At 46.4% G+C, this 144179-nt stretch overlaps 5 protein-coding genes and 1 pseudogene across 25 annotated transcripts in view; 3 read left to right on the top strand and 3 right to left on the bottom strand.

Moving 5' to 3' along the window:
- IQSEC2 (IQ motif and Sec7 domain ArfGEF 2) overlaps positions 1-27377 on the bottom strand; it is a 201730-nt gene extending 174353 nt beyond the window's left edge. For 2 of the 11 annotated variants that reach the window (XM_073590944.1, XM_073590945.1), the window contains exons 1-2: positions 26084-26734; positions 1099-1164 (exon numbers count right to left, since the gene is read on the bottom strand). In XM_073590944.1, coding sequence (XP_073447045.1) covers positions 1099-1164; positions 26084-26562 — 545 coding nt within the window. In that variant the 5' untranslated portion in view covers positions 26563-26734. Of the gene's footprint in view, positions 1-1098; positions 1165-26083; positions 26739-27359 lie in introns of those variants that run through there. The other 9 variants (XM_073590943.1, XM_073590948.1, XM_073590947.1 and 6 more) reach the window with 7 other exon arrangements.
- Positions 27378-66960: 39583 nt separating this feature from the next.
- On the top strand, positions 66961-83558 carry UBL4A (ubiquitin like 4A). The gene is made up of 4 exons (XM_073590940.1): positions 66961-67139; positions 80342-80447; positions 82028-82203; positions 83336-83558. The coding sequence occupies exons 1-4, from the start codon at positions 67092-67094 to the stop codon at positions 83444-83446; spliced, it is 441 nt and encodes a 146-aa protein (XP_073447041.1). The 5' UTR covers positions 66961-67091; the 3' UTR covers positions 83447-83558.
- Positions 83559-86364: 2806 nt separating this feature from the next.
- Positions 86365-90540, bottom strand: INVS (inversin). The gene has a single exon (XM_073590926.1). It carries the CDS (start codon positions 90526-90528, stop codon positions 87577-87579), a length of 2952 nt encoding a protein of 983 aa, XP_073447027.1. The 5' UTR covers positions 90529-90540; the 3' UTR covers positions 86365-87576.
- A 74-nt stretch (positions 90541-90614) lies between these two features.
- On the top strand, positions 90615-101991 carry LOC141101681 (selenide, water dikinase 1-like; annotated as a pseudogene).
- Positions 101992-101995: 4 nt separating this feature from the next.
- On the bottom strand, positions 101996-123235 carry IKBKG (inhibitor of nuclear factor kappa B kinase regulatory subunit gamma). Of its 7 annotated transcripts, none has more exons than XM_073590927.1 (15): positions 123122-123235; positions 119097-119306; positions 116864-117105; positions 116001-116111; positions 115545-115637; positions 115410-115471; positions 115272-115325; positions 114883-114985; positions 114366-114484; positions 113840-113980; positions 110000-110096; positions 109770-109919; positions 109550-109683; positions 109420-109475; positions 101996-103284 (listed from the first exon to the last, which is right to left on the bottom strand). In XM_073590927.1, the coding sequence occupies exons 2-15, from the start codon at positions 119278-119280 to the stop codon at positions 103160-103162; spliced, it is 1671 nt and encodes a 556-aa protein (XP_073447028.1). In that variant the 5' UTR covers positions 119281-119306; positions 123122-123235; the 3' UTR covers positions 101996-103159. The 7 variants fall into 7 exon arrangements, with proteins under 7 accessions (XP_073447028.1, XP_073447031.1, XP_073447030.1 ...); XM_073590930.1 differs by having other exon boundaries at positions 109577-109683; XM_073590929.1 differs by having other exon boundaries at positions 115557-115637.
- On the top strand, positions 119354-143965 carry G6PD (glucose-6-phosphate dehydrogenase). Of its 5 annotated transcripts, none has more exons than XM_073590938.1 (13): positions 119354-119504; positions 125744-125880; positions 133076-133113; positions 133249-133357; positions 133834-134051; positions 136999-137157; positions 137240-137365; positions 137443-137536; positions 137708-137894; positions 138084-138319; positions 140214-140290; positions 140369-140461; positions 143196-143965. In XM_073590938.1, the coding sequence occupies exons 2-13, from the start codon at positions 125752-125754 to the stop codon at positions 143284-143286; spliced, it is 1557 nt and encodes a 518-aa protein (XP_073447039.1). In that variant the 5' UTR covers positions 119354-119504; positions 125744-125751; the 3' UTR covers positions 143287-143965. The 5 variants fall into 5 exon arrangements, with proteins under 5 accessions (XP_073447039.1, XP_073447035.1, XP_073447040.1 ...); XM_073590934.1 differs by lacking the exon at positions 119354-119504 and adding an exon at positions 123435-123504; XM_073590939.1 differs by lacking the exon at positions 119354-119504 and adding an exon at positions 124174-124271.
- The last annotated feature ends 214 nt before the right edge of the window (positions 143966-144179 follow it).

Raw genomic sequence — 144179 nt, 5'->3', positions numbered from 1 at the left:
TGTAAAAAGTTACAGTTTAAGTCCAGGAAGATTTTCAAGGCAAAAGTCTTGAGGCAGCAGCTTCTGGGCAGTGTGCTTCTACAGTCGCTGAGTCAGCGTTTAAAGAAACCAAATCAGAAAATATTTTGCTGGTGTTGTATTAATTTATTTTTGCGTGGAGAAGAGTGATAAAACTGCAGGAGGGCAGGGCAACGCTTGCAGCGAAGACTTCACAGGCCCCGAACCTGCTGTATGGTAGAGATATGGATCCGCTCACATCAAGTTAAGGGGATCTGAAAGCTGGTAGAGCCCAGGAGTGCCCGTGTGGGCCACTATGTGCCCATGTGGGCCTCTATGTGCCCTTGTACTATGCACGCACGAAGCGGGTATAACAGGATGATCTACTGGACTGCAAAGGCCTATATACTGTGCCTTCTTCTGTCTGGTGCTATTTTACAAACCCCAGTGTGACTGATTGGCAGCAGCGCCCAACAAAAAAAATTACTATGACATCACTGCTAAAGGATTGGCAGGGACCCCTAGAGCAGTCAGGGATTGACCATGACCATATGGGACAGAATCAGGCACACAATGACCTGGTAGCTCTCTTATATGCTACTGGTTGTAAATCTGATAGGGATGGGTTCTACATTTCTCCTCCATGACAAAACAGACTATGGAGGTCAAGGCTCAAGAATTATCAGTAAACCCTATAAACCCCATTTTACTAATGATTTTTTTCACACTAAATACATGGATAAGGCAATTAATGCTTGATGGTTGGGGTGGTGGTCTGAACAATGGAACCCGATTGACTCAGAGAGCAGGCATGGCCCAAAGTCCCGTGTGTGACTGGCCAGTACGGAGCACCAATGGTCCAATCATCTATAGGATTGGTGGTTTCTCCATTGGACTTCGCCACCCTCAGAATCGGTCAGAGACCCGGCAGTCGAACCCCCATCGATCATACATTTATCCTACATCCTTTATAAACCATCAGTTGGATAATGTCCCTCAAGTCCTGGAATCGCCGCTTTACCTGCAGCAACTAGATCACCCCTCCCCTTTAAATTTACCTTGTTTTATATCTTTTCGTCTTCCCACAATCCCAGCACTTACCTATCCAGAAGGGACATAGAAAACTGTTCATCCGGGGTCTCCTGGTACACGGACATAACACCACAACTAAAACAAAAGACAGAAATACAATGACACAGCAGTAAGGGGTGGGCATGTAACAATGCAGATATACATGTCATCCGGGGTCCAGGACTAACCCCTAGGGCCAACGTCATAGGGTAGTAGGGGGTGGGCATGTAACAATGCAGATATATAGTACTTGTCATCCAGGGTCCGAGACTAACCCCTAGGGCCAACGTCATAGGACAGTAGGGGGTGGGCATGTAACAATGCAGATACACATGTCATCCAGGGTCCAGAACTAACCCCTAGGGCCAACGTCATAGGGCAGTAGGGGGTGGGCATGTAACAATGCAGATATACATGTCATCCAGGGTCCAGAACTAACCCCTAGGGCCAACGTCATAGGGTAGTAGTGGGTGGGCATGTAACAATGCAGATACACATGTCATCCAGGGTCCAGAACTAACCCCTAGGGCCAACGTCATAGGGTAGTAGTGGGTGGGCATGTAACAATGCAGATATACATGTCATCCAGGGTCCAGAACTAACCCCTAGGGCCAACGTCATAGGGTAGTAGTGGGTGGGCATGTAACAATACAGATATACATGTCATCCAGGGTCCAGAACTAACCCCTAGGGCCAACGTCATAGGGTAGTAATGGGTGGGCATGTAACAATGCAGATATACGTCATCCAGGGTCCAGGACTAACCCCTAGGGCCAACGTCATACAGTAGTAGGGGGTGGGCATGTAACAATGCAGATATACATGTCTTCTGAGGTCCAGGACTAACCCCTAGGGCCAACGTCATAGGGTAGTAGGGGGTGGGCATGTAACAATGCAGATACACATGTCATCCAGGGTCCAGAACTAACCCCTAGGGCCAACGTCATAGGGTAGTAGTGGGTGGGCATGTAACAATGCAGATATACATGTCATCCAGGGTCCAGAACTAACCCCTAGGGCCAACGTCATAGGGTAGTAGTGGGTGGGCATGTAACAATACAGATATACATGTCATCCAGGGTCCAGAACTAACCCCTAGGGCCAACGTCATAGGGTAGTAATGGGTGGGCATGTAACAATGCAGATATACGTCATCCAGGGTCCAGGACTAACCCCTAGGGCCAACGTCATACAGTAGTAGGGGGTGGGCATGTAACAATGCAGATATACATGTCTTCTGAGGTCCAGGACTAACCCCTAGGGCCAACGTCATAGGGTAGTAGTGGGTGGGCATGTAACAATGCAGATACACATGTCATCCAGGGTCCAGAACTAACCCCTAGGGCCAACGTCATAGGGTAGTAGTGGGTGGGCATGTAACAATGCAGATATACATGTCATCCAGGGTCCAGAACTAACCCCTAGGGCCAACGTCATAGGGTAGTAGTGGGTGGGCATGTAACAATACAGATATACATGTCATCCAGGGTCCAGAACTAACCCCTAGGGCCAACGTCATAGGGTAGTAGTGGGTGGGCATGTAACAATGCAGATATACGTCATCCAGGGTCCAGGACTAACCCCTAGGGCCAACGTCATACAGTAGTAGGGGGTGGGCATGTAACGATGCAGATATACATGTCTTCTGAGGTCCAGGACTAACCCCTAGGGCCAACGTCATAGGGTAGTAGTGGGTGAGCATGTAACAATGCAGATATACGTCATCCAGGGTCCAGGACTAACCCCTAGGGTCAAAGCCATAGGGTAGTAAGGGGTGGGCATGTAACAATGCAGATACATGCCTTCTGGGGTCCAGGACTAACCCTTAGGGCCAACGTCATAGGGTAACGATTCACGTAAAAATAGACTATTTTAATATTAAACAACTTGGGGGGGGGGGTTACATTTTCAGCATATTTTAGTCCGGTCATGAAATACATATCCCGAGATGAGGCCGAAATGTACACCATACCAGTGCCAGCTGACGACTATAAAAAGCCATGAAGAAAGGGGGGAAAAAAAAGACAAAAAAAAACCCCAAAATGTCCATATATATCTGAGCAAATAGAAAAAGTACCAAAATGCACTGTGCCCGCTGCTCGGCATGCAAAGTCCAGACCCGCAGAGTTTCTGACGAGTGGGCGACGTACCCTGTAACACTCAGACTCCTGCGCATGGCACGACGCCCCATATACGCCAGTTTGGCACAACGTAAGACCAACATTTCCAGCAGATCCCGCGATGCCAACACAGACGCAGAACAGAAAACTAAAATCAGCTTGCTCTCAATAATTTAACCTCTTGCAGGCGGGAGGTTTCGGCTTCTGTATTTTACCGTTTCTCAGTATCTAACTGGTTGCTAATTACATCCCCGCAGCGCTAGTTGCCATGACAGTCAAATGCGGCACCTGGATAGCTTTTCCGCGGCTGGCTCTGTCAGCTCCGATTGTGAATGTCTCACCAGCAAAGTGCTTCTTTGGGAGAGAAGGAAAAGTCTGCGTGGGATGGCGGGTGAATTTAGTGATAGGTTACGGCTGACAGGACATCAAGTAAGAGGAAGTGTGTGGGGGCGCAGAGGAACGGAGGGGACAGAGACTGAAGGGGTCCGAGGGTACAATGGCTGGGGAGGGACGCCGCGTTTTATTCATTTGCTGTAAACACGCACAGATGGGTCATTCTTCTGACTGTACGAGAAAAGCAAAAGGCCGTCATTAAAGTGGATGTGTCACCTACACACGATAACGTCAGCCATTAATCAGCAGCAATTTTTATTTTTTTTGTGGACGATTTACTAAATCTCGTCCCCCACACTGAGGGCAGAAATCTGCATCGGAAATGGACATTCAGTGTGGATATTTAACATCACAGAATGTCAATATATGCTGCAGACATTCATCTCATAACGTGCTGCAGACTCTGCAGTAAAATCTGCGTTGGAAAATTTGTACGTGTGAATGAGCTCATACGTCGCCAATTACTGGAGTGGGAAAAGGCTCAGGTATCGCTCTACATACGGCCCCATTCACAAGTCCGCTTTCTTTACTCGTACAACACATAGTCTGTGGGCATGGTCTTCCGTCTACTTTTTTTTTTTTTTTTTTAGGGGGGATGGGGGTTGGAGGGGGAACCCAGTCAGTCCTGATAATGTCCGTATCTCCCAGGATATTACCATATAAACAAGAACAAAAAAAATCAGTGACAGCAAGCACTGATCTTAAAAAAAATGGTAATGAATAGACCTATAGAGTCAAAGTTACACAACTTTTGATAATACAAGGTAAAAGCCTTTGGGCATCAAACATGATTTCTACACGATAGCAATTACCGTACCCATGCTTCAGGCTATAGTCTCCATTAATCTTTACACCTCTTAATAAACAGATATTGATTTTTCTCTGGTAGGAGTGTCTCTGTTAGTAATATAGGCTGGATGTGAGGTCTGTATCTCTCCAAGTAATAAAGGCTGGATGCGGGGTCTGTGTGTATCCACTACCGAGTCTTCACTACTTATATCAGCAGAGCTATTATGCAGCACTTTTTCCTTTTTCATATGCTTTCTTCCTTTTCAATACACCCCATTTCCTCTTCCCACCCTAAGGTTGTACATACTATCTCCCCTCTCCACAATGTGGAGATCTGTGTATAGGACCCCTCCCACCTCCCATTTGCAATACTAAGGGTCCCGTTACACTAAGCGGCGCACCAGCGATCCCGATAACGATACGACCTGGTAAGGATCGCTGGTGCGTCGCTAAATGGTCACTAGTAAGCTGTCAAACAGGCAGATCTCTTAAACGACGCAACGATCCAGCGATCCGTATAACGACCTCGGCGGTCGTTGGGACCTTGTCACCAGGGCTGTGGAGTCGGTAAGCCAAACCTGCGACTCCGACTCCTCAAATACTCAGACTCAGACTCAGACTCAGACTCAGACTCAGACTCAGACTCAGACTCAGACTCAGACTCAGACTCAGACTCAGACTCAGACTCAGACTCAGACTCAGACTCAGACTCAGACTGCTTATATTTAAGTGAAAAATTTATTGTAGTACAATGTGAATCTCAGACATTTAATCATTTTTATGATCCCATAATCAAGATATTTAGATAGAACAGAATATATATTGGTGTACTACCCGGTTTTCATTCTTTTTGGTACAGATACGATATGGATAGACAGATATGGATAAATGGATAGATAGAGCAGATTTCTAATCTGCTTTTGCTATTGAAAACATTATCTATGAGCTCAAAAACCTTTCAGGTGATGCAGTTTTTTTAAAAAGATGATCAGCTTTTGCAGCTGAAAAACGTATCCTCAAAAAACACAGGAAAAACGCTGTGTGTGAATGTAGCCTTAGATCAGGAATAGAACAGCCATTTATAGGACATTTCATAACTTTCCCAAACTCCTTTGAAAAAATATTCAGCACATCCTGCATTGAATTACTGTACCCAATTTATTATATATATTTTAGGAGTCGGACCATTTTATACCGACTCCAACTCCACCAAAATGAGCACCGACTCTGACTCCGACTCCACAGCCCTGCTTGTCACAGCAGCTTTTCAGACGATTCCAGCCTGCGTCCCTGAGTTCTGAGTCGCCAACGAGGTCGCTCGTTGGCATCAAACACAGCGATGCATGCTGGCCAGCGGGACACCAGCGATCAAAAAAATGACCCAGAACATTCGAGCCCGATCTGTGATATCCAGTGGGGGGGGGCGGTCGCCGCTTTGTGTCACACGTAGCGAGATCGCTGGCGCATCACAAAAATCGGTGACGCAACAGCGATCTCGCTAACGATCTCAATATGCGAGAAGGGGCCTTTAGAGAAGAAAGGGGTAGAGCAGAAATCCATCAGAACCAGGATCAGCAGTTCGGACGGATTTGTAACATTTTTGCAGATCATTACGCTTTATAATGGACACACTGCAGCAGCAAAATAATTGAAAATGTTTAAATGAAGAATATTGAGAAAATTTGTTAACTTCGCATGTAAAAAGCAAATTAGCAATTCAAAACAAAATCAAAATATGTACATAGCCATTAAAGGGTTTTTTAGGGTTTTCAAAACAGCAGTCATCCAGCTGCAATTTGTTCAAAAAAAAAAAAAAAAAAAATCAAACAAAAAAAACCAAAGCTTTACTCACTCTCTCTGGGTCCAGCGCTGAGTCACAGTGTTCTCAGTGGTTCTGAGCAGCTTGTGCCATGAACTCTGGCAGAACCGCTCAACGGTGGCAGCGCTATCAACGTTATATTGGTGCTGCAGACAAAAACAGACACTGGAAGCAGCAGCGGAGACTCAGTGCTGGACCAAGAGAGGGTGAATAAAGCACAGTTTGTTTCTTTTTTATAAATAACTGCAGGCAGGGGAGAGGAGTTTTTCTGAAACAAAAAAGAATCCTTTAAAGGGTTTAAAACATGATCTCCTCTCCTAACACAAAGGAAAAAAATTAGTTAATGGGTCAGCACACTGATGATGTAGAATCTTGATGCTGCGCCCCCTCGAATATTAGACTCCTCACAGGAACATAGTATTACACGGTGACTACTGAACTCCATGAGCGACTGTCACCCGCACTCCTCTTCTCGCCCTTGTATGACTGCCCCTTTAGGATTCATTTATGAAAAAGCTTCCGGCACATTCCCGCTGGTTCTTCGCAGCGCTATGGGGGCAGCAGTAATCCAAGGCTGTGCGGATGCCGGTAACTAGATGTGAATGCAGTGGGCGGGCACAGCTGGTGACGTCATTCGCCAGTGTCTGCCCGCCCACGCCATTCTGAAGCGGCGGCAGGGCCGAAATTGCTGCGCATTTCCATTTACAGGTTTTCCGATCCATTTATTGTCAGCTCCCCTGGGCATAAAGCGTCAACTTAAAGTTGCTGTACTGAATATACAGAAAAAAAGTTTGAGTAAACTCCGTCCAACGATTCATTGCCGGGTGGCAGCAATTTGCCTCGCCGTGTCGTAACGTGATAAAGCTTCAATTGGATCCTTGTAGGAGACGAAATACAGTCAAGGGCACCCTGTAATACGTCTGTACTTCACACGGCAGCAGACGTCAGGAAAATCAAAGAAAAGCCAATTAAAGCCGCGCATTATAATTTCACAGCACGTGAAATAGGCAGCGAGTGATTGTAGTCTAAACTCTGCCGATTGTATGTCTATACCCCAGTGTTATAGCTGCGTCACAAGAGCCGATCACCTGAGCCCAAACACAGGGTAGCCGACCTGATCTTGGCCTAAGAGAAGGTAAGACTAAGCACAACTCTGCTTTGGTGCCATTGTTAGGCTCAATTCACACCTGTGTTACCTCCATCACCACTTCATATGTAATCTGACGGCAGCATGATGTAGAGGCTGAGACCCCAATTCCAGCGAGGTATCACTTGCTGGGCTGCTGGGTGTCATTTTGAAACCATCAGTTTTCTCTGCTGCAGAACTAGCAGAGCTCGGAATGCTGAGCCCTGTATAACCCCGCCCACACCACTGATTGGCAGATTTATGTGTACACTGCGTATTGAAAGAAAGCTGCCAATCAGTAGTGGGGATGGGGTTTGGACTAGGAAGCAAGAGACACCTAGTCCTGTAGTGATAATATCCTGCTGATAAAAAGCTGATTTTAATGAAGCAGCAACATGCACACAAGTGACAAATAAAATCAGGATCTCTGCCTCTACATCATGCTGCTGCTCTCAATACATAGCAAACACCTGCTGACAGATTCCCTTTTTATTGACAATATTTCAACTGAACTTCTAAAATGCTGCCTTTAAAGAAGTTCTATCACTTGTCATAAATATGTAATATTATTGCTGGTGGAAAAGCCGCTGTTCTCCCGAATCTGGCGTTGTATTTCATATGTTCCTGCGGCTCTCCGCTCTGGAAATATGGCCCTCTCTTTGCTGTATATACATCTACCCTTTATTATCCAAGTGGGCGTTGCCTTGTGGGCCACACCAAGTTGGTTAAAAAAAAAAGTTAGATTTATATACTGGAAACAGGGGGTTACATCTCATTCGACGGATTCAGGAGAAACAGCGGCATTTACACCAAATAAAAAAATTATTTATGGCGAGTGACGGGTCTTCTTTATAGGGGTTACCCAACAAAAATGTTTATCCCTATGCACAGGATTGGTGATAAATGTATGAACGGAGGGCGATCAGCCCCTTCTACACATGAAAATCCATAGCCTACCACAACTCTTACAGGGGACACCAATGTGAATGGTGAATTGGGTCCCTATGAGAACGCAGTCCAGGACAAGGGGGTGTATTTATGGGGACATCAGGGCAGAGGAGAAGTCTAACAAACAGGTGACCCCTCCATGTATTTTGGCTGTCGAACAGCAGCGAGACATGCAGCCGCGGGGAATTGAACATAGTATTCGAGCACATCGAAGACACTCGGTTAGGACATGAGCATGCTCAGATAACACCTTATCCAAGCATGCTGGCTCATCACTAATCTGTACTCATCTCTCAGGCGCAATGATAAAAACCTAGTCAAGTATATTAAGAAATTGCATAAATATTAGACCATCCATATAGATTTTATTTTTATTTCTTCAGAAGTGCCCTTGATAAAAAAAAAAAAAAAAAAAAAAAAAAAAAAAATGTATATAATCAATCCCGTGACTGCCGTATGATTCTTACCGCACTCCATAGGCTAAGGTCAGTATATCACACACCCTATAATGTGCCGACAAACCCCAAAAGGTGATGCATCGGCGTACAACTTGTAAAATGAGCTTTTCCATTACATCCGATTAGATAGGTCGTCAATGTCTGCGATAAAGGCTCCCAGCCGACAGTCTAATATGTATGGGGGGGGCTCCTACTGATCCCTGATAGAGGATATCGGGGAGAGATGAGGATCCGGCTCATCAGATATTGGACTGCAAATCCTTTTATCCTGTGTGACATAAGCTGCCGCCAATGGTCTATTGGAATCTATGGAGCGATTGCTCCAGTCTATGGAAGAGCCCGCCATTATTCGGTAGGCAGTATGTATGGGACACCTTAGGATTCAACAGCAGGACCCCCATGGTGTGTAAGTTGGCATGGTACTGTGTCTGAATAAAGCTGAAGAGGTTTTTGAGACTTTTTCTATTCACCATGGATGTCCCGGCGGATTTAGCGCCTATCTAGTCTACGGTACAGTCTTATTTCTTGCTTTCTACAGAAGTCCTGATACCTGGAGCATTCATCCAAAGTACTGGGGAAGCCGACAACCGCATGTATCACAAGATGCTGGGACACCGCTAGGTATCGATGTACACTGGAGCGGAGCCATCATAAAGGATTAGCCCTGTCTGAGCCACTAGGAGGCAGGATCTGTGGGGGGGGGGGGGGGATGATGATAAAAGTGACTGACAGGCAGCTGTCAAGCGCGGCTGTGAAGAGATGCGGCACAAGCGTTATGTAACAACCTGGGAAGGAAATTCTGCGAAAAGACATTGCACATTCTACTGAAGCCTGGCACATCGGGTACAGTCACGCTACAGCAGAGAGCTCGACTGATCCGCGGCTTCTCTTTTTATGAAACAAGCCTATTTAAAGGCTATGAACACCAAAATTTATATTTATTGTCCATTTTCAAAATAAAGGTATGGATGGTCTAATAGTAAGAAACCGAGGCATACTCGCCTATCAACAAACCCCCAGATGTAGCATTGGCCGCACCAGCTCTGGAAACCATGCCTGAACCGCAGAACCTTGTGACTAGAAGAGCAAGGCTTCTGATGTTTCTGTAATAAAGTGCTCTTCTATACACCTGACCGCTGCAACAGTCCCGAGACTCCTGAGTGGAGCAGGCATCACTTCGGAAACCAGCGCAGGCCTCCAAAGTCGCAGTCTGTGCCGGATCCATGTAATTATGCCTTTTTTTGGCATGCATTTAAAATAATAAAACATTTTTTGTATCAGACAATCTCTTTAAGCAACATTCCAAATGGTCTTCATGTAAAATGTTACATTGTTTCATCCGCAGAGTCTGTAAGGCCTTTATGTAGGCGAGTGCTCTCCACCAATATTACAAATCTGTCAGAGTGCCTGATTCTCATGGCTTTCTCGCCCTTCTTTTCAGTGTTAGGGATAGCAGCAGGGAAGGAGAGAGGTTGTACACAGATTTACAGTGTAACATGCGAGAAAGTGGAAGCGGGGGAGATTCTCATAACGAACAATTAAGTACAGGTGTGCTGATATACGAGCGTTCAGAAAAGCAGCACATTGGATATAGACAGATATGAAATCCAGCCTACATTCCTGGGAGGGACGCTCCAAAAAGACAAAAATCTGAAACTTGGATCAGGCTGCATATTTCATAGCAGATAGAGGTCTGAAAATGAAGATTGCAGACTTAAAAATTAAATAAAAATAAAACCTTATACTAACCTCAGGCACCAGCAATGTATCAGCGATGTCAGAATTGGGGTCTGGCAGCACTCGCATGATATTGCTATGAAAATGAGCACTGTAACCTATCCAGGTAGTGCTCAACCCCTTTAAATTTAGTGCAATTTTATTAACTACAGATAACCATTCACATGTGTAAAAAGCATTATTTATATAAGAGGTGTCCATAGCAACTGGTCCACTATAACAACTCCTCACTTAATGATAGCTGATACAGCCGCTCCATCCATTCTCTAAAGGACTGACGGAGGTAATTGTGTACCGTACACTGTGTCTACATACGTACCATCATAAATGAAGCAGTGGTACATCAGTGACCAACGCTCCACTGAGATGGGGGACTCCAAAGCCCTCTACTCGCTGGATCAGCACCCTACTAGCTACTCTGTGGACAGATGAAACGTTTTATGTTCCGTCAACCTCTTTAACCATTGTTTCTTCATGTCACTGCACTAACTGAAAATCACCTGGTTCTATGGAGACGGTAAAACCATATGTCAGTGTGTCAACATCTCCCCACCTCACAGTTCACAATCCATGTGCTTTATTAGGGCATGCAGAAGTCCTAGACTGTAATCCTATGTCATTGAAAGAAATGGGTATCAAACAATCAGTAGGTTGATCCCTATTTGTTTTGTCCTTTTTCTGTATTTTAATTTTACAGAGCAATTTAAAAGGGTTATTCTCCAAATCACAACAGATAGCGGATAACTTACTTATCGTAGGGGACCCGAACACTTGGCCCTCTGCAGCCCCATCATGAATGAAGCCGAGGACCCGAACACTCGGCCCTCTGCAGCCCCATCACGAATGGAGCCGGGGACCCGAACACTCGGCCCTCTGCAGCCCCATCACGAATGGAGCTGGTGACCCGAACACTCGGCCCTCTGCAGCCCCATCACGAATGGAGCCGGGGACCCGAACACTCGGCCCTCTGCAGCCCCATCACGAATGGAGCTGGTGACCCGAACACTCGGCCCTCTGCAGCCCCATCATGAATGGAGCTGGTGACCCGAACACTCGGCCCTCTGCAGCCCCATCATGAATGGAGCTGGGGACCAGAACACTCGGCCCTCTGCAGCCCCATCATGAATGGAGCTGGGGACCCAAACACTCGGCCCTATGCAGCCCCATCATGAATGGAGCTGGGGACCCAAACACTCGGCCCTCTGCAGCCCCATCATGAATGGAGCTGGGGACCTAAACACTCGGCCCTCTGCAGCCCCATCATGAATGGAGCTGGGGACCCAAACACTCGGCGCTCTGCAGCCCCATCATGAATGGAGCTGGGGACCCGAACACTCAGCTCTCTGCAGCCCCATTCATTGTCAATTGGACTGCCAGTATAGTTTTGGTTTTCCTCAGTAGTCCCATAGACAACAAATGGAGCAAACCACTAACACTCAGGACGAGGCTCCAAGGGCAAATCCCCCAGTAATCCAAAAGTTAGCGTCTTTGGGGAAAACTTATGATTTTGGGAATAACCCTTTAACCAAGCCGTGAGGTAATTGCTTGCTCTGGATACCAGGACAGTGATTTTCTACACTCAATTATGTGCGTTCTTTGCAAGTAGCTTCCTGGCGCTAATTGCTAAAGGTAGTTTTGTCATTTCCACCTCTGCCGTGACTATAAACATCATATCAGAAGGAAAAAAAATACAGCAAATAAGTAACTAGTGTACGGCGAGCAAACACTGCGACATCACTACGGCGCTGAGAATCAATCAACCTGTCAGTCCGGCATCATTACTTAATAGCGGGGGGGTTTTTTTTTACCCCATATAGTAAAGAAAGCATTTGACAGATGCTCCACAGAGTATCCAGGCCACGGGGCAGAAAATATAGTCACTGAAGTCAGAGAGCTACACGTACAGAAGCGGGAGGTGAGAAGCAATTACTCATCCTACGGGGCATGCACTTCATGGCCATCAGCTGCAAAGATATTATGTGACAGCGCTGGCGCGTCGTCACATTCTGCTGTGTGCAACAGTGAGTGATACGTTCCTGAGCGCCCGCAACCCTCGCCTCCTGTCCACGGCCGGGAACTCGTCACCACGCTACTTGGAGGATGGAAACAAAAAATATAACTCTACCCAAAACGTGTTTACATTCTAAAATCTGCTCCATTGGGTAAATGTAAATTTAACCTCGGCAAGACCAAGCAAATTTTTTTTATTAATATTTTTGCATTTGCTCTCTCCCCTCTGTGGCAAATTTACTATGATATAGAGTTCAAAGAAAGTGATATCTCCATTCAGCCGCTTTTTTTTCATATACATGAACATGTAGTTCCTGTGTTTGGAGCAGGCTTAGGTGTTGACACAGAGGATATTGGCTGTCTTACACAGCCAGCATCCGCCTCTTAACAGCAGCAACCTTAGCTAGCTCCCATTGCTGCTGTTTAATCCCTTAAATGCCTCTGTCAGTAGCTGTCAGTAGCAGTTAAGGTGGTCGATCCACCTGGAATGTGATGGCAGGATGCTGATGGTCGGCCATGGCTGCCTTCTTAGTACTCCGATGAAGTCCAGCCACAGGCGCAAAGCTACATAGGAAACCATCATTTATTCGGTCGTCCATGACAGCACCACCTGAGAGAGGGGATCCGCCCTTCTTAGGAACAGGAAAACCTACAGATACAAAAAGGGCGGCACCTCTCCCACGCATCAGTTGGATTACAGAGTATAAAAAGAGGACCTCCAAGGTTAATGCATGATTATATGTACAACAATATTAATACTTAAATCTTTATCACCCGTGTATATGTACAAAGGGAAGACGTGCACACCCAAATTAACTAAGGGAAGGGAATCTATGGGTGCTGTCATGGACTCCGAAAAATACCGTTAACCGGTGAGTAACTAAGACTTTATTCGGTCGTCCATGACAGCACCACCTGAGAGAATTACAGAGAGTAATCACTACTTTAGGGGGGGACTACAGCCTGCAGAACCCTGATACCGAAGGAGAGGTCTGCAGAGGCACCCAAGTCTAGTCTATAATGACTATAAAAAGTGCTCGGAGAGGACCAAGTGGCCTCCTTACAAATCTGGTCGATGGAGACTTCCGATCTCTCGGCCCACGAGGTCGCCACGGCTCTGGTGGAATGCGCCTTCAATTTCTCCGGAGCTACTCTACCTTTTGAGGTATAAGCTAACGAGATTGCTTCTCTAATCCACCTGGCTAGTGTAGTTTTGGACACTCTAAGACCTTTCCTAGGGCCTTGGTAGGAGACAAAGAGGGCATTGTCTTTCTTCCAGGGATCAGTAGCCGCTAGATATTCCAAGAGGCATCTCCTAACATCTAAAGTGTGTAGCTTCTCCTCTTTCTCATTAGTTGGATTAGGGAGGAAAGATGGAAGGACTATTTCCTGCGACCTATGAAAGCTGGAGGCTACTTTTGGTAAATACGCTGGGTCGGGTCTAAGTACTACCCTATCCTCTTTTACCTGAAGAAAAGGTGGGCGCCTAGACAATGCCTGAATGTCGCTTACCCTACGGGCTGACGTTATGGCTATTAGGAAAGCTATTTTGAGGGACAGGCTCCTAATAGAGGCTGACGAGATGGGTTCAAATGGCGCTTCTGTCATAGCTGTGAGGACTAGGTTCAAATCCCATGGCGTGAGTCTATTTTTTACTATTGGTCTGGATCTACTCGCTGCTTTGATAAATCTATTGACCCAATAATTAGCCGCGATATTGCAGCTAAAGAGGGCCCCTAAGGCCGGTTTCACACTAGCGCTTTTTCAGCGCGCGCACGGCCGGGGGTAGCTCCGCCCCCGAGCCGGCTCTCTGCCCGGCGTGCCCGCCCCTTCCTTGTAGCGCCGCCTCCTAGCGGACAGCGGCGCCTGCGATCGGCGCACCCTATCTTTAGCATAGGGTGCGCCGATCGTGCGCAGGCCGTGCGCTAGTTGCGCTTTGACCTGCGCTGCGCACTTTTGACGGTGCGCCGTGCGCGCCAAAATCCGAAAAATTTGATTTTGGCGCGCACGGCGCACCGTCAAAAGTGCGCAGCGCAGGTCAAAGCGCAACTAGCGCACGGCCTGCGCACGATCTGCGCACCCTATGCTAAAGATAGGGTGCGCCGATCGCAGGCGCCGCTGTCCGCTAGGAGGCGGCGCTACAAGGAAGGGGCGGGCACGCCGGGCAGAGAGCCGGATCGGGGGCGGAGCTACCCCCGGCCGTGCGCGCGCTGAAAATGCGCTAATGTGAAACCAGCCTAAGGCGGATACCTGTACTTTAAGGGTACTGGTGGAGAGACCCAAGTCCAGTCCTTTTTGTAAAAATTCCAAGATCTGGCCTATGGGGACGGAATCATCAGTATTTATATTTGAGCTTTCGAGGAACCTCTTCCAAATTCTGACGTAAATCTTAGTTGTCACCACTTTCCTACTTTTTAGTAGAGTGTCAATTAGGTCTGGGGAGAAGCCTTTACTTTCTAGCAGTGACCGCTCAAATTACGCCGTGAGATGTAGGCCAGCCACCTGAGGGTGGAAGACCGGGCCCTGGGACAGAAGGTCCGGGATGTCCGGGAGAACCCAAGGATCGTCTACCGACATGATCCTGAGGTTCGAGAACCATGCTCTTCTGGGCCAGAACGGGGCGATGACTATGACCCTTGCCCTGTCTTTCCTGATCTTCCTCAACACCAGAGGAAGTAGAGATAGGGGAGGAAAGGCGTAGGCTAGCCTGAAGTCCCATTTTATCAGTAGCGCATCTACTGCCAGAGGAGTCTCCCTGGGATTTAGGGAACAAAACTGTGTCGTTTTCGAGTTCTCCTTGGTGGCGAATAGATCCACCTCTGGCTGACCCCATCTCTGCACAATCTGAACGAAAATGGAGGTGTTCAAGGCCCACTCTCCTTGTTTTAACAGATTGCGGCTTAGGAAATCTGCCGCGACGTTCTCTTTCCCTCTTATGTGAAGAGCCGTGAGAGATAAAAAATGACGTTCTGCTAGCTGGAACAACTGTCCTGCCACATTCATCAGAGTTCTGGATCGAGTTCCGCCTTGGTGGTTGATATAGGCCACGGCTACTCGATTGTCCGAGAGAACCCGTACGTGATGGCCCTGTAGATACATAAGGAGCTCTTTAGCTGCGAGTACTACCGCTGTTAATTCTTTCAAATTAGAAGACATTTGTAACTGATCTCGTTCCCATAGGCCCTGGACCAGAATTTCCTCCATATGCGCCCCCCAACCGGAAGGACTTGCGTCCGTGGTGACCACGCGGGTAATGTTATACTCCCAAGGGACCCCTCTAGACAAGTTACTTCTTTCTAGCCACCACTCCAGGGACTCTATTGTGTTTCTGGATAAGGTCAGTCGACCTTCTAAATTACCCCCCAGGATTCTCTGATACCATAAAACTTCGCCCTGTAGAGTTCTCGTATGAACTTGGGCCCACTGGACTGCGGGAATGCAGGATGAGAGGGAACCCAATAGGGACATGGCTTTCCTGAGGGACATGGAGGGGTTGTTGGAAGCGTTCAGGACCCGGCCATGCAGGTGCAGCAGCTTCTCTGGGGGAAGACGGCATTCCTGCTTTTTTGAATCTAGGGTTAGGCCTAGAAATTGTTGAATTTTTAATGGCTGCAAACGGGATTTTTTGATATTAAGTATCCATCCCAACCGCTCTAGAGCCGCCGTTGTTTTCTGTAATTGTTCTAAACACTGCTCGGCTGAACTGCCTATTATAAGGAGGTCTTCTAAATAGGGGACGACTAGAATGTTTAGCTCGCGCAGATGGGCCATCACCTCTGCCATCACTTTGGTGAATACTCGGGGCGCAACCGCCACCCCGAAGGGTAGGGCCGCGTACTGGAAGTGCTGGATTGACCCATCCAACTGAACCGCCAGTCTAAGGAAAGATTGGTGTGCTAGACAAATCGGTATATGGTAGTAAGCGTCTTTCAGATCTAGAACCACCATGAAGCAGTTTTGAAACAGCATTTTTATTGCGGTGTTAATTGTTTCCATTTTAAATGGACGTACAACCAGGAATTTATTGAGGGCTTTGAGGTTAAATATAGCCCTAAATGAGTCGTCCGGTTTACGGACCAAGAACAGGGGGGAATAGAAACCTTTCCCCCTCTCTTCCTCTGGAACTCTCGTCAGGACTTTTTTGTCCAGTAGCTCGAGGACCTCGGTCTCCAGGGCAGCTTGTTCTAGCGGGGAAGATTTGAGTGGAGTTACCTTGAACCGATCTTGGGGAACGCAGGAGAACTCTAGGTGCAGTCCTGAAGCTATCACCCCCAGTATCCAGCTGCTATTCGAGATTCTGGCCCAGGCCGGGTAGAAGGCAGATAATCTTCCTCCTACCGGAGCCACTAGTCATTGGGGTGGCTTCTTCTTATCCCGTGATGGACCTTCTTGGCGCCCCCCTCCTCCATATATGAAGCCCGTACCTCTGGTTTTTTTGTTGTCCCATCTGTTCTGATCTCTGGCCTGTCTCCTGCGGGAATACCCTTTCCTAGAAAAGGGACGTCTCCAGGATGTATTCGGAAGACTCGGAAATTTCTTTTTCTCATCCCCGGCTTTCTCTAATAGTTCGTCTAGAACGGAGCCGAACAAGTATTCACCCTCACAGGGGATAGAACAGAGACGGGACCTGGCTTGGATATCTCCCGGCCAGCATTTTAACCAGAGGGCTCTCCGGGCCGAATTAGACAAACTTGCAGACCTGGCCGCCATTCTTACTGAGTCCGCCGAGGCATCTGCCAGAAAGGCCGCAGCATTCTGGATAATTGGAAGAGACTTACGGATGGAGGCTCGCGAGGTTCCATCCTTTAGCTGAGAGTCCAATTGATCCAGCCAGACCATCATGGATCTGGCTGCGCACGTGGCTGCTATTGCTGGCCTTAGGGCGCCTGCTGACATCTCCCATGTGCCCTTTAAAAAGGAATCTGCCTTTTTATCTAGGGGGTCTTTAAGGGAGGCCATATCGTCGAAGGGTATAGATGACTTTTTTGAGGCCTTAGCTACCGCTGCATCCAGCTTGGGGGCCTTATCCCATCGACTTACTATTGGGTCCTCAAAGGGGTATCTACGCTTGAAAGCAGGCGGCATCGAACCCCTTTTTTCCGTTTTTTTTCCACTCCCTGTCTATCAGGCTCTGAACTCTTTCGTTTAGTGGAAAAGTCCTTTGTTTTCTGGGGTCTAGACCCCCGAACATAATGTCCTGAGCAGACAGTTCTGTCTTTTTTTCTTCTACCCCCATGGTTGACCTTATGGTTTTAATTAATTTATCCATTTGGTCCAAGGGGAAACAGAACCGGCTGGAATCCTCTTCGGAAGAAGAAGAGGAGGCCGAGGACTCTGAGGAGATATCTTCCTTCCTAGGGCCGACTGAAGACTCTGAGCCTGAAACACTAGCTCGTCTTCTTTTACAAGAATCTTCTTTTGATAGGGCTTTTATTTCAGTCCTGATTAATTGCCTCAGGTCTGTAGCGAAGCTTGGAGCTTCTTCCGCTACCTGCATAAATAGGGAAGAGTGTAAGAGTCTGATACTCCACTCACGTTCTACCCCCTCATCTCCGTCCCTACCGTCTGTCTCACGCAAGACTGACACAATCTCTTGGGGTGGCCATCTGGTAAGGGGCAACTACAGAGGGCACATTCCTTGTGCTTCTGCTTCCCTGTGGCCTTCTTCCCCTGAGAATCAAACACATAAGGGACACTGCATCAGGGTACATTCTCGTAGATCTCTTACCCTTGCAGATGAGGACAGGTACCGGATCATGGGGGGCTGCAGGAGGATCCTTTGACCTAGAGGAACTGCTGTGACTCTGTCCACTCGAACGTCCCTCCTTCCGCCTCTTAGGTTGGTCACTGGGGCGCTTTGCCACGGGCTGCACTTCTTGTGGGTCCATGGGGGCTTCTGTTGTGTCCATCGCTGGGCCTCCAGAAGCACCTCAGCAGCAATGCCTTCTGTCTTAAGAAGGCTCCCCCTCCGGATTAGCAGGAACTCTGTCCGGTGTTCGGGCCCCCCATTGGACCGCTCCTCGCGATCCTCCCCCTCCCCTTCAGGTGCTCGGCCCCCTCAGGCAGCGGGCGCGCATCGGCGCGCGTCCACCACAACCGGAAGCCGGCCGGCATCCGACTTCCGGTTTCGGCGCTAGGCCCCGCCCCCTTCGCCGCGTCACTTCTACCGCGCGATAGAGGCCACGGGGACGCGCGGCAAGGGGCTAGCACTGCGCCGCCGGCTCGGAACCGCCGCTCCCTTTGTGGGACACCGCCGGCGGCGCCCGCCCGAACGGACCGCACCCCCGGGGGAAGGAGACACAGGGGGGCACCGCTTACCTCACCGGCCCCGTGGAGAAGGCGACCGCCGGACCCTGTCTCCGCCTGCTCTTACCACTGCTGTGGAAATCCTACCCGGACCCACCGTGGCGCATCCAGGGCCCCCAGCGAGACCGAGGTAGGAGAACCCCCCGCTACCTGAGTCGGTCCGCTGGCCTGGGATTCGGTTATCCATGACGGACGATCTGTAGGGAGTTCTGTCCTTGTTAGGAACAGGAAAACAACTGATGCGTGGGAGAGGTGCCGCCCTTTTTGTATCTGTAGGTTTTCCTGTTCCTAAGAAGGGCGGATCCCCTCTCTCAGGTGGTGCTGTCATGGACGACCGAATAAATGATGGTTTCCTATGTAGCTTTGCGCCTGTGGCTGGACTTCATCGGAGTACTAAGAAGGCAGCCATGGCCGACCATCAGCATCCTGCCATCACATTCCAGGTGGATCGACCACCTTAACTGCTACTGACAGCTACTGACAGAGGCATTTAAGGGATTAAACAGCAGCAATGGGAGCTAGCTAAGGTTGCTGCTGTTAAGAGGCGGATGCTGGCTGTGTAAGACAGCCAATATCCTCTGTGTCAACACCTAAGCCTGCTCCAAACACAGGAACTACATGTTCATGTATATGAAAAAAAGCAGCTGAATGGAGATATCACTTTCTTTGAACTCTATATCATAGTAAATTTACCACAGATTTTTAGTTCTGACATTAGGTAGTGGCCTTTGACTGGGTTTGCACAAGTTTTGGAAGAGTATTTTATTGCAAATCAGCCTCAAAAATTCTCCAAGATCCTATCCTAATATGTAGTAGGTATAATAATATTAGCAAATACCTCCAATTAGAAATGTAGCATGGATCTTCTGATAAGCTATGTCACTTACCCCATGTGCAGGACATTGCCGTAGCCTAGGTATCCACGGTTACCACCACTTATATAGTCACAGTTAGCTGTTAGTGGTCGTAACCATGGAAACCAAAGCTAATGCAATGCCTTGCACATGGGGTAAGTAACATAGCCAAACAGAAGAACTACAGCATACTATTTCTAAAAGGAAGTCAAAAGGCTGCAAAACACCACGTGGAAAGAGGAAAAAAGCTTGAAAAAAAAATCCATTCAAAACATGCCTCCAAAAACTAACCAAAAAAGGAACATTTCCTGAAGTATATTCCACTTGAAAAATATTAGGATTTTTCAGCCTTCAAAAAAAAATATAAAAATAAAAAAACCTCTTGGAGTCTTGTTATAGAAATAATTTTTAGGCCGCCATTAAAAACCATACATCCTGTTCTGGACATGCAGATGTGCGACCGCTGCAGCCAATGCTTAGACATAGTGTTGATGAGGTAGTCAACACTGAGGGCAGCGATTGGCTGCAGAGGTCACACGTTTGGCCGGAAGAGGGAATAAGAAACCCAGCAGCACCATAAAACGATTGTCTGTCGTAGCCAAGAAAAATTGTGGTTTCCGCGCCCACCTCAAAGGGTGAATGAAAGCAACCACCTGATTAGTTGCTATAGCCAACAAAACGTCTCCTTTGCGCCAATTTTAGTAATTCACGCAAAAGTTATTTTTCTTTGTGATTAGCACAGATCTCCGAGGCACCATTACTACCAAACGTGAAAATGGCCTTAGGGTTGCTTCTATAGTGCCGCCATATTTACCTGTAGACTCTAGGTAGATTGTGTACCAGTCTGTCCTGTATAGCGCGCTCTCTGGTGCATAGGCCGAGCGATACACAATAGGCCTCATTTATCACGACCGTCTACAGGAAAACCTGGTGCCCGTAGGACCAGAGTTGAGCTCTCATTTTTTACGCAGCTCTTTCAAGTTGAAAGCCGAGTTGTTATTGGTTGCAATGGGCAGCAAAGACTGTTTTGACACATTCGTCCCAATGGGCGCCGAGCCTGGAATAAGCATTTACAGCTGTGAAAAAAGTCCAATTCCCTGACATTGCCCTGCGAAACAGAAGCCCCCTTAGTCACATCCACCGACGAGCAGGAGGCCTCTCAGTTTCTGACTAAAAAGGAAATTCCTTGAAGTAATCTAAGCGAGTTATCGCATCTCCCTGTCAGCTAATGAGAAGGGAATCGATTATATTTAAGCAATTGCTAAAAAATTTGAGGTAAATTTGTCAAAGTCCCATAAAACTATCTTCACGCGTGATAATTATACCGGGCCTCCATCGCCAGATGCTGAGTATTACAAAGCTGGCTCATATAGACATGAACTGGGTCACTCGTGAGCCTCGGATACCATACAGCACACTAGTAATACACCGAGATGAAACATCAAAGCACCATTACAAGACACAATCCTCGTCCCTAGAGCCCAAGTACAAATGTACGGCCGCAGAGGAACGCCGCACGGTGCCTGTATTATAGACACGAGGACTAAACCTGAGTTCTAGAAAAGAAAAATAGGAAAAAAAAAAAAAAACACATTATATATACATATACAACCACAGTGCGGAAAATAAGTATTTGATACACTGCAGATTTTGCAAGTTTTCCCACCTACAAAGAATGGAGAGGTCTGTTATTATCGTAGGTACACCACCTGTGAGAGAGAATCTTGAAATGCTTACGGAGCCACTTCTTAGTTGCCCTGGCTGGGTGTTTTGGGTCATTGTCATGCTGGAAGACCCATCCACAACCCATCATCAATGCTCTTACTGAGGGAAGGGGGTTGTTGGCCAAAATCACGCGATACATGACCCCATCCATCCTCCCTTCAATACAGTGCAGTTGTCCTGTCCCCTTTGCAGAAAACACCCAAAAGGTATGATATTTCCCCACCATGCTTCACGGTTGGGATGGTGTTTTGAAGTTTCACTCATCCTTCTTCCTCCAAACACGGCGAGTGGATTTGATACTAAAAAGGTCTATTTAAGCCTCATCTGACCTTCTCCCATGCCTCCTTTGGATCATCCAGATCTTCAAACGGGCCTGGACATGTGCTGACATGAACAGGGGGACCTTGCGTGCGTGGCAGGATTTTAATCCATGAATGCGTAATTCGTTACTTACGGCAATGTTTGAGACTGTGGTCCCAGCTCTCTTCAGATAATTGAGCAGGTCCTCCCATGTATTTCTGGGCTGATTCCTAACATATCTCAGAATCATCTCAATTCTTTGTAGGTAGGAAAACTTGCAAAATCGTGTGTGTGGCAATTTTTGGTAATATGTTTAAAAAAAAATTATGAACAACAATATCTTAAAGAATACTAAAACTATTAATACTAGTATATTTAAAAAAAATAATACTACTGACATTAAAAATACTAGTACTACTACTAACATTTTAAGAAAATGTTACTAATATATCAAAAATGATTATAAAAACTAATATTGAATAAAAAAATACTAGTAATAAAAAATGAAAGGTACCAATCTATTGAAAAAAATATATATATAATAATCTCCATTTTATGATCTGCACATGTAGCCCCATTCCACACAGCGGCAAATATTCAAAACCCAGCCTAAGGCCACATGCACACATCCAGTATTTGGTGAGTTTTTTACCCCAGTATTCATAAGCCAAAACCAGGAGTGGGTGATAAATGCAGAAGGGGTGCAAATGTTTCTATTATGCTTTTCCTCTGACCGTTCCCCTCCTGGTTTTGGCTTACAAATACTGGAGTAAAAAACTCACCAAATACTGGATGTGTGCACGTGGCCCAAGACAAAACTACGCACCTGGATAACACCCCCCACCTCCACTCCTACTTCCAGTTGTACAGTGCTGAGCCACGCACAACTATTTCAGATTTCCCAGGTTGTAAACAGCTGAAAAGTCAAAAAGCAAAACCCCTTCATCAGTACATTACCATAAATGCAGTAACAGACTAAGCATGCACAAGAAGCCCCCATAGACTGAAAACGAGTGAAATAGCACTAGGGGGAGCAGATACCCGTAGATCAATCAAAATCGATAAGTGGCCATCCTGAGCTAGCTGGTTCCTGCACAACATACCAAACGTACCTCGATTTCCACACCACTCACAACGGACGAAAAAGACTAAGTTCTCGCAAAGTTTTTTGTTTTTCTTCTTCAGGAAATTTCTTTTTCTGGAAGGTTTTGAGTTTTTATTTTCCTGAAGCTTTTTAGTTTTTTTAAAGACTTTTTAAAGTAATATAAGGCTACATTCCCACTATGCGTTCTTGGTAAGTTTTTTCTGTTTCATATTTTTGAAATAAATGCAAGTAACTCATTTTACTTAATAGGTGCAGAAAATCTGCAACACCAAAAACTCACCATAATCTCATCAAGGGAACGTGGCCTGAAAATGTGGCAAAATGAACGCTTTTCTTAGCAAAAAAAAAAAATAAAAATGTATTTATTTATTTTGGAGCATGTTCAAATGGAATTTTTTTAAGCAGTTTTCAGGCTGAAAACTCTGAATATAGGGCGTCTTTTCTACTTCAATTCATTCAGTTGTAAAATTTGGATAACTCGGTGACTACCTTCACGGCCATCGTAGTCTGTGTGACCAAGACCAGGGCAATTCAAGGACTGATATCTCCAGGCAGATGGAGTTTTCACAGTCTTTTTGCTCAGCTTTCAGAGCAGAAACGCCAAGTTCTTTTCGGAGGATTTGGAGCTTCCACTCGGGTTCTGCTCCAAAAAGTCAGCACAGAGACTCAGTCTGCACACACCCTTAAGTTGGGTGCACAAATGGTGACATTTACACCAACATCTGCACACAGGACACGCAAGGTACATCTGGAATATTGGCCAAATCTATTGCGTAAAATTACTCAAGAGGTGAACTGAACCCATAGGGGGGGACATATTCTATAATCTGAGGCATGACTTGAAGCTCTCCGACCCTAATGCGCCATCATTCCACTCATGTCTAGACTTGTATATCTATATGCATAAAAATGACAAGTATTGCTCTTCTGCCAATATGGGGGCCTCATTTCGCTCAAGCTCCCTACCAATCGTGTGGCTCACACCCCCATCCGAACAGCTGTACAGCGCCCCCACCTGACTGAGTCAGAGTAAGATCTGTTTCACGTGTCAGTACACAACACTCATACGATGCCTCAGCTTGGCAACAATGCCAATACCTGAAATAGTACCATCCATCTCCATGCTACAGTCACCGTATCAAGCAAAAACCCCCCGCCTGCCCATCTATCCACAGAGCCCCCCTCACCTGCCCATCTGTCCGCAGTGCCTCCCCATGCATGCCCACCTGTCCCCCCATGCCCATCTGTCCGCAGTGCCCCCCCCTCCCGCATGCCCATCTGTCCGCAGTGCCCCCCCCTCCCGCATGCCCATCTGTCCGCAGTGCCCCCCCCTCCCGCATGCCCATCTGTCCGCAGTGCCCCCCCCTCCCGCATGCCCATCTGTCCGCAGTGCCCCCCCTCCCGCATGCCCATCTGTCCGCAGTGCTCCCACCTCCCGCATGCCCATCTGTCCGCAGTGCTCCCCCCTCCCGCATGCCCATCTGTCCGCAGTGCCCCCCCCTCCCGCATGCCCATCTGTCCGCAGTGCTCCCCCCTCCCGCATGCCCATCTGTCCGCAGTGCTCCCCCCTCCCGCATGCCCATCTGTCCGCAGTGCTCCCCCCTCCCGCATGCCCATCTGTCCGCAGTGCTCCCCCCTCCCGCATGCCCATCTGTCCGCAGTGCCCCCCCCTCCCGCATGCCCATCTGTCCGCAGTGCCCCCCCCTCCCGCATGCCCATCTGTCCGCAGTGCCCCCCCCTCCCGCATGCCCATCTGTCCGCAGTGCCCCCCCCTCCCGCATGCCCATCTGTCCGCAGTGCCCCCCCCTCCCGCATGCCCATCTGTCCGCAGTGCCCCCCCCTCCCGCATGCCCATCTGTCCGCAGTGCCCCCCCCTCCCGCATGCCCATCTGTCCGCAGTGCCCCCCCCTCCCGCATGCCCATCTGTCCGCAGTGCCCCCCCCTCCCGCATGCCCATCTGTCCGCAGTGCCCCCCCCTCCCGCATGCCCATCTGTCCGCAGTGCCCCCCCCTCCCGCATGCCCATCTGTCCGCAGTGCCCCCCCCTCCCGCATGCCCATCTGTCCGCAGTGCCCCCCCTCCCGCATGCCCATCTGTCCGCAGTGCCCCCCCCTCCCGCATGCCCATCTGTCCGCAGTGCCCCCCCCTCCCGCATGCCCATCTGTCCGCAGTGCCCCCCCCTCCCGCATGCCCCCCCTCCCGCATGCCCATCTGTCCGCAGTGCCCCCCCCTCCCGCATGCCCATCTGTCCACAGAGACCCCCTGGCACCTCCACCAGAACCACCCTTATTCTATATACAATATCAGACGACCCAGATCACTGACCGACGTGGTAATGGACGGACTTTACCAGAGTCCATAAGAAATTATGGAGTCATCCCAGACAACGGTGCTCCATCACCTAAAAGTTGGTTGACAATAGTCCAACTTCTTACTATTTTAGGGTCCCAGAACCTCTCTGAAACTAGAGACCCTCAAGATTCACACAATCAATTGGGTCGAGGCTCCAGCCATCACAGTCCCACTATGCTCGGCCATTAATGCCCTGCTGCATTGGTGTAACTGGGAGCTTACTGGCTCCAACGCAAAATACGCCAGAGGTATTGGTCTACTCATATGGGCCCATTCGAGCCCCCCTCAGCCTGCAGCTCTTGCATCCACCACAGTAACACCCCATAGTGAATCGTGTTGGGCAACTTTTCTCTTTGCTCATCAACGGTAACGTAGACGCTGTCACCATTGACTTCTATGGGCTCACAAAAGAATCGATGGCAACATTCAGGGCACAGTTCTAGATGGATCAAACCAGAGGCGAAAGTTATCAGACTCGAGGCTACGTCTCAGACATACTACATGGTACGTGCGGTTCACTGACAACCGAACTGTCCGCGTTAGGAAAGGACGGAAAGGGGGGCACATAGGTGGGAAATGATTCAGACAAACCCAGCAGTGCAATACATGCCAATGGCCGAACCTCGTCCCCCTCCATCGCCCCAATTTACCAATGCCGGGGTGGCTAAGGCACGCTATAGTCCCGTGACCCATTTAATGCCCATGTAGCTGCACAGTGTAGAGGAACATCTGTATGGGGGGCTTTATTACAGAGCCTGTGAAAGCGGAGCAGCCCTGCAGTGCAGCACAGGCCCACAGCATGCCCTTTCCATACAGGGGGCATGGAGAGAGAGGCTGCCCCTCTGGGTGGCATCACCCTGGCACTTGCTGGTATCAGCCAACTCCTACCATGGTCTGAGAGCCCCTACCTGTCAGGGCATGTACCGGACTGATCTGCAGCCATTCATTCATGGAGATGCCTGGCACATACTCACTTTCTCTGCAGGGTGGTGGCCGGGCTGTTGGTGGTGCTGTGGCCGGCTCCGGGGCTGGAGCTGCGGGAGGTGGCCCGGTTGGATCGCGGGGTGTCCCGGGCTCGGTGGTGGTGCGGCGGGGTGGAGTAGGCTGCCTGGTACCCGGGCTGGCTCTCCCCGCGGTGATGGTGCTGCTGCTGCGGATGGTGATGGTGGTGCTGCGGCGGGTGATGGTGATGCCCGTAGCCCCCGCACCCTCCTCCTCCGACCGCTTCTCTGTAGTCTGAGCGGTGCTGCTCCGCCCGGTTCTCCCTCAGCTCCCGGTTCTCCTGGCTGACCCGATCCAGCTGCACTTCCAGCTCCTCGATGCGGCGCCGCTGGGTCTCCAGTAGTTTCTGCTGGCTCTCGATGATGTTATTGAGCTCCAGCAGATACTCAACGGCCCGGTTCGGGGACTCCTGCCCCCCGGGATTAGGGCCCGAGCCGGCTCCCCCTTCCATAGCAGCCCGGTGGAATGTCGGAGCTCGGGGCTGCGGCGCTTGCTCAGGTTCGGCGGCCGGGCATGGTGCCGGGGGCGGAGCGCACGATGCTACCGCGGCGACTGCTGCAGAGTCACTGCGCACTGACAGTCGGGAGGAGCCGGGGGCGAGAGGCGAAGCGCGTCACTCTCCGCCGGCAACCAATCACAAACTGGAGGCGGAACCCAGACTACCAATCAGGCAAAGTGTAGGCGAAACAAGCGAGTTCCGCCCACCTCCGACCTGTCAGAAGTGACACCTGTAGGGGCTGCAGGAGGGACGAGAACTACATTTCCCGTGATGCCTCAGTAAGGAGGGCCCAAAAATGAAAATAAATAGCAGGGCAGGGGCGACCTGTTTGGAGACACGTGGCTACTGCAGTTACTGTGTGCACTGCCACTGGCAAAGAATTAGTGGCCCTCTTAAAGGGCGAGTCTATCCACACTTCAGCGCTGCAGTTATGATACAATGCACCTCCCTCGGTCACCACTGCTAAACTTTTTTGACATGGTTGACTCTTTCTCTTCTGCTCCTTGCGCCTCTGGAGAGTGATGATATGAACTGGGGAGAGGCGCTGAGGCAGGCGGTGACATATGGTCCATTCCATAAATAGGGTGACTATTATTTTTAGGGGGCTCCTATTTAATGCACATCATGGATCAACTTTTGGGTAAGGCAGTAGCGTCCAAAAATTATTTACACGGCAGATGCCACATTGCAAAAAGATTAAAGGGGGTGTCCACGACTGTTAAAGAGTTACTTATTGGGTCCATACTCACTGGCGCTAACGTTGTCCTCCAATAATTGAGCTTTCCCTTCCAGGGGGGTGGGGCTGTAAAGAGACCGCTGCAGCCAATCAACAGCTACTGATCAGCTGCAGCCTTGAAGCTCCATCCAAGCCGGAAGCAGCAGCATCGGATCTGTTGTACAAAGAATAACAACGGTGCCCTAAGGAGCATACTGACTCACAACAGGGACTGTCGAGGTTCTGTCCTGTCGACAACAAAAAGTAGCGCTGCATTTATCCAATTTATCCGAAGTTCGGATTAGAATCTGAAACGTAAATGTGAAAAGATCCTTGAAGGGGTGGTCTCATCTCAGGAACGATTGGTCCTCAGGTGCAGTTTGGTATATAAAAAAACAAACCCTGATATATTCACCCTCCCCGGGTCCAAAGTTGATTCTCGGCCTGTTGCTCCCAGTGTCTGGCATTGGCAAATCAGTGAGCTTCATCTATACAAGCAGAGCTAGGGAGCTCACTGATTGGCTGTCAACATGACATCAGTGCAGCAGCCAATGCCAGACACTGGGAGCAGAGCAGGTGGCTCAGGGCCGGACCAGGGGAGGGTGAGTATACGAGGTTTTTTCAATACCAAACAGTGCCTGAGGACAAATACTTCCTGTAAGGCAGCCACCCCTTTAACAAGCAGTTTCCTGAAATATAGATACCATAGACTTAAGATGGACAGCGATATATATATACAGTTATGATCAAAAGTGTTGACACCCTGAAAATTGAAATATGTCTCCCAGGAAATTATTGCAATTACCCACGTTTTGTTATACATGTTTATTTCGTTTCTATGTATTGGAACAACATAAAAACAGAGAAAAAAGGGAAAATTAGACATAATTTCACACAAAACCCCAAAAATGGGCCGGATCAAACTGTTGTCACCTTTCCAAAATTGTGGGTAAACAACTTTGTTTCAAACACGTGATGCTTATTGAAACTCACCTGAGGCAAGTAACAGGTGTGGGCAATAGGAAAATCACACCTTAAACCAGATAAAAAGGGGGAAGTTGGCTCAGTCTTTGCCTGTTAGGCGTCAGATTCCTGCAGCTGCACAGCAGGAATCCAGAGCCATACATCCAGCAGTCTCCCATTCCTTTCCAACCACTTAGGGACCTGCACAGCAGTCTCAGCGATCCAGGCGCCCTGCTCAGACCAGCTCTCTGGGTCTGGATGTTGCTGCCACCTCTGGACCAGCAATGGTAGCGCAACCTGCTTTGCAGGAAACCACTCCAGAGGCTAAGTTCTCTCGCCGCGCTACTGGGCATGCCCACGAGACGATCTCCCAGTGGAGATCGGGGGTCACGTGCTCAGGTCCTTGTCCTGATCTGATTGGCCCATCTCAGAGGTCTGGAAGGTCCCGGAAGCGCATGGCTATAAAAGGCCCGCATGTCCGAGCGGCCAGGCGCTAGTATAGACAATACGTGCTATGTGTGAATGGTGACGGATGTAGGATTCTGGTGACTGACTCATTTGAAACCCCTTCCCTCTGATATTACGCATGTGGTTAGGGAATTAGTTTAGTAGTCAGCGCCAGTCAGTGGCAAGCCATACGCCACGGTGTATACCGCACCGCTACACTAGCGTCCAATAGTGTTATGCCTCACGGCACTGTCGTACAGCGGCAGTAGATACCGCCGCGCTGCAGTTAGCAGCACTTACAAGGCGTCCGCGGTAGCGACGCCGCACGCACGGTAGGTCAAGACGGGCACCGACCTCTGCCTTGGGCCCTGTCCTGTGACCGTATACCGTGTGTGCAAGCCATCTGAGACCTGTGAAGCTAACGGGCTCGGCATTTATGCTTTACATATACTAAAGCGTCTCTGTGAGTTTAACAGAGTCCGCTCTGCGCACCCCGGGTGACATTTAACCCGAGAGCAGTATACCGCCATATAGCGAGTCTGCCATTACTCAGCAGCGGTTGTTACACCTACTGCACGGTGGACCCCGGGCGGCGAACACACTTCCTATTATTTTATTTGATGCGTTCCACCGTCCCTAACAGTGCCACACTAAGGGCTCATACTCTCTTGCGAGAGACTGGCACGATTCTCGCACAAGAAAACCTGGCACTGCCGCCTGCACTTGGACCTGAGCGTGCGGCTGCATAGAAATACATGTAGCTGCACGCTCCGGTCCGAGTGCCGGCGGCAGTGCCAGGTTTTCATGCGATAAACTCGCAAGTGAGTATGAGCCCTAAGGATGGAGAACAGAAAGAGAACAGTTTGAGGACTTGGGAACCAAAATTGTTGAACAATATCAGCAATCTCAAGGTTACAAGTCCATCTCCAGAGATCCTGAAGTTCCTTTGTCCATGATGTGCAACATAATCAAGAAGTTTCCACTCCTTGCCACTGTAGCTAATCTCCATGGACGGCAGAGAAAAACTGACGAAAGGTTGCAACGGAGGATAGTGCGGATGATGGATAAGCAGCCCCAATCAAGGTCCAAATAAGTTCAAAGGCTCAATGTAGAGAGCCGAACCATCAAATCTATGGGCAAAATTACCATCCACACTGGAGTGCTGCCTTTTTCTGGGACCAGATAGATTTGAGATAGAAGACAGAGTTGATGACCAGTGATGGTGTGACAAGTTCAGCCATCGGCTATTTCTCCCGATCCCCCTTGTACACATGAGCAGGCATATGTTTCCAATGAGGACAGCGGAAAAAGACAGAGCCCCTTGTCTCCTGGAGAAAAAAAGGATCAGCTGACTTTAAGGCTGTGTGCCCACGATGCGATTTTTAAGCGTTTTTGCCGCGATTTTCGGCGCGAAAACGCTGCAAAAACGTTTAAAAATCGTGTACAGAACGCCCCCCATGCATTCCTATGGCATTCCGCACATGCTGTGCTAATGCTGCACTTTTTCCCGTGGCGGAAACGCATCGCGGAAAAAATCGCAGCATGCTCATTCTTTTGTGCGGAATCGCAAAGAATTGCCGCGATTCCGCACCCATAGGAATGCATGAGAATCGCTTACTTCCCGCATGTGGCTATGCCCACCATGCGGGAAGTTAAGGGTCTCATGTGCGGTTGGTACCCACGGTGTGGAGGAGAGGAGACTGTCCTCCGCCCTGGGCACCATACCCCTGTAAAAAAAAGAATAAAAAATCGGGGTATATTTACCTTCCGACGTCCCGCGCTGCATTCCCGGCCTCAGCGTTCCCAGTAATGCCTTGCGGCAAGGTCCTGTGATGACATAGTCTCGCGTGACTCTAGTGGTCTAGCGAGATCGCTATAGTAACGCGAGACTACGTCATCACAGGTCTCGCAAGGCATTACTGGGAACGCTGTGGCCCGGGATGGCAGCGCGGGACGTCGGAAGGTAAATATACCCCGATTTTTTATTTTTTTATCATTTTTCACATTCTATCTTTTACTATTGAGGCCGCATAGGCAGCGTCAATAGTAAAAAGCTGCTCACACTTGTCAAACACAATGTGACGAGTGTGACCAACCTGTCAATCACTTTCCAAGCGATGCTTCAAATCGCTTGGAAAGTGCTTGAGAAAATCGCGGCAAAATCGCAAACAGAATCGCGGTGAAATCGCGCGATTTCTGGGAAGGAGTCCGGTTTTCAGTGTGCGTTTTAAAACGCAACGTGGGCACATAGCCTAAAGGGGTTTTAAGTTTTCAGAAAGCCCCTGTCCACAGGCCTGCTTTTCTGACCCTCCCCTGGTCCTGATGACTGCTAGTATCTGTAGCGCTGAAGTCATGTCAACAGCACTGCAGCCAGTGAGCTTAGTAATTGCCTGCAGCGCTGTCAACGTGACATAAACACGGCTGACAATAATGGACACCTGGAGCAGCAGCACAGACTCGGGTCCAGACCAGGGAAGGGTGAGTATAAGGCCAGGATTGCACATGCGAGAAACTCGAATGAACCCGGCACTCGGGAGCGGAGCGTGCGGCTGCCTGTATTTCTATGCAGGTGAACACTCCACTCCCGAGTGCCGGCGGCAGTGCCAGGTATTAAGATGCGAGACTTGTCCGAGTTTCTCGCATGTGTGATCCCGGCCTAACACAGCTTCTTTGTTTGTTTGTTTTTTTAAAACAAACTGCATTTGGGGAAACGGAGTTTTTCCTAAACCAGAAAACCGCTTTAATTGCCGACTGTGTTGAGGAACCTCCATCACAGATTATTTAATATTTCATAAGAAAAATTCCACTGCAGGCACTGCACCTATAAATATCTCAACAATTATAATGTACGTGACGTCCTGTGTCCCGTCTCCTATGTAATGTCATTAGGCTAGAAAATCCCTGCTTTCTGCAAGTGAAGTGACATCACCTTTGGGGTAATACCATGGGAATGACTTGTCACAGAGCTCCAGCCCAGAAACTACGTGGAAGACTGTGCTCATTCTCAGCACAGAGGTGACACTGCTCTGTGATGACTGTATCCTGATGGATATCATCCATGTAACACTGCCCTAGGACAGTGACACACTGGGTTATGCCACAGTTATGGGATCCAAGAGCCACTCCTTGCATGTCTGGATAGAAATCCATAGAGGTGTTGTAATTACCCAATAACTGCAGACCAGTGATATAGAAATATGCTTTGCATGTGAAAATATTGGCCAATGTATATGAGCCCAACTAGCTGGTTCCTTCTTGCCCCATATATTGTAGGCTTTTTAGTCCAGGAGAGGTATCTTATCAGACAGGGCCCCAACTATAAGGGACACATTGACGCTGCAGTTGGGCTCATATACATTGGCCAATCTATGTGCTAAGTACCTTCTTTTTTCTGTAAATTTTCCTATAGCAAATTTTGCATTTCCAATTTTTCAAAGTTTCACATGTACATAATATAGCACTTAACCAACGTTCTATGGCAGTAATGCAGTTCCAATTTTCTAGATGTACTATTCTAAATAATTCAAAGTACAGCTTTAGATTTTTTTAGAATAAACACATCAATGTCACAGTACATGGATAATAAACAGTGATGTCACAGTACAGGGATAGTAGACATAGTGATATCACATTACAGAGATAATAAACACATTAATGTCACAGTACAGGGATAGTAAACAGCGATATCACAGTACAGGATGTAGTGCAGCGGTAGCACACTTATGCAGTGAGGAGGCAGTGAGCCAGCAAAGTTCAAAGCAAAAGTCTATTTAATGTGTTTACTTCACACAATATTAATGTCCAACTCATATAAATGCATAGCATTAATGTCCAGTTCACATAAAAACAGCACACAATATCCTCAGAATCACAGCTGGGCACATATCCTCTTGATTACAGACACTAAACACGCTAGTCCTTCTCTCAACAGTTGCCGTGGGCGACAGCACCGCTGTGTTAATGTCTCTTTACTCACAGCATTTCACTGCTTCACCATTGCAATCACAGCTACACCTGCGACTGCAATGCCCCCTCATGACCTCAATATGCCTCTGTGCGCATCCTGAGGAGCCCAAACAGCGACCCCCCTACCTGTGACACCGGTCACTGCCACACAAGGGATAGTAAATATAGTGATGTCACACTACAGAGATAATAAACACATCAATGTCACAGTACAGGGATAGTAAACATAGTGATGTCATAGTACAGAGATAATAAACACAGTGATACCACAGTACAGAGATAATAAACACTGTCACAGTACAGGGATCGTAAACAGCGATATCACAGTACAGGGATAGTAAATATAGTGATGTCACAGTACAGAGATAATAAACACAGCAATGCCACAGTATAGAGATAATAAACAGCAATGTCACAGTACAAGTATAGTAAAAACGGCGATGTCACAGAACAGAGATAATAAACACAGTGATGTCACAATAGAGGGATAGTAAATATAGTGGTGTCACAGTAAAGGACTAACAAGCACAGTGATGCCACAGTACAGCAATAATAAACAGTGATGTCATAGTACATGAATAATAAACACAGTAATGTCACAATACAGAGATAATAAACAAAGTGATGTCACAGTGCAGAGATAGTAAACACAGTGATGTTACAGTAAAAGGATAGTAAACATAGTGATGTCACAATACAGTGATAATAAAAACAATGATGTCACAGTAGAGGAATAGTAATTATAGTGATGTCACAGTACAAAAATAATAAACACAGTGCTGTCACAGTACAGGAATAATAAACACACTGATGTCATAGTGCAGATAAAATAAACAGCTATGTCACAGTACAGGGATAATAAACACACTGATGTCATAGTGCAGGGATAATAACCACAGTGATGTCACAGAACAGGGATGTGATGTCACAGTACAGGACAAGCACAGTCATGTCACAGTACAGGAATAATAACCACAGTGATGTCACAGAACAGGGATAATAAGCACAGTGATGTCACATTACAGAGATAATAAACACAGCTATGTCACAGTACAGGAATAGTAAACATAGTGATGTCACCTTACAGGACTAACAAGCACAGTAATGTCACAGTACAGGGATAATAAACAGTGATGACACAGAACAGGGATAATAAACATTGATGTCACAGCACAGGAACAGGACTACAAGCATAGTTTTGTCATAGTTCAGGGATCGTAAACATAGTGATGTCACAGTAGAGGGATAATAAACAGTGATGTCACAGTTTGGGGATAATAAACATAGTGATGTCACAGTACAGAGATAATAAACATAGTGATGTCACAGTACAGGGATAATAGACACAGTGATGGCACAGTACAGGTGTTAGGAACGGCGGAATGCACTAAATAAAAATAAATAATAAAGTGTGTTCGCCGCTCGGGGTCCACCGTGCAGTAGATGTAAACACTGATGCTAAGTAGTGACAGACGAGAAATATGGCGGAAATGCGCACGCGGGTTGAACGTCACCCAAGTGCGCTAAGCAATCTCTGCTCACAGAGATGTCAGCAGAGGTAAACACAAAAGGCTGAGCCTGTTAGTGTCACAGGTCTCAGGAAACTGCACACACGGTATCTGGTCACAGGAGCAGGACCCAAGGCAGAGGAGCTGCGTCCATCTAGACCTACAGTGCATGCGGCGTCGCTACTGCGGACACCAAAGAGGGCTGCAACTGCAGCGCGGCGTAGGACACTGCCGCTAGTCGAAAAAGCAAGGAGGAAGGCGCAATGTCGGACGCTAGCACTGTGGATGATGTAGTAGTGGCTTGAGGCTTGCCACGGGCTGGCGCTGACTCTAAGTCCCTGTACACATTTGTAATATCAGAGGGAGGGGATCTTAGGTTCATACATCCATCATCATTCACACAGTAGCAACTAGAGACTATACTAGCGCATGGCCGAACGGTCATGCGCGCTTTTTATAGCTGGGCCCTTCCGGAAGCTTCCAGATCTCCGAGATGGGCCAATGAAATCTGGAGCAGGACCTGGGCACATGACTCCCGATCTCCAATGGGAGATCGTCTCGTGAACATGCCCAGTAGGAGAACAGAGGGACTTAGGCTGAGTTCACACGTGGCGTCTTTTTTTCGCGTTTACGCGGCGGTTTTAACCGCGCGATTTTGCCGCAAAAAATAAGCATCCCATGCATTCCTATGGGATTCCGCAATGCTGTGCTAATGCTGCGGTTTTTACTGCGGCGGAATCGCTTCGCGGTAAAAAACGCAGCATGCTCATTAATTTGCGGAATCGCAGCGATCCCGCACCCATAGGAATGCATTGTTCCGCTTACTTCCCGCATGTGGCTGTGCACACCATGCGGAAAGTAAGCAGAACAATTGCGGATGGTACCCACGGTCCAGAGGAGAGGAGACTGTCCTCCGGGCTTTGGGTACCATACCCCTGTAAAAAATAGAATTTAAAATAAAAAATATTGTTATTCTCACCTTCCGGCGTCCCGCGCAGCCTTCCCGCCTCTCTCCACGCTCCCTGTCCCAGTAAGCCTTTAGGCATAGGCATAGGCGGCCTCATTAGTAAAAAGTTGGTCACACTCGTCAAACACTATGTTTGACGAGTGTGACCAACCTGTCAATCAGTTCTCCAAGCGATGCTACAGATCGCTTGGAAAACGCTAGCAATTCTGCAAGCTAAATACGCTTGCAAAATGCTAGTTTTTCCGCAGGAAAATCGCAGGAATTTAAAATGCGATTTTCCCGCGGAATGGAATTCCGGAATTCTCGCGGTAATTTCCGCGAGAGTTCCGGTTCGTGTGCACTTAGCCTTAGTCTCTGGAGCGGTCTGCTGCAAAGTAATTTCCTCTGCGGTAGATAGACAGCAGGAGACCGCAGAATGTGAGGCTCTGGATTCCTGAAGAGCAGATGCAGAAACCTGACGCCTAACAACAGGGATAATAAACAGTGATGTCACAGTACAGGGATAATAAAGTGATGTCATAGTGCAGGGATAGTAAATACAGTAATGCCACAGGACAGTAATAGTAAACACAGTGATGTAACAGAAGAGAGATAGTAAACATAGCAATGTCACAGTACAGGGATAATAAACACAGTAATGTCACAGTACGGTGATAATATACACAGTAATGTCACACTACAGGAATAATAAACATAGTGATGTCACAGAACGGATAATATACACAGTGGTTTCACAGTACAGGGATAAGAAACACAGTGATGTCACAGTACAGAGATAATAAACAGTGATGTCACAGTACAGGGATATTGAACATAGTAATGTCACAGTACAGGGATAATAAACATAGTGATGTCACAGTACAGGGATAATAAACATAGTGATGTCACAGTACAGAGTTAATAAATACAGTGATGTCACAGTACAGGGATAAATAAACAGTGATGTTACAGTATAGGGATAATAAACATAGTGATGTCACAGTACAGGGTTAATAAACACAGTGATGTCACAGTACAGGGATAATAAACACAGTGATGTCACAGTACAGGACTAACAAGCTCAATGATGTCACAGTACAGGGATAATAAACAGTGATGTCACTGTACAGGGATAATAAGCATGGTGATGTCACAGTACAAGGACAATAAACAGTGATTTCACAGGACAGGGATAATAGACACAGTGATGTCACAGTGCAGGTATAATAGACACAGTGATGGCACAGTACAGGGATAATAAACACAGTGATGGCACAGAACAGGGATAATAATCGCAATGATGTCATAGTGCAGGGATAGTAAACAGTGATGCCACAATACAGGTGGCATCACTGGGTGGATCAGGGAAATACTGTAGATATAGTATATCTTGACTTCAGCAAAGCATTTGACAAAGTATCTCACACAATCCTTATTGAAAAAATGACTAAGTATGGAATGGACAAGGCAACTGTTAGGTGGATTCATAACTGGCTTAGTGATCGGACCCAAAGAGTGGTCGTAAATGGCTGCACATCCAGTTGGAAGAATGTCTCAAGTGGGGTACCACGGGGTTCTGTCCTGGGCCCTGTATTGTTCAACATCTTTATCAACGATTTAGATGAAGGAATTCAGGGTAAACTGATTAAATTTGCTGATGACGCAAAGCTAGGAGGGATAGCTAATGCTAGAGAAGAGAGAGGATTCAAAAAGATATAAATAAACTGGAGCAGTGGGCAGCAACTAACAGAATGGTTTTTAACAGGGAGAAATGCAAAGTACTACATCTGGGCAATAAAAATGAAAAAGGCATATACAGAATGGGAGGAATAGGGCTAAGCAACAGCACATGTGAAAAAGACTTGGGTATACTAATAGATCACAGACTGAATATGAGTCAACAGTGTGATGCAGCAGCAAAAAAGGCAAATGTAATTCTAGGATGTATTAACAGAAGCATACAGTCTGTCACGATCACGTGTGTCTGGACGCAGCGAGTACCGCAAGGCGAACCCATGACACGCGTGACCCTGGATACACCGCCTCCAGTTGGGTGAATTTAAATAATAAGACGTGCAGCTGGATACACTGCCTCCAACTGGCGAATTTAGGTACTACACGTATATATAAAGTAGTCTGGAAACCCCGCCTCCAGTAAGGCGAATTTAAATAATAAAGGGGAACCTGGGTAACATTAACAATGGTGGGCCCTTCAATAGGGAAGTGGAGACCTCCTGTACTCCCCTGAGCCAGTGTCCCTGCACTCCTAACATTCCCTATGCCAGTTCCGCACCGGGCGACACACAGGAACCTAAAAACCCTAGCTCGCCCTGAACCTAAACTTTTGTGAGCTCATTTTCGGGTTTGCCTCTGGCTTCTGGTGAGGGTTATGGAGCTGGTTGTGCTGACAGAGGAGTAGTGAGTTCTCTATCTGGACTCCCTCTGTTGGTGAAGTGAGGTAATGAAGCTGATCTAAATGGCAGAGACCAGCCACCTGAAGAAGAGGACTGTGATTGGACATCAGGAGTTTCTGATTGGATTTAAGGCAGCCGACTCCCTAGTTTCTTGCTGGTGATTTTTCCTGACTGTGGCTCCTGATTTCCAGTTTGGTTCCTGCCTTCCTAAAGCTAAGTTTTCTCTGCTATTGTTCATATGAGTTTTTGTCTGGTTTACTTAGCTTTTGTGTTCAGCCAGCCCTGGCTGGGACTGGGCTGAATCCCCATTTTGTCTCTGATCAGTTGAGCTCTTTTGCTCTGTCTTCAGAATATACCTGAGTGCTGATATAGTGATTTGAAGTCTAGCGACTTCAGGGCCTTTTTCTGTTATGAATGAGTCACCGGAGGAGGAAAAAACAAAAATGCAAGCTAAGTCCAGAAAACCGGAGAGGTTGGTAGCTAGCGGATTACAGACCCCTGATCCTATTCACAACAACTAACAGTAGCTGTGGAGCGTTCCTACGGTAGTCCTAGGCGCCTCTTCACAGCCGGAGAACTAAATAAGCCTAAAGAAAGAAAGGGGAAATCTAAACTGCCCCAGTGCAGACCCCAAAGCAATAGACAGCCCACAACATGTATTGTCAGTGAAAACAGATGAAAACACAAACACAGACAGAAAGACAGGCAGAGCAAACGATGGGGCCCAACTAACTAGATAGGAAAGGACAGAAAAGATGCTGGCTGCAATCCGCAAAAACCCTACCAAAAATGTCCCAACACGTCTGATAGGAAAAACGGCCCTGAAGTCACTAGACTTCAAAATCCCTATATCAGCACTCCGATATATTCTGAAGACAGAGCAAAAGAGATTTAACCGATCAGGGACAAAAATGGAAATTCAGCAGAGCCCCAGCCGGGGCTGGCAGAACACAAAACTAAGCAAATCAGACAAAATCTCAGAAACAATAACAGAGCAAAACTTAGCTTTAGAAGACAGGAACTGAACTGGAGGCCAGAGCTCAGAGCAGAGAAATCACCAGCAACCCTACAGGGCGTCGGCTGCCTTATATCTACTCAGAGATTCCGGATGTCCAATCGCAATCCACCTGTTCAGGTGACAGGTTTCTCCCATCAAAATCAGTTTCACCACCTCCTTTCACCAGCAGAGGGAGTTCATCGGACATCAAAGGTGAACGAGAAAATGAGCTCACAACATTTTTCTATCAGACGTGTTGGACATTCTTTTTGGCAGTGTTTTTTGCGTGATTGCAGACAGCAGCTTTTCTTTCCTGTCCTTTCTAGTTAGCGAGGGCCCCATTGTTTGCTCAGCCTATCTTTCTATCTGTGTCTGTGTTTTCATCTTGTTTCACCGACAATACATGTTGGAGGCTGTCTATTGCTTTGGGGTCTGCTCTGAGGCAGTTTAGATTTTCCCTTTCTTTATTTAGGCTTATTTAGTTCTCCGGCCGCGACGAGGTGTCTAGGACCACCGTAGGCACGCTCCACGGCTACTGCTAGTTGTTGTGGATAGGATCAGGGGTCTGCAATCCGCTAGTTACCAACCTCCGGTTTTCTGGGCTTAGCTTGCTTTTTGTTTTTTTCCTTCTCGGTGACTCATTCATAACACTAAACCCTCACTAGGGAATTGGTCGGTGCGGAAACTAATCCCACCACTGCACTAAACACACATGAGGGAAAATGACAATACAGGGGAAACACCACTTAGCTTTGCTCTGTTGCGTACACTCCTAGCAACAGATCCCACCACCTGTGTGCATCTTCTCCTCCACCTGGATCCATCACCATAACTGGATCCTTCACCATAGTGCAGCCTTGGAGCAGAGTCCACCACCAGTTGCAGCTGCCCAGTAAACAGAGTCCCAAAGTTGAGTCCAGCTTCTGCCAAAAAGTCCAGCATGCTTGAGTCCAGTTTTCAGCAACCAAGTCCCGCATGCTGAATGCAACTCTCTCCATAGTTGTCACTCCACCACTCCATGCAAACACTTCCTGCCGACACCATAAACTGTGACTCCACCACGCCCTGCCAGCCCTTCTTGCAGATTACAAAGCTGCCACTCATCCCCTCTGGCTGGTCTGTGCAGGACTCATGTTCAGCTCCTTCCTCACCCAGGCTTGCTTCCCAAATGACGAACATAATATCACCAACAGTCATCAAACACACCTGAACTCTTTTAAAGCCTCACACCTGATTTATAATTAAGTGCACATTAAACCAAAGAAACTAAAGTGAACTACGGCTCACCACCACCGGGGCAACTTAGAATGAACGACACCATGTGTAATAATTCTAATGGCCACCGGGGCAATCAACCCACTTTGGCACAAAGCCAAAGGGAAAAAAAGTTAACTTATCCATTTAATCTGTCAGATCCACGCTGGATCATGACACAGTCTAGATCACGTGAAGTCATTATTGCCCTCTGCTCCTCTTTGGTCAGACCTCATCTGGAATACTGTGTCCAGTTTTGGGCGCCACATTTTAAAAAAGACATCAACAAACTGGAGCAAGTTCAGAAAAGAGCGACCAGAATGGTGACCGGTCTGCAAACCCTGTCTTATGAGGAAAGGTTGCAGGATTTGGGATTGTTTAGTTTGCAAAAGAGAAGACTGAGAGGAGACTTAATAGCTGTCTACAAATATCTCAATGGCTGTCACATTGTAGAAGGATCAACTTTATTCTCATTTGCACAAGGAAAGACTAGAAGCAATGGGATGAAACTGAATGGGAGGAGACACAGATTAGATATTAGAAAAAACTTTTTGACAGAGTGTTCAATGAGTGGAACAGGCTGCCACGAGAGGTGGTGAGTTCTCCTTCAATAGAAGTCTTCAAACAGAGGCTGGACAGATATCTGTCTGGGATGATTTAGCGAATCCTGCTTTGAGCAGGGGGTTGGACCAGATGGCCAGGAGGTCCCTTCCAACTCTACCATTCTATGATTCTATGACAGTAATTGCAAACATAGTAATGTTACAGAACAGAGAGAGTAAACACAGTGATGTCACAGTACATTGATAGTAAACATAGTGATGTCAGAGTACAGGGATAATAAACAGTAATGTCACAGTACGGTGATAATATACATAGTAATGTCACAGTACAGGAATAATAAACACAGTGATGTCACAAAACGGATAATATACACAGTGATGTCACTGTACAGAGATAATAAACATAGTGATGTCACAGTACAGGGATAATACACACAGTGATGTCATAGTATTTATTATTTATTTATTATGCTTACTTATGGGACGCGCTCACACCCAGGGCAGTGGGGTACTCGGCACCAGGCCGGTCATCCAGAGGGGATTGTCACAGCAGCGGTGACCCGGTCCGTGGCCCTGGGCGCCCATGTAAAAGTGGTTGAGTTGGGAATAAAGTTTAGAAGTGATTTGCGACGCCACCTGTGGTGTTCGGCAAGGGAGGTGTTAAGCCGACGCTGCAAGCAGATCCTCTGGGACAGATGGTGTAGTGCAGCAATGATGTTGTAGCCCTCCACAGGTAGGGCTGTTGGTCCCAGGGCAGTGTAGATAAAGGGTTAGGAAGAAGGTGCAATGTTTGGCACGGAGATGTAGCAGTGCTGAGGATGTTGCAGGAAGGAGGCAAGGACACAATAGGGTGCAGTTTCTTTACCTTTACTTGGCAAACGCAGTTCAGGGTCCTGATCACAGATGGCACAGGAGCAGGCTAGCCTGGAAGCAACTCAGGGATCTCTCTATCAGATGGGTTGTGTAGTCTCCTTCCTAGCGCTGGCTCGAGGTACATCCAGTACTGTGTTACACTAGAGTTCCTCCTCTTATCTTCTCTTAGAATTACCTCGTATGGCAGACAGCTGTAGCCCTCTATCTCTCTTGGCTCACCGGTCGCTGTTGTGCCTCCGAGTCTTAGTTGGGAATAGAGCATTTACAGCTTCCTATTCCTCTGGTTTCTGTCGCAGGACCTTCAGTATCCATACAACCGTGGAGACAAGGCTCCAGATCATGCACTCTCACTGGGAGGGAGCTCTCTGTCCTCAGCTCAATCTCCAGCTTCTCTCCACACATCTACACTCGTTGCCCTCCTCACACTAACTAACTATTTCCCTTCCCGGCCCTCAGAGCGTGCTCCTCCTCCAATCCTGGTTCAGAGCTCCCTCTGCTGGCCTGGAGTGGGAACTGTGTTGCATGACATGGTTAACTGTTAGAGAGACCCTTCCTTGCTTCCAAGCATGACATCACCCTCCCTGGAGGAAGGCAATGCCACTGTGGCGACCATACTCCTGGGGGCGCCTGGTATGAATAGGTCACTGAGGAGAAAAAACAAAACAAGCTAAGTCACAGAAAACCAGAGAGGTTGATAACTATGCAGATTGCAGATCCCTGATCCTAACCACACAACTAGCAGCAGCCGTGGAGCGTACCTACGATGATCCTAGATGCTTCGTCACAGCCGGAGAACTATATAAGCCTGAAGCAAGAAAAGGGGAAAACTAACTGCCCCAGAGCAGACCCCAAAGGAAAGACAGCCCCCACACATGTATTGACCGTGAAACAAGATGAAAGCACAAACACAGGCAAGAAAATAGGCTGAGCAAACGATGGGGCCCAAACTAACTAGAAAGGATAGGAAAGGAAAGACACTGTCTGCAATCTTCAAAAAACCCTACAAAAATAGTGTCCAACACTTCTGATAGCAAAATTAACCCTGAAGTCACTAGACTTCTCCCACTATATCAGCATTCTGAAATATTCTGAGACAGAGCAAAAAGAGGCCAATCTAATAAGGGACAAAAAGCAAATTGGCAAATACAGGTAAATAAGAGTGGAAATTCAGCACAGCCCCAGCCGGGTCTGGCTGACCACAGAAAAAACTGAATAGACCAGCAAAATCAAGTGTGAACATTAGCAGAAAAACTTAGCTTTAGATGACTGGAACAGAGCTGAAAACCAGGACCTGACAAGCCAGAAGGAATCACAGCACCAGAATAGGGAGTCGGCTGTCTTAAATCCAGTCTGAGATTCCTGAGGTCCAATCGTCATCCTCATTATCAGGTGGCAGATCTCTACTGATTAAATCAGCCTCACTACCTCCTGTTACCACCAGAGGGAGCCTGGCAGGAGAACTCACAACTGGTGGACCAGAAAATGAGCTCACAACAGGAGCCACATACATTGCGCCATCATATTTAACAACACTTTACAGATATTGTCATCACTGTCCCCATTGGAGCTCACAATCTAAATTCTCTATTAGTCTATTATCATCTATTCTGTGAATAGGCAACAATTATTGTTTATGGAATGGGCGGCTTTAATTGTTTCACAACGAAATGTGTAAGCTAGGGGCGGACATACCATTGGTACAATCTGTGCAGCTACACAGGGGCACAAGAGGTACAGGGGCCACTACCACCTCCAAAGTAGGAGGAATTGTCCACTATGATGATATATCTGACAGCAATGGGCCCATATATTGTTCTTGCACAGGGCCCCACTTCTGTCTGTGTTCGCCCTTAGTATAAGCTGTCTAATCTGCGTCATCATTGGGAATTTATAGTTGTCAAAATATTTCTACGGGATGCTCGATTTGTAATATAACAGTCCTATCCTTGTGACGGTGAAGCCGGACTTGCTGGGTGTATGTGCAGTTTGTGCATATGTGTATTTTTGCATGTGTGTGTAGATGTAACTGTGTTGTATTTCACATATACAGTATGTGCCCGGCATGCACATTTTGCACTGGGATCCTGGGATCACATGTTACACTCCCCGTATTAGTAGACGAATGGTTGTGTGATATCCGTCTGGACGACCTGATAGCGCATTATTTGGGGTACATAAAGGTGAGTCACGGTAAACCTCTGTGGCTGCAGTTCCATGCTGTTCCTCCACCACCACCCCGTGTCCGCATTGTTCCCCCACCACCACCCCGTGTCCGCATTGTTGTTTTTACCTGATATCCTTTACTCTTCTTAGGCTACACTAATCTCTAAGAGAAGGCAAAGAGCTCACACTACACAATGTGCCAACTCCCACATGCTTGCAGAAAAAGGGGGGAGACAAGGGGTGTGAGAGAGGAAAAAAAAAATACACCCACCCACACGCTGACAGATGCTAGCAGAAAGCAGCTCAATATATCCCTGTAATGTCTTTACAGCATTAAATCTGCCGGGCGCCTTTTTATCCATGGGGGTCTTCTCTCACCTGTGTGAAGGAATTTGGATAAGAACCCAAAATTATCCTCTGCTACACACGCACATATACCACCTCTTATATCACATCAGTACTAAGCGTAAAAAACTATTGCGTAGAGTGGGTAGAAAAGATCTAATGGCTGACCGTACGCGTGCCCCGCTGGAGCCGCAGACAATCCAATATGTATGGCGTGTCCCGACTCGCCCCCCGATGGCAGGTGTCAGGATAAAGAAGAGTCGGGCATGTTAGATTTCTCAAGAAAGTTGTATGGCATGGCCCTTGCTCCCCTCTCCTCATTGAGAACACATGCATGCTCAGCTGAGCAGAGCATGCATGTGCATGGAGGGATCAAGAGGCGGCTGTATGAATTGTATGGCCAGTAAAAGGCTCAGCATGGGTCATAATCTCCTTACTAATCATCTTCTGCATCTAGTTCGATTATCCGATGTTCATTGTCCTTCCTTCTGCAATGAGGGACATCGCTGACTTGAGAGGAAACCCATTACAGTCAGTGATTGACTGCAGTGGTCATATTTGGATTTTGACATATTACAGGTGGAGCAGGCAGTAGATTGTTGAGGGGAGTATGATATTTATTATTGTTTTCCATTTTGGGTTTTTTATTCCCTGTCTGGACATCCCCTTTAAGCTACTTTGGTAATTGCTTCAGATCCAGTTTCTCTAATGCCGCAGTCACACATCCGTGTGTCGCGGTCTAAGCCATGGACTGTCCGCAGGTCTCTTTACCCAAACTTAACAGCCTTAGGCCTCTTTCACACATCAGTATTTTTGATCAGTATTTCATCAGTATTTGTATGCCAAAACCAGGAGTGTCTCCAAAACAAAGAACAGACATCAGTCTTTCAATTATATTTTTTTCTTGGTAAGTTCCATTCCTGGCTTTGGCATACAAACACTGATGCAAAATACTGACCAAATACTGACGTGTGAATGAGCCTTTATAGACATATTTGAGGCTGTGGCATATGGGCCAGGAGACCAGCGGACAGTGTGTGCATCACGGTCCGTGCTCAATCACGGATGTGTGACAGAGGTGTTACTGTCAGCGATCCGGTGCTATTGCTCCATGTAACGCCTCGATGCCTATATTACATGGCTCCCAATAATATGAATGGATGACGATACCTGGCTGTAGCAAGTGAGCCAACGCTGGGGGTCCGAAGTGCCTTAATACTTTGGCTTATGGGGGAGTTTTAGCCACGGAAGCACATGAAAGGATTGTGTGTGTGCCTATGGAGGCCATACCACTCAGTACTATAGATCTGTAATACTGCCGCTATACAGTGCCTATGTAAAGCCCTGTACTCTCCCTGGAAACAATGCTTATGGGGGAGGATAACTTCTATAATACATCATGCGTTTGGAGACACCACCATTTATCAGGCACAGATTGGGTCTGTGCACCATATTACGTAACTGTACAACACATACCTATAATACCGCCATCTCTACAAGGAGGAAAAGAAAATTCCCATATATTATACCAGCTGTGTTGATGCATACACAGACCTCAGTAACCAATTAGGCATTTACTCTCGCTGTCTAATTGATATTTGGTTGCTATGGATTTTCTTTCTCGGCCAGAAAAATACCCCTACCTTGTAAACGACTGTCATCCCAGTCTGTGTCCTTGATATTCATTTTTTTCATTTCACGTTGAGGTTTGATGTAATAATAGCATCTGATTGGTTTCACCTGTCACAGTCCCCCCCCCAAGCCGCCCTCTGCCCCCTGATTTGTGATGGCACCTCTGTACACTGCACGCGTCTAGCAACAATGCACCCTCAGAAATATATTAGCATTGCAAATCTGGTGTCTGTGCAAGCAGAACAGTGCTGAGCCTACACACTGCAGCGGCGTTCTGCACACCCGCGACCGGCGCTCACTGACTCAAAATGACTCATAATGCATTACACCCCCCTACACCCATGCAAGGGACCCTGTGGAGGAACCTCTCTACTGAACAACTGCTGGGGTTAAAGGCTGTGACAGCCAGGAGATGGCTGCTCCAGACATGAGACACGCTAGGAGCTCACCGGGAATTAGCCGTGACCTTTCAAGGCTATAATTACCGCTAACTATGTATAAGAATGAGAGAAGATGATAGACGGATGGAGGGGTGGGAGCATGGAAGAACGAGGGAAAGAAGTAGTACAGCTAGAAGACATTCTCAACATTGGAGAAATCTCATTTCATTTTATGCCTGAGATTTGCTCTAAATAGAATAAAAGAAGAAAAATTCCACAAATTAAGCAGGGGCGTGTTTAAGGAGTGGGGTTTCATTGGCAGATGCCGAGCCGGCCTTAGAGCAGCCTCAGATAACCTGGTGTCAGGGGACTGTCAGGTGTGACAGTCATCCTAGATCTGGCTGTAGAAGGTCCTTGTGTTTAGCTCAAGCATCGTCTTGATTTTTGCATCTCTGTTATGGAGCAATATCTTTTTTCCTCTAGGACCCAATAGTTACCTCCACCTTCTGCTGCTAATCACACACCTGTACTGAAGGTTTAAATACATTCAATTGCAGCAATATAGTGCTGGTGTTAGCTCATACTTGCCTCTGTCTTGTCCTAAGTTCTAGCAGTCTGTTAGTGTCTTCCCCTGAGGTCCCTTGGAGGATTGCTGGCGTGACATCTCAATGGTCTTCTCAAGCTAAGTGTTTCCCCTCATTCATCTACCCTCTCTGTCTTTAGTTGTAGTGGGGACTGACTAGTGCCTACCCCATCCACTCCCTATCTAGGGCCTATCGCTAGGGTTAGGTAGGGATTGGGTTCCTGCTCGGCGATAGGTGCAGAACCTATATAAAGATAGTGCAGACAGGATGACTTTATATCTGTCTAGGGGTCTCCAATCACCCTTTCCCTAGTATTTTGGCTCCCCCCGACCTCTTCCCATTGTTGTGCACTTAATTCTCCCTCACCCAGCATGACACTTGGCATCCAAGATTTGCGACCATCACAAATCTTAATATGAATTGTACAGGAGTATTAGCGCTAAGGCCTCTTTCACACATCAGGTTTTCGCCGTCAGGCGCGATCCGGCGCTTTTGACAGAAACCGGATCCGGCGAAATGCAATGCCGGATCCGGTTTCCCCCCCATTGACTTGCATTTGCGCCGGATCGCGCCGGATGGCCATGCGTTTCATCCGGTTTTCGCCGGATCCGGCAATGTGTCGCGATCCGGCGTCTGGAAAAAACGGCTACTGTAACGTTTTTTGTCTCTGGCGAAAAAGCCGGACACGCCGGATCCGGCGCGTCCGGCTTTTTCACACAATGAAAGCCTATGAGCGCCGCAATGCGCCTGATCCGGCGAAAGCCGGATCCGGTGGCCGGATCCGTTTTTTTTGGTCTGAGCATGCTCAGTAGCTCTGCCCACAAGACATATATAAAAGCAAGACAGTGGGACCCACAGCCACACCCAACATGCCACCCAAGAAAGCAACCAAGCGCAGCAGGAGAAGGCAGGAGACCACTGCAGCACCATCAGCACCACCACCACCCCAAATGGAGCAGCAAATGGAACATGCTGAGGAGGGGAGGCCAGCAGCAGATGAGAGACGGTAATTATCAAATCCCCCATTCCTCCAAACTAGGGCTATTGAATATCAAGATATTCATTGGCCCTTTGTTTCTCTTTATTCAACAGCCGCCCAATAGATGCAGCAGCAGCAGCAGCAGCAATGGCAGCAGCTGGAACACCACCCACAGGCATGGAGTGTGGCCACCAGGAAGACAGCACATCATCTTCTGGGAGCCCTCCCTCGCATCGTCAGCGTTTGACGGTAAGTTTTTATTTCCAAAATCCATCATCTCTGTAATATATGTCTATTCATTGCCTTTTATTTCAAAACAGGAATCACAAGATGAAGAGGAGCTCCCAGAAGAAGAAGGAAGGGGTGGACAGACACTTGGAGTGGGCTCACAATTGGTAAGTTTTTTGCATCAAACGCAGAAACACAACATCACACTACACACAACACATAGAAAACAATGTTCTGCAGACCACACACAGCAAACAAATGCCTACATCCAAAGACATAACTTTTTTTGTTTTCTTCTCTAGTCTTCCCAATCTGGTGCTTGGCCAAGAGGTCCTCGCAGTGCCTCCCAGGGTCGTCGGCGACAGCAACGCGGCGGTCACCAGCGTGTAAGTATAAATATTTTTGCTTTGTTTTTTTGCACTTTTTATTTCATTTCTTTTGTGGAGGCTAATTATGTTATTTTTGTCTTTTTCTTTAACAGCCTTCACAGCGTGCTCCCGACTTTGACGGTGAGGATGGAGGACTCGATGTGGACCACCTCATCGATCTCGTCAGAGAAAGGGAGCTGCTCTGGAATATGGCTGACCGCCGCCATGCTGACCTTATCGTTACCCGACGACTCTGGGAGGAAATCTGTTCGCTCCTTGTGGGCCGCTGGGAGGACCTCGATGTTCGGGCCCAGATTAAAGAGCGTAAGTATATACAGTACCGGTTGCTTGATGTAAACCAGTGTTTCCCGAACTCCAGTCCTCGTGGTCCCCACGGATCATGTGTTCAGGATTTCTATTTACTATGGAAATCCTGAAAACATGACCCCTGGGGACCATGAGGACTGGAGTTTGTGAAACACTGATGTTGTATACTAACCACTCCTTTCTCGTTTCAGGGAACAGAATTGTGAATCGGTGGCGGTCTGTGAGGGATCGTTTCAAGAAGGAGTTCAATAAAGAGATGCGGGCCCCGAGTGGATCTGGAGGACGCAGGAGCAAGTACAAGTACGCACAAGCCCTGTCGTTCCTCCGGGAAACAATGGTCACTAGAAGGTAAATATTACACACCACATGTGAAAAAAAATGTTAGATGTAACTTTTTTTTTTCAGCCAGGGCCATACCATGTCAGTATTTTAATTGTTTTTTTTTCTCTTTATTCCACAGCACGGTGAGCAGCACTCGGGAGCCTGCACGATTGGACCCTTCTGAGGCGATCCCTGAGGAGACCGGCACCGAGGGACACTTCGACCGCCCCGGTACATCTGCACCTTCCCAGCCTTCCCACACATTCGACCCATCTGTCCCATCCACCAGCACAGGAGCATCGTGGCCGCCTACATTACATGAAGCTGCTGGTGAGGAGATCGCTTTCCCTTTACCCCACCCTTCTGCCCCTGCCACCTCTAGTACACCTGCGGGTACTGGGCGGCAAAGGCAGAGGGGTCAGGAAAAGAGTTATGCGCCAGAGTTCTTGCATCTGAATGCATCTTTCCAGAAATGTCTAAAAGTCTTGTCAGAGCAAATCTCCGCAGGCTTTCAGCAGATCAACTCCAGCATTCTGGAGGTGAAGACACTTCTGCAAACCATGCATTCAGAAGCAAGATCTTCGCCAAACCACACCTTTTTCAGGTCTGTTGTGGAGCGCATGGCAACACTATCTCCTACCCAGCAGATGCATGTAATGCATTCGTGCCACGGTGCTCTACAGCAGGTTACCTCCCAACCTCCACCTCCCACCACTGTAGTTCCTCCACCTGCACCCCCTCCAGCCACTTTCCATCCTCCCCCTCCTATTACATCTGCACCCCCTCCAGCCACTTTCCATCCTCCCCCTCCTATTACATCTGCACCCCCTCCAGCCACTTTCCATCCTCCCCCTCCTATTACATACCAGCAACCTCACCAGTACCAGCAACCTTCCCAGTACCAGCAACCTCCCGAGTACCAGACATCTCCCCACTTCCAGCAACCTGCCCCATACCAAACTCCTTCCCCGTACCAAACTCCTTCCCCGTACCAAACTCCTTCCCCATACAACTTTCCATCAACATCATCTGCTCCTACAGTCCTTGCCCAACCCTCCACTCCACCGCCCACCACCTCTTCTGCCTCCCACATGTCCACCCATTCTGTAGCTTTTTCCACACCATCACCTCTAACTGTTCCTTCCCCACCACGATCCCAGTCCTCTCTCCACACTCCCATTGTCGAAGTGTCCCGCAGCCCCTCCAGCAGTATTTCCACCCCACACTACACCGAGTTATAATGTTTTTTTTTGTAATAAAAATGCCCATTTGGTTGGTTTCAAACCTTTATTAAAAAAGTTTTTTTAACTTTAAAAACAGTTTACACTAAAAAAAATATTTTAAATAAAAGTTAAATTATTGTTTACACTGGTTGTCTGTCATTTCTTTCTGCGGCGAAATATGTTTAAAAAAAGGTTAAATACAGGGTATTTAAAAGGTAAAAAGGTATTCAAAACCAGGTATATAACTGTGGGTAAATTTTAGCTTTTTGCCACAGTTGTGTTCCTGGTTGTGTTTGAAGCAAAGTATTTCACCTGAAAAGTTGTGTTTATTGTTGGTGATTTCCTAACAATGTACACAACTTTTGTTAAAAGGTGAAATACTTTGCATAAAACACAACCAGGTACACACCTGTGGCCTAAAGGTAAAAATAGTAAGACCATGACAAGATAGCCAACTTTGGTTGGCAAAGGTATATACTGTTGGTCCAGAAGGTACACAAGTTTGGTTAGGGCACAAATCTTTCACACTCTGTCATCCTGCCAGTGTACTCAGCCTTGAGGTGACATAAAGTATAGTGCAAAATTGTCCCTCATTACTGAAACCGTCACAGAACTTCTAGTGGTAATATTTCCAATGACAACATCCATCTTCGCCAGTAACTTGCTCTTCTCTCCAACCTGCACTTTCTCCTCTACAACCTGTCAAAGAAGGGCTGTAGGAACACTCTATATATAGTTTTCCAGTAGCCAATCCCGTTCGGAAGGCCACAAGGGTCAATTTTAAAAACCAGATCCGGCGTAATCCGTCGAAAAACGGATAGAAAAACGGATGAACCGGATGAGACGGATCCGGTTTTGTCTGTCAAGAACAAGACGGATCCGGCAGAAAACCGGATCCGGCAAATCAGGTTTTACAAAACATTTGCCGGATCCGGCATTCCGGCACGACGCCGGATCGCGCCTGACGCCGAAAACCTGATGTGTGAAAGTAGCCTAAGAATTTTCACGGCCGTCTTTTTTGTCTTGTTTTTCTTTGTGTCCCATTCAAATTTGTGCTCTATATTTGATAAAGTAGGGCAAATTCAAGGATACTTAAAGGGGATTTTAAGTCTTTTTTTTGTATTTTGGCTATGATTAACTTTTTTTATCAAACTTCTTCATAAAATGGGGCATGCGGTTCATGAATTTTGCGCAAAATAAATAAGTTCTTTAATTTTTACTTTTAAGCATATGTAAAATAGCTTGGGGAAGGAAAGAAGAGACATTTTTACTGTACGGTTCTTTTAGGCATTGTGTGTTATGTTTATTTGCACATTGTATGATGCACATGTGTGGGCAGCCCTGGGCACATGTTATGATTGTTTGGTGGTTTATGGGGCAATTATGAAATGTTGGTATAGATGGGAGAAAAACAATCCTGCAGGACATGTTAGCATTAAAGGGATGTGTCATTAGAAAATTACCTAATCTTTCTTTACATCAATTTTTTCAATGTCAAACAGGTTTTTTTTCACTCACCGGCCACTATGGCTAATATTAGGTTGAAGCTTCCTGTTCTGTAGAAATCACTTCTCAAAAGTAATCTTATTATCATCACAGGTGTGCCTACAATTCCTGAGACTGTATACAATTCCTGAGGCTGTATACAAAGCGGGTGAAATAAGTATTGAAAACGTCACCAATTTTCTAAGTAAATATATTTCTAACGATGCTATTGACGTGAAATTCTCACCAGATGTCAATAACAACTTGTCCAATCAACACAGGCAAAGAAATCACCATAGATGTCCGTAAATTAAGTTACATGTAATAATGACAATAACACAGGGAAAAGTATTGAACACGTGAAGGAAAAGAGGTGTAAAAAGCCATGGAAAGTCATATCACCAGCTGAAATCAATCACTAATTAGAAAGCAATCCTGCAACTTAGTGAAAAATAATATCAGCTGGTTCATCTGATGGCCTATAAAAAGGTGTCTCATTACCAAGATGCCACACAAGAAACATCTCATGATGGCTAAAGCCTGTGAGCTGTCTCAAGGCCTTTGTAACCTTATTGTTATTAACATTTCACCATAAACCGGCAACAACCAGGTGCTCTCCACAAGATTTCAGACAAAGGAGTAAATATAATTTTCAGCATTATTGTCCAACACAAGAGCTAAGGACCACCTGTGTAGAAATACAGAAAGACCTGAAATTAGCATGCACAATTGTTTCAAAGAAAACTATAAGTAATGCACTCCACCTCCATGGCCTGTATGCATGCTCATCACGCAAGACTCCATTGCTGAACAAAAAGCAGGTTCAACTGCATTTACAATTAGCTCAACAACATTTAGACAAGCCTGTGTACTACTGGCAGAATATAGTCGTCACAGGGATATCGCGCCAGAAGATTACATCGTCTGGTTACACAAACTCCTGCACTGATTAGAACTGCTTCACCATACTATTAATCAGTGTAGGTTTTCCTTGCTCTGTCATTGCAAGGGTTAACTGATTCAGTTGATATTCTGGAGCTTTCCATCCTGAATTGTCTCAGCTATTTTGTGTTGGCTATTGCCCTCTGGTATATGTGCTCGAAACTGGCACTTGGGAGTTGCCTGTGATAGTTATCACTACCTGGTTCGTAGTTGAAGGAGAAGTTCAGTGTTTGGAATAGACGGTTCGAGAGTATTTCAAAGGATTTCTGCCTGGAGTTGGTTTGCGTGTTTATCCTTATCCTCTCCCATTTGGTTTTTCCTTCCTATTCCTCCCCTGGTTCCTACTCTGTTGTTTTGTGAATGTATCTGTATGATTGTAGTTTTCTTTTATCCCTGTCTGTTTAACCCTGTTTGTCTAGTTAGTGTTTTCCTAAGCACTTTGTCCTCACACCTCCCTGGGTGGAGGAGATTACAGATAAGGGTAAGATAGGAGAATAGCAAGGTATGAGACCCCCAGCACTTCCACTCTCCAGGAACAGGGATAGCCTGGGGTGTCTCTAGTTCAAGGGATCTGGTAGGTGACCACATTCCCTTGTCACTACGTGACAGTAGTCTGGTCAGAAGAGACCAAAATTGAACTCTTTGGATGCCATAAAACACCCCACATTTGGAGGCCAAAAGGCACAGCATATTACCCCAAATCACCATACCAACAGTGAAGTTTGTAGGTGGCAACATCATGGTGGGGGGCTGTTTTTCAGCATACAGCACTGGCAAACTTCAAATGACTGAAGGAAGGATGAATGGACAAATGTATCAAGACATTCTTGATAAAAATCTGCTGCCACCTACCAGGATGATCAGGATGAAATGAGTGTGGACATTTCAACAAGGCAATGATCCCAAACACACAGCCAAGGAAACTCTCAACTGATTTCAGAGAAATAAAATAAAGCTGCAAGACTGGCTGAGCCAATCACCGGACCTGAATCCAATAGAAAATCTATGTAAGGAACAAAAGTTCAGAGTTCATAGATGGAGCTTTCAGGATTTGAAGTGTGTTTGTGTGGAACAATGTACCAAAATTACACCTGAGCAATGCCTGCGACTAGTTTCTCCATACAGGAGGCATCTGAATGCTGCCATCACCAACAAAGGCTTTTGTACAAAGTATTAAATACATTTCATTCAGAGTGTTTAATACTTTTTCCCTAGTCTAAGTAGTGCCGGGTGCGGTGGCGTGTACCTGTAATCCCAGCTACCAGGGAGGCTGAGACAAAGTTTTTTGGATGCACATGAAATAAAGGATCTGTCAAATTACTTCACGGATTGAGTGCCAAGTTGATTTAAATATAATACTTTTTCCCTGTTATTGCTATTACACGTAACTTAATTTATGGACATCTATGGTGATTTCTTTGTCTGTGTGGATTGTATGGATTGTTACCGACATCTTGTGAGAATTTCATGGCAATAGCACCTTTAGAAATATATTAATTTTGAAAATTGATAACGTGGTCAATATTTATTTCACCAGCTGGATATATACAGTATATGCATATATTAATACAGTGCTCAGCATAAATGGATACATTCCGTTCAAAAAGTAAGATTTTGAACAATATCTCATTGAACAAAAGAACAATTTCCAAAATTTTGACAAGACTGAGTTTGATGAGATATTTTTTAACTCATAACATGAAAGATAAATAATAAAACTTTCAACACAAAATCTTCAGTTTTATTCACATTACTTGATGCAAAAATTAATACACAATATATAAAAAAAACTACGCAAAAGTACGAAATCAAAATTTTGAACGTTCCTGTATGTATTCAGTGAGCTATTGATTGCTATGTTACCTTTTAAATGGGGTGTACTCATTTATGCTCTATCCCCTCCCTTTATAACAAGAGCCACTCTAACCCTCTCTGTGTAACAGATTTATTAATACAGTGAACACTACATGGATAAATGTGACTTTGACTAAAAACACCAGGTTAGATCCTTTCCAACATATTTATAAGTAAAAAAAGTGGAGAATTAAAAAAAAAAAGTGCTACTTTACCTGGCTTCTATGTAAAAAAAAGACAACAGAGCAAAAGCTTTATAAATGTGTCACTGATACTGAACATCATATTCTCCAGTGAATTTACACAAGACAATAAATAGATATATCTCACATATGCAACTCTAAATCCCATTTCAACAGAATTATGATGAAAAACTGCTGCCTGCAGCCACCACTAGGGGGAGCTCACTGCAGAGGAATTTAGCAGAAGCTGTAGAAATCTTCATAGCACAAATATTTAACCCATTTATAACCACAGCGTCATCCACAATACCCTCTGCTTATTTATAGAGCTTCTGTTTTTTTTATAAAAATATAATCACAGGCATCCTCTTCTTCTGTCACGATCGAGGATCACATAAATATCTTTTCACTCTATGACCACGCTGCTGCACTCTGTGATCACCTTACACCATAACCCTCATCATTTTCCTGTGATTACTCTGATCATCTTCCTGTGATCACTCCCTCTCTCAGCTAATTACCTTCTTATTATGAAATCACTTTGGGATGTCAGAATGGAAACCATTATACCTTCCTGTGTTGATCACGAAAAAATCTTAAAAGGTTATTCCCATTTTCTTAGATGGTATTGTCAGATATTGTTCTTGTAAATATAAGCACTTTTGCAGTTTACTGCTTGTTAAAATTTGGAGCCATTCTTGAGATATCAATACTTTTCTTTTGTTTCGAGCTTGTTGCTTAGGAGACCAACCACCGCTGCTGTCTGGCTTATAAACACTGTACTGAAGCTGGCGGGGAGTACGAGATACAGTTGTGCTCAAAAGTTTACATACGCCGGCAGAATTTTTACTTTGTGCCTTTTTTTCAGAGAATATGAATGATAACACCAAAACTTTTTCTCCACTCGTGGTTAGTGGTTGGGTGAAGCCATTTATTGTCAAAATATGGTGTTTTCTCTTTTTAAATCATAATGTCAACCCAAAACATCCAAATGACCCTGATCAAACGTTTACATACCCTGGTGATTTTGGCCTGATAACATGCACAGAAGTTGACACAAATGTGTATGAATGACTACTAAAGGTAACATCCTTACCTGTGACCTGTTTGCTTGTAATCAGTGTGTGTATAAAAGCTGAGTAAGTTTCTGGGATCCAGACAGACTCTTGCATCTTTCATCCAGCCACTGCTGTTTCTGGATTGTGAGTCATGGGGAAAGCAAAAGAATTGTCAAGTGAGCAGCTTTACCATCTGAAAAAATGAAGAACTTCATCCACAACTAACCCAAAAGACTTCAAGCTGTCATTGATGTTAGAAGGGACAATACTCGGTATTAAGAAATGGGGAATGTGAACTTTTGATCAGGGTCATTTGGATGTAGTAAATTGCAAAATTACTTGTATTTACAAGCTCTATCCAATAATACTCATTTATGAAGATGGCAATAACCCTTTAAATTAGACAATTCGCCTTTTTATGGTGCTGCTTTAGAAGCCCACCATTAGTATCCCATCCAGGTGGAGAGGGGGCATGGTTGGGCTCCTGGTCTAACTGGTGGAATTGGAGGAGTTTGGGATTCTGCAGATTCTGGACTTATAATCCCTTAGATGCTGTGGTCGAACGCAATGTCTAAGTGGTTTCAGAGCATTATAGGGTTTATATTATGATTGTAAAGCCCCGTTACATTTAGCGATGCACAAGCGATCCCGACAACGATACGACCCGGTCAGGATCGCTGGTGCATCGCTAAGTGGTCGCTAGTGAGCTGCCACACAGGAAGATCTCACCAGCGACATCGCAGCAGCGGTCGGGGGTCATTACTTAGCTTTCAGACGAGGCGATGAAGACGTCCTCCCCGCCCGCCTCCACGCGTCGCTCGTCTCACACAGCAGGAAGCCCAGCAGGAAGCGGCCGACGAGAAATGGAACTACGCGATCAGCGACAGACAGCAGGGGAGCCGGTCGGAGGTAAGTATCACACATAGCGATATCGCTGCTGCGTCACCAAATACGTGACGCTTTAGCGATATCGCTATGTGTAAAGGCCCCTTAAGACCCATGTCGCACACTTAACAAATGAATTAAACTAAGCTCACCATAGGGTTGTATGGCAGAACAGAATAGTGTGATTGCAGCTCTGCAGATAATTCAGCACAATGAAACCTTTATGTTTTTATTCTTTGTAGATGCCTTGCACCCTTGTTACAACAGATTACTAGATCTATTTTCAGTTAAGCACCCTAATTGTATATTCTCCTAAAATCCATTATTAGACTAATTAGGATGAAGAGAATTATGTTGGAGTATTTACATACTGAAGATACATTTCCAGCTCTGCAGAGATCACGGCCTTCCACGCAACAGACATTTGTTTTATCTACAAAGCCAATCATCCTATAGCGAAGTCTGCCACCTGGTGGTGGGCGAGAACATTAACGGGGATCTCCGTCTCCCAAATGTCGATGGATTTAAGGGTAATGCTCCGACATCTTGATATAGTCCATGTAAAAAATCAGCTGAAGTGGCCACAGCATTACCAAAATCCTTGTGTCTCTTTCACTGGTTATCTCTGTGGTGGTAATCTGAGGTACTTTCTTTGTATCAGCATATATATATATATTGAAATAACTTTAGCAGAATTGCTTTAGTCTTATAAAGTTGAGCATTATATTTCATAAACTTTGTGTGCCGAGGTTTTTCTACTGTGCAATAAATGTCTTTTAACTCTGAGCACCTAAATTGGCAGTGAGCACCCCGTTCTCTACAGTATTCCTCATACATGCCCTCATACATACTCTTCATTTTGTGTCCTCAAATCTCCCCACACACATTAAATCCCATCCCCACTCCAAATCCCCCCATCCCCAATCCCCCACACACATTAAGTACCCCCCATCCCCACTCCAAATCCCCCCACACACATGAAATCCCATCCCCACTCCAAACCCCCCCACATTAAGTATCCCCATCCCCACTCAATAACCCCCGTCCCTACACCCAAATCCCCCCACACATTATGTAGACCCCACTCATTATGTACCCCCCACTCCAAATCCCCCCCCACATTAACTCCCATCCCCACTCATTAACCCCCCACACATTAACCCCCATCCCCACTCATTAACCCCCACACATTAACCCCCATCCCCACTCATTAACCCCCCACACATTAACCCCCACCCCCACTCATTAACCCCCACACATTAACCCCCATCTCCACTCATTAACCCCCATCCCCACTCATTAACCCCCATCTCCACTCATCAACCCCCTTCTCCACTCATTAACCTCCCCACTCATTAACCCCATCTCCACTTATTAACCCCCCAAACATTAACCCCCATCCCCACTCATTAACCCCCCCACTCATTAACCCCCATCCCCACTCATTAACCCCCCACACATTAACCCCCATCCCCACTCATTAACTCCCCACACATTAACCCCCCATCTCCACTCATTAACCCCCATCTCCACACATTAACCCCCATCCCCACATTAACCCTCATCTCCACTCATTAAGGCTAGTTTCACATTAACGTTTCCGGCCGCAGCGTCGGGCTGCGCACGGCCGCCGCTAAGCCCCGCCCCCTGCCGCGCCTACGGGCGCATGACGCTGCATGCGTCCCCTATCTTTATCACTGGGGACGCAGGCCGTGCGCAGTATGCGTTTGGCGGCGCATGCGTCCTTTTGACGGTGCGCCGAGCGCAGCCAAATTGCAACAGGTTGCGTTTGGCGCTGGTCAGTGCACCGTCAAAAGGACGCATGCGCCGCCAAACGCATACTGCGCACGGCCTGCGTCCCCAGTGATAAAGATAGGGGACACAGGATGCATGCAGCGTCATGCGCCCATAGGCGGAGCTACAGGCGGAGGCGTGGCAGGGGACGGGGCTTAGCGGCGGCCGTGCGCAGCCCAACGCTGCGGCCATAAACGCTAATGTGAAACTAGCCTAACCCCCATCTCCACTCATTAACTCCCCCCCATCTCCCATCTTCTGTGGTTCTTCAGCTCCACAGTGGAGCACACTTACCACCTCCACCAGTGTTTTCTCTAATGCTCTGGGCGCCGGGGAGTGACGTCAGCAGCGTGATCACATGACCTGATCACGCTGCTGACGTCGCTCTGACCTGGTGGTCAGAGCTTCAATCGTACTGGCGTCTATGTAGACGCCAGTACAATTGCTGCCTGGGAGCCGGCGCGGCCTCCTTCTCTTCCGTCAGAGAGAACAGCCGACTCAATGGACGGGGTGCGGCAGAACGCAGCCGCCGGGGGGGGAGACACTGCGGACCACTGCATTAGGTGGCCCGACTGCACCCCCCTGCTGGCTGCGCCCGGGGCAACTGCCCCGGTTGCACCCCCTGGATACGCCTCTGCCCTGAGCAGATTCCCAGAACTGCATTGCTTGGGCTGTTAGCTGTATTTTAATGGCCGTCGGCCCATTATTTTTTTCTGGCTCTGTGAGCATGCACACGCAGTGTTCACTACTGAATGTCGAGGGGCGTGGAATGAAAGTTTACGTCTTTATACAAGTGTCAGTGTCAAGACATCATTTGTAGGCGGAGTTGGCACCCAATTTGTACGATTCCCCACCCCTGCTTTAGATCATGAAAACAGATAGAAGCAATTTAGCGATGTTTTAGCCCCACTATATTCCTGTGTTAATCCTACCAGAAAAGCCTATTTGTGGGTGGGAGTTTGTTGCCTAGTATCGATGAGAAAATCAATTGAATAGAATTTGTGACAAATTTTTAGGAATCAGTCACTCAGTAAAAGTTCACATGAGTTCGGGCGAAGCTGGACAGGTTTCCCCATAACACCCTATAGCTGTCACATCACATGGTAAACATAGTCTATCAACATGACCATCATAGTATGTATAAAAGCCGAGGCAGGGAATGCAGCTGCTGATTTGTGGTGACTCTGGATAGTGAGAGGACTTCACAGCTCAGTAACAGAAACATGAAGAGAAAGCCATACAAACTGAAAAAACTTTATAGTGTGTATGACAGCACAGCAGTGAAGAAGATTAGTGCATGAGGAAAACAGAGTAATACAGATATCATTGATAGGGAGCGAGAGATAGGAAGCTCATGTAGCTGGCAGCTGCTGCTTGCTTGTGGTTTTAGTGCTGGTGCAATTCAATAACCCTTTTTTTTTCTCACATTTATGCGGAAGTAAGCCACCAATATTACTGAAAATAAAAAATATATGTTAAGGTCACTTTGACATTACTAAGGCTGTTAAAGTTCTCAAAAAGGGCTAGATATCATGTCATGATTCCTCTGCTCAGAGTGTCTGTGTCATGATCCAGGCAGGGTTTTGTTTTGTCTCTCCTTTCCCGGTCTGGTCATGTCAGGGATTAATTTCTCCTGCCTCATTCCTGTGTCAGGCTTACTATATATCTGTGCTGCAACCTGTGTGCAGTGCCAGTTATATTGCTTACCTTCGGTGTGTCTAGCTGGCTCTGGTGAGTTCCTGATTTGTCCTGCTGCGTACCTCTGACTCTACCTGTGTCTGTTTACCTCCCTTCTTCCCGGCCCTGCTCTTTATCTCTTTGTGTGTTTGGATTCCCCGGTATTTGACTTTGGCTCATCCCTGACTTGATTTGTCTCTCCCTTCTGATACCTCTGCTTCTGACCGGTACTGACCTGTTGCTCTCTCCTGACAGTGTTTTGGATTTCCCCTTTGTACTACTACTTTGGACTCTGACTATTCTGTTGCCACCTATTGGTTGTTTTGCTGTGTTATTGCTGGTCTCATCTGATACAACTCTCTCTTCTCTGCTGCCATCTAGAGGAGTTGATGTACGCTGTTTAACCCTCCGTATCACAGTGTGACAGTCTGGGGCTCAGTGATGGACAGCTCTGTCATCCTATCTTGTGTTGGCATGTACTGAGCTGTCGGTTATTTAATTGACAGCTCGATTGACCTATCTGAGAGTGGTAGGTGCAGAGATTTCTCCAGGTGCTCCCTGTTCTTGGTAATTGCCCTGCTACAGTATTTAGGTGAGCTGTCTGGCCCAGATCACAGCAAGTCAAAAGCTTGTTCTAAGCTTGTGCTCTCTGGTGTGTTCTCCTGATCCCTGTGCTGTCAGTTCTGATCTTCTGCTGCTGACCTTTGGACCGTGTTCTGACTACCTGTTTGTTATTGCCCCTTGGCATCTAATATTCTGTTGCTGACCCTTGGACCCTGCTCAGACTACCCATTTCTTATTGCCCCTTGGCATCACCTTTGGACCCTGTTCAGACTACCCGTTTGTTATTGCCCCTTGGCATCTGATATTTTGCTGCTGACTTTTGGACCATGTTTTTTATTTATTTTACTCATTTGTATAGTGCCATTAATTCCACAGCGCTTTACAGACATTATTGGCAATGTCCTCATTGGGGCTCACAATCTATGTTCCCTATTGGAATGTGGGAGGAAACCGGAGTACCCGGAGGAAACCCACGCAAACAAAGGGAGAACATACAAACTCCTTGCAGATGTTGTCCTTGGTGGGATTTGAACCCAGGACCCCAACTAACCATTGAGCCACCGTGCTGCCCCATGTTCTAACTACCCATTTGTTATTACCTCCTTGCATCTGAGATTCTGCTGCTGACCTTTGGACCTGACTACCCATTTGTTATTGCCTCCTTGCATCTGATTTTCTGCTTCTGACCTTTGGACCGTGTTCTGACTACCCATTTGTTATTGCCCCTTTGCTTATCCACTATTTCTCTGGTATTCTGACAATGTGACCTGACTTACGACTTTGTATTTTCCCTTGGTTTACTATGTGCTCTTTTGGTATTGACCCTGGAACATCTGACTTCGCTGACTCACAGCCTGTCCGTGGGTTGTGACTAGCGTCACAGAACCTCATAGTGTTATGCATATCTTTTCTGGCTGCAATTCAGTCACCCATTAGTGTTTTTTTTTCAATTGCGCATAAGCAAGCCACCAATATTGCTGAAAGTAAAAGTGATATGTAAATGTCACTTTGACATTATTAAGGTTGCTCAAGTGCTGAAAAGGGACTGCATATCATGTAAGGGAACCTTTTACTTTGCATTGGAAGCTTGGAGTACCTTGATTTTCAGAAAATTTAAGTCAAATTTCCATGATTTCGGCAAATTTGAACTTGAGAAGGTTTGCCTGTCACTATTGACATATAAGCGTGCGTCTGGCTCTCCTATCTCAGATGTTAAGATGTTGTGGTGTCAACCAGAGCTGGAAGGGCATGAGGGGGCAATTGAATCTCATTCTACTTTCACCCCCTGTCAGCTAAGGATGTTGGGTGAAATAGTCTCCAAAGCTAAAGTCTTGCCGCAATGGATGACGTTGCTCCTGTGATATGGAAGACTTGATAACATATAAGATGACTAACAGCCGACCTTACATTGCCGCTCCGGCACCACGAGCACTCAGGATGGATGTGATATGAAATAACAGGCGTTTGACATTACTATGTCAACAGTTTAGAATTGTGGATGAAAAGAACATTCAGTTGTCATGGCGATCTCCTGGTAAACGACCACATGATTCCATATGTAGTAACAATTAAAATAAAAAATCAGCATCGGCAAAATGCGTCAGAAGAGGCAGACAATGCACCACATGGAAATTGGGATTTGTTTGTATCCATCACCTGCATAAATATTCCATTAGGCTCATGATTCATTTTTTGTCATGTATACATGTACCCCAGACTGAGCGCGCTGCCAGAAAATAATGGGAGGAATAAGGGAAAAACATACTTGTTATTATTTAAAGGGGGAGAAACTAGAAATGTACGCTCTCCGGGGTCCTAAAAAAATTAATCTTTTGGGGTCTGTCACGCCGTCTCTGCATACTCACCCAGCCATCGCTCCCACGCCACAGCCCCTCGCCGCCCGACTGCCACGGCGGTCACCTCTGAAAGGCGCGCGGCCGATGGCGTCACGCCATCTCTGCATACTCACCTGGCCATCGCTCCCATGCCGCAGCCCCTCACTGCCCGACAGCCACGGCGGTCACCTCTGACAGGCGCGCGGCCGACGGCGTCTTTGCATGCAATGTGCATGCGCCATAGGCCGCGGCCGCGCCTCCCTTCTGCTTCTTGTGCTCCGGCTATGCCCTGACCCGGAAACACCCCCTGACTAATGGCAGACCAGACAGGGGCATATCAGGCCGCTTCCCCCTGAGGGAGGCGCCTGATCATTGTGTTTCCTAGCACACTGGGCCTCGCTTCTTCGTATGCTCTCTGAAGTCTCACAGTCCAGTTCTCGTGTGCTCCCTGCAGCAGCTTCGCAGTCCGGCTATCCGTGTCCCCTGCCCTACTCCAGTCCTGCCTCCTGTGTTCCTGTTCCATCCTGCTCCAGTCCTACCGTCCTACTCCAGTCCTGCCTCCGATGTTCCTGTTCCATCCTGCTCCAGTCCTGCCATCCTACTCCAGTCCTGCCTCCGGTTTCCTGTTCCATCCTGCTCCAGTCCTGCCGTCCTACTCCAGTCCTGCTTCCGGTGTTCCTGTTCCATCCCGCTCCAGTCCTTCCGTCCTACTCCAGTCCTGCCTCCGGTGTTCCTGTTCCATCCTGCTCCAGTCCTTCCGTCCTACTCCAGTCCTGCCTCCGGTGTTCCAGGTCCATCCTGCTCCAGTCCTTCCTCCCTCCTCTAATCTTGTCTCCTGTGTCCCTGCTCCAGCCATCCCTCCACGTTCCAGTCTACCGTCTTACTCTACTCCTGTCTCCTGTGTTCCAGCTCTGTCCTGTCATCTACACTTCAGTCCCTCCACATTCCAGTCTACAGCCTTACTCCACTCCTGTCTCCTGTGTTCCAGCTCTGTTCTGTCATCTACACTTCAGTCCCACAGTCCTACTCCAGTCCATCCTGAGCCGCCCCTCTCGGTACCGGCTACCGTGGTACTCGAACCCCTGGGCCTGCTCCTAACGGTCCCTGTATAGAGGTCGGTTCCACCTGGCAGCTCGCCCGGGGCCCCTCGGTGCCACGGCCCAGAGGGTCCACTCCTGGAGATTGCGGCTCCAGACCAGCCACGCTAACAGGGTCTGACCATTACCTCCAGAGACTGGAATGATTGCGCATACGCACCTAAATTCCATTTATTCTCTATGGAGGTGCGTATGCTCAACCTTTACACCATTCAGGTGGAGAACTGGAGGACCTTGTTCTTAGGATCAATAAAGATCCGAGCGGCCGGTCCCCTGTGATCAATATCATAGGACCACAGAGAAGGTACAATTTCAGTGTTTGGGTGGAGTTTCTCCTTTTAAAAAATATTAATAATATAATAATGAAACCAGCAACAATCCAAAAATGTACTTTCTCTGTCACCTTATGATTTTGATCACTGAGGACTCCGATATTGAATGCTGGGGTTCGACAGCTGGGACTCCCAGCGATACCAGACAAAGAAGGTTTGCAGAGCCTGGTCTGAATGTAGCAGAGGTCGGGCATGTGAACCTCCATTCCTTTTCATTCTCTACAGGACGGACAGAAGTTACAGAATGAATAGGGTGGATGTACGCATGCTCAAACTTGGGATCAATGGTGGTCCCAGCAGTTGGGACCCTCTTCCACCAATTTATATGGGATAGCTTATAAACTGGGTACAATCACTTAAAATATTGAAATAGCTGAGAGGCTGAGGTGTAACTTCCAAGTCTTATTTATAACTAGTGCCTTCTTATTTGGCTAATGGGTCTTTGAGGTGACCTCTTCGTCTGCTCCTTTGTTATGGGGCTCTGTTCTAAATTTAAGCCCAGAAACTTCAATGTACACCTACCATTGAAATATTAGTTTTTTTTCAATCCTTAAATAAAATTTAATGTATCTAACCCCATGATTTTTCTGTTCTTTACAGTTGAGTCCAACACACTACAATCTGTTGAGCACCTTGCTAGCAATCTAGCAATTGTCAGATGTTTCCCAGTCACAAGTCTGTCAACCTGACACCCACCCCTTGTATCTCTCACTGGCGCTGAGTTCTTGGTATACACTATACAAGGTTTTCGGGGGTGTTTGACCCTTTTTCATTTTCTGTTTGTCAAGACTCTGTACAGCTGCCCCTTCTGTACAGCAGACCCATCCTATATCCTATATATCTCCATCTCATCTGCTTGACCCAAAGTCATCTTTGTGACCACTTTTAAGGCAGAAGCTAATTGGGGTCACATTGACTAAACAGAGAAAGCAATTGTAAAGGGTCCCAACCGTGATAACATCCCATTAGCTATTCCTCTATGCTACCAGATAAGAGTGTGGGGTATTGCTTAATAGGCAAGGAGAACCTAAAAAAGAGGGCTCTTAAGTCCTGGATGGCAAAACCTGGCGCCTTAATAGTTGTGCTGCTGTCCTCCCTCTGTAAACCCATGGTATATTGTGCCATCCGTTGTGAAGTCATGAACTCGCCTTAACGCTGGTCGCGGTGTGAATATTGAGGAGTACAATGGTAATGGTTTCTATGGGCAAATGCCATAAAATAGGGGTGCAGATTGAGAATCCAGCGCTAGGTCTTAACACTGGAGAGTTAATATTACATCTTCCCACAGGAGATTGATTTTTTTTCTTTGTGTTCCTTCGTCAGCAAAAGACACGTGATCAGCAAATCTGACTAAGTAAATGTCAATTTTCCCAGGCAGCAGCATGGAAAGGTATAAAGAAACTGCAGAGCAATGCTGAATGCAATGACAGGTAACACAGGCAGGGTAAGCGCCTCCAATGAAATAACCGCTAGTGATTTGGGAACAGAAAAATCAGAGCTGTGAGTGTGATCTCATGGGGATGAGCATTTCTCCCATCTCCATTACATAAATTGCTTGTAGAAAGTCTAGTCCTCCAAAACCGTTCCAATGACTTATGTGAAGAAATGGTTCATAGTGTCCAAACTAGGGCTGGATTATCTGGATGGTGTCCACCATCCTGGGCACCAGGGCGCATTCGCTACCCACGCTCCATTCATCTGTCTTTGCCATAGTTCCATTCCAGCACTCCCGGAAAAGCTGAGAATTCACCAAACCACAATGAATTCCCCTGAACCATCTTGGGAGCCCCCATCTAGCCACCACCTGCAGCTCAACACTTCAGGACATGTTTACCACAGGCCCCCTTGGACAGGAACTGGGCCTAAAGCCTGCTTTTCCAAAAGCCGGACACCACTAGAAGTGCCATTGCGACACCTAATAGACTTTGGGAGGTCAGGTTTTGCTGCAGATATTTTGGGGGTACATGCCTGAATGGCAGTGGCAACCTATGTTACCATAAAAAACCGGTGTCATTTTTTCCAACCACCCAGTTTAAAGATGGCATCAGCATCCTGACAATGGAAAAGCTCCAAAATGTAATAGGACGGTGGGCAGAATATTCTAATTATTTAAATGGGTAGTGTATACCTACTCGTCGCTCAGGAAAATAAAGACCCCCATTTCACAATCCTACGCAGCCAGGAAGAGGTAGAGAAGTTCTCTCTTACAAAGTCTAAAGGAGTCACAGGTTTGATGGTTTCCATAACTTCAATAGACTTCATTGGGGAAAGCTATGTGAATGTTGTCTGTGATAAGAAAGGCCAGGTGAGGTTCAATTTACAGAGGTGGGCTCTGTAAAGACGACCTGTCCTGAGGTGAAAAGTGGCCAGTTTTTGCTCTTATTTTATTACCACTGCTCCCCTGAAATTTCCATTTTTTAAAAAAAAATGTTTAATCCGCCACACGGTTCCAGAGATACAATATTATTATTCAGTGCTAATTTTTATAGTCTTTATAAAGGGGGTGGTGCTAATAGAGTAAAGACACGCCCCAGAGGATCCTGTGAGCCACGCCTTCAAGTGAACACCAGAAAAAATTTGCAAAAAAAACAAAACTGAAAACTCATAGGAAGTAAAATAAGAGTAAAATCTGCCCAGTTTTGACCATCTGACTGACCCTACATTCTGAAAAAAAAAAAAATATTTCACGAGCAGTGAAATGATGGGGAAAAAAAGCAATCTCGCCATATTTTTTGGATTTTGTCCGTATGCATTATGTAATAGAAATTACATGGTTAAAAAAATGTAGAACCTTGTACGACAAACGTACGTAAAAATCAGCCTCCTAGATGTCGGCGATGGGAACCTTGGCCACCCATCATCAACCTGTTGTTGGGTCTTGGGGGTAGAGCCATGGATGGGGAACCAGATGCCCTTAATCTGTGCTGCCTAAATGCCTCTGACAAGCATTTACGAGGGTATAAATAGCAGTGATTGGGACAGGTTACGCCCTCCTGTGGCCTGCTCCAGCCCCCGCACCCTCTCCATGCCAGCCTCCGACTGTTGTGTATATACAGCTCCCATGCAGAAGTATGTGTCTCCATGGTTACAAACCCTGTTTAGAAGGGAGAATTGGCATCCATAGAGTGCAACCTGTAACAATGTTGGCATTTTCTACCATGACATAAACAGAACATTTCTTCCACGTTATTATTTTATCATATCTAAACTTTTTGCTAATAGACAAGACAGTTTTATATATTAATGCACCAAATAATATGAGTAGCCATAATAATAGTGCAAGAGCGAACATTTAGTGTCAGGAATGAGGGGAACTCTAATCAAAAGTAATTAAAAAAAGGGAAGAAAAAAAAAAACCCTCAATAAGCGAAATCTTTACTGGAGCGCTGCAGTGCAACTAATACACAGCGCCACCCGCTGGAGCGGAGGAGGGAGTGACGTGTGTGGAAGAAGGCTCCGCCCATGTAGATGCCGGAGCGTTGGTGACGTCACAAGCTGCTTGGAAGACTTCACCCCTGAACTTCCCGACGCTCTACCTGCATAGCCAGAGACTCTATGGTGTTCCCGGCTGGACCCGGAGATGCAGCTTACGGTGAAAGCGTTAAAAGGAAAGGAGACCAGTTTGCAGGTACCGGCGGCGCGGGGAGCAGGACAGGACGGTATACACGGGGGAATGCAGCCGCCTTTGGGTGCGCACTGCTTTACGGCTTGTTGTCCTGCTCCTATAGTAACGTACGGCATATGGCTTTTTCCAGTAAAGGGCTCAGTAATAAGCTGGTCTGGCTAATAGGTACCAGTGGCCCTATATACAGGCGAGAGGGTAAGCCGAACTCATTGCCACACCTTAAAGGGGTCCTCCACTTCTGGAGGCTTTTCCTATTATTTTGGCAAAAAACACTTTTAGCAATTGTATTTCATTAGAAATGTTGCACCGTTTGCTTTTTAGAGTTTATGTGCTTTCCCTGTCTTGCCGGTTGCGGAATGAGGAGTAAACTGAGGATCTGTCTGTGAGCGCACTCATTGTGCCCAACAGGAGACCATGTAACGCTCTTATCAACTGATTTCTATCCACAGGTGACATGAAAAGCTGAGTGTGTCAGGAAGTAAAGAGACTGTAAAAGCCAAACGGTGCAAGCTTTTCAGCCATGTCCAATTGCAAAAATGATTGATGTGGCGCAGTCATACATGATAGCTGTGTGCAGTTCGCCCTTTTAAACCCTTAACGGAAATGTCAAAAAGCTACAGAATTGCGGGTTTATTTTGGTAAAGAAATGCAATAAAAAGCAATCAAAGCTCCGGGGGGCACCAAGATGGTGGTGAGGGGGTCCCCCGACTGCCTTTGCAACTGTACAGAGGGCATTGGGTTCCCGGACGGACGCCCCACCAACATCACACGGATAGAGACTGACATTTATGGGGTTAAACATCAGCAGATGGAGTCGGCGTCGATCACGGATAATAGAGGCGGGTGCTGACTGTAAAACACAGCCGGCATCTGCACTCTCTGGTCCAGGCTCAGTTCCTGATGTCTCAAAGTGCAAAAATGAGCACAAAGCGTGAGATGCAATACAATGATAATATACGGTAACTGTTACATTCCCCGTTACTCCAGAGCTGCTGGTCCCACCCGTCATTGCTGACTCTCCTGCAGCCAATCGCTCACCTCGATGGTCTCATGTCAGAAATTTATGGCCTCGATTCATTATTGCATTTGCTCCTGATTTGCGGGTTTTATTTGCGCCGAACTCCACTTTATATTTCCCCTTTTTTTTTTTCAAGTCTGTTTCTTGTGTTCACTTGTTTTTTTTTTTTTTTGTTTTTTTTTTACATTTGACATTGTGATTCATCACCCCTTTTTTTTTTTTTTTTCCTAAGTCGCAAATTTGCTGCAAACTTACTCCAGTTCCTCTAACCTGGAGTTATTTTTATGTACCATACTCCAGACGTTTTGTGCAGTTTTTTTTTTGTACCGTTTTGCAAAATTCATAAACCGACGCGCAATTTTGAAGAACTTGGGTACAAAAAAACAGACGCGAATAACAGATATACATCAAAAAGTGACTTAAATAAAAAAGCACAAATTATGATTGAAGCAGAGCAAATAATACCTGATTTAAAAAAAAAAAAAATGATGTATTTATTGAATTTTTCTTTGTGATGTTTTTAATTTAAAAAAAAAAAAAAAAAAAACAGGGATAGGATTTGGGGATTTTTCTGTCCCTCCCCCCAAATATAACACAAGATGTGTCAAATCCTCATCTTTATGTCCTCATATTTTTAGGTTCCCCCCCCCTCTCTAGCTCAAGCCGCTCTGCCTGATATCCATGTCCAAGCTGGAGGTGTTTTGCAATTGAGAAAATTCTTTACCCATGTCACACGTTAAAATGCGAGATCATCTGTGAAGACCACTTTAGGCTCCAGCTTTTGTCACCAGGTTTGGCCAATATAAGTTGCGGCCATCACCTTTCAGGGCTGATATACAGTATTCTATAATGCTGTATATAAGCCTCCAACCCCACCTGGAAGAACTGAAAAATAACTTCTATTATACTCACCTGCGGGGCGGTCCGTTCTGAGGGATATCGCATTTCTTGGTCCAGCACCTTCCATCTTCTTGCTTCGTATAGATGATGTGTCCCTGCTGACTCTTCGGCAACGCGCTCCTGCACAGGCATACAGAGAAGTACGCCTGCGCAGGAGCGCGATACAAAGCAAGCAGGAGGACAGCATCGCATGAAGATGGGAGGCGCCAGACCAAGAAGAACGACACCCCTCAGACCAGACCGCCCCGCAGGTGCGTATAATAAAAGTTATTTTTCGGTTCTTCTAGGTCGCTTTGGGGGCAGATATGCTACATTATAGAATGCTGTCTATAAGCCCTAAAAGGCCTCATATAGCCTTCAGTGGCTTGTGAAAGTATTCACCCCCTGGCTTTTTACCTATTTTGTTACATTACAATCTGTGTATAAATATTTTTACAATCCGATTTGTGTGTGATGCATCAGCACTAAATAGTCTAAGATGGTGAAGTGAGAAAAATATAGGCAGAAATTAAACATATGGGATCAAATAACTACGAATTGGCAAGGGAATATGTATTCACCCCTTTTGACATGAAGCCCCTACAAATTTCTGGTGTAAACAATTCCTTTCATAAGTCCCATACTTAGTGACAGATCGTCCACCTGTGTGCAATCTAAGTGTCACATGTCAGCAGCATCGGACTGGCTCACCGGAGAACCGGAGGATTCTCCGGTGGGCCCTGGCATCTGGTGGGCCCTGGCACCTGCTGGCATACAGGGCCAGCAGTTGCCTAGGGCCCCCGCTGCTCCAGGGGCCCCCAGCCAGTGGTGTGTCGCACACCATGCAGCTGCTATGGGGGCCCCTGCCAGCGGAGCAGCAGCGGGTGTCAGGAGGCAGGAGCCCCTGTCCCCGCTGCTAAAGAGAAATGAATATTCACCGCAAAGCAGTGAATATCATTTCAGGTCTCCACCCCCAGAGGCCCCGCCCCCAGCCCAGTAAGCCGCTCTGCAGACTACAGCTGTAAGGCGCTGCCCTCAGTCCTCTCTGCTCCTGGCTCACAGCCAGTGGGCGATGACGTCACTACATCGCGCACCCGCTGTGTGTCTGGCAGAGGGGGCAGCTCCTGACACTGAAGCCGGGATCAGCGTGGGAGCGAGGAGGAGAGGTGAGTATTGTGTTTTGTTTTTTTTTTTTTTTATATCTCTCTCGCTCTCTCTATCTGTCTCTATCTATCTCTCTCTATATATCTCTCTCTATCTCTCTTATATCTATCTATCTATCTATCTCTATCTATTATCTATATCTATCTATTTCTATATATCTATCGCTCTATCTTTATATCTATCTTTCTATCTCTACATCTATCTCTATATCTTTCTATATATATATATATATCTATATCTATCTATTATGTCTATCTATCTCTATATCTATCTATCTTACTCTATCTGTCTCTATATCTATTATCTCTATATTTATTATCTATCTAGCTACCATCTATATCTATCTATCTTTATCTATATATATATCTCTATCTAATATCTATATCTATCTATCTATCCGTTATCTATCTCTATTTCTTTTCTCTGTATCTATCTATCTCTATATCTCTCGCTATCTATCGCTCTATCTCTATATCTATCTCTATATCTATCTTTATATCTATATCTATATATCTATCTATCTCTATATCTATCGCTATATCTATTTCTCTCTATATCTATCTCTATCTCTCTATAGCTATCTATCTATATATCTCTATCTATCTCTATATCTATCTCTATATCTATCTCTCTGTATATCTATCGCTCTATCTCTATCTCTATCTTTCTATCTCTATATATCTATCTATATTTCTCTATCTATTTATCTCTATATCTTTTCTCTGTATCTATCTCTCTCTATATCTATCTCTCTCTCTATATATATATATATATATATCTCTCTATCTCTCTCTCTATATCTATCTATTTATCTCTATCTCTATATCTATCTCTCTGTATATCTATCTATCTATCTCTATATCTATCTATCTTTCTCTATCTATTTATCTCTATCTATATCTATCTCTGTCTATCTATCGCTCTCTCTATATCTATCTTTCTATCTCTATATCTATCTATTATGTCTATCTATCTAGCTATCTCTATTATCTATATCTACCTATCTCTATATCTTTCTATCTTACTCTATCTTTATATCTATCTGTTATCTCTATATTTATTATCTATCTTTATCTATCTATCTATCTATTATCTATATCTATCTCTCTATCTATTTATCGATCTCTGTATCTATCTCTCTCTATCTACCGCTCTCTCTATCTCTATCTATCTTTATATCTATATCTATCTATCTCTATATCTATCTATTATCTCTATATCTATATCTGTTTCTCTCTATAGCTATCTATATATTACCTCTATATCTCTATATCTATCTATCTATCTCTATATCTATCTATCTATCTCTATATCTATCTCTATATCTATCTCTATATCTATCTCTATATCTATCTATCTCTATATCTATCTATCTCTATATCTATCTATCTCTATATCTATCTATCTCTATATCTATCTATCTCTATATCTATCTCTATATCTATCTCTATATCTATCTATCTCTATATCTATCTCTATCTGTTATCTCTATATCTTTCTATCTAACACTATATCTCTCTATCTATCTATCTCTATCTTTATCTATCTATTGATCTATCCATCTATCTCTATATCTATCTATTACATCTATCTATTATCTCTATTATCTATATCTATCTATCCATCTATCTATCTCTATCTATCTCTATCTCTCTATCTATCTATCTATCTATCTTTCTAACTCTATATCTGTCTATCTCTATACATATCTCTATATCTAGCTATTATCTCTATATCTTTCTATATCTATCTCTATATCTATCTATCTCTATCTATTATCTCTATATCTATCTATCTCTATATCTATTTTTATTTATAGCCATCTATCTATATATATTTATCTCTATATCTATATATGTCTATATTATTATTATTATTATTATTATTATTATTATTATTATTATTATATCTGTCTATCTCTATCTATTGTCTATCTCTATCTATTGTCTATCTCTATCTATTGTCTATCTCTATCTATTGTCTATCTCTATCTATTGTCTATCTCTATCTATTGCTATGTATCTCTATATCTATCTATCTATTATCTATTTTCTATCTATCTCTATATCTATCTACCTATCGATCTATCTATATTTTTCTATATCTATCTTTATATCTATCTCTATCTATCTCTATGAATCTTTCTCTCTATATCTATCCATTATCTACTTTCTATCCATTATCTACTATCTATCTCTATATCTATCTATTTCTACATCTATCTTTCTATCTATATCTATCTAACTCTATATCTATATATCTATATTTCATTATACCCTATGAGGGGGTGCATTATTCCCTATGAGGGGGCAGCATTATTCCCTATGAGGGGGGCAGTATTATACCCTATGAGGGGGTGCATTATTCCCTATGAGGGGGTGCATTATTCCCTATGAGGGGGGCAGTATTATACCCTATGAGGGGGGCAGTATTATATTCTATGAGATGGCTGCATTATATTCTATGAGGGGTCTACATTATATTCTATGAGGGGGCTACCCCAACTCCTGCTACATAATTAAGACATGTACAACCTTATATTAGTTTTTTTTTTACCCCGTTTAATTGTTAATTCTCCCTTTGGTTCACTCACCATTGCGTAGCTACAGGATTCGGCAGAGCTGGGAGTAGTGTGGAGACTGCGATCAGCTGGGACCGGTGTCTTTCTGTCCTCGTGGAGCTCCGTGCCTGGATTCAGCTGGGAGAGAGTGAAGCTGCTGGCTGCCTGCCTTGTACCCATTTCCAGCATGCAGATGATCCCAGGATAGGAAACCTGGTGGAGTGTGCGGTGCTGGAGTTGTTCTGGAGATCTTGTGGTCCACATGGAGCTGTAGGGCTACAGGATTCGGCAGAGCTGGGAGTAGTGTGGAGACTGCGACCAGCTGGGACCGGTGTCTTTCTGTCCTCATGGAGCTCCGTGCCTGGTTTCTGCTGGGAGAGAGTGAAGCTGCTGGCTACCTGCCTTGTACCCATTTCCAGCATGCAGATGATCCCGGGATAGGAAAGTTGGTGGAGTGTGCGGTGCTGGAGATGTTCTGGAGATCTTGTGATCCAGGTGGAGCTGAAAGGGTGAGCTGGGCAGGTTTGGACTGACTGTTGGCGTGTCCCCTGATGTCCCTGTCTTGTTGCACCCATGCCCTCCCCCCCAGCAGTGGTGGGAGCACCCTTTATGGAAAGTTGTACATTTAACTCTGCTAAGCTGTGACTTTTCAGTCTTTATAGCTACAAGCTGAGTGTAGTCATGGCCACTGCACTCTGTAAACCTACTCTTATGATTTCAAGGGACGATTTATTATTCTGGAATCATCCGCAATTTCTCATGGACTCCCCTTCTTGGAGCATGATTGCTAATTCAACAATTGAGTACATAAAATCCATTACTTCTGTGAAACCTGTGGAGGTGTACTGCAAGAGAGGTAGTTGAGGAGGAGTCCTGGCACGCCTTCGGAGGAGAGGGTTCAGAACAGCTCTTCCTTCACTCCACTTGGCTAATGTCCGTTCCTTATCTAACAAAATGGAGGAACTGAACTTACTTTGTAACATGAGATCTGATATGGCCAATTCAGCTGCTCTTTGTTTTACTGAGACCTGGTTGAATGACACCATCCCTGATTGTAGTCTGGATCTACCTGGTTTTGTTATCTACAGAGCTGACCGTGATTGTGTAGCTTCAGGTAAACAAAGGGGGGGTGGGGTATGTCTCTACATCAACACTAGCTGGTGCTGTGATGTTAACATACTGGGAAAAGGTTGCTCTCCAGATCTAGAGTACCTTGCACTCAATTGTAGACCATTTTACGCTCCAAGAGAGTTTTCATCTATGGTTCTGGTTGCAGTATATATTCCCCCTCAAGCATCTGTTAAAGCTGCTATTGGTGAATTAGCTTGCAAAATATCAGAATGGGAGAAAGGCTCTCCTGAAGCATTTGTGATCGTAATGGGGGACTTTAACAAAGGAAAACTCAACCTGGATCTCCCCAAATTTACTCAACATATAAACTGCTTCACGAGAGAGAACAATACGCTTGATCACTGCTATACAGTCATAAAAGGGGCCTACAGGGCAGTGAGGAGAGCAGCAGTGGGCTTTTCAGATCATTGTCTAATTCATTTAATTCCAGCCTACAGGCAAAGGTTGAAAACATCCAAACCTACAGTTTATACAAAGAAGACATGGTCTGAGGAGGCAAAATTGCAACTGCAAGCATGCTTTGAATGCACGGACTGGGAGGTATTCCAGGAAACATGCTCGGGTCTGGATGAATGGGTTGATGCAGTGTCCTCATATATCCGTTTTTGTGAAGACACGTTTATTCCATCCAAATCTGTCCACTTTCGGGGAAACAACAAGCCGTGGTTTACAAATAAAGTCAGGTTGATCCGTAAGAGAAAAGAGGAGGCTTATAAAGCAGGCGATATTACTGAATTCAAGAAACTTAGGAACTCGCTATCTAAAGAGATCAAGTTAGCCAAACACGAGTATGCAAAGATTCTGGAGGAAAGGTTCTCATCAAAAGATACTAGATCTGCACGGAGAGGATTAAGAGAGGTCACCAATTATAAAAGCCACCCCACTATAGTGAACCCCAGCAGAAGTCTGGCAGCAGAGTTAAATGAATTCTACTGCAGATTTGAGGCAAGCTCTACACACAGTGGCTATTCATCTCTAAGCTCCTCAGTCTGTTCATATAAAGATCATTCATTGTGCAACACCCAAGTAGTGATCTCCGAGGCAGAGGTGATACGCATCCTGAAGGGACTTAAGGTCAAAAAGGCACCTGGCCCTGATGGTGTATCTCCAATGTGTCTGAAAGTATGTGCTACCCAGCTTGCCCCTATACTGACAAATATATACAATGTGTCACTGAAAGAGTGCGTTGTACCTCAGTGTTGGAAAAATTCCACAATTATCCCTGTCCCCAAGAAAGTGGGATCCTCTGAGTTGAACGACTATAGACCAGTAGCACTCACATCTGTAGCTATGAAAGTCTTCGAAAGAATTATGATGTCCCACCTGATAAAATTCACGCAGAAGCTATGGGACCCGCTTCAGTTTGCCTATAAGGAGAATCGTTCGGCAAACGACACTGTCAATCTGGCACTGAAGTACATTTTGGATCATACAGATGAACTGCACTCATATGTCCGGATTCTTTTCATGGACTTTAGCTCAGCGTTCAATACCATTGATCCGAATTTACTTCATAAGAAAATGGTAGCTCTTGGAGTCCCTCTCAACTTATGCTTGTGGATTTATAACTTCCTGACAGCCAGGATACAGAGTGTAAAAGTTGGACCATTCACTTCGGACACCTTGGTCACAAACATCGGGGCACCTCAGGGGTGTGTTTTGTCCCCGTTACTGTTTTCTCTCTATACGAATGATTGCATCTCTTCAGCAGACTCAGTAAAAATCTTGAAATTTGCCGATGATATGACACTGATTGGTCTCATCAGGGGAAATGCTGAAGACTTGTATCGGAGTGAGGTGGAAAGAATATGTGACTGGTGTAAAGCCAATAATCTTGTACTCAACACTAAAAAAACTGCTGAGATGGTTGTGGATTTTAGGAAAGATCAACATGAGATACTTCCAATCTACATCCATGACGAAGTGGTTCTTAGGGTCACAGAGACCAAATTCCTTGGTGTTATCATCTCTCATGATCTTAAATGGGGGAAAAACGTGGATGCTGTTATAAGAAAAGCACAACAGAGGATGTTCTTCCTGCGTCAGCTGAAAAGATATGGTTTGTCTAAGAATCTGCTGATCTTATTCTTTAATGCTGTCATCAGATCTGTGACTTGTTCCTCTCTGATAGTCTGGTATGGGGGAGCCACTGCGCATGACAAACTCCGCTTACAAAGGACTTTCAGAACAGCAGAGAGAATTATAGGCTCCCCCCTGCCTAAAATCCAGGATCTTTATGATAAGAGTATTCGATCCCACGCATTGAAAATTTCATCCGATCCCTCTCACCCGGGACACTCCTCATTCCAACTACTCCCTTCAGGACGTCGCTTCAGAGTCCCCAAATGCAGTACCAACCGCCATATGAACAGCTTCTATCCACTCTCTGTTCAACAATTAAATCGTCATGTGTAGACTATATACTGTATCTGTCTTGTTAGATGTTACTTGTTGTATCTGTTGTTATATATTATGTTGCCTCTTTGCCACAAAGAATTCCTTGTATATATGTAATATGTACTTGGCGATAATAAATTTGATATTATACCCGGATATTAGCGTGTTTTACCGCACAATTGGTGGTCTGGTATTTAACTCTATGCAGCTACATAGTGGGCCCCAAGAATGATTTTCTCTGGTGGGCCCAAGGTGTTCCAGTCCGACGCTGCATGTCTGTCAGTATATACACTTTACCTTTTCTAAAAGGCCACAGAGGCTGCAACACCATTAACAAGAGGCAGCACTAACCAAACACCATGAAGACCAAGGAGATCTCCAAACAAGACAGCGAGAAAATTGTTGAGAAGAACAAGTCAGGGTTAGGCTATAAAAAAAAAAAAAAAATAATCCCAATCTCTGATGATCCCCCGGAGCACCATCAGGGTGTGTGCACACTTATGCGGTTTTTTCGCATTCTTTAAGCGTGTTTACTGGCAAAAATGCTTACAAGAAGCATCCCATTCATTTTAATGAATTCTGCACTGTTTGTGCATAGTGATGTTTTTTTTTTTTTTCCACTAAAAAAACGCATTGAGGTAAAAAACACAGCATGCTCATTAATTTCGCGGAAAAATCCACATTTCTATCTATTTTCTATGAGACTGGGGATGCTCCGGAAAAAAAAGCGCGTTTTCAGTTACGAATTTTCTGCATACGTGGGTACATACCCTCAAGTCCATTATCATCAAATGGAAAGAACATGGTACCACAACAAACCTACCTAGAGAGGGCGCACACCAAAACTCTCAGCCTGGGCAAGGAGGAGGGTATTAATCAGAGAGGCAGCAAAATAGACCAAAGGTAACCCTGAAGGAGCTGCAGAGTTCCCAAGCAAAGTCTGGAGTATCTGTCCATACGATCACAATAAGCCGTACACTCCATAGAGGTGGTCTTTAAGGAAGTGTGGTCAGAAAAAAGCCTTTACTTACACACAAAACTGTAAGGCTCGTTTTGAGTTTGCCAAAAGATATGTGGGAAACTCCCAAATGTATGAAGGTGCTGTAGTCAGATGAGACCAAATTTAACTTTTTGGCCACCGAGATAACTGCTATGTCTGGTGTCAAACCAACACAGATCGTCACCCCAAGAACATCATCCTCACAGTGAAACATGTTGGTGGCAGCAGGGACAGGGAAAATGGTCTGAGTTGAGGGGAAGATGGATGGTGCGAAATACAGAGAGATTTTTGAGCAAAATCAGTTTGTCAGTGACTTGATACTGGGATGGAGGTTCACCTTCCAACAAGACAATGACCCAAAGCACACTGCTAAAGCAACACTTGAGTAGTTTAATGGGAAATCTGTAAATGTTTTGGAGTGGCAAAGACCAGACCTTAATCCGATTGAGAATCTGTGGTCAAACTTGAAGATTGCTGTTCACCAGAGGAAAATATCTTAGTTGGAGGAGCTAGAACAGTTTTGCCTTGAGGAATGGGCAAAAATCCCAGCTGCAAGATGTGGAAAGCTGAGAGACTCATTCAAAGACACTTGCAGCTGTAATTGCTGCTAAAGGAGGTGCTACAAAGTACTGACTTTAGGGGGGGTGAACAATTATGCACACTGAAGTTTTCAGTTATTTTGTCTCATTTGTTGTCTGCTTCACAAAAAATTTTCCCAGCTGTAGGCATGTTCTTTACATGAACTGATGCAAAGCCTGATGACCCAAAGTGACACTGGTGCAAAAGGCACTATGTACCCCGACCCCAGGGTTGTCCCAACCACGGATACGCTGGAATTGGGCCGCCATAAATTAAGCCCACGGGTTTAGAGCTGCGAAGTCACCAGCACTTATATCCCTTTTGTAATGTTTCATTTGTGGCTTTTGCTTTCCCTAAACAGGTGATTAATGTTAAGGTATCTGTTGGATCTCTAGATTGGAGCGTGGTGTATAGCAGTTGGGACATCCAGATCATATTGATTAATTTGGTGCTTCCCACCACTGGGAATGGTGATCTAGACCAGGCGCCCAGCTTATGTTTTAGCTTTATAAGATCGGGTTAGGATTTAAGCTCTCGCAGTCATTTACTTGTGCTCTTATATTAATGCCAAATAGGTACAGTTAGGTCCATATATATTTGGATAGAGACAACATTTTTCTAATTTTGGTTCTAGACATTACCACAATGAATTTTAAACAAAACAATTCAGATGCAGTTGAAGTTCAGACTTTCAGCTTTCATTTGAGGGTATCCACATTAAAATTGGATGAAGGGTTTAGGAGTTTCAGCTCCTTAACATGTGCCACCCTGTTTTTAAAGGGACCAAAAGTAATTGGACAATTGACTCCAAGGCTATTTCATGGACAGGTGTGGGCAATCCCTTCATTATGTCATTCTCAATTAAGCAGATAAAAGGCCTGGAGTTGAGGTGTGGTATTTGCATTTGGAAGGTTTTGCTGTGAAAAAAACAGCGGTCAAAGGAGCTCTCCATGCAGGTGAGACAAGCCATCCTTAAGCTGCAAAAACAGAAAAAACCCATCCGAGAAATTGCTACAACATTAGGAGTGGCAAAATCTACAGTTTGGTACATCCTGAGAAAGAAAGCACTGGTGAACTCATCAATGCAAAAAGACCTGGGCGCCCACGGGAGACAACAGTGGTGGATGATCGCAGAATAGTCTCCATGGTGAAGAGAAACCCCTTCACAACAGCCAACCAAGTGAACAACACTCTCCAGGAGGTAGGCGTATCAATATCCAAATCTACCATAAAGAGAAGACTGCATGAAAGTAAATACAGAGGGTTCCCTGCACGGTGCAAACCACTCATAAGCATCAGGAATAAAAAGGCTAGTCTGGACTTTGCTAAAAAACATCTAAAAAAGCCAGCACAGTTCTGGAAGAACATTCTTTGGACAGATGAAACCAAGATCAACCTCTACCAGAATGATGGAAAGAGAAAAGTATGGCGAAGGCATGGTACAGCTCATGATCCAAAGCATACCACATCATCTGTAAAACACGGCGGAGGCAGTGATGGCTTGGGCATGCATGGCTGCCAGTGGCACTGGGTCACTAGTGTTTATTGATGATGTGACACAAGACAGAAGCAGCCGAATGAATTCTGAGGTATTCAGAGCCATACTGTGTGCTCAGATCCAGCCAAATGCAGCCAAACTGATTGGTCGTCGTTTCATACTACAGATGGACAATGACCCAAAACATAAAGCCAAAGCAACCCAGGAGTTTATTAAAGCAAAGAAGTGGAATATTCTTGAATGACCAAGTCGGTCACCTGATCACAACCCAATTGAGCATGCATTTCACTTGTTAAAGACTAAACTTCAGACAGAAAGACCCACAAACAAACAGCAACTGAAAACCACCGCAGTGAAGGCCTGGCAGAGCATCAAAAATGAGGAAACACAGTGTCTGGTGATGTCCATGAGTTCAAGACTTCAGGCAGTCATTGCCAACAAAGGGCTTTCACCAAGTACTAGAAATGAACATTTTATTTACAATTATTTAATCTGTCCAATTACTTTTGGTCCCTTTAAAAACAGGGTGGCACATGTTAAGGAGCTGAAACTCCTAAACCCTTCATCCAATTTTAATGTGGATACCCTCAAATGAAAGCTGAAAGTCTGAACTTCAACTGCATCTGAATTGTTTTGTTTAAAATTCATTGTGGTAATGTCTAGAACCAAAATTAGAAAAAAATGTTGTCTCTGTCCAAATATATATGGACCTCACTGTAAGTAGTTGTGAGAGGCATCATCATCAATATCACCTAACATTGCACGTCTCAGGGACTCTGCGGCATGTAGATGGGGGGGTCTCTGGCACGTGCAAGGGATTTCTGCAGCACATAGAAGGGGGTCTCTGTGGCCCATGCACACATTTGCAGGCTTCATTCATATAAATAAGACAGTCACAGAAATATTGGCATTAAGTTTCATTCCTCGCACGTCGTCAATCACTAAGTTACTTTATTAATCTTCTATTTGGCTTTTCCAGGTCTCTGAAAGTGACACAATTCTAGCAGTGAAAAGACAAGTGGAAGACAAGTTACAGGTGCCGGTATCGCAGCAGAGATTACTGTTTAGGGGTAAAGCCCTGTCAGGTGCGGACCCGTGTGTGTGTGTGTGTGTGTGTGTGTGTGTGTGTGTGTGTGTGTGTGTGTATTTTATGGTTGCTTAAAAAAAAAAAAAAAAGTCTGATCCCATTCTGATGAACTATATAGCATGTGTTCTTCACAGACATATTAGTTATTAGCATAGGAAATTGTTAATGTTCTTGTAAATTTTACTCCCTGCTGATGTATAAACCAAATGACTATATATGAATGGATGAAAAATTGGACTTTTTTATGTTTGTGTGAATTTAGCCTTATTGTGGAGAATGTCTGCAGCCACAAATCTACACCAAATCCTGCAGCTAGGACAGAGCAGCCGCCTCCTTTGACCTCTCCATGGTTTTCTTGTCTCGCCCTTTTGACTGTTTCTGTACAATTCTGCTTCCTACAATGACGTCGTGACCTATGTGACTGTAGGTGTCATGGGGCCGAGTTATACAGAGACAGGCTGAGGACTAAGCCATCACCAGGCAAGTGGACACAGTTTTGTGATGGGGTGACCGAGGGAGCTCTCTGTCTCTAAATGCTCAGACTTTATGGTCAGCATTGACTTTAGCGTCTCAAGGGGTTAAACATCTGAGATGGGCTTTCTTTTTTCCTGTAGTTTACTCCCACCATGATTGTCTGCACAGCTGCCTGCCCAGAAAGTATATGGCAACAGCAGATGCTCAAGAGTTGGAGGAACCTGGCGGTGACTACATAATATGGGGGGGGATTTTGCTGCATAAAAAAAAAACCCAAGTGGGGGCATATCGGAAAGATTGTTAGGTCATCAACTACGCCATGATGGGTAAAAAGACAAAAGGAACCCGTCATGTCCAATAATGCTTTTTACCTGCAGATATAATCGTCTGCCTGCCTGCTGGAGTAGCAGCTACAGGGAGAAAATGAACTCATATCCTCCCTCCAGTCATCAAGGTGGTGCAGGGGGCGGTTACTACTGACTACAGTGTGAGCGCGGCTGTAACTTCTCGGCACTTGTATTGACAACCTGCTCTGTACACACACTACAGAGTGAGCTGTCAGTCAGATATACTCACATTTTAGTGAGCGGTGACTGTAAGCGAGTGGTTGCCAGAAGAATAAATCTTTCTTTGGCAGTTAGGAGGATGTTTGCAGGGCTCCTGTCTGGCGACTAGCCCAGAATCAGTGCACTCATCTCTAGTAGTCACCATCTTGTCTGCTCTTTTATTCCATATCCTTGTCTACCTGTCCTGCACGCTCTGCTGTAGCACGTTGAGGGAGATGTAGTTGTGGAACAATCGATTTGCAGGACTCCAGGTCAGTAATATGTCACCTCTGGACAGAAGCCATGCCAATCTCCTTACCTTCCTTCTTACCTTTTGGTTAGTCAGACTGGGACGACATCATCATTCCATCACACCTCAATGATGAGGTCACGTCGGCCCGAGCCGGGAAGTAAGGCAATTGACTTCCAGAAAGTGGTGAAAGATTACTGACCTGGCAAAAGAGGGATCAGAAAAGGACAGAGAAAAGTGACTTTGTTTTAAAAAGTTAATAATGAATCCTACTTTATCTTAGTTGATGACTAATTTTTTACTTTTCAGATGAACATAGTCTTTCTTTTTACTCCATCGGAGCTGGTGCAAGACTGAACCTAATGGTGAAAGATCGGTCCTCACTGGAGGTCGGTGGGAACACCGTTTGGAAATCCCTGGCAGTGATCCTGGGGAAGCACTTTAGTCCCACTGATGCAGAGAGGATTCTGGAGTATGTACAAAAGGTGAGTACCTTCTATGTCCTACCTTGTACTATGTATTTTACTTATCCTTGTTTTTCAGACTATAAGAAGCACCACAAATTTTCAAGAGGAACATAAAGCAAAAAAATGTAATTCATCAAATGGGAGTTAGTCTTACGGCGGTGGTGGAGCAAGGTCACAGGAGGTGTTCGGAGGTGCAATGCTGCGGCATATTGCTGCGAGTCCCATCCCAGACTGTTAGAAGGGTGTGTTTGGTTGCACTCGGGCTTTGCCAACATTTTGTGAAAGCCTGGAGCCTCCACACTTACACGGTTTCAATGCGGTGGAGTCTGGAAAAATGGCCTCCAGAGGCGGCGCATGGGTAGATTTCGATCTTGGTGTCGAGATCTCAATCTGTGCATGCGTCGCCTCTGGGGGCCATTTTCCCGACATCCACCACAGTGAAATCATGGAAGCGCGGCAACTCTGGGCTACCAGAAAATGTTGGTGGAGCCCCTGCACCGCTGAACACCCCCTTCTCCCAGCTATGGGCTCTCCGCATCGCCCAACTCCTGCTGCGGCTTCCTGCCCGGTAAGCTATATTCAAACTATAAGCTGCTCCCCCATTTTCCACCAAAATTTGGGAGGGGGGGGGAAGTGTCTTATAGTCTGAAAAATACAGTATATGTCGCCATCATGTTCTGAAGCACTTCACAGACATTATCATCGCTGCCACCATTGTGACTCATGGTCTACATTCCCTATCTATATGTCTTCGGCGTGTATTTGTGGCACATAGCAGTGTAATATATCTAGGGACTGTCCCGGTTTTCACACTATGTAATTTATCATTCTCAATTACTGAATGGATTTTTTTCTCTTGGTTAGCATTCGGCCATGACTATAGCTTCTGGAACTTCATCTCTCGTTACTTCCCTCCTGCCCTTGTCCAGTGACTTACCTGCCTTTGACTAATAATAATATTACTACAATACATGTAAATGGTTGTAGCTTAGAGACCAGACTTTTGCAGGACCTACAGTCTGCTCTCCCCAAGCCTCAGTGGCTAATAACAGAAAACAACAGTTGGTATTCAATTGCCCAGAAAATAGAGATGAACATTCAGCATCTGCACCAAAGACCTAATGACGTTCCTCGTCTTCCCTCTTTTCAGGACTACGAGCGCAGCCTCTCTCTTCTCAGCCTGGATGATATAGAACGACTGGCTACACGAATACTTCACCCACAGCTGCCAGAAGCCATAGATATCGGATTCCTGGACTGAAATATTAAGAATCATCCCCGCCCTCCATCCCCCCCCAATCCATACACCCTTATTATCCGTTCCTGTACATAGTTGGGAGCACAAGTGTAATAAAGATACCAAATGACCAGGAGCAGAGTCCATGACTTTATTTCAGGAAGCTTTTACTTTTTTCTCTCCCTCTCTCTCTCTATCTATCTATATATATATATTTTTTTTTTATATTATTTGACTTTCAAGCTCAAAAGTTTTAAAGTAAAAAAAATTAAATAAAAATGGCCACTTTCCGTATGTCTTAGGCATGCTGGCATCAATGTAATATTTCAGGCACTTGTGAAATATAATTTAGGTGCACATGATACAAAATGTTATATAAAATACATTTTCCAAAACTTGGTACACTGACTAAAATGCATAAAAATATATATTATGTACATGTAAACATGAAACTTCATCACTGTATACAGTCAACCCCTGTATCAGATCTGTCTCCTGGATTCAGAATAAGAACTATCGTTTGCTATGGGCATCACCATACACCCAATCTGTGCCTGATGATCACCCACAAGCCCGTGTCGTGGTCAAACCGCGACACGAGCCCGGTTGCCTGTCTCCTACTTATGAGGCTGAGTTTTGGTCAGGAGACCTGTGGACGGTCCGTGCAGTACATACTATAAATGCACCAGATTCAGAAAAACCTGATGTTTTTGACTGGATGAACATGATTCCAGACAATGTTAGGATTTAAAAAAAAACAAAAGGAAGACTCAAAAGAATACTATTCTTCTATCTGATGATCATTTGTAACAGTTAAAGGGAATCTGTCGCCCCATTTTTTTCAAGTATCAGCTGCCGGCACCGCCATCAGGGGCTTATCTACAGCATTCTGTAATGCTGTAGCTAAGCCCCCGATGTAACCTGAAAGATGTGAAAAATTAGTTATATTATACTCACCCAGGGGCGGTCCGGGTCTGGTCCGATGGATGTCGCGGTCCCGCGTGGCGCCTCCCATCTTCTAACGGTGATGTCCTTTTCTTTGCTTCCTGTCGTGGCTCCTGGGAAGAGCAGAGTACTGCAGTGCGCAGGAGCCACGACAGGCAGCAAAGAAGAGGACATCACCGTTAGAAGATGGGAGGCGCCGGACGGCAACACCCATCGACCAAGACCGGACCCGGACCGCCCCTGGGTGAGTATAATATAAATAATTTTTCTTATCTTTCAGGTTACATCGGGGGCTTAGCTACAGCATTACAAAATGCTGTAGATAAGCCCCTGATGGCGGTGCTGGCAGCTGATTCTTGAAAAATGGGGTGACAGATTCCCTTTTAATAGTTTTCTAGGACTTTGATAATCAATGTCAATGAATGGGATTGAACTGCAATACTGGCCATGGCCACTATAGAATGTCTGGCGCTATGCCTGGTAAAGAATGACGGACAGGAGAGGCACAGACCCCCCCCCCCCCTCGATCAGCTGATCGTAGAAGTTCTGACAGTCTGACACCCACTATCAAAGCCCTAGAAACCCATTAAATCTCCTTCACATGCATTTTCAAACAAGATTCAAGTCCTACAGAGAAGGCTAGAAAAAAAAAATTACATATATTGTGTTTGTAGACTTATACAATACTTTGCTCTAAAGTTTAAAAGCACAACTCCACTTTTGCATGCTTGTGTGATGTGAACGTCTCCTGGTGAGAAGCTGTTGCCTGCTCGGTGGTACAGTTGTTGTGACAAATATACCACACCAGGACGGTATAGTGCACAGGTTGCATCACGTACCGAGAGACAAAAGTGTAGGTATGCGCTAAGTAATATCGGACTGTAGTATTAAGGGCCTAAAATCCATGTGACACCATAGACTGTAATGTACTTTCACACTGGTCATTAGGCTCCACACCAGATTTGTACCTACTGGTCTGCATGGAAGATTTTTCATCAGTCTCATTATCGTCATGTACAGGATTATAATGACAGAAACCCTTTACAGTAAAAGTGTCCAATATTAACGAAGCTCACCTCCTCCTTCTGTACACTGACTAATAACGGCTATATAAAGTAGATAAACAGGATCCACCATTCACAATATGTGATGTCACAGCTCACCACCTCCTCCTGTGCAATGACATAACACTTCTATATACAGCTGATGACACAGGATCCACCATTCATAATAGGTGATGTCACAAGCTCACCTCCTGTATAATGACTGATAACACCTCTATATACAGTAGATGAGACAGGATCCACCATACACAATAGGTGATATCACAGCTTACCTCCTCCGCTCCTGTACGCTGGCTGATAACACCTCTATATAGAGTAGATGACACAGGATCCACCATTCACAATAGGTGATAACACAGCTCACCTCCAACTGTACAATGACTGATAACACCTCTATATACAGTTGATAACACAGGATCCACCATTCACAATATGTGGTGTCACAGCTCACCTCCTCCTCCTGTACAATGACTGATAACACCTCTATATACAGTAGATAACACAGGATCCACCATTCACAATAGGTGGTAGCACAGCTCACCTCCTCCCCTCACGATGACTTTTACCCAGATTAGAGCACGCTCAGGTAACTCTTTTATACAAGCTACATTAATTTCCATGTGAAGAACAAGAACTAGGAGTCTAATATTAGGCCTAGTGGCCAGTGTGAACATTTGTGTTTTTTTTTTTAACTATAATATGGAAAAATAAAACATATTAAACATCTTTAAAACCTCATTTAACATGAAAAACAGCTTTAACTAAGTCAGTTTCTGGTGACATTCCCTTTAAAGCAGGGTTTCCCATCTCCAGTCCTCAAAGCCCACCAACAGGTCATGTTTTCATGATTTCCTTAGTATTGCCCAGGTAATAATTCCATCCCCTGAGCAATACAAAGGAAATCCTGAAAACATGATCTGTTGGTGGGCCTTGAGGACTGGAGTTGGGGAACCCTGCTTTAAAGAATCCGGCAACCCACGCTTTGTGGAAAAAGTGCTTATAAATTTGTTTTCCAAACGACACGTTCTTTCATTTCTTTGCATTCTCCACTGTGGATTCTGCACCAAAATCCACGTGTTACCCAATGCATCGCAAAGGGGGAAATTTGCTGTGTAAATCCAAACAATAGATTAACATGCTGAGGATGATTTCGTCAGTGGATTTTTTTTAAAGTGCATAAATGAAAATTGATAAAATTTCAGCAGCTTTGCGGCTACTATAATACCCTCGCCTGGCTTGTAGGAGCAAGTTCATATTATATCAAGTGTGACCCTTGCCCCTTTATACTGGACTAAATTGGTTTGGGTAATAAAGATTTGCAAGGTTTCCACCCCTACACAGGGGATAAGAGATTTATAAAATACTTACCGTATATTTCGGGATATAAGATGCTCCTTTTTTCCCCCAAATTTGGGGGGAAAATGGGGGTGCGTCTTATAATGCGGCTATACCTTACCGGCCGTGGTGGAGAAGGGTCCCAGGGTCGCTGCTGGAGGAAGCAAGAGTGGCCGCAGACTGGGACAAGGTTGTGTTCCAATGTGCGCTGCTGCGGGTGAAAATAGCTGCAGTGCGGGGGGCTCTGCCAGCATTTTGTGAAAGCCGGGAACCCCCGCATATCCATTACCGCGATGCGATGGCCGCCGGGGGCGGCGCATGCTCAGATTGCGACCTCGGCAATGAGATATCGTCTCCTGAGATCTCGGGACGAGATCTCAATCTGCGCATGCGCCACCTCTGATGGCCATTTTCCCGGAGGCCACCACATCGCAGTAATGGATATGCGGGAGGTATCAGCTATTTTCACCCGCATCGGAACACCACCTAATCCCAGCCTGCAGCAACGCGCCACTCTTGCCTCCTCCTTCTTCAACCCTGGGACCCCGCTTCACTGCAGCCACCACTCCCGGTAAGCAATAAGACACACGGATTATAAGAGGCACCACCATTTTATTAAAAAAATGTTTTTTTCTCATTTTTATCCTCAAAATTTGAGGTGCGTCTTATAATCTGATGCATCTTATATTTCCTCAAAATACGGTAATAAAAATAAATATGGCTCTGACCTCCTTCAGGAGAAAACAGCAACGTTATCAAGTACAAGGATCACATGCAGTCATGGTCTCCTAGATTTGAGAAGAACATGATTTATGATAGGCGACCATGAGAAGATTTCATACTATTCCGCTTTTTCTGGCTTCTGTACTGGCGCCAGGCTCTCTGTATAACTATCGCGGCTTGATTTTTGCGCTGAAACAGTTGCTTCCTCGCTTTCTCCCTCTCCACCAATTGCAGTCTTGCTTCCAATGGAATTAACTCAATGTCTAGCTGCTGCCAGTCCGTCATGCTTTGACCGAGCCTTGACGATTCCCTGGGAATTGGGATGGTCAGTGACGTCATGAAGCTGATATCGCTTGATGGCAAGCAGGTCACAATTTTTGCTTCCATTTGGCCTTGTTTCATCCTCCTTGAGTGGGAACCAGAAGTACTATGATGCACCTTTCCCGAAGACTTTTTGTCTTCACACTTGGACAGTTTTCCCGTTGAAGGTCTGTGTCCAGTTCTGGCAGAAAAACTCTTCTCTTGATGTTTTTGATTTTCTAATACTTCTCCATCAATATTTTCCATTTGAACTATATGATCATCACTTTCTCTTTTTTTCCTGGTTGATCTTGATTCTGTAATATTATAAGCTCCAAGATTTTGGGTGACGATATCCGGTTCCTCTTTTTTAGTCCTATGTATTCGGTTGCTCTTTTGAAGGACCTCCTTCTCCTTTTGGATATTTTCAGAAGTTTCCATTTCTTTTAACTTAATTCTGTTTCTACCACCTTTATTACTATTCTCCGACATTAGAGAAGAACCAGAACCGTCTCTGATCTTCTCTGACTTCCTACGGCCTTCTTGGTGACCATGGTGCACTTTTTTGGGTGTAGTGACGTCGTTAGCTTCTCTTTTTGGTATACCACATTTCTTTTTGTCATCTTCCTTCTTAATCTGGTCATCTTCATGAGACTGTGCCTCAGATCGTGGTGTTGAAGAGGTAATTGGAGAATGACTCGATTTTCTGGGACTATTTTGGCTTGGTAACACGCAAATCTCTATGGGCCTCGGAGATGTCTTGCCATCTTGGGCTTCTTGATAAAACTGGTTGAGGTGTTCCTTAAGTGTTGTCTTATTGGGAGCCTCTTTAAATCTAATTTCTTTGGTTTCCTTATTATTTCCATCCTCCTTTAAGACTTCTGTTGGTTTGGCTTGCTTTTCTTCTTTTTGGCTTTCTTTACCTTGTTGACCAGTTTTTACTTTTCTCTTATTTTCTCCTCTCTTTTTGGCAGCTGCATCTTTTCTCAACTGCTCGTGCTTCATTAACAAGTTCTTCCTATCCCTAAAAGCCCTTCGCACTTTGTGTCCTTTGTAGACGGCTTGGATTTTGGAAGCGGCAATGTCTTGTATCGCGGCAATGGAGAGAGCACCATGCTCAAGCATAAACTGTATGACCTCCTGATGTCCACCCAGCAATGCGTAATCCAGAGGTGTGTATCTTTCTTCTATGCTTTCCATTTGGTTGGGGAATGCATTATAATGCAGGAGCAGCTTCACAGCGTCTAAGTAGCCATTGTTGCAGGACCAGTGTAAAGCTGTGCGTCCATTTTTATCCTGGATGTTGGGATCTGCCTTATTTTCCATTAATACTTCCATGCAGCCAATGTAGCCCCCATAGGCGGCACAGTGCAATGGAGTCCGACCTTCATAGTCCTGGGCATTAGGGTTAATATTATTTTCCATAAGTATTTGGCATACATTGGCATTGCCTCCTAATGCCGCCCAATGGAGCGGCGAGCGCCCATCCTTGTCCACGAGATGAACTTTTGCGTCACCTTTAATTAAGGTAGAGATGACCTCTCGATGTCCCATTTCGCATGCTCTGAAGAGTGGTGTGTGATTCATGACATCCACAGCGTCGACTTGGGCACTGTTCTCTAACAGTACGCGGACAGTGCTGATCTGCCCCGATAAGGAGGCGGCATGAAGGGCAGTGCCGCCATATTTATCTGTCCTGTTTATCTCAAGTTCTGGGTCAAGCTCCAACATAACTTTTAGTGCCTCATCACTTCCTTTGCCGGCCGCCCACATAAAAGCCGTCCTTCCCTCTAAATCTGCTTCATCTCGCACGGAAAGGTGAGTGAGCAGGACCCGTACGGTATCGGGGCAGTTTCCTTGGGCCGCGTAATGCAGCGGCGTGGCTCCTTGACTGTCGGAAGGGATGTTAGGGGAACGGTTTCGTTCCAGGAGAAGATTTGCGATGGGAGTGTGTCCCAAAAGTGCCGCCCAGTGTAGCGGGGTACGGAAGAGATTGTCATAGGGCGCCACGTTACATCCGCGGTAGGACGTGAGAAGGCGGACCACCTCCTGATTACCATCACCGACGGCGAGGTGCAGAGGGGTGCGCCCTTCGTAGTCTTGCCAGTTAAGTAACGACTCTGTCGGGGCGGCTTCCAGCAGACAGCGCACCGTCAGGGCCGCTTCCGGGTCTTTATGTCCGGCCGCCCAGTGTAGAGGTATTTTACCCTCTTGGTCGGGGATGCCGATGTTCGATCCGTGCCTCACTAACAACCTGACGTGGCGCGGGCGGTTGTAGTAGGCACTCCAGTGCAGGGCGGTCTGTTTCCGTTGATCCTGGGCATCTACCTGACCGGGCGGGGTGTGTTTCAAAAGAAGTGCCAGACAGCGGGTATCCTGGTGACGCGTGGACAGGTGTAACGCTGTGATGTCCCGCAAATCGCGGTGCGTGCAGTCTGCCCTACGAGACAGGAGAAGCTTCAGAAGCCGATGGTTGCCGGTTTGAGCTGCCAAGTGTACCGCCGTCCTCCCGCTTCTATCTGAGCGGTTCACACGGGCTCCATAACGGATGAGGGCTTCGGCACAGGCCCTGCGGTCACCCAGGACGCTGTACATCAGGGGAGTCCTCCCAAGTTGGTCCTCCTGGTCAGTCAGATCTGGGCTGCAGCCGATAAGGCGCAGGAGAGTCGCCTTGTCCCCGGTGACAGCGGCTGCATGGACAGGAGAGGCCAGAGACGAGCCCTGGGGTGGCCCACTCATCCTGGTAACGGCGGAATTCCCCAGAACGGCTACAATCCTACAGTCTCTATGGCAACAGCAGCGGTTACTTTTCCAGTGCGGCAGGAGAAAGCCGAATCTCTATGGCAACAGACGTTCTATCCGTGCTGACTGTCGTCTATGGTGGAGCTGCGCGCATGCGCTCTAAGCAGACATATGACTTGTGGCGTCTGAGCCCCGGAAATCGCATTCTGCAGGCAGCTGTCATGGCGGCCGGATCTCTCCCTGCTTCCATGGTGCCTTACTTTCCGGGGTACCGGCCGTTTGACCCCGAGTCTCTCGGTTTGGGGGCTGCTTTCCGCCTCACCTCTTTCTCCGATTTGAAGGGCTGAGGCTGTAAAGTCCCGCAGGAGACGCTGCTCAGGCTCTTGGCGGGACTGGAGGATGGGGAACCCGGTGAGGGCGGTCGCCTGGACCCGGGGGGCCCCTGTGCGGTGCAGGAAGGAGGAGTCCCACGGCTGGGTGAGCAGGCTGACACACGGGCACACTTACGGGCTTCCTTACAGGGCCACTCCAGCTCTACAGGTCTCACGTGGCTCTGAGCAGATCGTTACAATCCGTGGTCTCTGATTTCTACAGGAAGCACACAGCCCTTTGGCACGACCCAGAGACTTCTGTGCCCTGAGATCATCCTTTATCTTAGTCTCCCCCGAACATTGAAGGGTCCTTGGCCTCCTTTTCAGGGTTTGGGTTTTGTCGTGTTCTGGAGGTTTCCATCAGGGAAATGTAAAGTCCCAGGGCCGTCATCTGCCCACATGCATATTATCGGCAGCACATCTGTTTACAGTGGGGCGATGTGCTGCCGACAACCCAAATAAGCGATTGGGAGATGAACAAATATTTAGCTAGTTGGAAGGGGCGCACGATTTTTGGAACGAGCATTCTTGTATCTGCTTATTGGCCTTTAGTAATCAGATGATTGCACAATATTTGTGGCTGGTTGGGTTTTGCATCATTTTAAGGAACTGGCTACAAATAGGTTTACGCAACTTATTGGCAAATACTGTAAAAGCATGTTTCCACTGTGGAGAAACCCCACGCTCGTACCAGTATTGTAGAAGTGATTCCGCCACACGGGGCAGAATATTTTGGCACGTTGTCCAGCGCTGCGGCTCTGGAGTCTGCAGCATGTCAGTTGACTACTGTAGAGGGTGAAAGGCGCAGCTAATCCACACGGCAATAAATCCCATAGGGATTATCCCAGGAAATTAAAATGTGTTTTTTTTTTTTTTTCTTATATGTTGATAAAATACTTTTGTGCTTTCCTAGGTATTGGCATGGACTCCTGTGTAATCCCTTTAAGGCAGAGGGGGCTTTCTCTCGTTCAGACCACTGACTTCTTTTATCCATCGGTAGAGGACCCTTACATGCAGGTGAGGAAAGAGTTAACAAGTAGTGTTGCTGCATTGTCATCCTGACTTCTAGGGATTTCTGTGCTGCCCCTGGAGGGTTGGGATCTGCTGAGTCACCATGATCCTGCCTGGTCTGAGCGGGAAGGAATGTGCCCATAAGGCCATTACAGGAGGCGGCAGTCCGCTGCTGTGATTACACATCTTACATTTACCACTCCCATCTCCTCTTAGATGGTGAGCATGGTCTTTAAAACTGTTAGCGCAAAACCTACATAAATGCACGGTCTTCCAGCCCTCGTCCCACAGAAAAAGTTTAAAGCTGGATTTGGTGAACATTAGTGTTGAGCATTCCGATACCGCAAATATCAGGTATCAGCCTTCCGATACTGAGTTCCGATACTTTCTGCATATCGAATACCGGAATCGGAAGTTCCCATAATGCTATGAGCCAGTTTCGTTTGATTCAACCAATGAGGAATCCTCAGAAGTGTGGGCACATCTTGTTAGGCATGTTAAGTAATGGCATGGCTGTGATTGGGTGCTGAAATGATGTCATGATGCACTATAAAAGCCACCGCCGCCATTTCGGCTTCACTCTGCTGTGAATTCAGTTAGGGACAGGCTGCTGTTCAAGACTCTGAGGGACAGTATAGCGTTTTGTTAAATAATATTGTGCTTTAACCCAGGCTACATTATCAATCACTGTAGCTTTCTTTTGCCTTGCAGCAGTGTTCACAGCTGTCTGCAAGGTCTGTGTGAGTGCAGCTCACGCTGAGTAGTGTGTCCTGCAGCCTCGTCTGGTTGTAGGCCACTCAGCGTGCGTCACTGCCTCATACATATTTTTGTTTTATTGCTGCTCATTTTTCATTAATTCTATTAGTGTGCATCCATCCGTATCCATATACATTGGTTGCAAACACTATAGGAGTAGACAGCGGAGCCTTTCTGCAGCCTTTCAGTGCTAGTGCTCAGTTCTCTGCACTGTTCACGGCTGTCTGTGAGTGCAGCTCACGTTGTAGTGTGTTCTGCAGCCACCTCTGGTTGTAGTCCGCTCAGCGTGCGTCACTGCCTCATACATAGTCCTTTTGTTTTATTGCAGCTCATTTTTCCTGATTTTTTGCTCCTATTAGTGTGCTTCCATCCGTATCCATCTACATTGGTTGGTTGCGAAAACTGTATAGGAGTAGATAGAGGAGCCTTTTTGCTGGCTTGTGCCCTGCAGCCGCAGCCAGATTAGTATTAGCCTATTTTTTGGAGCCTCATCTATTGCATTGTAGGTTACCTTCCTGCATTGTAATAGCTCCAAAAAGTTTGTATACTATCGCTTTCACATCTTTGGTCACATCCTTTTTGTTTTAAAAAAAAAAACAAAAAACGTAAATAAAGTTCACCAAACACTCCACTTGACAGTTGTGTAGGCCACTTTAGCTCATATTAAAGTGTAGTCCACACACTTTATAAAATTAGTGTTTCTTATACCTGTTAGCAGCTGTTCAGGAATAAGCACACTAAGCCCCCCTTTGTACTTTTCTGCCTATCTTTATCAGTCTACCAAGATGAAGAAGGCAGGGAGTAAGGCACGTGGGCGTGGAGTTGCAGCAGGGAGAGGACGTGGGGATTCTGTGCCTGCTGCAGGCACTAGTGACTCAGCATCCCCCAGTTTTAACAGGTAACAGTCCTTTATGCGCAGCTTTGTAGGACCTCGCTGTACCCCACTGCTGCGGGACAAACAAATTGAAGCTGTTGCCGGATGGATGGCAGCTAACGCATTGACTTCAATGACATCCACATCCTCTCAGGGCCAGGGCACCGAAGAGCAACCATCTGTCTCTTCTCCACCTGCCAAATTGCCCAGGCAGTCAGAGAGCCCTGGACAGGATCCATCACAGTCTCTACTTCTGTTCTCTGAATCTCTTGGCTTGGAAACAGGGGGCCAGCCAAGCAGCATTCTAGAATGTGAAGAAGAGGGAGTATGCAGTGATGCGCAACTGCTTTGTCCCTCAGAATCTGGAGAGGCGGGTGGACCAGTGCCTATGGTCAGCACACCTCAGTACGCATCAGATGATGGGACTCAGGTGCCACTTTATGGTGCGTACTGTGCTGGCGAGACTACCCAGGAGAAGCAGGTGTTTGAAGAGGGGAGTGTAGATGATGAGGTCCTTGACCCATCATGGCGTGAAGTACAGGAAGGTGGTGGGAGCAGCTCTGAGGAAGAGATTCCCCGAACGGCCAAAACAGGAGGGAGGGGGCAGACTTGGTTGCCTGTAGCCTCCACTTCGGCACCCGTTAGGAGCGCTCCCAGGACGTGCAGTGCATGGTGGAGTTACAAAGACACACTGAAGACGTAGGCCAACCTACAGCACCACCTACCACCTCTTCAGCTCGTGTTGGGGCCTCTTCCTCCAGCTCACACACAGCTGGTTCGGCTTCTTCACAGGATCGCCATGGAAGAACCTCTGGCACTGTTGTCCAGAGACCCAGTGACATTCGACCCACAGCACCACGTTCCCTGTCATCCTCACACTCCCAGGCCACTCTACAGCCATCGGTAGCACAGGCATGGGAGAAAAGGCGGCCATACTCGGCAAACCATCCCCGAGCACAGGCGCTGAATGCTGGCATTGCCAAACTACTGGCCCTTGAAATGCTCTCATTCAGGCTGGTGGAGACTGACACCTTCCGTAACTTCATGGCATTGGCAGTCCCACAATACAACGTGCCCAGCCGCTTTTATTTCAGCAGGCAAGCCGTCCCTGCCCTGCAAAAGCATGTGGAGGGAAAAATTAAACATGCGCTACTAAACACCGTCAGTAGCAAGGAGCACCGATGCGTGGACCAGTAACCATGGACAGGGACAATACCTTTCCCTCACTGCCCATTGGGTCAATGTTGTGGAGCCGGGTACAGATCTTGAGAGTGGCGCTGTACGTGTTCTGCCAACTCCAGGGATTGCAGGAATCCAGTCTGTACACATTGACTCCTCCTCCTACTCCAGTTCCTCAGAATCAGCGCTGCAGGAGCCTGTTACGACCGATATGAGCACAGCCGTGGCCAAACGTCAACAGGCTGTACTGAAATTAATTTCTTTGGGGAATCGAAGCCACACAGCGCAGGAGCTCTGGAATGCCATCAAGCAGGAGAGCGACGTGTTGGTTTGTGCCAGCGAATCTCCAGCCAGGCTTGGTAGTGTGTGACAATGGCCGAAATCTGGTGGCAGCTCTGGGCCTAGACAACCTCACTCACATCCCATGTCTGGCACATGTGCTCAACTTGGTCGTGCAGAGCTTTCTGAGGGACTATCCGGATCTTGATGCACTGCTGCACAAGGTCCGCATAGAGTGCGCTCACTTGCGGCGTTCCAGCATGGCAAGATCGCGCATTGCAGCTGGCTGTGCGCTAGCAAGATTTTTGCCGTGCGCTGCGCACTTTTGAAGGTGCGCCCGTGTGCGCCGAACGCCAAAATCCTGCTAGCGCACGGCCAGTGCTCGATCTGCGCACCCTATGCTAAAGATAGGATGCGCAGATCGCAAGCGTCCATGTGCGCTAGTAGGCGGTGATGACCGGAAGGGGCGGGCAGGAAGCCGACAGGGGGCAGGGCTTAGCGGCAGCCGTGCGCAGGCCGTCGCTGCACTATAAAGCGCAAATGTGAAACCGGCCTAAGGGAGGAGAATGAGGAGTCACAAATGCCATCTGCTTCTGGACAGCGCAACGTGGTTCCTCACAAAGGCCTAGGCAGGGGACACTTAGTGAGGAGTCAATGGAGGAGGAAGACATCTCTCCAGAGGAGAGGGAGGTACACAGTGCTCTAGTAGTTAGTATGTACAGCGAGGGTGGAGTGATGCAGAGCAGGCTGAGATGACGCCTCAAGCAGGGGACAGCGCTTCTTGGGCAGTTGGGAGTCTGCAGCACATGATTGATTTCATGCTGCAGTGCCTGAGAAACGAGCGCCGCATCGCCCACATTCTCAACACGGCTGATTATTGGGTGTACACCCTCCTAGATCCTCGCTACCAGGACAACTTACAAAGCCTCATAACACTGTTGAACCGGGAGTGTAAAATGCGGGAGTACCAAGACACACTGGTGCAGTCCATCATGTTCTCCATTCCACCCGAGAGCAGTGCTGCTAGTGCTTTACAAAGCAGCTCTGCACAAAGAGGGAGCAGAGGCAGCACCTCAGCACAAGGCAAGACCAGTATGGACCAAATGTGGCAAAGTTCTGTGTGCCAGCCACAAATGTCTACACCATCACAGACGGCTCCAATCAGCAGGAGGCAACGTTTCCGTCAGATGGTTACAGACTACATGTCTTGCCCTGTCAGTGTACTCCCAGACGGCTCTTCCCCCTTCAAGTTTTGGGTCTCTAAGCTGGATACATGGCCAGAGCTTAGCCAGTATGCATTAGAGGTGCTGGCTTGCCCTGCTGCTAGTGTATTATCGGAACGCGTCTTTAGTGCCGCAGGTGGTGTACTAACAGACCGTCGCATGCGACTATCCTCCGATAACGTTGACCGGCTTACTTTTCTGAAAATGATTAAGGCCTGGATCTCGCCGGAATTTGCCAGTCCTCTTCCAGAATAAATAATTGGTTGGCAACAGTATCCAGGTCTCCTGTTGTGTTCATGTTTCTACCACCTGAACTGTAATCCCTGGGCTCCAACACTGCCAGTTGCCGTCAGCACAGAGAAAGACACTAACTCCTGTGTTAGTGGGGTTCAGTAACGCCAGCTGCTCCCCTGCTGTGTGTCCGGCAATATCTCCTGCTCCCTCCACATTCAAACTACATCAGATATAAAACTTGCTCCAAGTAGGCCTCAGCCTACTCCATGATTGACCCTGGGCTCCAGCACTGCCAGTTGCTGCTCAGAAGTGCCGTCTGCACAGAGAAAACACTAGCTCCTGTGTTAGTGGGGTTCAGTAACGCCAGCTGCTCCCCTGCTGTGTGTCCGGCAACGTCTAATGCTGCCTCCACATTCACACTACTACTGATTTCAAACTTGCTCCACTCGGTCTCCAACACTGCCAGTTGCTGCTCAGAAGTGCCGTCTGCACAGAGAAAAACACTAGCTCCTGTGTTACTGGGTTCAGTAACGTCAGCTGATCCCCCTGATGTGTGTCCGGCAATGTCTCCTGCTCTGTCCACATTCCCACGACTAGGACTGTGGGTTTTGGTAACTGCGGCCGGCTCGCGGCCTTGCAACTTTGTATTTCATGGGTACCTTCTGCTAGCCATCCGGGTTCCAGAACGTCAGCTGGTTCTCGGCAGTGCTTTTGGCTGAGGTGCCTCCTTCTCGGTATCCGAGTTCCAGCAACGTCTGCTGGTCCTTGGTAGTGCTTTCTAGCACAGGTACCTCCTGCTTAGTAACTGGGTTCCAGCACCGTCAGCTGGTCCTCGGTAGTGCCATTGGCTCTTGTTCCTTCTGCTGCCCCTCCAGGTTCCAGCACTGTCAGCTGGTCCTCACTAGTTCCATTGGCTCTTGCAGCGTCTGCTACCCATCCGGGTTCCAGTACCGTCAGCTGGTTCTCGGCAGTGCCTTTGGCTTAGGTGCCTCCTTCTCGGTATCCGAGTTCCAGCAACGTCTGCTGGTCCTTGGTAGTGCTTTCTAGCAAAGGTACCCCCTGCTTAGTAACCGGGTTCCTGCACCGTCACCTGGTTCTCGCTAGTTCAATGGCTTTTGCAGCTTCTGCTACCCATCCGGGTTCCAGTACCGTCAGCTGGTTCTCGGCAGTTCCTCAGCCTTCTGCTACATTTCCAAGTTCAAGCTTTTGGAAATGGTTTTTGGTTATCACTCTGGATCTGACCACGACCCTGAAGACCACCCCGAAGAAAACGACGACCACGAAAACGATGACCCTGAAGATGACCCGGAAGACCACCCCGAAGAAGACCAAAAAGATGACCCTGAAGAAGATGACCAAGAGGACAAAGAACATAAAGACAACCGCCAAGGAGTAGAAGGCTAAAAATCAGAGCAAAAGATATTATCTAAATTATAAGCAGTAGAAGACTAAGCAGTGTATGGGGGTGAGTCCGTTCCTCCTCGTGGTGCCCCTGGAAAATGCCTGCTGCTGCAGAGCAAACTGAACGCGGACAAATCCTGTTGTAAATCTTTTGTGACAGGCTGAACGGAAGGTGTAATCTTCAAACTTATAGATAACAACTACAGGAATGCCTGACACAAATAAGAATATGAAGAAGATGAAGTAGAATATGAAGAATAATAATAGTTGAATAAGAAGAATATGAAGAATGTAAAAAAAAAAAAAAAAAAACAGTAAGAAGGTGAAGAAGTTGATGAAAAAGATGCTGCTGCTGAGGTACAGCACTGATGGTGGATGTGCTGCAGTTCAGAGCATGGAAGTAGTGAAACCTACATATCTGACAAAATCTAAAAAAGCTTAACATAGTCAATATCTCCGAACGTCTTAAAAAAAAAAAAAAAAAAAAAAAAAATCCTGCTATTCCATTTTATTGGACTAAACCTCTATGGCTTTAATGTCTCCTCCACCTCCCCCAATACATTCTACATTATTCTTAGTTGTTTTTCGTCATGTAGAATTAACCTACAAGGAAAGAAAGGGTTTTTTAATTCCTATATTTCTGTCCCATTGACTTGCATTGGTTTCCGGTATCGGAATCGGCGATATCCGATACTTTTTGGGTATCTGTCCGATCCGATATTTCACGATATCTGATGGTATCGCTCAACACTAGTGAACATACAAATCTAATATGTCCAGGAACTGTCCCGAATCTCATGCTGTTTATTATTTTTTTTTTTTTTTATTATTTTTTTAATTTGGCAATTTTTCTTCATCTGTATTCTTCTAGCACTATAGGTGCAGGAACTTCCTTACTCTCACAATGCATCCACTGACTAATAGCCTGCCTTCTCCCAAGTAAATGCCCACATCTGTTATACCTGTATGCAGTTTGACAGCAGTGTGCTCTACCTCAAATGAGAATTACCTGAAGCTTTGATTACCAGGTATATTTGTTCTCCCCGGACCACCAATAATTCACTGCTGCTGTGACATCCATCATTATAACGAGCTGACACAAGGGGGTCATGTTGCCCCTCTTCTTAGTGTCATGTGGGTTGATACAAACTTTTTTTTTTTTTTTTTTTTTTTTTTGTCCCTAGGGTCGAATTGCTTGTGCTAACGTGCTGAGTGATCTCTATGCCATGGGGATTACTGAGTGTGACAACATGCTGATGCTGCTCAGTGTCAGCCAGAAGATGACGGAGGAGGTGAGGCTGGCAAATGATTCCTTGACCCTTGTGACTCCTTTTAATTTTTGCTTTCTTTGACTCGATATAGCAGACTGAATGTCCACCATGATGACATTTTAAAGTCCCCTGGCAAACTTACGGTCAGGTGGCATGCGGCTCGCTTGCCGCAGGCCTCACGCTTAGGTGGCTCGCTTGCTGTAACAGTGCCTTGGATATAACATGTTTTTCCTTATTTTTTTTTTTTTGTAAGTTAGTTGCACGACAGCAAGTCACACAAATATTTTGGTCACGTGACTTTTTGGAAGCAGTTGTGTTTCTCTAATCTTGCATGGGATTTAAACCAGCTACATCTTGATGGCTGATGTGACTGATCCAGGCTTCAGGGTGTGACTGGAGCTCGGGGCTTTGTGTAGGGCTCCTTTTCTGTGATGGGTCTTTCTTAGTCGGACACAATAGACTCCTTGTTATGTGTTCCAGGAACGGGAAAAGGTGACTCCGCTGATGATTAAAGGTTTTAAAGATGCAGCTGAGGAGGGGGGCACCTCAGTCACCGGGGGCCAGACCGTGGTTAATCCGTGGATCATCATTGGAGGAGTGGCAACCGTTGTCTGTCAAACCAACGAATTCATCATGTAATGTTCCTTCTGGATTGGACTCTAGTTGGTGCTGGGGTCTGATCTTGGGATTGTCCATACATGGGGGAAAAAATAAATATTTTAATATAGGTAATTATGGCTGGACCGCTCCCTTACATCGGACAACTTTTTATATATAAAATCTGTAATTTCTTCCCAAGGCCGCACAACGCTGTTCCAGGTGATGTCCTCGTGCTGACGAAGCCCCTGGGGACGCAGGTAGCTGTAAACGCACATCAGTGGTTGGACAACGTAAGTGATCGTTCTGGGTCATTGTCATCTGGATTCTTTTGTGATTTGACCCCAGTAATCGTTATCCTAAGTCTCGTCCATCAGGCTGAACGCTGGAACAAGATCCGTCTGGTGGTGAGCAGAGAAGAAGTTGAGCTGGGATACCAAGAGGCCATGTTTAATATGGCGACTCTGAATCGTACAGGTAACCTATAGCTGATGGTCATTGTGTCGGGAGCGATCTCTCCTACTCGAGCTCCCACATACCAGATTCACTGTTATGTAATGGTGGTTTTGGCTTTAACCCTTTAAGTGACAACCCCCCCCCAAAAAAAAAAAAGAAAAAGAAAAAACAAAAAACACTGCAAAATACCCAAACACCCACCGCCCGTGCCATAGATACCGGCACTCTCTCTTGGTGGTCATGTTACATTGTCACCTGAGCGCTGCTGCTTATTAGCAGAGTGATGGTTTGCAGCCTTTACGCTTCCGTCTGATGGAACCATGAAGACTGCATCCTGTATTCAGCGACTGGCTGCAACGCTCACCTGACAATGTCACGTGAACACTGGAAAATAGCGCCAACATGGCTGGAATGGTGTTGGCCTGTGTGTTTTTTTTTTTTTTTAATTGGGGCCACTAGCATTTAAAGGGGGTTTCTGGGTCCACACTTTAGTAGTGGTTGTTCCTGGTACTACATCTCAGGGCCTTTCCCTTCACAAAGGGGTGCTAAGAGTTGGTCCCCCACCAATTTAATATTGATGGGTGCACATGTCAGAATTTAAGCCATGTGCCAGATCAGACTACTCCTTTAAGTTCTACTTTTTTTTTTTTTTTTCCCTAGCTGCAGCTTTGATGCACTTGTTTAATGCCCACGCTGCTACCGATATTACTGGTTTTGGGATCTTGGGCCATGCTCAAAACCTGGCGCAGCAGCAACTCTCCGAAGTAAACTTTGTCATCCACAATTTGCCCATCATTGCCAAGATGGCGGCTATCACGAAGGCCTGCGGTACCCGATTCAGGTTACTTCAAGGAACGTCCCCGGAGACTTCGGGTGAGTACGGACTGTTGGGCTGTGGAGTAACTAGTGGGCAGCACTAGTATTACTACTAAAGATGAGCGAATATCTTTGGAAACTATCACTGAATCCTAATTTGTCACATTGGTACCCTATTTGTGCCGAATTTGTTTGACTATCGTTTCCAAACATATTTGCTAATTTCTACTCCCATTGACTCCAATTCCATTCGGCTAATATTGCAAAAACAACCTTCTCTGGCGATCGAAGACTGATTATTGAAAAACTCGCTCAACTCTTAATTACTACTTGATTGTTATGGCTGGTGACTGGTTGTGCCACTGCTTTCTAACCTGAATATTTTCTTGTAAAGGTGGTCTACTCATCTGCCTTCCGAGAGAGCAAGCGGCACGCTTCTGTGCCGAGATAAAGTCGCCCAAGTACGGCGAGGGACACCAGGCGTGGATCATTGGTATTGTGGAGAAAGGAAATCGGTCTGCCCGCATTATTGAGAAACCTCGCATTATTGAAGTGACCCCACGTGGTGCTGGGACCAGTGACAATAGCACCACATCCAGTCTAGAAGGACCATGCTAAACCGGAAAGTATCACTGGGGTTATTGATTGGACTGAAACCTAATTATGTCTGGATAATGGAGTAAATCTAAGGAAATGGAATATATTGGAATGTGATTTAATTTTCATCATGGACACTGAATAAAGCCCTTCCATAGTCGTCATCTCCGCTCCCGGTCCAGGCCTGAGCAGCTGGGTCTGAGAGTTATGGAGGAGATCGGGCTCCCGTTGCCTTCCACACCTGCCTCTGTTAATGACGCCACATCCTGTAAAACCCGCTACTGTCGGGCTGGCGGTGGTTGATGTGAGCTCAGAGGAGGGTTGGAAGGTCAGGCAGTCTGGGATTGGGCTCTTTAAGATGATTTTTCAATAAACTGAATGTACAACAAAACAAAGGCATTTTTGGCGCTTTTACAACACATTTAATTTACAGAGTAACAGAATGAGGTGTCTGGAAGAGACAGTAAGTATGTTCCCCATTTTGGGCTGGCGGGATGAGCCACGGAGAACCGACCATTGCACAACAATCCGCAGACTCTGGTAGTCATTCTAGAGCAGATCTGTCACCAGATATCACTATAGACTAACCCTTTAAGGACACACTTGGTTTTTTGCTAACTTCCTTCTCCCATAACTTTATTTCTCGCCATTGCAAAGTTGTGGGCCCGAGTTGAAACCTTGAACAACATTCGTTTTACCAGATGATATACCGGAGAGAAAAAAAAATCCAAGGCGGTGTTAAAGGTTGGGCAAAAGCTTTTTTTTTTTTGGGTTCAGTTTTTAAAGTAGCACTCTGCAGCTCACTAATGCCAGTGTTCTGTTTCTCCTCCCCAACCCCCTTGACTTTTTTTTTTTTTTTTTTTTTTCCTTCAATGGAGCCTGTTTAATTTTTCCAGTTTGATGTATATATGACCTTTATCACTTAAATCGCCCTTCATTTTTACGCTTTTTTTTTTCCCCCTTTATGATGTTTACCATATGGATTGATTGGGGTAATATTTTTTTCCACTTTAAATTTCAAAAATTAAATTTGAAATGTTAATTTTACATATTGTATAAAAATATATATATTTTTTTAAACTCTTCCTTTCAGTCCCTTATAGAGACTTGAATTTCCACCACTGTCAGATTCACAGTGGCATTTACAGGTAAAGCACCTAAGAGGCCAGTGCCGACTGTGCGGCACACCTGGCACCCTGTGTATGGAGCGGGCTCAACTCCCAAACATGACTGATGTTGGAGAGGGGGTTATGATAAGCATTTTAATATTAGCTTGGAAAACTTTGAGAAAGCATTATACTACCATTCTAATAGGTTTTAAAAGTACACCCAGCCTCATTAGGTCTAAAATCAATCAACTGTACGTAGCATTGTGATATCTGGCGACTGATCTGCTTTAAGCAAAAAAAAGTTTTAATTTGTCTTTTACATTCATAAAATGGAGGATTGTGCCTTCTCAAACATTTGCATCATCCTTCAACTTCCAATGGTAAAATTGCATCAGTGTGCAGTCAGGTAAGTGTCCATTCACAATCTATAGGAACAGTCCATAGCATTGGGCGGCTACTGTATACAATCCATCACGTGTATCTGCAGAGTATCAATGTCTGGCGCTTTGTACTGACACTTCGGGCAGCAGAACTCTTGTCGCTCCAAAGGTGGGATGGAAGCTGGTGATGGGTACAGACCTAGAAAGGAAATAGAGGTAACAGTAAGAATCACGTAAGAGCAAGGAATTCACTTGTCTACCCACCTCGACAGAGACCCTTCCCTATCCACATTACTATGGGTGTATGTACCGGCCTGACATCAGTGTCTAATGACCCAACTAATGCCATAAAATGGAAAACGGGCAAAAATGAAACCCTGCTGTGTACTAAATATACTGCAATACAAAAAATGTATCACTTGAGTAAGTTCCCTTACAGAACTAGAAAAAAATTAAATAGGGTTTCACCATGTCTGCAAAAGTCCAATCAAAATATTTAACCTATACAATTAAGCAAAAAATGCAATTCAAACATAGTATGGGCTTCAATAAAACAATAGCTCAGGACCCAGAAAAAAGAGCCCTTACATCAGTCTACTGTTGGAAAATGAAGTTACAGGTCTCAGAAAGAAGCAGCATGAACAATTTCTATTATTCACCGCTTATAGGGCAATCTGTAGAAGCTATCCCCCTAAATCAGTCTATATGGACATTTAGGTCATAGGAAGCTGAATAAAATCTGTGATCCAATGTCTTATTCCAGAGAAATCTATATTTTTCTTAATATGTAAATGAGCTGTTAAGATCTATGGCCTAGACATAGCTCATTTACATAAAGCAAAGTGGATTTCCTTGAAAGACATTGGATCGCAGATATCAAGGTATCATTTTGTTCAGCTTCCTACGACCTGTATGTCGATATAGATGGCTTAGGAGGGTAGTGCCTGCATCTAGATCCCCTTTAAAGGGAATCTGTCACCTATTTTTTAGTCCTATCAGCTGCTGCCACTGCCAGCAGGGGATTATCTACAGCATTCTATAATGCTGTAGATAAGCCCCCGATGTAATCAGAAAGATAAGAAAAATGAGTTAGATAATACTTACCGGAGGCGTGGTCTGGTGCTGATGTGTGTCGCGGTCAGGCGCCTCCCATCTTCTAGTGATACCATTCTCCTTCTTACTTCTGCTGCGGCCCCTGCACAGGCGTACTTTACTCTGCCCTCAACCGGGCAGATAAAGTACTGCAGTGTGCAGGCGCCGAGAAAGGTCAGAGCTCCTACACACTGCAGTACTTTACTCTGCCCTCAACAGGGCAGATTAAGTACGCCTGTGCCGGAGCCACGGCAGAAGTAAGAAGGAGGATGGTATCACTAGAAGATGGGAGGCGCCGGACCGCAGTGCAGAATGCTGTAGATAAGCCTCTGATGGTGGTGCCGGCAGCTGATAGGGCTAAAAAAATAGGGGACAGATTCCCTTTAAAAAATACACAACGTTGGAATCACAGTAATCAATAGAGAATCGGGCTAACAGGTCATTTTTTTACCACCCAGTAAAAGTAGAAATAAAAACCAAAATTCCATATTTAAGGTTATCGCTTCATTGGGGGCACACAAAAAACCATGGGTGTATGCTACTGCCACAAGGAGGCTGACACTCTGCAGAAAAAAACTAGCTCCTCCTCCGCAATGTACACCCCACCGACTGGCACTAAGTTAAGGGGGTTTTACACTAAGCGATATCGCTAGCAATATCGCTAAAACGTCACTGGTTTTGTGACGTTATAGCGATATTGCTAGCGATATCGCTATGTGTGATACTTACCAGCGACCGGCTCCCCCGCTGTCCTTCGCTGATCGCGTGAGAATGTCCGGCTCCATTTCTCGTCGGGCACTTCCTGCTGTGACGACGAGCGACGCTGGACGCGGGCGGGAGGACGCAGGATCGCTGTGTGTGAATGGTAAGTATCGTGCGCTGCGTCGCTGCTGCATCGCTGTGAGATCTTTCTGTATGAAAGCTCACTAGCGATCATTTAGCGATGCACCAGCGATCCTGACCGGGTCGGATCGCTGGTTGGATCGCTGGTGCATCGCTAAATGTAAAAGGGCCTTTAATCCGTTTTAGCTTACTGTCAGTAGGAGGTGGACACGGGTCTGCTCTTGGACCTGTTTCTACCTTTACGTTTTGTTGTTTTTATTAAAGATTTTTATTTTTCAGATTCAGCTTGTGATTCTGGGCGACAGAGTGGTTGTCATTCTGCTCTCCCCCCTAGAGATCGGGACCACAGTGTGATAGTGTGACTACTGTACCATCTCATGCCTACCAGGTAGGACCCTATCCCCCCAACACAGCAAGAGTGTTTGGGACATCCTCCCTGAGGACAGGCATATTGGTCCTTGCCCTCCAGGGCCAGTCGTGCAGGGTAGTAAGACAGAACAGTTACTTGACAGTCATCCGAAGATGTCAGCTGCCCAGAGATCTCTTGATGTCCTTTGATGTCCATCTTACATCACCGGTCTGTGAAGGATTCAAGATCTTCAGGACAGTTATTTTCATGGCAGTGCAGGGGGCTCCTTTTTTTAAAGAAAAAAAAAACTGGCTACACTGAACAGGCTCCAACAGATTCTCAGAATGACGGGTTGCTCCCACCTAGGAGGACTCTGGGTGGGCGGCAGTCTCCTTCAATTTTGGGACGAATGGCTCTGTAGAAAGATGACACCTGGGTCCGAGATGTCTCCTATGGTTACAATATGTAGTTTTCTACACTCCCTCACTTTGGATTTTACAAATCTCGCCAAAGAATGCTTCACTCATCCCCGGGTTTTTCAAGGCTGTCTGAACTCTCCAAAGCCGGCTTCATTGTCCCCACACGAGCGCTTTTCAGCTTTATATTCAATCTTGTTCATGGTTCCAAAGAAAGGTGGCTCCGTTCGTCCCATCCTGGATCTCACGTTATTAAATGGCTAGGTGCGACTGCGTCACTTCAGAATGCAGTCCCTTCGATCGGTATTAGCCTCCATGGAGCCAGAGGAATTCCTCTGCTCGGTGGACATTCAAGATGTCTACCTGCACGTTCCCTCCGAACCAGAGATTCCTTTTCGCAAAACAGGAATGCCATTTCCAGTTCAGTGCTCCCATTTGGCTTGGCCTAGCCACCGCTTCCAGGGTTTTTACGAAAATAATGGTGACAGCTTTGGCCGTTCTGGTCACCTAGACGACATTCATCAAGGCTGCATCCCGCAGGGCATGCCAAGAGAGTCTACAGATTACTGTGGACACCCTTTCTTGTCTGGGTTGGATTTTCAACACTGACGTTGTCTCTGATCCTGGTCCAACGTATTGTTTTTCTGGGAATGCTTTACGACACCGCCCAAGCAAAAATTTTCCTACCCAAGAAAAAGTTTAACACAGGCACGGGATTCATTCTCTGACGCCGCTCACCTTGTTCCCGCCGCTTCTGCACCAGTATACTAGGTAAGATGGTTGCTTCAATGGAAGCAGTCCCGTTTGCTCAATTTCACACATCCCCTCTTCAACTCTTCCTTCTAGTAAGATGGGACAGGTCGATCTGTTTGCTGTATCGGCTTTTCTCAATTCCCTCGTGAATAAAGAAGTCCCTGGGAAGGGACTCTGTTGGTCCATCTTACGAGATATTTCCTACCTATTCATTGGAAGATCGTGACAACTGATGTTGGCCTACGTGGCTTGGGAGCAATAGTTCAGGACTTAACAGGTCAGGGCCGATAGTCCGCTCAGGAATCATCTTTTCCAATCAACGTTCTTGCTCTGCTTCCTTGGCAGGAACTTCTCTACGGTTGTCCGATTCAAGGCCAGTCCGATGATGCCACGGCGGTGGCATATGTCAATCACCAAGGGGGAACTCAAAGCCAGACAGTGATGTCTGAGGTCGCTTGGCTCCTGTCCTGAGCAGAATGTTCCAGCAATCTCTGCGCTACACATCCCAGGAGTGGACAATTGGCCTCCAGACTGTCAGCTGACAATGTCTTGTTGCCGGCGAATTGTCACTGAACCTGTCAGTTCTTCACAGGACCTGCCTCAGATGGGGGACTCCGGACGTTGACCTGATGGTGTCCAGACTCAACCACAAGGTTCCTCAGTTTATATCCAGATCTCGTGACCCGTTAGTGACGAGATGTGCTAGCAGTTTTCTGGGCACTGTTCTCCCTCCCATATGTTTCCACCCCTAAAGCTAGTCCCCAGGGTAGTCAAAAAGATAAAAGCGGAAGGAGTATGTGTCATATGCGTTGCTATCGACTGGCCCCAAAGACCCTGGTACACAGAAGTAATCAATCTTCTTGGAGACATTCCGTGGAAACTCCCAGATCTTCCAGACCTTTTGTGGCAGGGGTCCCGCTACCACCAGAATTCTAAGTTTCTCAATTTAACGGCATGGCTGTTGCAGCCACAGTTCTAAAGTTGGCTCGTTTCTCTCATTAGGTAGTCCAGACCATGATTAAAGCAAGGAAGCCTTCATCCTATCGCATCTACCTCCGTATAAGGAAATATTTCTTTCACTGGTGCGAAACTAATCTGATCATTCCAATGAGTTTTCATCTCCCATCCATTTTGTGCATTTTACAGTCGGAGCTGGAGTCCAGACTCCCTTAGTTCTCTTAAAAGACACGTATCTGCCCTTTACATCTTTCAAAGGAATCTTGCAGTTCGCCGACAGCTCAAAACATTCATTCAAGGAGTTGCTCACTCCATTACTCCCTACTGGCCTCCAGTAGACCCCTGGGATCTTAATTTAGTGCTCAACGTATTACAGGATACTCCTTTTGAACCACTGCGTGAGGTCTCTTTCACATTCCTTTCTTGGAAGGTTGCCTTCCTGGTTGCTATTACTTCTATTAGGTGAGTATCTGAGCTTACAGCACCCTCCTGTTGTTCTTATATTTTTCACCAGGACAAGATGGTCCTACGTCTGGGTTCCATCCTTTCGTCCCAAGGTAGTTTCCACTTTTCATCTTAATAGGACATCGCCCTTCTTTTTTGTTTGTCTCCCTCTCAACCCTGAGAGTGGTTGTTGAACAAACTGGACTTGGTAAGAGCACTCTGTTTTTACATATCCAGGACAGCCTTTCAGGCACACAGGTTCTCTGTTCATCATCCCAGAAGGTCCACGGAAGGGTCTCCCTGCTTTCAGGTCTACCATTGCTCGCTAAGTCCGTTTTGCCATTCTGGAAGCCAACCGACTAAGAAGCAGAGCGCGCCCACTGAGTATCACAGCACACTCCACCCGCTCAGTGGAGGCTTCTGGGCTGTACATCACCAGGCATCAGCCTCACAGCTCTGCAAAGTTACTACATGGTCTTCCATTCATAAATTTACCAAATTCTACAGGGTACACATCCGTGCTTCATCGGATGCGATCCTCGGTAGAAAGGTCTTGAAAGCCGCAGTGGCCTGAGCTCTGACTTAAGGGTAGTATTCCTTTTCCCACCCTTGGGACTGCTTTTGGACATCCCTTGGTTTCCTGTGTCCACCCAATGAAGCGAGAGAGAAATTAAAATTTTGGTTACTCACTAGAAAATCTTTTTCTCGAAGTCTTCATTGGGAAACACAGCACCCGCCCATGTTTACTGTTGTATTGGGTTCAGTTGGTTTTTGTTTTGTCACTAACTGATTATACGCTAGTGTGAAACTAGCCTTAAAGGAGCTGCGGAGGGATGCAGACTTCCGTGAAGCTCCGCCCACGGCCGCACCTCCTCCGTTGGCCTGCATATCCTATCTTTAGTATTAGGTACGCAGGTCGTGTCGATGTATGTGGATGCCTCCGCATGCGTCGTTTTGACGGTGCGGTGACCTGCGCTGAACGCAACGTGTTGCGTTGTTTTGACGGTGCGGCGACCGCATACATCAGCACGGCCTGCGTACCTAATGCTAAAGATAGGGTACGCATGCTGGTGGAGCTTCACTGAGGAAGTCCACATCCCTCCGCAGCTCCTCCATACACTAGTGTGAAACTAGCCTAACCTAGTACTGGTGGGTGGGGTGTACACTGCAGAGGAGGCGCTACTTTTTTTTTTTGCATAGTGGCAGCAGCATTCACCCATGATTTCCTGTGTCCCCCAATGAAGGATCCGCGAAACAGAATTTACGTGATTAACCAAAAGCTTCATTTTTCCCCTCCAAACCATATGTGGTAATAAAATAAACCTACCACTAGTTTCACAGAGAGAAAAAAAACCCAAGCCCTCACACAAATATATTGATGGAACAATAAGTTTTATGATTCTATTAAGATGGGGAGGGAAGAACGAAACTTTGTCCAGGGAAAAAGGGATGAAAAGTGGAAGTACAGGCTAGTACTCACCACCCATGCTTTGCCGTAAATCAGAATGTCTGTTCCTCATCTCTTCGATCCTAGTCCTATAAAGAACAGACAGCGTTACCAGACTGAAATCACCATACCAGGGCAAATTATAACTGGGTCCCAGACGGACCTGGCCCCCTCAGATTCATTCCTCCACCTTTCTCGCAGTAGTTCATCCATCTGTTCCTGCAGCTCCTGCTTCTCTGCATGAAGCCTCGCTCGGGCTTCACGTTCCGTGTGAAAGTCCAACCGAAATATTTCTGCCTGGGTTGGGGGATAAATAAGAAAAAATAAAGTTGGTATCCAGTGCTTAGACCACAGCTAAGTGTCGCCCCTCTGCGATGGCTGACCTGGGCCTTCAGCACAGATATTGTCTCCTTCAGACTTTTTTTCTCGTCCGTCTCGACCTTCAGCTTATCAATAAGTTCCTGCTTGGCCACGAGCGCCTCTTCCGCCTCCTGCAGCTGCTGCATCAATTCTTGAAGTTGTCCTTGCAAGGTCTAAAACGCAACAGACGTTACATAAGTCCAAACGTTACAAGCAAAGGAGTCTACACCACGATGGGTCGGCTTGTACTCACCTTTATCATTTTCTCATGATGGATGCTCTTCTTGATGTGGGCGTCATATTCTTGAAATACTTTGTGATACGCGGACTGGAGCTGGGCCAACTTCCTCCTAGAGATGAGAAATTGTGATGTTTTATGTTCCCCTACATAACATTCAGTTTGGCAAGATGTTCACTTTCCATGCAGCTCCTCCACAGGAGAAGTATGGTATTACACAGTGCTTGTGAACATGGCTGCTTTTTTTTTTAATTTTAGTCTGTTCCTGTAGTAGCACTTTGGCAAAAACTTCACTAACCAATATATGCACAGGGTGAGATGGTCACTGCGGTCACGGCTCATGTTTCAGCAGCGTAGATTGCGATGGGCCACTGCTACTTCGCAGGTGAATGGGATCATATTGCAGCACTTAGGGTACTGTAATGAGCCAACCCCCAAAAAAACAAAGACCCTAAATAACAAAATTAAGAATGCACACAATCTATAAAGTGATAAGTCATTTGTGATACAGTGTTCAGCACCATTGTGTATGTTTTTTATTAAGGGGGTGAAATATTAGCTGCTTTTTTTTTTTGCACAAACAGTGCCACATCTGGCTACAGGCTGGGTCTGGTAATGCAGCTAGATTTCATTAAAGTAAATGGAACAGTGGCACTTTCTCGTGGAGAGTGGGAGCAGCCATGTTTTTCTTACTGTGTGCAACCAGAGTGATGAATGTGTGATTGGACCCTTCACCATGGTACAGAATATGGTGATTTTTTTCCCCTTGTGCATTTAAAAGAACGACAACTTTAGCAACGTGGCTCAAAAAATAGGAAGAAATTGCAAAACTTGTAAAAACTCCTCAGCAGAAGAGGGTAACGCAGGCAGAGCAGCAGGACAGCCAGGAGCCTTCACACTCGGAAGAAAAGGAACGCAATCCCCTGGAACAACAGGACGGTCACATGTAGAAAGGGTCTCGTTAAAGGGGTGGTCCGGAATCTATAAAACATGGCAGCTTTCTTCTGGTAAGGCAACCCAGTTCCATTAAAGTGAATGGGGCTGATCTGCCCTTCCACATCCAACAACAGTATTGGTTTGTGTGACAGTGGCCATGTTTTTCTAATTCCGGTCTTTCCCTTTAATTCAGTGGTATTTAAAAAACAAAATTGAAACAAGATCCATAATTTATATAACTGCATATACGACTTAAGAATATAATTATAGTTGATGGAAACCTGCATTTTTTTGTTCAGTTTCCAAGGTGTCCCATTTTTTTTTTTTGACTGATTGTTTATTGCGCTCCCGCTCCCCATCTGTGGCTATGAGGCGCAGTCGAGACCTATAAATCATACGTGCGTAATGCATACAAATGCCACAATACCGGGCACAATGTGTAGACTAATGTGGCGCTGTTCCTAGAAGGCAGCAACAGTGGTTTCTAATTTCATACAACCCTTTTAGAGCCCTAAAGCTAGTAAATACTAAAGCAGGTACACGGATGATTTATGTCTTGCTGATAACATCTGATGTGTGCCAAATATCTTCAAAAATGGGTTCACATCCAAAACTGGGGATAGAGATCAATGAAGATTTACACAAGCAGGTTTCAGCGCATAAAGAGCCCAATTATGAATGCAGCGAGTCGATCGGCGCTCATTTTAAGGCCCTTTTACGCTGGATCAATGCTAACTGGGGACAAGTGAACTCCATGTAAACATGTTAGCGATAAGCCAAATATTGGGTCCAAGAGTTCTTATGATTGTTCCTGCCATGTCCAAAAGTGCAGCTGCCAGACACTCAGTCCGTGTGCTGCTAAACGTGAACCTGTCAGCAGGATTGTGCACAGTAACCTACAGTGGCAGGTCGGCGCTGTTATACTGACTACAATGATACCTGGTGATGAAATCTGCCTTGTGGTTGTTGTTTAATCTTTATTTGCAGTCTTGAGTTACGGGCCTGTCACACTAAGCGATATCGCAAGCAATATCGCTATAACTTATGACGTTATAGCGATATCGCTGTGTGTGATACCTACGACCTGCTCCCCCGCTGGTTATCGCTGATCGCGCGAGAACGTCCTGGACTGCTTCTCGTCGTCAGCTTCCTCTGGAGTGGCGAGCGTGGAGCCGGGCGGGAGGACGTCAGGATCGCCTGGTGTGACAGGTAAGTAGCGATCCCCGTCCCCAGCGATGTCGCTGGTGAGATCTGCCTGTGTGGCAGCTCACTAGCGACCATTTAGCGATGCACCAGCGATCCTGACCGCGTCATATCGCTGGTCGGGATCACTGGTACATCGCTAAGTGTGACAGTACTTTTAGAGACTCTCGTGCTCTAGGGTGGCCTGTAGGAGGACAACCCTATCTTAGTAGAGAATGTTTTTTCTCTGTAGCAAGATAGCCTGCGCAGTAGCACCTATCAGCGATCCGATAGATGCTACAGCGCAGGCATTTTAAGAGGGTTTTTTTTTTTTTTTTTTCAGAATAAGTATTTGAATAAATAAAACAATTTAATGGATATTATAGATGCAATCATGCTGCAGCACCAATGCCGCCTCCTGCCTGCTGAATGTAATTTTTTTTCAGTACATATAATATTCAGTATGTAAACTAGGGGGCAGGTCAGTGAGGAATCAGTGACCTGTCAGAAGCCATACAGATGAATATGTAAGCATAGCACCACATGAAGACTCCCCCACACACACAGGCCACCCCAGAGCACTATAGTCTCATTAACTGAAAACGGACAATAAAGATTATCTAACAACCACAAGACGGATTTCATCACCAGGTATCATTGTAATCAGTATAATGGCGCCAACCTGACACTGTAGGTTACTGCACACAATCCTGCTGACAGGTTTTCTTTAATTACAAATGGCCGTGCAATTTTACAAAAAACAAAGTCTAAAGTTCCCAGGGTGCAAAAACAAAGGATTTTTCTTAGTTTGCGTTAGCCACGTGGACTCATAGTTTTCGAGCACGCCGAAGACACTCGGTTAGCACATAAGCATGCTCCGATAGCACCTTATCTGAGCACGCTCACTCATCACTATGGATAAGTATTGAGGCATCTACAAAAGATCTGTGGTAAGTTCTCTAGGATATTTGGAACCACCGAGTTGTTGCAAAATCCATGTGCGAGTTTATCAAAAGGAACGGATAAAGACAAATGGCGGTCAATGCAAATTCTGATTCCCATTTCTCTTTTATTCATTCACTTTGCCTTTTGTTAATTGCTAAAACTATTAACTCCCCTAATATAAAGGCTTCTTACTGTGCAGCATTCTTTCCCACACCTGCTTACGGGATGTTCTATGCAGGCGAGTCACTGTGACCTCTGGTGTGCATGCCGATAATATGCTCTCCCCACTTCCTCCCTGAACAGTCATCGCTAGGAACCATGTATACATAGCAATGACTATGCAGGGAGGAAGAGGGGAGAGCACCTTATGGGCACGCACACCGGAGCTCATTGGAGCGGAAGAGCCCTAAATGCAGTGCCCATAGAAGGGAGGAAGAAGTATGTATTGTGGAAAGCGTGCAGGGCGCAGGAGCAAGATTCCTGCACCAGAACTGATGCTGATTTGAGGTGGGTAGTATTATAATGAGAAGCGGAGGCAGGGATTTCTTCCAGACACAATGTCCCAGAGCCTGGAATAAATCATTAGCATAAAGAAAGAATATAAGATTTCTCAACAGCAAGACCATTGATATGAGGCATACAGGTAGGTCTAGTGTAACATTTCTATCACCTGTATGCCCATATTAATAGGTCATATGTCGCGGGGGGGGGTGAGACAGATTCCTTTTAAAACTTTTGCTCGATCCCAGATATTTTATCCTGCATCCCCCCCATGATTACTGGATGACTTACATCTCTTCTCTGGCGTTCGTTCTCTCTATCTTCAGTGCTGCTTCCAGGTTCTGCATCTGCAGTCGGTTCTGATCCAGCTGGAGGACCTGCTGCTTCATCTGAGCCTCCCATTCCCGCTGCTGCTCTTGTGTGCTTTGTAGGCTGCAAAACCAGAGACTGAGGTTACAATACGAGTGTGCACAGACTGCTACGTCCAGGATCTGTAAAGGGGATCTCTCACTAAAAGAACACCTTTCCTAAAGGGGGCCTTCCCAGAGAACATCGGATTGGCACCGGCACATCCTTGAGGAGCAATCAAGTGCCATCCAGGGGTTTGCACATTTCCCCTGCAAGTTCCATGTAGCATAGCATATCGGACAGTAAGAGGAGTAGTTGACCATTAGAAATGAGAAAATAAATTTGCAGAGCCCTGGTCCAGCGGCCACGTCAGTCCTACAAATCAGAAGAGGCGCTGGGGACTTTTAGCAGGTACCCCCTGCAACCCCTTTAAGGACCACCGCTTCATCCATCTCCATTAGTTCCTTACCTTTCCTCCACCTTTTTTTTCTGGTGTGTAGAAACCTCCAGACTCCTTTGGCTCTCGTGTAGCTCCCCAAGAAGAGATGTTACCTGGGCTTTTACTGACATCTTCTCCTCCGTCAGTAACTAGAAGGTAAAAGAGAATTTTAGTAACAACCTGCATCTGCTGTCAATACAGAATACAGGTTGTGAGTGACTGGTCTGTACACCAAGCCTCCATCTCTGCCTATGGGGAGATGCCAGCTATCCATATGGTACCGAGACAGGCTTGATGTCAGGTAGGACAGCGTTCCACCTTCCCAAGAAACAGCGCCACCACTGAGTCGTGTAATGCATTCACAGGCCGAGTTGCCAGTGGACAAGAGTGGTGCTGTATAGTTTTATTCTAATACCATACAGCCTCTTTAAGACACACAGATTAGAGCTGAGCAAACAGATTGGCACTGCCCTGGTGCTGCCTACACCATGGTGCCAATATTTCTGCTAATTTCTCCAATGATCACAAGTTGGACACGTCTTTGTACCTGCAGTTTTCGATGCGCTTCCTCCCCTTGCTCGCTCAGGTGGTGCGTCAGACGCGACACCTCCTCTTTCAGCTCTTTCATCTGCTCCTGCAGCTGAGTATTCCTGCAGAAAAGCAAGAAGTGGCAAGTTATATAAACTAGGGGGGAAACGTGGGAGAGACCCCCTGGCATCTTAGCCCCTTGCCCAGCGGCAATCCCCATCACCCTGAGCCAAAACCATAAGACTACCTGAGAATTAGAAAACAAAGGAGCCGCTTTCTTGCACAAGGGTAATGTGTAGTATTGCACTCTGGGATGCAATACCATAACCGACCTCTTGACAGGGGTGGCAGTGTTTCTGCAAGAAAGCAGCTCCTTTTGTCTTGCAAATATACATTAAGGGCGCTCACAGTGTCTCGGCCTCCCGCAGCTTCTCCTGGAGATCTTGCTCGGCTCTTGCTTTTCTATAAGTAACAGATATAGAGAGTGGTGAACAAGAGGAGGCGACGCTGAAGGGGTAAATCCCCCCCCCAAAGCCGGTCCCCTACCTTTCCCCACCCCCCTGCAGGAAATCTACTTCTGTTTGCACGCTACGGACTTCAGTTTCCTCCTGCAACAATAAGGCACAAATCATTAGATCACAGAAGGGATCAAGATGGCGAGCGCAAGTACGTCTCCCTCACCCGCAGTCTGACCCCATTTGTAGCTGCCGAATTCATCATCCGAGTCCTCTCCTTTTCCAGGGTCAGGTTTGCTTCCATTAACCTCTGCAATTCCTTTAGGATATCATCCAGCAGAAAGACATCCATCAATAAGGGAAAAAGAAGAAGACAACACCATGCAAAAAAAAAAAAAAAAAGAACACTGAACAGCGTCAACATCTGGTCCCAAGACAGAATCATGGATGACAGGATTAGGAAAAAACTGGCTGAAACCTAAGAAACAGCACCCCACCCGACTATAGGCCATGTCACGCATTGCATTCACTTAAAGGGGCCTTCCAATTTACTAAAGCTGAGCGGTTTGAGCCGTCACCTCTGCTCAACTCACTGATCGGCTGCAGCTTTTTTGATAGGAATGCAAGTATTTCAGGGTGGCCAGCTCCTATTACCTGGGTGCTGACAGGCGTGCGGTCTCACCTGCTCAGCTCGGGGTGGCCCCGCGTGACTTCGCGCAGGCTCTCTCAGCGCTTCGCACATACTTTGGGTCAGAGTTTCACAGGAGGACATAGAACTGCCAGGGCTGTTAGCCTAATGACACACAGCACAGCAGTCAGGCCGGGCCCGAGCCGAGGAGAGAGGCAGAGGACAGAGCGACAGAGCACGGAGGATACGGCAGCGCCCCCAACAGGTAATTAAGCATTCCGGGTCACTTATCCCTTAGGTGCTTTCATTACTATACCCAGTGGTGAGCGAAGCAGCATAGGACACACAGACCACCCACACCGCATAGGAATTTAATTTTTTTTTTTCATGATTGTCTGCAGCGGTCAATTACTGTAATTGTCACTGCTGCACTGTAATTTGACATAGACACTGAGGGAAGAAGCGCCCCATACACGATAGATAGGGGTCCAATCCTACCAACAATTTACATTAATGTGTATGGGGGTCCTATAGGCTCCGTCCACACTTGCACTATGGGTTTCCATAACTTATAGGATGGCTCTGTCGCTGCTTGGACTTGTCACAGTATAAGTGGAGGCCTACAGCACCAGTGTGAACAGAGCATTAAAAAGCTAAAGCCAGACATCACACTGACCTATGAAACATGGAGAACATGCATTATTCTGACTACTGTGCATAGACACAACTCAAATTGGGATGTAGGAGTGTGGAAGAGAGCAGCTCAGGACCCCATGTGTTGGCGGGGGCACAGAACGGGCACGGAGCAGTACTATACAGGAAGCCCACAGCCCGGGAAGTGCCCCTGCTATGTATTACATGACAGCTTTTCCAAGGGTGTAAGGAGCATGAAGGTTCAGGAAGAAGCAGGCAGTCACCTTGGAGGGTCCCTCGGCCATGGCCTCGTCTTCTCGGGTGGCAGTCGCCTCACATAAATGTTTTCTCGCCTCCTCCAGTTGACATTGTAGGGAGTCGCGGTCGGACGATAACCTCAGCACCAGGCTCTTGGCTTCACTGAACTTGAAAGCGATGAACTCCCGCTCTCTCCTCTGTGTCTCCTGAAACTCCAGCATCTCGCCATGTCTCTTCCTGAGCATGGTGTTACTCTGCTCTAGAGCCACTGGGGGGAGAGGAAGGCAAAGGGGGTTCACAGAGGGGCGAGAAGAAATGGCATGTGTCTCAGACCCTGCACTGGGCGCGATATAGGGAGTAGGGTGTACCGGGAGCGTAATGGTCCCATCACCTAACACATGTGCAGTAGACCAGTCATACTGCCGTCACCCACAAAAAGTTCTAACAATTTTTGATGCACAAACAAGTCTAGTATGCCCAGGAAGTGTCCCGGGTTCTCATGCATTCAGCATTCTGCCAGCACTATAGGTGCTGGAATTTTCTTTTGTTCCCTTCCCAATAAGCAATGCTTCTACTATCGTTGTACTGCTTGTCTGCCCAGAACTAAAAGTTCAGTTCTCTGTTAACGCCTGTATACAGTTTGACAGAAAACAGATCAGAAAAAAACAAAGACATTCCCCCCACTTCCCGGAGAGTGGCAGAGACTGGCCCCCACTTCCCGGAGAGTGGCAGAGACTGGCCCCCACTTCCCGGAGAGTGGCAGAGACTGGCCCCCACTTCCCGGAGAGTGGCAGAGACTGGCCCCCACTTCCCGGAGAGTGGCAGAGACTGGCCCCCACTTCCCGGAGAGTGGCAGAGACTGGCCCCCACTTCCCGGAGAGTGGCAGAGACTGGCCCCCACTTCCCGGAGAGTGGCAGAGACTGGCCCCCACTTCCCGGAGAGTGGCAGAGACAGGCCCCCACTTCCCGGAGAGTGGCAGAGACATGCCCCCACTTCCCGCAGAGTGACAGAGACATGCCCCCACTTCCCGCAGAGTGACAGAGACATGCCCCCACTTCCCGCAGAGTGACAGAGACATGCCCCCACTTCCCGCAGAGTGACAGAGACATGCCCCCACTTCCCAGAGAGTGACAGAGACATGCCCCCACTTCCCAGGGAGTGACAGAGACATGCTCCCACTTCCCGGAGAGTGACAGAGACATGCCCACACTTCCCAGAGAGTGACAGAGACATGCCCCCACTTCCTGCAGAGTGACAGAGACATGCCCCCACTTCCTGCAGAGTGACAGAGACATGCCCACACTTCCTGCAGAATGACAGAGACATGCCCCCACTTCCTGTTGAGTGACAAAGACGCCCCCTACTAAAGCTGGATTGTACTTGACAACAGGCAGAACTAGTGGATGTGGCTGGCACTTTGGAGTGATTTTTGGAGGGGGAGGGAGACAACAACATTTCTGAATGAAATGATTTGCAGATTGTCTATTTATGTCATTGTCCATCAGATGAGATCAAGTTTTCTAAAAGTACAGGGACCCTCTAAGCACTGGTTGGAAATAAGGGGATTGTATACTAAGAAGCAAAGGCTGTGTTCACATTTGCTTCTCTTCAGAAAAGAAACTGTAATGCTCTGCCAGGTTAGTCACAGAACGGACCCCACTAACTTGCAGAGGGGTCAATCAGGTTATGCTGAGGAATCTGCCATTCTGACTGGACAGAGTCTTTGAAGGAGACATTGATGCAGATGTGGACAGAGAAGCACATTAAAGGGGTATTATCATTTACAAAAAAAAAAAAATCATATGTAACAGAGGCTGCACCAATCTACTGGTCTGTGGGGGTTCAGGTCCGGACAACCCCATTGCTCAAAATATACGTAAACTGAGTGACCCCTGCAGGAGTGATCAGTGCGGTGTAGGGGCTCAACAGTAAGTCTATAGGGCTCACAGACCAAGGTATATGGACTTTTGAGCCCACACTCACTCCTGCATGGTGATTTAAGTAGTTGGTGGGGTTTTTCAGGACTTGGACCCCCCATTCGGCAGCTACTAGAGCTGGTAATATTTGATCCGCGGGTGTGTGGGTGCCGGACGACTACTGATCTGATAGGGATGACAGTATCATAGTAATGGAAAATCCCTTTAAGCAGGCGGGATGTGCACACTATGACTAGTAAAGATCCCAGTATGGGAATGTACATGGTAAACGGTAATGTGACACACGGTGTGATGCCGTTTTGCTGTTGGCTGCGTTCTCACCTCGCAAATCCTGGTTCTCAGCCCTCAAGCGCTGGAAGGCCTCGTGACTACATATTTCAGGGGGGACGATCTCAGCCTTCCCCAAGGACATGTCTCCCGACCCTCCAGTACACGGCGGGGTGAAGCTGCTACCGGCCCCTTCGTTGGGCTGCACCATCCTGGCGGTCTGCCCCGGGGCGCTCATTCACTGCGCACAATCAGATCACCAGTCTGCGAGGGAACGAGAGAATAAAGTCAGGAGGCGAGACGCCACCCTCCACTCCTTCACAGACGACACTCTGCAGCCAGACAGATCGGTCAGAAGTCAGCGCAGGTCACGGGGGGATTTATTTGGCGTCTTGCAGATATTAAGAAGAAGAAGACGACGATTGTGAGGAAATGGCTGAATATGTATTCTACAGGGTAGAGGTAAGAAAAGGTTTCCATTCAATGACAGCAAACAGACATAGACACACACAGATTGGTAGAAAGTTGCAGAACTTTATCATAAAATGATCAATCATTCCAAGTCATCAATTTCCGACCCATCACAACAACATTTAAAGTTATTGGCAATTAGCTGGTTAAATCATTGATTGGTGCTCGTTATGGGCAGAAATCTTCTTGTGTAAATGGGCTCTTATAGACTATATAACCTGAAGAGATGGACAATGAGGTAACCATTTGTGCACCAGTCTTTCTGAATTATCAGGTGCCGGACTAGCAAACGAGAACTAGATTTGCCCAGTCATCACATAATAAATGCAAAGCTATAAATGGAGGCCCCTGCTCAGGGGGACTCTGCCCCCTGGATCCCACCACCCTGGGGGGACTCTGCCCCCTGGATCCCACCCCCCCGGGGGGGAATCTCCCACCTGGATCCCACCCCCCCGGGGGGGAATCTCCCACCTGGATCCCACCCCCCCGGGGGGGAATCTCCCACCTGGATCCCACCCCCCCGGGGGGGAATCTCCCACCTGGATCCCACCAACCAGGGGGGGAATCTCCCACCTGGATCCCACCCCCCCCGGGGGGACTCTGCCCCCTGGGTGACCCTGCCACATGGCTGTGGCGTAACACGAGGGGTCCGTGGCTCTCTCCCTTCTACAGGTGTATATTGTGGTGCATGGAGGTCTTATTACATTACTGATGTCAGAGCTCTTCCTTCCAGCCTGTCTTATGAGTATTACACTCACACCGGCGTCCTGACCTAAGTCACTATTTGTTAGCCGTGCGCCTTTATCCTCATCGATTAACACATGGTGAATGTGTGTTATTGTATCAGGGTAATCTTTCACTATTTGCCTTTTTTAAATATCTGGATGTTGAGAGCCTGACATTCACCCTCTTCTCTTCCATTTAATACATATACTGTTTGGCGTCCGGCACATCATCCTTAATTAATGCCATTTTCTAGATAACACAAGCAATTCAAAGGGGTCATAAAGCAATTACATTAGCTAAATGGAGGGCAGGAAACACTAAATGCAGGGAATCAAACAGAGGTCAATGGAGTGCCAGGGGGCAATAAACAGCCCCATTTGTAATATATATCTAGCAATTAAATGACCTCTAATCCTCAGCGCACCAACACACGTGCACACTCGGGGTGACCGAGAATGCACGTGTTATCGATAAGGCTAGGGGAGCTGGCAGACACCTCTGATGGCAGCTTATCTTTGCGTTGCTGCCATAATCGGAACCTGACAGCAAGTGTTTAACTACACTGCAGCGCCACCACAGGCGGACAAGAGCATTACATAGTAGTGTAGATGTGACTGGTCCTGCAGAGGGGCTTGCCCTTTAGTCAGTCTCCAATTTTAAAGATCCTTCTAGTATCTAAATCCCTATGTTACATTTCTGCCACTAAAGAAGCTAAGTGGGAGAAGCCCCAAAGGTGGAGCCCCCTACTGGCAGACCTAGCAGAGCCCATGGATGTAGTTCACAGCTATGGTATGTTGATAAAGGAATGACGAGCTTTGTGGTTGGATGGAGAGTGGCTTGAGAATAGTGGCCCTCTAAGGAGTGTCTCCTCTCCAAACTAAAATCTGAAGTAAGTCCAAGTTCTGATCTAAACAACCATTGGCATATACCCTAATGGGGGACATTGTTATAGTTGACCGTCCACCCAGGACCCTCCTGTACATCATAGTGTAAAGAGGGGGCCCCAAGACAAGGAAGTAACCAGTGTATGCTGCTGGAACAGCACAGCTCCGTACACAGTGTAGTGTCTGTACTCAGGGACAACGGCTCAGCTCCCATCGCCACGTAAAGGAGCAGAGCTGCAATACCCAAGAATGGCCACTATACGGTGTACCTTACCTTTACTTGCCAAGGGTCTGTGGCAAACCAGCATCTGTTTAGCGGTGCAGTTTTCAGCCGCCTGACACCCAAGTGACGCGCAAGCATCATGTGAAAACGCTGCCCAAATCCTTAACCCGACGCTGGAAGTAGTTTATTAGTCAGAAGTCAGTTGGGATCTGATCCTTCCGCTCTACCAGGAAGCAGCAGGCAGAGATTTACAACATGCAGGAATAAATGTCTTAGAGCGCAGCTGATAATCACGCACCTGGACTCTGCCCTGTCATTCCTTAGTCCTATCAGTTTTGGGGAAAAGATGGGCGAGTACTGCTAAAGCTGATGTCACAGCAGGGTATTCTAGGACAGACTGTCACCCAGAATATACCAACACACCCATTAGGACTTAGACTACTATTTTCTTCTTTCCCCATACTTTACACTGCAGCTCAGATTGTTCTGAATTGCAGCTGTGAACAATTACCAAATCTCTGTATGGGAACGCTCATACTGATTACGGAATGATTGTACTGTACATATGTACAAGGTGGAGCTCCATCTCTTCAGGGGGAGGAGACCTTAGGCAACAGAAAGGAAACCTGTCACATAGTCCAAGCAGCGGGTTACTGAGCGGGAGAGATGAGGCGATATAGCTTTATGGGAAATGATTTGGCATAACTGGTATTTTAGTCCCTTAATCCCCTGCTCATTTGCGGATTTTGAGTCCAGTGGGTGGTCCTAATCAGAGACTGACAGCCTTCCTTGTGCAGGTGCAAATACTGAGATAGCTGGCAGCCATTTCCCATAGAACGTTATCTGCTCATCTCCCCCTGCTCTGTAACATAATGCCTGCAGATTGGACTGCATGGACACATGTGACAGGTTCCCTTTAATAACAATTGAAGAAAGTTATGCCCATCTGACACAATCCCGACCAAGGGGTGATGCCCATCCGACGCGGGCATCCGACACGGTCACCGGTACCGGGCGATGCCAACCTGACGCGACCCTCGTGACGGGTGATGCCCACCTGACGAGGACCCGACAACGGGCGATGCCCACCTGACGAGGACCCTGGCGACACACGATGCCCACCTGACGCAGAGTCGGCGACGGGCGATGCCCACCTGACGTGACCCTGGCGACGGGCGATGCATACCTGACGTGACCCTGGCGACGGCCGATGCCCACCTGACGTGACCCTGGCGACGGGCGATGCCCACCTGATGTGACCCTGGCGACGGGCGATGCCCACCTGATGTGACCCTGGCGACGGGCGATGCCCACCTGACGTGACCCTGGCGACGGGCGATGCCCACCTGACGTGACCCCCGGCGACGGGCGATGCCCACCTGACGTGACCCTGGCGACGGGCGATGCCCACCTGACGTGACCCTGGCGACGGGCGATGCCCACCTGACGTGACCCCCGGCGACGGGCGATGCCCACCTGACGTGACCCCCGGCGACGGGCGATGCCCACCTGATGTGACCCCGGCGACGGGCGATGCCCACCTGACGTGACCCCGGCGACGGGCGATGCCCACACCCTATCACCATACCAATGACAATGTCAGGATAGCAGTCCTGCCAGTCACCGACCCTGGTGCACAGCAGCTGGTGCCGTCAGTATTACACCCTATGTCTCTGGCTGCCAATGACACAGCGTTACTCACCTACCAGGGGGCGCTGCCCTGGAATAAACAGAAGCTGTCCCCCCAGAACCAGGACCAGCACTCTGACACTCACCTGCAGTTATTTTGTCACTAATTTCCGTGTTACTTCCCAACCACATCACGTCATCACGAAGGGACTTTTCGCATGACCAGAAACCTGGGCAGCGGAAGTGGGGCAGGTTCCACATTCTTCCCGGACGGAAGTGGGGCACGCTCACCTGTCCATCATGATACGATGCACTCTCCTGACACCCGGCATGCCCTCATCTGATTGGTCAATGTCTTCTTACGTGTTTTCTCATTGGTCCGTGTGAGGGGCACGAGAACAGTTCCACCCTTCGTCACGCCGCCGGACACGCCCCTCTGGAAATAATTTAGCTTCTAATTGGATAAAAATTCCTAGCTGGTGGGCGGAGCTTAGCAAGTGGGCAGAAATGGGGAGCAGACCCAGTGTGGGTGAGTGAGAGCGGGGGTGGTTTCGCACACTCCTCCTGGCTGTTGTAGGCGTAGAACCGGTCGTGACTTCCCTTATGTATCGTGTATGTTGACATTATGGGGATTAGTACTACAAGTCCCAGAATGCATTTGCAATCAGAAGCCAGACCATGCTGAGACTTGTAGTTCTGAAATAGTGACTATTTAGCTGGAACTACAAGTCCCGAAGTGTTTTTCTAGTAAGACATGCTGACGCTTGTAGTTCTACTAAAGTAGAGGAAAAAATAAAAAAAAAATGCTAGTCTCAGAATACCGACACTGAGGCTGCTGGGACTTGTAGTTCTACAGTCATTGAATGGATCTTCACTCGGCAGCGTTATCATAGCATGTCACCCCAATCAGAAACCTCTGGGACTTGTAGTTCTGCTGCTATCTTCACTTAGCACCAATATCCTAGCATGCCACTCCAATCAGAAGCTGCTGGCCATGCTGAGACTTGTAGTCCTACCACATGTCTGTAACAAGCATGCTTTTAGGATCTAATGCTATGGGAATAAATAACTAACTAAAAACAAACTCCCCCCATATCCAAGGGTCCAGGAAGCTGAGATTTGGGAGGCTGTTTGATAGGATCCTCCCTTTGCATAGTAACTACTGATCCAAAATGAGATCTGTACTCTGATTGGCTGCTACTCCATTTTGGGGTGCAATGATTTTTTTATATTTCTATGTGACGCCCCCTATTGTAAATCAGTCACCTGCAAAGATGCAGGAACAGCAGTGATCAGGTGAGGAAGAGGCGGGCTGTGGGGTGGCTGACATGCAGGGGAATGGGGAAGTGGGTGTGGCAAACATCAGGGAGGAATCTACAGTCCTCCTAGATCCACCCCCATCATAGACACACAACTCCCAGCATCCAGACTCGCACCATCCCAGAGCCTAGTGTGGACCCCAGTGCCAGTGAGTACCCATCCACCCTGGGCTGTCAGTATGGTGGAAGGTGGGCTTAAAGCAAAGACCCAAAATGGTCACTTTATAGGTAGCAGAGCTATTGTTACTACTAGGGTAGTGACAGAATGTGTCATCTGTGCTTTCACTCTGCTGCATGTGCAATGATCGCCTCTAGGAATGTTACGGGGGGGGGCACATATTTTATTCCATCCCCATGGATGTGCAGAGCCACTGTCACGGGTCACCTCAGGTGATGCCCCATAGAGCACTGCCAGCGACAGGCTTCCCCATGTATAATGAAAGGCAGTGTTACTGTCAGGATGTCAGTGAATGGACGTCTTGCTCGCAGCTGAGCATTTGCTCCACTTGCAGGCAGTGTAGATGAGCCTCTCTCCCCATTGGTTTCATTATAAGGCACAAATGGAATACGTGATCTGTCTCGTCAGTTATGCAAAAGGGATCAGTGTGGCCTCGCTGATTATTATGGGGTCTGTTTTTTGCTTTCCGAACAGGAGATGTCTTCGTCTGTACTCCAGATGGAGGCAGGAAACAGACCAGGGAAAAGTTGGGGTTCGGAAGCCGCTTACATGCAAAAATTTTTTCTAATGTTTTACTGTAATGAAGACAGATCTCAATAATAAAGTGATTTGCAAAGTTTCCTAACTTTCCTTGCTGGAAAAAAATATTTAAAATATATATATATATATATATATATATATATATATGTGTTTAGGTCATGTCTGTTCACATGTCGCGTTTTTGACGCAGTTTTATCACAAAACCTGAAGGGTATCCTAGGATCAGCAAAGCGAACCAGATTCTTGCTTATTGGTAATGTGCCACTTATACAGGTGTCGTCTAGCATGGTATAGGGGGTCTTCCACCGGGGCTCAGGCAGTAGAATTACATAAGAGTGTAATGTGCCTGTGCAGTGACCCTGACCAAGTTACTAGCCCACAGCAGCTGTGAAGGGGTTAAAGCCACTATGCACCTGGTAGCGGTCAATAGGAGGTGCAAGGTGTGTGCTGTATCATGCTGACGCCAGCCTGCTGCATGTAGACCTTGGCAGCGCTTACCCTGCAGAATCCACACCCAAACAACCTGCCAGGGCACGTCAGATCTGCCAGCGACAGCCCGCTGACACTGTGTGGGGCACAGCACCAGGTGAGCACTGCTGATCGGAGCAACTTGTATTCTAGAAAATGACACCAGAGAGCAGTAGCGGGGGCTTATTGTGTGCAGGGCATCCTCCTATTCTAGTATGATGTCTCTGATATTAACCCTTTGTCTCTCCCCTCCTTCCCTACAGAGCACAAGATGAGTGCCCTCCAGGAACAGGTGCACCTGAGCAGGTCGGAGGTCTGTGGGATGATGCGGGAGGAGCTGTACAGCGAGCAGGACTTTCAGCAGTCCCAGACTCACATATTCATCGTAGTTGGGGCTTCGGTGAGTCCCAATAAAGCGCTGGGCGAAAATAAGTTAAATTATTATTTAAAAAAAAAAAAAAGTGTCGCGTTAAGCTACATCGAAAATGTAGCAAATCTACTAAACAGCCTGTGATAACAGTCCAGAGCTGTATTCATAATTCTGCTGAATTCAGAGGATTCGTTGTCACGTTTGCACTATTTTTTTTTTGTCAAGGTTTTTGGTATCTTTTTTCTTAGTTTTTAACTTGCTGCTTTTTTAAAGTCTATTCTGTGTTTTTATCTATTTCTTTTTATACTTGTGATTGTGGGTGAGGTTTGGCTTTTCCAGACATTTTCTGATGAATCATCAATATATATATATTTTTTTTAAGAGCCTCTCATTGGTCCTTTGCACACACTGATTTTCAAGGAGATTTTGGAGCAGAATTTGAGTGGAAGTTCTCCAAATCTCAAAACTACTTTCTGCTCCGAAAACTCAACAAAACAGGAAAATGCCTCTTTAAATAATCAATTTTGGAGCTTGGGGAATGTAGTACAATTTCCCACTGGAATGATTTTTTTTTTTTACGATATTTAAGAAAATGTAGCAACTTTTTTTTTTTTTACCACAGCGTGACCTTTTTGTGGTTAAAAAAATATTCAAAAATGGTTAAAGACAAAAATAAAAAGTGTTTTTTTTTTTTTTTAAATTTTGCGCACAATTCCTAAAGCCCTGTATAGTAAGTTGTAGACGGCTGGGACTAGTTGTCCGCCTTGGGCCATGGTGACCTCATGCATCAGTGGCCTCTGCGGTTTTGTTGCCGGGGCAGGAACAAAGTGGAATTAATAAAGTTAAACCCAAACTAGCTTGTATAATGCTGAAAATCCCTTTTAAAGCAGTTGTCCCATAAGGTCCGAATGCAGTGGTAGGTGCCTTTTGACTAAAGGATTTTGCCTCTTCTCTAAAAGTTCAGATACTAGAAAAAAAAAAATACGGATGGAACTTGCCTTGCTTGGATCCAGCACTGCACATCACCACTGCAGCCAATCACTGGCTTCATTGATTGGCTGCACTGGTGGTAAACTGTTGCTAGACTCGAGGAGGGCAAGGACACTTTTCTACAAATTTAAAGTGGTTTTCCACTATCTACCAATCTCTGGTCATTAAGTTTGTGGAGATGTCTGCCGGTCGTCGCCCTGGTCCTGATTGTGCAGTGTTTATGAGGACGCGGGTTATTTCAGTGGTTGTGTCACTTTGTGTGTTCTCATTGTGCAACAATAGAGGAAGAAAAATCCAATGAAGAAATTTAGTGGCCAACTCTGTAATAGTAACCGGGGGGGGCTCCATGCACAATATCCTGCTGTCCTCACATTGTGACCACCGACTGGGATGTCACTTACTATTAATTTCCTTTAGGTAGATGTAGTGTCTGCAGTGAGTACATAGCCAGCTATCACCTATATCTGTATATCGTCCTAGTGTTTTGCAGGACAAACACTTATTACATTGTCAAAAATCCTTATTTGGGTCACACAATTTTACGGGTTTCCATGGCCGAGCAGCTGCTTGCAGCCGTACATCACCAAGCACAATGCCGAGCGTCGGATGGAGTGGTGTAAAGCTGCCACCACTGGACTCTGGAGGAGACGTGTTCTGTGCAGTGACTGCTCACACTTCTCTATCTGGCATCTGATGGAGAAGTCTGAGTTTGGTGAATGCCAGGAGCACATTACCCCCTGACTGCACTGTGCTTGCTGTACGGTTTGGTGGAGGAGGGGTAATACTATGGGCCCGCCTGAACCTGACCTAACACATGTTATGTCAGTCGGGAGGTAGAGATGAGGAGCTGCTAGACCCCTTTTGACGCCACTTATTTCATTGTAGATCTCTCAGGCAAAAAAATCCCTCCTTGTTGAATTTCCACAAGATAGGTGATAACTTACTGATTATTGGGGGTCCGACCTGCACCAATCGGCAAAACGGGGAACTTTTTATACCTGTGTCAAAATGGCAACCGCTGCTCCATTCATTCTGTATGGGGCTGCCAGGAAAAAGCCGATAGGGAATGAATGGAATGGCGGTCGGGCAGAATAAAGTGCACCATTCTGCCAATCTGCGCATGACCCGCCAGATAAAACTGTGGAAGGATGATAATTTGTTTTCACTGGACAACCCTTTTTAAGAAAGGCCTGACTGTGACCCTACACAAAATCCATTCCCGTAGTAGTGTCGCTCTGTGAGTCTAAGCCCTGTAGGCCTTTCCCCTATTGTATGACATACCAGGGCCGGCCTTACCACACACTGTTACACCCCTTCTCCTCTGCTCCGACGTCTCTCGCACACTCGCCGACTTGTCAGAGTTACTCAGCAATTTGTCCCCATGTAAGCTCTGCTGTACGCCGTGCTAACAGTGACTGTGCCACTCCCGGCACACAACGCCTTGTCCTGGCACTGCCAACCTCTGTCTCTGCCCAAATATAAGCTCTGCTCCACCTTGTCAAACATAAAGATTTGTTTCCATTGTTCGTTTCTCTGGAGCGTTACTTCTGTTTTATCCGTTCTGCAAACTGTGAAAATCTCCCCTCCACGGCCTGTGGAGTCACCATAGAGTTAGGAGAGGTGAGAGGAGTGAACGCAACCACGGAGAGAGAGCTAGTTGGCCATGTTACGGAGGCTGCATCAACCACCATAGCGGCACTGTGTGCATATGAAGTCCAGTACGAATCGTGTTCCCAGACTGACCGCCGTCCTCCTTCCCTGATTCCTCAGCCTAATATACGTCTGTTTGGGTCAGGACACCTCAGTCTGTCTGACAATTTGCTATCTGTACGTGGACCATGAAATGTGGGCATGTGAAAGCAGCTGTTGTGCAAGTTCAGACAAGCGTACCAATGGACCAATGTAAGGGTCCAGTGCTCAGGGCAACAGACGAAGCAGGTACTCGTCCTCACCGGGTCCAGTGCTCAGGGCAACATATGGAGCAAGTACTCGTCCTCCTCGGTTCAAGCGCTAGGGGCAACATACGGAGCAGGTACTCGTCCTCCCCGTGTCCAGCTCTAGGGGAAACAGACGGAGCTGGTACTCGTCCTCCCCGTGTCCAGCTCTAGGGGAAACAGCCGGAGCTGGTACTCGTCCTCCCCGGGTCCAGCTCTAGGGGAAACAGACGGAGCTGGTACTTGTCCTCCCCGGGTCCAGTGCTCTGGGCAACAGACAGAGCAGGTACTTGTCCTCCCCGGGTCCAGTGCTAGGGGTAACAGACGGAGCAGGTACTTGTCCTCCCCGGGTCCAGTGCTAGGGGCAACAGTTGGAGCAGGTACTCGTCCTCCCTGGGTTCAGGGCTCAAGGCAACAGACGGAGCAGGTACTCGTCCTCCCCGGCTTCAGAGCTTGGGGCAACAGACGGAGCAGGTACTCATCCTCCCTGGATCCAGCGTTCGGGGCAACAGACAGAGCAGGTACTTGTCCTCCCCAGGTCCAGTGCTAGGGGTAACAGATGGAGCAGGTACTTGTCCTCCCTGGGTCCAATGCTAGAGGTAACAGATGGAGCCGGTACTTGTCCTCCTTGGGTTCAGGGCTCAAGGCAACAGACGGAGCAGATACTCGTCATCCCCGGGTCCAGAGCTTGGGTTGGGTCAACAGACGGAGCAGGTACTCGTCCTCCCCTGATACAGTGCTAGGGGTAACGGAGCAGGTACTTGTCCTCCCCAGTTCCAGTGCTAGGTGTACCAGATGGAGCAGGTACTTGTCCTCCCTGGGTTCAGGGATCAAGGCAACAGATGGAGCAGGTACTCGTCCTCCCCGGGTCCAGAGCTCGGGGTGACAGACGGAGCAGGTACTCGTCCTCCCTGGATCCAGTGTTGGGGACAAGATATGGAGCAAGTACTCACTCTCCCTGGGTCCAGTGCTAGAGGTAACAGATGGAGCAGGTACTTGTCCTTCCCAGGTCCAGTGCTAAGGGCAACAGACGGAGCAGGTAATTGCCCTCACCGGGTCCAATGCTAAGGACAACAGACGGAGCAGGTACTTGTCCTCCCTGGGTCCAGTGCTAGAGGTAACAGATGGAGCAGGTACTTGTCCTTCCCAGGTCCAGTGCTAAGGGCAACAGACGGAGCAGGTAATTGCCCTCACCGGGTCCAGTGCTAAGGACAACAGACGGAGCAGGTACTTGTCCTCCCTTGGTCCAGTGCTAGAGGTAACAGATGGAGCAGGTACTTGTCCTTCCCAGGTCCAGTGCTAGGGGCAACAGACGGAGCAGGTAATTGCTCTCACTGGGTCCAGCGCTCGGGGCAACAGACGGAGCAAGTACTCGAGCTCCCCTTGACCAGCACTCAGGGCAACAGGCGGAGCAGGTACTTTCCCTCCCTTTTGGTCTAGCGTTCGGGGCAACAGGCAGACCAGATACTTGCCCTCCCCCGGGTCCAGGGCTCGGGGAAACAGGCAGAGCAAGTACTTGCCCTCCCCTGGGTCCAGGGCTCGGGGAAACAGGCAGAGCAAGTACTTGCCCTCCCCTGGGTCCAGGGCTCGGGGAAACAGGCAGAGCAAGTACTTGCCCTCCCCTGGGTCCAGGGCTCGGGGAAACAGGCAGAGCAAGTACTTGCCCTCCCCTGGGTCCAGGGCTCGGGGAAACAGGCAGAGCAAGTACTTGCCCTCCCCGGGTCCAGGGCTCGGGGCAGCAGGTACCTTCCCTCCTCAGGTCCAGCCCTCTGGGCAAGAGACGGAGCAGGTACTCTCCCTCTCCGCCGCTGTTTGGGTCTTCATATCCTATTCTTTAGATAGGTCATCAATATCAGAGCACTGAGGTTCGATCACCCTACCGGCACCCCTACGATCAGCTTTTATTAGTTTCGGTGACAGTCAGATGTAAACCTTAAACAGATCTAAACCTAAATGTTTTGCCTCTGACAGCACTCTCGCCATACTGATGTTTTCCAGAAAGGTTCCAGCTATGAGATCTGCAGTGTCCACTCACAATCACTAAGGTGAATCTTTTCCAGAGGAGATGGGCAAATCATGTACTCCAGGAATAACAGCACTGAGGACCAGTTCAGTGGAAAATTGACCAACTCCTACAATATATAATAAATTGGGTTCAGTGCATGATGTGCTGTAAATGTTTTCCTAATAATTTGGAAAAGTTATAAAATGTCCTATAAATGTCTGCTCTTGATCTAAGGATCTGGACTTTTAGTTGAGCTGTGCTGCACTTTATGTACATGCTGAGTTGTGACCAGGGCGGTGGGGTCTGAGGTTTGGCTTACCGACTCCCCAGCCATGCTGAGGACACCATGCCTGATAATTAGTCATCACTTACCTTACAGACGCCCTGCAGGTCTTGAGATCCGGAATGGGAGACTGTCAGCCGAGGTTGATTATAACCCTATAGTCCAGGCTAAAAGTCCCACAGTAGCCTGAGAACTGGACAGCGCCGCTCTTTACCAGTTTCTCCAGTTCAGGGCTGGACTGATGAATAGAGATGGAAGGGAAAGTACAAAATGACCTAAAAACAACAGGTGCAGAAGTCACACAATGCCCAGGAAAGCTTACAAAACAAATGGCATTGAGGCGTTCTATATCTGTGAGTCCTATGCTACCCAACCTGCAGCCTAGCCTATCATCATTTTCTGTACAGGGCAATATAATCGATTATTCACTGTTTTCAGCCATTTTTAGCTTGGTTGACCGTGATTTTAAGACGTACGTTTAGTTTCAGGTGATTGTCATGTGAGTACACGAGGAGTAATGCTTCTCTGGCCATTATATGTCTTGTATCCTGTGTTATGAATGAGTCACCGGAGGAGGAAAAAACAAAAACACAAGCTAAGTCCAGAAAACCGGAGAGGTTGGTAGCTAGCGGATTGCAGACCCCTGATCCTATTCACCACAACTAACAGTAGCCGTGGAGGTTCCTACGGTGCCTTAGACCCCTCGTCACAGCCGGAGAGCTAAATAAGCCTAAAAAAAGAAAGGGGAAATCTAAACTGCCCCAGAGCAGACCCCAAAGCAATAGACAGCCCCCAACATGTATTGTCGGTGAAAAACAGATGAAAACACAAACACAGACAAAAAGACAGGCTGAGCAAATGATGGGGCCCAACTAACTAGATAGGAAAGGACAGAAAAGATGCTGGCTGCAATCACGCAAAAAAAACCCTGTCAAAAATAATGTCCAACACGTCTGATAGAAAAGGCCCTGAAGTCACTAGACTTCAAAATCACTATATCAGCACTCAGGTATATTCTGAAGACAGAGCAAAGAGATCAACTCATCAGAGACAAAAATGGAGTTCAGCCCGTCCCAACCAGGGCAGGCTGAACACAAACACTAAGTAAACAGACAAAATCTCATGGAAAAATAGCAGAGCAAAAACTTAGCTTTTAGTAGACAGGAACTAAACTAGATGCCAGAGCTCAGAGCAGAAAGGATCACCAGCAACCCTGCAGGGCGTCGGCTGCCTTATATCCACTCAGAAATTCCGGATGTCCAATCACACTCCACCTGTTCAGATGACAGGTTCTTCCCATCCAAATCAATTTCACTACCTCCTTTCACCAGCAGAGGGAGTTCATCAGACATCAGAGGTGAAGGAGAAAATGAACTCATAACAATCCTGCATTTTCTAGTCTTCTCCAATGGGGGCTCTAGCGCTCCTTTTCAGTTGTCTCTGACCTAGTGGGTAAACACTAAGTGCTATAATGTCCTCTATACACAGACAGGAAGGTTTTCTCCTCACCTGTCTCTGTGTAACACATGTTCAAAATCAGCAGCAGCATAGAGGAAATTGTACCGCAGTACTGAGCAGTGTAGATGTGAATCCAGCTCTGGAGTAAGATAAGACACTGACTAGAAAGAAGAAGCACTGTCTGAATGTGCCTCTTTTTTCATTCTGCACTTCCACCTCTCATCTCATCAAGCAGCTGTAATCCCTCAGTGAGCAAGCAGTCTGTCTTGTCTTGAACAGGCCATGGATTTTACCAGTTTTTCTGATTGGGATGATAAGGTTTGGATCTGTGGGAGGGAAAAAAGTGGCTCATATATGGAGAAAGAAGCAGATTACCCTGATAAGATATATTACAAAGATTTTTATATTTGCTTGTCCAATCGATTTATGCAATTCTTGATGACCATTTACCATGAAAACTTGCATCCAAATTAAAGAGAACACATACAATTTTGTGTGATATTAGATGTGTGAGTCTGAGCTTTAATATACATTTTTCCTTTTTGTATATTGTAGGGGGATTTGGCGAAAAAGAAGATCTATCCCACATTGTGGTGAGTCAATGTGTCTATCCATCCATCGATCTGATTTCTCCACCAATCGTGCGGATCATCTTCTTCCTGGGTAATAAAGGAGTGTATCCCTTTAATGTTATACAGTAGCTTTATACTGTACTATGGTCATTCCAGGTGGCTGTATAATGATGGTCTCCTCCCTGAAGATACCTACATAGTTGGCTATGCACGATCAAAGCTGAACGTACAGGACATCCGAAAACAGAGCGAGCCTTACATGAAGGTATGGATTAAAGCCACACTGATCATTGAAGTTACCCAACTGGAGGGTTTTTTTAGTTTCCTGCACGTAATTTTTTTTTTCCGTTTCCACACTCTTTTTCTCATAAAGGCAATGATTTCTATGATACAGTATATGCAGCACACTTACCATCTCAGGATCCTCTGGGGCGTGTGTTTAAGCTGCTCTGCATAGCCACACCCCCATGTAAAGATCATAAAAATTTGCACAGAAAATGTTTAACTCTGGCACTGTTTAAAACCAAAAAATGTGGGATACCCTCAGGGGAGCTGCCCGAGAAGAACTGCCCTCTTTCGACTTGGTGACAGGTCCTCCTTTAAAGGGGCACTGCACTATAAATATATAACAGGACCGAGTTTATGAAGAAGAAAGTACTTGGAAGTGCAGCGCCAACTATTGGCCATTTAGTTAATTCATTCAGGTTTTTCATTCAGTACCTTATTTTTATGATTTTTCAGGTCTCCCCGAGTGATGCCGGAAAGCTGAATGCCTTCTTTGAGAGGAACTCCTATGTGTCCGGACAGTACTCGGACGAGGCGTCCTTCAAAGCTCTTAATCAACACTTACAGGCCTTACCCAATGGGGTAAAGGCCAACCGCCTCTTCTACCTGGCAGTTCCACCAAGTGTGTACCACGACGTGACTCGGAACATCAGAGTGACCTGTATGAGCGCAGTGTACGTATATTATAGTGTCAGTCATAAGAGAGCAGAAATGTAGTATGACTGCCTCTTAAAGGACCCTCTGGGTAAAACTGATATTTTATGTCTGATGCGGTGACTACAATAGCCGTCTATGTCGAAAGGTATTAAAGGGGTATTTCCATCTCCAAGATCCTATCCCAGTATATAGTAGGTGTCGTAATAATAATATTAGCAAATACCTCCAATTGGAAATGTAGTATAGTTCTTCTGATTCACTATGTCTCTCATGTGCAGGCATTGCAGTAGGTTAGGTATCTATGGTTACGACCATTCATATAGTGACAGTTAGTGGTTAGAACCATGGATATCCAAGTTACTGCAATGCCCTGCACATGCCACCCTGCACGCCCCTCTGATATGCTGCATCTTATCTCATTATTAACATTGGAGCAGATATGTAGCACCCAGGAGCTGCCACATATGGAGCCTCATTGTTCTGGCTCGGTACATTGCTTACATCAGGACGTCGCCAGAGACGATCATGGGGGTGCTGAGTGTTGGACCTTGACCAATCACATAGGTCATCAATATTCTAGTCCCAGACAACCACATTAACTATTTTTGGGCGGGGAAGGCCATTTTGTTACGCAGCTTTTGCACTCCTCCAGTGGATAACAATAAGAAAATTGTCTGACAACCCTTGTGACTTCTGTATTGTGGCTTCCTTGGTTGTCACTTAAACTGATATATATTAGAAAAGGTTGGATACAAGTTTGTTTTTCTGCCTGTGATATTTTTACTTTTCTGTAGGATTTCAGTGCTTGTCTATGCCAAATCCATCCACAGACGGCCTTGTTGCTGTTCACCCATGCATAGATTTGTACGCCGCATCAATAAGTGATATTCCGGCATGAATACTACTGTACATACGGATCACCCCACCTATTGAAAAGGGGCAAATGTGTCCGTGTCTGACTTGTGGGTCACATATTTGCTTTTGGCACTGATGTAAAATGAGTCGATTGCAGCCATTCATATAACTATAAAGCTGAAAGTGTACATAGTCCAACAATGACCATCATGACTGTATTGTGATGGCATTTCGTAAAGGATCCTGCTGAATCTAATCCTGCTGGGTGGGGTGTGCTGGCGCACTCATGGGTGGGGTGTGCTGGCGCACTCATGGGTGGGATGTGCTGGCGCACTCATGGGTGGGATGTGCTGGCGCACTCATGGGTGGGGTGTGCTGGTGCAGATAGGGAGTGTATATGTACAGTGGGGCAAAAAAGTATTTAGTCAGTCAGCAATAGTGCAAGTTCCACCACTTAAAAAGATGAGAGGCGTCTGTAATTTACATCATAGGTAGACCTCAACTATGGGAGACAAACTGAGAAAAAAAAATCCAGAAAATCACATTGTCTGTTTTTTTTTCATTTTATTTGCATATTATGGTGGAAAATAAGTATTTGGTCAGAAACAAAATTTCATCTCAATACTTTGTGATATATCCTTTGTTGGCAATGACAGAGGTCAAACGTTTTCTGTAAGTCTTCACAAGGTTGCCACACACTGTTGTTGGTATGTTGGCCCATTCCTCCATGCAGATCTCCTCTAGAGCAGTGATGTTTTTGGCTTTTCGCTTGGCAACACGGACTTTCAACTCCCTCCAAAGGTTTTCTATAGGGTTGAGATCTGGAGACTGGCTAGGCCACTCCAGGACCTTGAAATGCTTCTTACGAAGCCACTCCTTCGTTGCCCTGGCGGTGTGCTTTGGATCATTGTCATGTTGAAAGACCCAGCCACGTTTCATCTTCAATGTCCTTGCTGATGGAAGGAGGTTTGCACTCAAAATCTCACGATACATGGCCCCGTTCATTCTTTCATGTACCCGGATCAGTCGTCCTGGCCCCTTTGCAGAGAAACAGCCCCAAAGCATGATGTTTCCACCACCATGCTTTACAGTAGGTATGATGTTTGATGGATGCAACTCAGTATTCTTTTTCCTCGAAACACGACAAGTTGTGTTTCTACCAAACAGTTCCAGTTTGGTTTCATCAGACCATAGGACATTCTCCCAAAACTCCTCTGGATCATCCAAATGCTCTCTAGCAAACTTCAGACGGGCCCGGACATGTACAGGCTTAAGCAGTGGGACACGTCTGGCACTGCAGGATCTGAGTCCATGGTGGCGTAGTGTGTTACTTATGGTAGGCCTTGTTACATTGGTCCCAGCTCTCTGCAGTTCATTCACTAGGTCCCCCCGCGTGGTTCTGGGATTTTTGCTCACCGTTCTTGTGATCATTCTGACCCCACGGGGTGGGATTTTGCGTGGAGCACCAGATCGAGGGAGATTATCAGTGGTCTTGTATGTCTTCCATTTTCTAATTATTGCTCCCACAGTTGATTTCTTCACTCCAAGCTGGTTGGCTATTGCAGAATCAGTCTTCCCAGCCTGGTGCAGGGCTACAATTTTGTTTCTGGTGTCCTTTGACAGCTCTTTGGTCTTCACCATAGTGGAGTTTGGAGTCAGACTGTTTGAGGGTGTGCACAGGTGTCTTTTTATACTGATAACAAGTTTAAACAGGTGCCATTACTACAGGTAATGAGTGGAGGAAAGAGGAGACTCTTAAAGAAGAAGTTACAGGTCTGTGAGAGCCAGAAATCTTGATTGCTTGTTTCTGACCAAATACTTATTTTCCACCATAACATGCAAATAAAATGAAAAAAAAACAGACAATGTGATTTTCTGGATTTTTTTTTCTCAGTTTGTCTCCCATACTTTTTTGCCCCACTGTATGTGCCTGCATAAGTGATAGGATGGAGAGTGTTTCCCTTTAAATTAGGGTAATGTACCTCTTAAGTAGGTATGAAATCCACTTTCCTGGATAGGCTCCACTATAGGATTATGCATGGGTTTTTTTTTTTTTTTTCTGCATACCTTTTTGCTTTTTCTAATTTTTCCATCCTCCTCGCCTCATAGGGGTTGGAATCGGGTGATCGTAGAGAAGCCATTCGGAAAAGATCTGGAAAGTTCAAACAAGTTATCCGAACACATCTCCTCGCTCTACCAAGAAAACCAGATTTACCGTATTGACCACTATTTGGGCAAAGAGATGGTACAGAACCTCATGGTGCTCAGGTTAGACCCCTGGAGTTTCCTTTATGGTGTAACACCGCATTAGTCTCTATATCATATTTTTTCATGTTGTGCCTCCTTTTAGATTTGGCAACCGGATATTCGGTCCCTTGTGGAATCGGGACCATATTGCATCTGTGGTCCTCACGTTTAAAGAACCCTTCGGGACTCAGGGGCGCGGAGGATACTTCGATGAATTTGGGATAATCAGGTAGATATCTCAATAATCTTATTTATGCTAGAAACCGTTATCATTGGCACTGAACTAATGGTGGCCCTGTCTTCTAGAGATGTCATGCAGAATCACTTGCTACAAATGATGTGCTTGGTGGCCATGGAAAAACCTGTTTCTACTAACTCGGATGATGTGCGGGATGAGAAGGTGATTGGTTAATTTCTTAAAAAATTACCTGACGGCGGTGAAGGGTCCCCATAGCGGAGAACATGCATACCCTGCCATAACTGCCTGAGACAGGACTTCTACATTCTCCAGACTATTGGACATCAACCATGTGAAGAATTCCTATTAATGGTCCTCACGTTCTCCTCATAGGTGAAGGTGCTGAAGTGTGTGCCTGAGCTGACCCTCGATAACATTGTAATGGGACAATATGTGGGCGATCCTGAGGGTAAAGGAGAGGCCCAGAAGGGTTATCTGGATGACCCCACCGTTCCTAAAGGCTCCTTCACCCCAACATTTGCCACGGCTGCTCTTTATGTGCAGAATGAGAGATGGGATGGTAAGAGGTTTAGTATTTTTTGCAACTTCCTTAGAATCAAATGGCCACTTCTTAATTTACGGTATAAGATAGGAGCTGGGACACCCTTCTGTTAGACATAAATTTCCAAGAAGGAAATTTACAGGATCTTGCTGTAAATCTATAAGATCCCCATTCTGGATGTGTAACCATATCATTGTCATGCCTCAGGTGTTCCGTTCATTATGCGTTGCGGAAAAGCCCTGAATGAGAGGAAAGCAGAGGTCCGGCTGCAGTTCCGAGAGGTCCCCGGTGACATCTTCCATGGACAGTGCAAGAGAAATGAGCTGGTGATCAGAGTTCAACCCGATGAAGCTGTTTATACAAAGATGATGACCAAGAAACCCGGGATGTTCTTCAACCCTGAGGAATCCGAGTTAGACCTGACATATGGCAACCGATACAAGGTAATTAAAGGGAATCTGTCACTAGCAGGGTTGAACTGGCCCCACCGGAGGATCGGATGATTCTCTGGTGGGCCCAGGCACTGGCACATGCTGGCATGTCAGTGATCCGTGACTTAAAAATCTATCTTGATGTATCAACGCTCTGTTCTTTGTAAAGAACTAGCTGTTCTTTACAGCTAGTGAGCTATACGATTGTGTTAGCAGTGACATGCACTGCTCTCCCAGGTAGTCTTAACGGCGAGAGAAGTGGTGAGCAGTACATCATTTCTCCTCCCATGAACAAGCCTGGAGTGAAGGGCGTGCGTCGCTGCTGAGACAATCATCTTCTGCAGACTGGAGCTCACTAGTTGTCAAGAACAGAACGCTGTTCCATTATGATGGATTTTTTCCCTGTGTTGAAAAATTTGTGAGAGCGATGCTGCTGCTGATTGGTTGTATCGCCCCTGACTGCCCCACCTCTCGCTGTTTTGCCCTTGACTGCGCCCCCTCTCCCTGTATCGCCCTTGACTGCGCCCCCTCTCACTGTATCGCCCCTGACTGCTCCTCCTACCCCTGTATCGCCCTTGACTGCACTCCCTCCCCCTGTATCGTCCCGACTGTTCTTCCTCTCCCCATATCATTCCCAACTGTACCCGTGTCGCCCATGACTGCACCCCCCCGTCGCTCCAGACTGCGCCTCCTCTCTCTGCATCGCTCCAGACTTACTAAGTTTTCTTCACCACCACTAACAAAATGAGGCCCTTCATAAAAAGTTATGGCCTTATAGGTGACAGAGGGATTTCCATAAAAAGTGTTTGGGGGGATATGGGAGAAAGGTCTTTCAATATCACTCCAATGTCATACATAAGTGATTTAGGACCACAGCAAATTACCAGCAGTAATATCCACATAGATATTGCGCAGATATTGCTGCGTTTACTACTATGTCATGTCGCACCTTTACCACTAACTTGATCCTTTGTATTACACATGATGACATCGGTGGTGAATATCCGCAGCACAAATTGACACATTGTTCATGTCAAATCTGCAGCATCGGTCACTTCCCACCGTGGATTTTCTCAGAGTATAGATGTGATGTAATAAAATCCCCTCCACTACATTTGTGCTATAACACATTGGCCTAGTGGTTAATAAACACCAGGGGACATTTATCATTGAGTTTGCACCAAAATGTGGGCGCCAACCCCTGCTATATCATTAAGACGTGTCCTTCCTTATGTTATACCCTGATAGTAGCGTGTTTTACTGCACAATTGGTGGTCTTATATTTATTTCTATGTAGCTACATAGTGGGCCCCAAGAATGATTTTTTTCTTTTTCCCAACGTGCTCCAGTCACAAGGTTTCTGTTTCTCAATCTAAGATCAACATAAAATCTGGCCATAGACCCTGATTCCAGCACTTACTGGGATGACAGCTGTCATTTTGATAATCTAATTGAATAATTTGCTGTAGCTCTGCTAGTCCTCAGTGCAGAACCCTGTGATATATGCATCTAGGCGGCTGCGATGTCCCATAAAGCCCCCATACGTGTTAGATTAATCTCAGCTCCAGTATCGGCAGGCTTATCCAACGCTCTGTGCACGGGCGAGATGGTGATCACGCATGTCTGATATCAGACTGCCGATCGCTTTGTTCTCCCAGAGATAAGCCGCCAGCAGAGATCTTGGGAGAACTTGGGAGCGCTTGGCCGTGTATCTGAATGGGAGTGACGTCCGAGATAACTGTTAAACCAACGATCAGCCGAACCTGATCCTGCGGCCATGTTTTTAGTCCATGGCTGCCAGACCAGAGCTCCCAGTCGGCCTCTTCCCACCTACCGACGTGGTCACTGGACAAGAGATGGCTCTGAAACATGATCATCGCTAATGATTACTTTCCGCGTTCTCCAGGACGTGAAGTTGCCGGATGCCTACGAGCGGCTGATTCTAGATGTGTTCTGTGGGAGTCAGATGCACTTTGTACGCAGGTAGGTCTTGTACTTGGTGCATTTCGTGAGGCGTGGTGCCTGCGGACTGGGCCGTGACCGTTTTCTTTTTCTTGCCAGTGATGAGCTGAAGGAAGCCTGGAGAATCTTTACTCCTATCCTGCATCAATTGGAGAAAGAGAAGATCAAACCTCTGCCCTACAAGTATGGGAGGTGAGCACATAGCCAAAACCCTGGTATGGGACCCAGTTTCCTAGGTAAGGAGCACAGCACTTAGAAGCTCTTCTCCAGAGAGCGCTGCTCTCAAGCGGACTACGTATTTAGGTCCGGCCGTCTTCAGTGCCCTGCGCTCCTCCAGTGCTGCAGAGACATAACTGCCTCTGCTTGCAGCCACTCAACGCACAGTTAGGACCTGCAACGCGACCAGGCCACTGGTCTCAACTGTCAACCTTCAGGAGCGCACCGCACACCGGCAACCAGGAGGCCGGGAGGTAAGGGGAGAGCAGTGTGCTCCTGAAGAAGATGAGAAAACCCCTGTAATTGACCTTTAACACCCTTCAGACTTCTGACACCTTGGGTCTCCCCTCCAATTTAATCTGTTGGCCTCAGCGGGGGAAGATTTTTCAATCTTGTCATACATTTAGGGCAGTAGATGCATCGCATGCATCAAAGTGGTGCACATTATGTGATAGATTTGGGGCATTTTGCACATGTTTCCATTTTTTTATTTCTTCTGCCACCTCTTGGTTGGCTTACTTTAGACCAGGCCCGTGCCATATTTATATGGCACGTGTCACAGCTTCACTAAGCCAAAACCTCTTGTCGGAATTCTGGTGTATTTGCGATATTAATTCTGACCCAGTATACAAAAATCCACACACATGTTTCGCCGTGATGCTCCTGCAGGTGCAGCCTGAGAAATGACGGGCACATACTAAGTGGTAAGGACCCCTGCTCACACATGGCACTGCATTATAAAGGATCGGTAATTCTAAAAAATAGAGTGCTATTCCTATGACTGCTCTGTCAGTCTTCAATTTTTTTTTTTTACTCCGCTAGAAAGTAAATGACGAGCATCTTTTTGGCTATTGATAAAATCCATTAAATAATTTGCCGTCAGCAGGTCGTTCATCACTTACTGCTAATACCCTCAAGACAGACCTCATTAGTGCCCACAGCTTGTTTCAGAGGGATCTCCTAGTAAATGCTAAATCAGAGAATCATCAAATCAAATAATCTGTTTATCCCACTGATTCTAAGAGCAGATGTCGGTTTGGACAATGCTGATCTCAAGATGTTTGCTCCTGGGACCATCAGCACTCTGCTGCAATTTGTAGATTAACTGTACAGAAAGTGCTTCGTTACCCTGCAGCGCCCCCACAGGGAGAATAAAGCATTACACAATACCCATTGAAATGGGCTTTGTGTATAAGGTTTGTATATGCGGGGTCTTCCAGAGGAACAAATACTGCACATTCAAGCTAATTGATAAGTGTCCAGATTAGGGACTTGTTAAAGGGGTTGATTGGCTGCAGCGTTCACACGACAACCAGAGAGCATCAGCACCAGACTGAGTGGTATCGGTTATTTGGTTTACATTTTCTGCCTTCCATGCTCATTAATAAAGGGTTGTTCAGTAGACAAGACAAGATCTTTGACTCAGTGTGATGCAGCAGCAAAAAAGGCAAATGCAATTCTAGGATGTATTAACAGAAGCATACAGTCTAGATCACGTGAGGTCATTATTTCCCTCTACTCCTCTTTGGTCAGACCTCATCTGGAATATTGTGTCCAGTTTTGGGCGCCATATTTTAAAACAGACATCAACAAACTGGAGCAAGTTCAGAAAAGAGCGACCAGAATGGTGACCGGTCTGCAAACCCTGTCTTATGAGGAAAGGTTGCAGGATTTGGGATTGTTTAGTTTGCAAAAGAGAAGACTGAGAGGAGACTTAATAGCTGTCTACAAATATCTAACGGGCTGTCACATTGTAGAAGGATCATCTTTATTCTCATTTGCACAAGGAAAGACTAAAAGCAATGGGATGAAACTGAATGGGAGGAGACACAGATTAGATATTAGAAACAACTTTTTGACAGAGTGATCAATGAGTGGAACAAGCTGCCACGAGAAGTGGTGAGTTCTCCTCCAATGGAAGTCTTCAAACAGAGGCTGGACAGACATCTGACTGGGATGATTTAGCGAATCCTGCTTTGAGCATGGGGTTGGACTAGATGGCCCAGGAGGTCCCTTCCAACTCTACCATTCTATGATTCTATTCTATGACTCCAAATTTTCTAATGGGTAATTGAAAATGTTTTTAAAATTAGGCAATCAGTTTAAAAAAAAAAAATTCATCCAAATTAAGCATCTTCACAATAATTTTTTTTATTATTGACTAATGGCATACATAGTGGAAAATTAAATGGCTCAATTCACCTACAAGAAGTTGTATAGTGTCTCACACTTCCATCTAATTAACCTATTGTAAAGAGTCACCGACGGTTTCCATTTTATTTTTTCATAAATCAATAATACAGGTAAAATTTGTCATAAATGAATACAGATTTTTCCCACTACTGAGATGGGAGATGACAGTTGGTGCTTATAAGATTCTATGGAGGACTATAACTGTCACTTCAGGAGAACTTGCAGTGGAAAGTCTGTGTTTGCCTCTAACTCTTCCTCCTCCGTAGAATTTTGAAAGCACCAACTGCCATCTATCTGAGTAATATGAACATGTGTCTTCACTGATCGCAGTTTTTTGTGCTGAACTTAGAGCATAAGATCTGTCCAGGAGGAGAAAGGAGCAGATTTCTCTGAGATGTATTATGAAGGTTCACCTGTACTAATGATTTATGAAATAAAACAACGGAGATTCTTAAAGCGAATCCTACTACCTCCTGTAGAATCTAATTCTTCTCAATGTCTTCCTTCCACATTTCAGCCGGGGTCCTGCAGAAAGTGATGAGTTTATACAGAGAGTCGGCTTCCGATACGAAGGAACATACAAATGGGTGAATCCAAACAAGTTGTGATGACCCGGTAGAACAAAGTGCCGGCAGGCTTCCCAGAACAAGCAACTGCAACCATGGAATTCCTGAGGACCAACGTACAACCTGCTTCCGGGCTGGCTTTTTGCCCTCTTATATCACTTTTTACACCATGCAATAGCATAGTCTTAAGGCATTTAAAGGGGAACTCCACTTTTGATAGGGCTTGTAGACAGGCACCTGTATGACTCGCTGTCTTCATTTCTTCCACTAGAGCTGATCATTGTTGATTACTGCTGCATGTCGGCCTGGAGGAATTTTACCTTATCCTAATCATCAACATAGATGGTTTAGGTGAATGAGGCCCACAATGTTCCTCTTTAAGCTGCAGTCCCTGAGTTCAGCTCTGAGGGACCACATGTGAGATCTCTACAGATCCTCATTTACTGAAACCCTACTTGTCAAAACAGGAGTTCCTCTTTAAGTAACCCTTACTTTCAGTTTACATTTCATAAAATCATTTTTTTCCCCGCTTGTGTTTAAAAATTCCTGCAGCTATAATGTATAAAATGGATTGTTGTGTAGAGCTAGCACTTATATATATCGATGTCTTCCTGCTGAGGGTAGGTGGATAGATATCCTCGGTCAATTTTTGTGTTTTCCTGTTTGCCTTTTTTATTTTGACAAATTTGAAATAGTAAATTTGTCCATGCAAATAAGGGAAGGAGCTTCTTTCTGAGTTTATTTCGTATGGCCAATGCCTACACTCAGTGATAGAGATCCACCATATGGAGAACAGTATTGGGAAACGCGTCTTTCCTTAAAGTCAGGTCTTTCTTTCAGCTCCTTTGCCCCTAGTGTATTACCTCCGTCCCCCTCGCCCCCCAGTGAATAACCTCCATCCTCATCGCCTCCCCTCCACGATTTTAAACATCCGA

Source organism: Dendrobates tinctorius, unplaced genomic scaffold (genome assembly GCF_039654945.1).
Source record: "Dendrobates tinctorius isolate UK_male_01 unplaced genomic scaffold, ASM3965494v1 ptg000120l, whole genome shotgun sequence".
Classification (NCBI taxonomy): domain Eukaryota; kingdom Metazoa; phylum Chordata; class Amphibia; order Anura; family Dendrobatidae; genus Dendrobates; species Dendrobates tinctorius.
The sequence above is the reverse complement of the archived record's forward strand: the minus strand, read 5'-3'. Positions and strand labels throughout refer to the sequence as shown.

Bases quoted from the DNA above. Each gene is read 5' to 3' on its own strand.
- INVS (XM_073590926.1), bottom strand. From the start codon at position 90,528: ATGAGTGGGCCACCCCAGGGCTCGTCTCTGGCCTCTCCTGTCCATGCA.
- G6PD (XM_073590934.1), top strand. From the start codon at position 123,483: ATGGGGAGCAGACCCAGTGTGG. The intron at 137,158-137,239 runs GTTAGACCCCTG...GCCTCCTTTTAG, and splicing joins CAGAACCTCATGGTGCTCAG to ATTTGGCAACCGGATATTCG. The intron at 138,320-140,213 runs GTAATTAAAGGG...CGCGTTCTCCAG, and splicing joins CATATGGCAACCGATACAAG to GACGTGAAGTTGCCGGATGC.
- IKBKG (XM_073590927.1), bottom strand. From the start codon at position 119,280: ATGAGCGCCCCGGGGCAGACCGCCAGGATGGTGCAGCCCAACGAAGGG. The intron at 115,638-116,000 runs GTGAGACCGCAC...GATATCCTAAAG, and splicing joins GGCCACCCCGAGCTGAGCAG to GAATTGCAGAGGTTAATGGA. The intron at 109,476-109,549 runs GTCCGTCTGGGA...TGTTCTTTATAG, and splicing joins AATGAATCTGAGGGGGCCAG to GACTAGGATCGAAGAGATGA.
- UBL4A (XM_073590940.1), top strand. From the start codon at position 67,092: ATGCAGCTTACGGTGAAAGCGTTAAAAGGAAAGGAGACCAGTTTGCAG. The intron at 80,448-82,027 runs GTGCGGACCCGT...TTTACTTTTCAG, and splicing joins TAGGGGTAAAGCCCTGTCAG to ATGAACATAGTCTTTCTTTT. The intron at 82,204-83,335 runs GTGAGTACCTTC...CCCTCTTTTCAG, and splicing joins TTCTGGAGTATGTACAAAAG to GACTACGAGCGCAGCCTCTC.